This window comes from Cupressus sempervirens, chromosome 3, assembly GCF_028749045.1.
Source record: "Cupressus sempervirens isolate cs-2001-9-10 chromosome 3, ASM2874904v1, whole genome shotgun sequence".
Taxonomy (NCBI): domain Eukaryota; kingdom Viridiplantae; phylum Streptophyta; class Pinopsida; order Cupressales; family Cupressaceae; genus Cupressus; species Cupressus sempervirens.
Window position 1 is genome coordinate 925,343,244 of NC_143120.1, and position 144,179 is coordinate 925,487,422.

The 144,179-nt window shown below is 37.5% G+C and overlaps 1 protein-coding gene across 2 annotated transcripts; it reads right to left on the reverse strand.

The window, feature by feature from the left end:
* Positions 1–30,926: 30,926 nt before the first annotated feature.
* LOC149569776 (P-loop containing nucleoside triphosphate hydrolases superfamily protein) lies at positions 30,927–117,775 on the reverse strand. 2 transcript variants are annotated; one of them, XM_089822501.1, is made up of 14 exons: positions 117,122–117,646; positions 116,712–116,983; positions 116,325–116,603; positions 115,739–115,965; positions 115,198–115,398; positions 110,939–111,115; positions 110,420–110,835; positions 110,088–110,268; positions 96,477–96,599; positions 96,226–96,342; positions 86,602–86,706; positions 31,951–32,091; positions 31,759–31,824; positions 30,927–31,399 (listed from the first exon to the last, which is right to left on the reverse strand). In XM_089822501.1, exons 2-14 carry the CDS (start codon positions 116,899–116,901, stop codon positions 31,232–31,234), a joined length of 2,391 nt encoding a protein of 796 aa, XP_089678627.1. In that variant the 5' UTR covers positions 116,902–116,983; positions 117,122–117,646; the 3' UTR covers positions 30,927–31,231. The 2 variants fall into 2 exon arrangements, with proteins under 2 accessions (XP_089678627.1, XP_089678626.1); XM_089822500.1 differs by having other exon boundaries at positions 116,712–117,775.
* Positions 117,776–144,179: the final 26,404 nt, after the last annotated feature.

A 144,179-nucleotide genomic window follows, 5' to 3' on the forward strand; every position in this document is an offset into this window, starting at 1 on the left:
CTTTGGGATCTCTATGGCCTTATGTATGTCTATAATTGTTCCCCATTTTTGGAGGCCATACCAAGCCATTTAATACCTTACATCTAACTCCAAAGGGTTTTTAGGAGGTCTTCGAGCAACTTAAAACTACAATAAATTTGAAACAGTGAAACATTTTGACCTGATTTTGTTTTTTTGAGTGCTTGAGATTCAATTACAACCTTCCCTCATAATCAAACCCTCTAATTCTTTATAATTATGAATCACCAACAAAATAACTCATTTTCTACATTTGTAGGTATCCCAAGGTGTGCCAAAATACTAACCCAAAAAAGTAACAATGAAAGTTTAAGAGTTGGAATCTATAGCTTTCATAGATGGGTATCCATAAATGAAAATACATCAAATAGAAACTATCTCTAAACATATTTTTGGGAGATACAAGATTGTTCTTGCACCATTGGATGATCTTACATTAGATGTTGGATAACTAAGAGAGGAGCGAGTGGGGGAGGGGGGGCATGAATCAAGTATCACAAGTCCTTAAAAATAATTTATAACCTTTAAAACGTATCAACAGGAAACTCAGTTAAACATCCAACCAACCAACATTAGTTTATAACTTAAAGCATATAAAAACATGAAATAACATTAAACTCGTCCAATAACACATTAACATCAGTACTTAATGTGGAGACCCAAATTGGGTAAAAACCACCATGGTAATTGTCACCCACAAATATATTCACTCTTCTAAAGTGAGCTCAGTTAAGAGCCAACCTTGTTAAAGGTTATAATCACATCTATTAAATGTGACCCTATTAGAGGATTTTCACCAAAGATCAACTAGATCTGTTCAACTTATTCATGAGTGGCCTTACTAAAGGACTTAGTACATCGGTTAGAGTAACACCTTACAAGGATTTACAAATAGGATCGTTAGACCCACTCAGTTAAGATAGTTTCTGCTACAATGGTTAGAAAGTAATAATGAAATGATCTATTGAATTAGCAACTATCTTTTCTTATTTAGACCTCCTTTATGTTCAACGGTCTTCTTCATTCTCTTCTTTACTTGGCTGATCAACACACACACTTCATTCACATATTTCCTTCACACCTTATCGACCTCTATTCTTCCTCAGTGACTCTTTTGTCTTTGTTGGGCTCTTCAACAATAATCAACAACTTTAGCCTTCTTTCTTATCCTTCATATAAGCGTTCTTTTACCACTTGATCTCCTTCATTAGGTTTTCTTGGAATTCCTCTCATCCATTCGATCATATCTCATCTTATATTCATTGAATCTACCACTAAGTAAAACATTTAATGCATTGTGCCATCTATAATTCACCTTGGAACTTGAACATTTCTTGGATCGCGAACCTTCCCTTGAATCTCTTCCACAAAATTTTACCTAACTAATTTCATCCGTAGATTTCACTAACAAACTTCTTATCTTCCTTAGAATCTTCTAGAGTAATATAGGTTCGCACTTGATGGTGTCCCATAATTTATTTAGCCAAAACTATTCTCCGTCCTTGAGTTGTGTTCTTCGTTTACCGAATAACCTCATCTTCTCAGCTAACACTATTCACTCAGTTACACTATCTTGCTCATTTAACACCTAAAAACTTAGCTCTAATAGTTATGCTTAGTACACTTCCACCAAACAATATCTTTGCTTACCAACCACCATTTCCAACTCAGTAACACACACTTATTCCTTGTCTTTTGACTTCATAGCTTCAAACCTTTCTTACCAATCAATGTAACTCACTTGTACATCTTTGTAACTCTTCATAAAATCATCTAAAACAATCAAACCAATATTACCTTGTCAAAGATTGATTCGTCAATTTCCCATTAAAGCTCATACACTTAACAATACTTCATCATTTTATCTTCTAACTTTTACAAACCCTTTCTTCTCTCAACACCACATCCTTCAAATGATTTAGAAACTTACATAAATTAGTAAGTTAGTGGTCTTGAAATCAACAAAAAAAAACAATTGATCCAATTCTACTACACTCCTTTTAGTGCTCGGTTTTCTAACCCTATTCATCATCAACATCAATTTATCAGATGTAGTAACAATCTCCCCCTTTGACATTAATGGAAACACATCTTAAATATACCATCCAATACCATCCTCATCAAATTCATTAGTTGTAGTGTTCCTTGGGTACACATCTCAACACATCTACTTTGCTATGAAGTTTTCCCCTTGATTTCTTCATCTAATGTAAGGAGGGTTAAGAATAGCTAGGTCTCGCAACTCGCGTGACTATCCAACCACCTCGTTGATCAAATATAATGGATGAAAATAACATAAAGAACAACACCATAGAAGAGAGAACAACAAACACTTTATTGATTCGTCAATTATTAACATACATGCCCAGTTGTAAGGCCTCTAGGTTATGACCAAATACAAAAAAAAAACTTCAAAATACACGATCTAGCTTCAAATTTTCCATTCCATGAATATATATTCCTAACTCTATAATTTATCCCTAACCTAAACCTAAACATGCCTATTTATACTTTCCAAAACGACTTATAGAAGATTCTAGATTATTAAACAATAGAAAGGTCAACCTTAAAACAGTCTACACACATCCTAAGATCACAAGATCTTAACATTAAAGTCATGATCCAAATTAAATACATAAGTTGGCTCTAACTAAGAACCAATCACAAACTTGAACTTGGTCAAAGAAGGAACCGAACATTAGCAGACATTAGGTTCACTCGGCACACGAAGGAATGCTTGGCCAACATTGGACAACTTGACACATATAGAAATGCTCAGCCAACACTAGACAACTCGACACATACAGAAATTTGGCAATGACTACAACTCGGAAGCCATTCGAACTTGGCATTAACTGGCAGAATGAACAAAGATGAGAAGGATAGCAAGGCAACCAAGATGCTCCTGCATCATACAACCAGGGTTGAAAGGAATTAATGATTCTCTTGGATCATGCAAGTGTAACAACCTAAGTTGAATCCAACTTAGATTAAGAAATCCATGTAGCATCTTCAACCAGTTCGTTCTTCCACTTCACCAAATATTCATAGTAATTCTTTCCTCTTGTTCTTTTATCAATTCTCTTATCCAATATGTGTTCAATCTCTTCAATCTTCTTCTTAGGATAATCATCTAGTACAACAACTTCATTGTCATGTCCCCAATTTTTTGGTGACAGTTCGATTTAATTAATTTAATTAATTTGGTTGTCCAAGGACGACTAATTAATTATTTTAATTAAATAAATAAATATTAAAAGATAACCTTGTATTTAATAAAGTGACTTGGAAAATATTTAATAAAGTCACTTGAGGGATAAGATCAAAAATGTTCTAGAAGTCTCTGGAGAGGATGGAGGGAAAAGAATAAATAGGCACCCCGGGGCTCCATTCGAACAAGGCAGTTGATTATCTCTCTTGATTTTTCAGATTGTGATTCAATCACGGGTGCATTGTGGAAACCTAGGGTTTCGGCAATTGTCACAGTTGGCCATTGAGAACGATAACTCTCAATTGGTACGCAATTTTGAGGGTGTGAAATATCATCCGAATTATTGCAGATTGGAGGTGACGCTGCAGTCATTTCATCAGGACAATAATCTGTGGCTTAAGGCCAAATTGTGGTTCTTGCATCATTATTTCTCGAAGGATTTGGTTCAGATCATCAGTGCAGGGGCAGAATTGAGGATTTGTTGCAAATATCATTTATGGTGAAGCAACTATGAGCAATAATTGAGCCAGAAACATTCGCTGCATCAGGGAACAAGTGTATTATTCAGATTTGAGGATAGTTTCGATTTCTCAGCTGACATAAATTTATATAAGAGACGACGCAAGGCTTTGGTCGGATTGGAAAGCAAATCATTGCCTGTCACAGCCGCGTCAGGAGTGCCAGATCGGAGGGAGGAAATCAATTTGTTAAAACCCGCAGAACGAGTATAAGGAGTAACGGCCAAAACGGGCAAATCTTTAGACCAGCCCACCCACGAGCTGCAATTTTAAAAACACGGGTCACATTCCAATTCGGAAGTCTCTCCACGGCTTCAGCACATTATTGTGTCTCTTTGGAGTTAACAAAATCATCAAGTCAAACCGAACTCCATTCGCTGAATCTATAATCGACTCTTGTTCATCCATTGGAGAAAGGCACGGGTCGGTTCAGAATTGGTCAAGCACGACAGGAGAATATTGGGACATAACTGAATACTGATACGACCTAGCACACTTGCTGGATCACTCCAGGCAGACTGCAAACTTTATCCCAGATCACACTAGTTCGGAGGAATTAACTGGCAGGCAAACAAACAGTATATGACTACCTTGGCGGCACTAGTTATAGCCCAGATTCGAAGGAAATAAAATCTGAATCCAGTACCATTCGGACAATTTCATTCAGACAGCAAATAATGGCAGCAAGAATCCAGGTTCTCTGTATGAACGTTGTTATTCAATTGAATTAGAGTATTGTTCTATGTCCTTAAATTCCGTTGATATCACTTGCATCTGTTATCAATTGGCCCTTTTGGCGAATCATTTGAGATATTACTTATTGCAGATTCTTAGTGACCTTTGTAATAAGAGTCATTTCAGGAATAACTGGGCTTGTCAACAAAGTATTTGATGAAATGTCTAATTCATAAAAGTTTGAATTCTTGGGTGTTAAGAAATAATCCTGTCGGGGATATTTCAGTGGTATCAGAGCTTGTTGGCTAACTGTTTGACAAAATGTCAAACCTTTGAAGTTTTAGTATTTTTGGTGCTGGAGTAAGCAATAACCTGTCAGGGTTATCTCAGTGGTATCAGAGCCAGGTTCTCTTGCCATCCTGTGGGGTGGGAACCGACTTACATGAGTGATCAGCACTCTACTTCAACCAAGATGTACAGGTACAGCACAAAGTCACCAAGGACACCATCTCGGACAAGTAATAGACAGAATATTCAGAATCAAAATTATGGAAAGGAGGACTATTCAGGCATTCAGGACGAGCTCAAAAAAATCAAACATAACATGTCTGAACTGTTGGTTAAACACCACCGTATGCTTGACAGGTTGTCCGTACCAGCTAAGGTGAATAAATCAACTGGATTTCATTTTGGAAAATCTTCTCACAAAGCACTAGCTGATACAGTGGGCGATGTTACTAGGAACCTTAATGAGGAGTTCGAGAAACAAGTGTGCAACCAGTCAGAGGCTTCAGTTCGGTCACAGGAAGAAGCGGTGAAGGACATTACGCTGATGGATAGTAACTGTCAACTTGACACTCAAGTTGAGACAGTTGAATACGAGTTTCCCGAAGGTGATGTCTCATGTACTCAAGGTAGTTTGGTTCCGACAAGCAATGATTACAGCGAAGTGAGTTCAGATGATGATGAAGATGTCATTGTTCATGATAATGAGATACCTAGTGGAAATGAGCAGACATCGAGCATTTATGATTTTGCTGACAGAGAATACCAGGCTCAGTTAGATGCTTCGTCACATGAGGATGAAATTGGTGGTACTTCACATGATTGGTCCAGCCAGCTGAAGGTGAGCAAAGATAGTATTGTGGCTTCTTTATCTCATCATGACAAGATGCGGGAGATGTTAGAAGAGCACATCCAGATGATTCAGTTACAAGGAAGACATAAGGGAGTTCAAGCAAAATCTTCTTGTTGTGACTTACATGCAATTGGTGAAGGAATGGGAACGACGAAGTTGAGCTATTTGCATCTTCTATCAGACCGTGACTATCTTCTTAGCCTTACCAAAGATTATTCAGATGCCTTGAGGAGGAAGGAGGAGGAAGTTGTCAAGCTTTCTTGCGAGCTTGAGGACACTCGAGCAACTTTGGCATTACAGGACTGGGAGAGACATGGGAATGAGCACGACATGGAGCTAAGCTTAGTTTCATCTTACATGCCTGACATTCAGCTTCCTGTAGCAGAAGGATCATATATGGTAGCTGATAATGTTACGAGTTCATCTTGCATTCACATCCAGGATACAAGGACAATGGCAGACAGGTATGTGAAGTTAGCTGGTATTGGTCACATTACTCAGGTAAGTAGTTTGCTTGAGTTACCAGTTGTTTCTTGCATATAGATTCGAGAATGTTTCAACAGCGTTTGGGATTCAATTGACTGGAGAGCACTTAAAGTAGCAATGTTTGTTTGAGTGCTATCATGGATTTGATTAGCAGAATATACGGTGTTATCTTTCCCTGTGCCAGCAGAACATCCGATGTTGGTATTAGTTTTTATGCACCGTTGTTGGGTTTGGTTCATATTTCCAGTCGACCATTCTTGCTGAAGGGTGTCGGAGGTTTTTCGTATTTGGAAGCATGTACAGATGAGTCCCAGGATCGTTTTGGCCTTGATGACATCCAGGAGGATGAAATGGACAGTTTTGAAGACACAGCTTCTTTGACAATTTCTTTAGGTACAGAAGAGCTTGACAGCAGAACTACAGGTTTTGACACTCTGGATGTTGATATGAGTTTTGAAGTTGATTCGAAAAATATAGATGGTAATAATCCAGAGACTAGTATCTTTGAAGACATTCCTCCAGACAATGTGTCAGAGGGAGTTTATAGAAGACAGTCTAGCCAGAGCCATCATGTGGTTAGCCAGTTGAAAGTTAGTGAGCGAGACATTGCTATCGCTTGTGAGCATTTTGATACTGCTCGTCAGTTGTTGGCTGTTACTGGTTGGGGTACTTCTATGACAGATGAGTCCAGTGGTGATTACTTTTCTTTGGCAAAGATTCATGCCTTGCGTGAAGCTGTTCGGATTTTAAAGCAGGATTATTTACGATTGGTAGCCGACCGTGATCACTTGGTTGAGTGGGGAAGTACAGCCTATGAGGCACTCTTGGATCGTGAAGAGGAGGTGAGTGAGCTTTCCCAAGAGCTCATAGTGACTACTGAGGCATTAGAGGACACACAGCGAGATCTATAGAAGTCGCAGTTTCAGTTGAAGGAGGTGACCGTGGAGTTGGAGCATTTGCGGTCAAAACCAGCCCCAAACCCAATTTATTTGACTACTGAGGTAGATGACAGTAAGTACACTCCTACAGTTGCTTTTGAGGAGCTTATTGTTGAGGCTGACACACATATTCAGGATTTGGTAGTAGCTGGTCCTAATGAGTTTGGGATACCAGTAGAGTCAAGTCTCCAGATTGATTCTACTCAGATAGTTGATAGTGTGGTACAGTTGAGTATGCCATCCTTACAGGAGGACCAGTTGTGGTGTAAAGGGGAGTATGTTAATGCTTCCTCATATAATTTTTACTGCACTGAACCGTTCATGGAGTATTTGCTGGATAGTGCATGTGTTCATTTGGACTTGCATAAGGTGACAGAGGGTGTTCTCATCCAAGATACTAGTGTTATTTACAGATTGGTTGAGAAGATTATAGGGGTCCTTTCTACTATGCTACCTCACAAGGATCTTGAGGAGGGGTTTGTTGAGCAGAATGCACGGGATCCTAGCCAGCCTACAGTCACTTGGAGTCAAAAAATGGAGCCATCTGTTGATTCCCAGTTCAGTGATGATGAGCCAGCAGCAGAGTTTGGAGGTTCTTACCAGCATTATACGATGGGGTACGCTCATCACTTTTCTTTTGACGCAAAGATAGAAGATTTTATTTCACGCAGATGTAGATTGGCTCCAGTTTCTTACCATCCATTAGGGAATAGATTGGCACCATTTTTTGAAAATAAAATTGGCAGTAGCAAGTTACTCAGCCTGCAGCATCGACACACCCGGAGCAGTTTTTCAGAGATTGAATTTGATGGCAGTGATTCAGGTACCTATAGCTGTTGTCATATCTACAGTGCAGTTGGGTGCAAGTGTCATTCTGACGGGGGTTTGAGTTTTGATAAAGTTGATGTTTCAGTTGGCTTGAGTTCCGCAGAATGGTTTCTTCTACTGGCATCTACAATTGGTTTTCAGATGATTTCATCAGAAGTGTCAGTTGTTTGGATGTTGAGTACAGTTTCTCAGCTACTGGTATTGATGATTTCTCCATGGGAGTATGATGCGGATTGGGATGATACACAGATTTACATTTGGGATCCAGGAAGACTGATTGGTTCATGGTTCAGCCATTGCTTGGGGACAAGCAATTTCAGGAAGGGCGGACTGTCATGTCCCCAATTTTTTGGTGACAGTTCGATTTAATTAATTTAATTAATTTGGTTGTCCAAGGACGACTAATTAATTATTTTAATTAAATAAATAAATATTAAAAGATAACCTTGTATTTAATAAAGTGACTTGGAAAATATTTAATAAAGTCACTTGAGGGATAAGATCAAAAATGTTCTAGAAGTCTCTGGAGAGGATGGAGGGAAAAGAATAAATAGGCACCCCGGGGCTCCATTCAAACAAGGCAGTTGATTATCTCTCTTGATTTTTCAGATTGTGATTCAATCACGGGTGCATTGTGGAAACCTAGGGTTTCGGCAATTGTCACAGTTGGCCATTGAGAACGATAACTCTCAATTGGTACGCAATTTTGAGGGTGTGAAATATCATCCGAATTATTGCAGATTGGAGGTGACGCTGCAGTCATTTCATCAGGACAATAATCTGTGGCTTAAGGCCAAATTGTGGTTCTTGCATCATTATTTCTCGAAGGATTTGGTTCAGATCATCAGTGCAAGGGCAGAATTGAGGATTTGTTGCAAATATCATTTATGGTGAAGCAACTATGAGCAATAATTGAGCCAGAAACATTCGCTGCATCAGGGAACAAGTGTATTATTCAGATTTGAGGATAGTTTTGATTTCTCAGCTGACATAAATTTATATAAGAGACGACGCAAGGCTTTGGTCGGATTGGAAAGAAAATCATTGCCTGTCACAGCCGCGTCAGGAGTGCCAGATCGGAGGGAGGAAATCAATTTGTTAAAACCCGCAGAATGAGTATAAGGAGTAATGGCCAAAACGGGCAAATCTTTAGACCAGCCCACCCACGAGCTACAATTTTAAAAACACGGGTCACATTCCGATTCGGAAGTCTCTCCACGGCTTCAGCACATTATCGTGTCTCTTTGGAGTTAACAAAATCATCAAGTCAAACCGAACTCCATTCGCTGAATCTATAATCGACTCTTGTTCATCCATTGGAGAAAGGCACGGGTCGGTTCAGAATTGGTCAAGCACGACAGGAGAATATTGGGACATAACTGAATACTGATACGACCTAGCACACTTGCTGGATCACTCCAGGCAGACTGCAAACTTTATCCCAGATCACACTAGTTCGGAGGAATTAACCGGCAGGCAAACAAACAGTATATGACTACCTTGGCGGCACTAGTTATAGCCCAGATTTGAAGGAAATAAAATCCGAATCCAGTACCATTCGGACAATTTCATTCAGACAGCAAATAATGGCAGCAAGAATCCAGGTTCTCTGTATGAACGTTGTTATTCAATTGAATTAGAGTATTGTTCTATGTCCTTAAATTTCGTTGATATCACTTGCATCTGTTATCAATTGGCCCTTTTGGCGAATCATTTGAGATATTACTTATTGCAGATTCTTAGTGACCTTTGTAATAAGAGTCATTTCAGGAATAACCGGGCTTGTCAACAAAGTATTTGATGAAATGTCTAATTCATAAAAGTTTGAATTCTTGGGTGTTAAGAAATAATCCTGTCGGGGATATTTCAGTGGTATCAGAGCTTGTTGGCTAACTGTTTGACAAAATGTCAAACCTTTGAAGTTTTAGTATTTTTGGTGCTGGAGTAAGCAATAACCTGTCAGGGTTATCTCATTCATCATCTGGCTCATGATACTTATACAAATCAACAACGTTGAATATAGGAGATATATCCATGTCATCAGGTAACTCAACTTCATAAGCATTACCACTGTCAAACTTCCTCAATGTCTTACAAGGTCCAAACTTCTTCATTTTCAGCTCACTATATGTTCCAACAGAAAATCTTCCTCTCTTCAAATGAACCATCACCTCATCACCAACTTCAAAAACATGATGTCTCCTAGACTTATCAAGATTCTTCTTATACTTCTAATTACTTTGTTCCAATCTCAACTTCACTTTCTTATGCAAAGACTTCATAAAACCAACAAATTCTTCCCCTTTAGCACTTCTCTTCTCTTCACTAGCAACATCCCTTAAATCTGACATACCTCTAGATTGTATTCTAGTAACAATCTCAAAAGGTGTTTTTCTAATACTCCTATTCACATAATTATTATATATAAACTCATCTTGTGCCAATATCATATCCCAATTACTTGGCTTATCTCCAACCAAACATCTCAATAGATTACCCAAGCTTCTATTCACAACCTTTATTTGTCCATCTATTTGTGGATGGAATGTAGAACTAAACTTCAACTCAATATCCATCTTCTTCCACAAAGTCCTTCAAAAGTAACCAACAAACTTACTATCTTTGTCAGAAATAATACTTTTTGGTAATTCATGCAAGTGAACAATCTCTTTGAGGAAAATATCAACAACATGCACAACATCTGATGTCTTCTTGCATGGTATTAAATGTCCCATTTTAGAAAATTTATCCACAATAAAAAAATATGGAATCATACCCTCTTTTTTTCTTAGGTAATCCAAGAACAAAATCCATACTTATGTCACTCCAAGGTTTCTTAAGAATAGAAATAGATGTATACAATCCAATATTCTGTCTTACCCCTTTTGCAACTTGACAAATTCCACTACTCCTAAGAAACTTTGGAACATCCCTATGCATCTTTGGTCAATAATGCTTATCCTTAAGCAAACTCAACATCTTATCAATTCCAAAATATTCAGCCAAACCACCACAATGCTTTTCCTTAACCAAATTAAATGTCATCAAACTTCTTGCTATAAACAACTAAATTGTTTTGAATATCATACATTCTTGAATGAAATAATCATCATACTTACTCATTTGACTTGATAGATCTGGTGCTCTGCACTCTCTCTCCACACTTCAAAAAAAATCAAGGTTAGTATCATACAACTCCTTCATCTCATCAAAACTATGAACCTCAACCTTCATCTCGATCAATAAAGAACGTCTTATGCTCAATGCATCAGTAACTTGGTTAGTAACTCCAATTTTATGCTCTATAACAAATGTGAAACTCTACAAATACTCAACCCACTTCACATGTCTCTGATTTAGTTTATGTTGACTTCCCAAATACTATAAAGACTTATGATCAATATGCAACACAAACTCCTTAAGAATTAGATAATGTCTCCACTTCTTCAAGGCTTGAACAATAGTATAAAACTCTTGATCATACACAGAATACTTCCTTTTAGCATCATTCAACTTCTCACTAAAGAAATCAATAGGTTTACCTTCTTGAGTCAACACAACTCCTATTGGACTATCACTTGCATTACATTCAACTTGGAATACCTTACAGAAATCAGGAAAAGCTAATATAGGTTACTTCAAAGTCTCAAAACTCTTATTAGCTCATGTGTCCACCTAAAATCTTTTTTATCTCCTCGCATTGTCTCATTCATAGCATTACAAACATAACTGAAATTCTTTATAAACTTTTTGTAGAAACTAGCCAAACCATGAAATTATCTTACCTCACCCACATTCTCAGGTGTAGGCCATTTCAAAAAAAGTTTAACCTTCTTAGGATCCATTCTCAAACCATCAACTGAAATCACAAATCTCAAATACACAATCTCCTCTTGCATGAAGGAACACTTTTTCAAATTAATCATTAGCTTTTCCTCTTTCAATCTTTGCAATACTTGTCTAACATGCTCTAGATATTCTTCCGTAGTCTTACTATATATCAGAATATCATCCAAATAAACAATCACAAAATTACCCAAATATATCATGAGAACTTCATTCATCAACCTCATGAAAGTACTAGTTGCATTAGTCAAACCAAAGGGCATAACTGACCATTAATACAAACAATCTTTTGTCTTGAAAGAAGTCTTCCATTCAGCACCTTGTTTGATTCTAATATGATGATAACCACTCTTCAAATCAATCTTGGTAATATACTTTGCTCCACTCAAAAAATCCATTATGTCATCCATCCATGGCATAGGAATCCTATATTTCATTGTGATCTTGTTAATAGCTCTAGAATCAGTACACATTCTCCATTCTCCATTCTTCTTAGGTTCTAATACAACAGGTAAAACACATAGACTCAAACTTTCTCTCACAAACCTTTTGCAACAACTCTTGCACTTGTCTGTTAAGTTTTTCATTTTCTATAGGTGTCAATCTATATGGTGCTTTGTTCAAAAAACTAGCTCTAGGAATCAGATCCATACAATGACTTATACTTCTTACTAGTGATAAACCATCAAGAATATCCTCTACAAAAATATCCTTGTACTCATTCAAAAAGTCTTATATTTTTGCTAGCACTCGACCTCTACTATTTTCTGTTGCTCAATCTCTATCTGTCATCCGCTCATTACTATACTCTTTCACTCGGCCATTACTACCACAACTTAGTCCTCTAGGAATTATAGAAAAACAAAGTTGGTTTCTTTTCATCTCTTTTTCAAATTTCTTTCCTTTAATCATGCAAATTCCCACAATAGTACAATTGATCTCATCATGAGACTCGATCAAAGGTAGCAATATTTTCTTTTCTCTATTCACCCAAAGAGTATATTTATTTAATCTACCATTATGCACAATATGTTGATCATACTTCCAAAGTCCACCCATTAGAATATGGTAACAATTCATAGGAATCTACCACACGAAACTTCATCAAAATAGTTTCCAATCTTGAATTTCACAACACACTGCTCACTTACCAACAATTTATGCTCATCCTTGATCCATGACACATGATAGGTTTTAGTGTATCTCAACATCTGCAACTGTAACTTTATAACCAGTTCCTCTAATGTCAAATTCACTAAATTTCCACTGTCAACAATTACTTTGCAACATTTTCCTACCATCTTACATTTGGTCTTGAAAAGACTTATCCTCAAGACACATTCCTCATCAACTCTTTATTACAAAATTCTCTTATCACCATCAGGTTTTCTCCAACCTTAGGTCCACTTGGTGAACCTTATAGGTCTCCTTTAATCATAGCATTTTTGTTACCTTGTTCATTTTCACCAGAGTACCTACACTTAAAGGATCTATGCCCTTCTTTTCCACATCTGAAACAATTACCACAAAATCCTCCTCTAGAACAAGAATTACCTCTTCCCTGATAAGAACTAGTACTTCCTCAGTAATAATTACTACCTTTCCATTTGGTCTTGCTTTTATCATTACTTTTCCACTTAGGTTTTCCCTTATCTTGCATAGAATTGTTAGAACTACCACTTTCTCCATAAGATCTACCCCTTCCTCTCTCTACCTCTTTGTCTTTGTTCATGTTTCTTTGTCAAGATCTCTTTAAATTTCAAAGCATATTGATATGCTTCTTCCACACTTTCCAATTTCACAAAACATATCTCATCTTGAATTCCATATCTCAATCCATTTAGATACCCTACAAATTTTTCAACCTCATCATCTACATGTCCAGGTCTGATATCCAATCTATAGAATCCCTTAGTAAACTCCTTCACAATCATGTATTTTTGTCTCATACTTTTTATTTTCCTCAACAAGCTAACTTAGTAATCAGTACGAAGGAAATTATTCTTTACTTTGTTCACCATTTTCAGCCAGGTCTTGATCTTCTCTTTTCCTCTTCTCGATCTATCAATTTTCAAATGTTCCCACCATAGTGAGGCATGACCTTTCAACCTAGTGACTACAATTTTCACCTTCCAATTATGAGGAGTGCCTTCAAACTCAAAGAACTTCTCCATATTAGAGATCCAATCCAACACAACATTGGTGTCCAATTTTCCATCATAAGGAACAACTTCCACAACAAGCTTCGTATGTGTCCTAGACAATGCTCTCAACAATCTTTTCTCATCCTGATCTTCTTCAGGTTCCAGGTTAGGGTTTTGTGATATTGCTTGATCATCACTCACATCATCAATATCCACTCCTCTCCTCTGGGATGTCTCCATAACATTTAAGTTGAATACAATTTGTCTCAACATATCCACAATATCAATGTTAAAATTTCCTCTACCTCGAACTATTTTTACTAATAGGTTCTTGCAAGATCGTAACCCTCTAAAAGTTGTAGGTCAAATCTGCAAATCTACCACCCTACAACCAAATTCAACTTAGGGTTCTACATGATCCAAACTCCATAAGGATGAATGTCAAAATCTAATACCACCTAACACAAGGTGGGATAAGAATAGATAGGGCCAACAACTCACCTAACTATCCAACCACCTAGCATTGGATAAACCCCCTCTCTGGCCACCTATCTTCCACCTAGAGGGAGTGGATCAGCATGAGCCAAAAGGTAATTATTGGCACCCAACAATTTTTGTTGGATTTTGTGGTTATTACATGGAAAAGAAAGGCTATGATGCCTTATTAGGAAGGGAATGATTGGTGTTGGCCAAAGCCAACCATAATTAGAAGTGAAACACTTTGTCCATCGAAAGTGAAGGAAGGAAATACATAATGAACTTTCAAAACTAGGCCATAAGCCAAAAGTTGGTATCTGATTCAGTATCTAAAGGCAAGGAATGTGAGGGGAAGGGAGAAATAGAACTAGACGAGGAAGGTGTCTTGAGACTTGGAAACTGCTTGAAAGATTAAACAAATTAACTCAGTGGATTGTTCCATTGGTAAATGGAGGAGTATGAGGTGTTTGAGCCAAGTTGTAAGCTAGAAATTGTTGACTTAGAAGAAGATGACACATGCCCTAAGGAATTTAAGGAGTACAAGGAAGGAATGGTACTGGTAGGTGATACACTAGCCCACTAGTTCACAGGCAAAGAAAGATAAGGTACGAAGAACTAGGAGTGTTGGAACTTAACTTAGGAGATCAAAAGGAACCAAAAACTATAATGGTGGGGGATGACTTGGATCCAATCCTTAAAGGAGATGCACTTAAAGTATTTTTAGAATACAAAGATGTCTTTGCATGGACATACAAGGATCTTAAAAGAGTCCCACCAAAACTATGTGTACATAAGATACCACTAATGCCATATGCTTGACCAAAGTGGAAATGGTTATACTGTATGAACAAGAATTACACTACCAAAGTACAGGAGGAAATTGAAAAAATGCTAAATGTTACGATTATTTTTTAGGTACAAACCAGTAAATAGATATCCCCAATAGTCATCTCATTGAAAAAAGAAACAAATCAAATCAGAATATGCATGGATTTTCGATGCTTGAATGCGATGACAATAGAAGACCCCTTCCCTATAACTTTCAAAGACACCATATTGAGGAGCTAGCTGGGCATGAGATGTACTCATTCATGGACAGATTCTTCGGATACAATCATATCAACATAGTAGATGAGGATAAATTGAAGATAGGGTATATACATATAACAGAATGTCATTTTGATTATGTAACGCCCCTACAGCATTTCAAAGAATTATACTTCATATATTTGACAGAATGGCAAAGAGAAACTTCAGAGCATTCCTAGATGATTAGTCAATATTCAGTGGGAAGGAAATCCATCTGCCAATACTATGGGAATGTATGAAACGTTGTAGGAGGGCACAACTAGCTCTCAACCCCAAGAAATGTCGCTTCATGGTACCCCAGGGAAAATTGTTAGGACACATTATATGTAAAGAGGGGCTTAATCCTAATCCTAACAAAATCAAAATCATCTCAAGATGGAGAACCCCCAAGATGTGACCTGCGTAAAATCATTCCTAGGCCATGTAGGCTACTATAGAAGATTCATTAAGGGATTCACTAAAATTTCACTACCACTGGAAAAACTTACACAGAAAGGAGAACCATTCACATGGGGAACAGAGCAAAATGATGCATTGAAGGAACTCAAGGCAACCTTGGTAGGGGTGCCAATACCGGTTTACCCTGATTGGAGCAAAGCATTCCACATACATGTGGATACCTCAAAATTTACCATTAGGGCAACATTGGCCCAGGCAAGAGCGAAAGGACTAGATCACTTGGTCTACTTCACCAGTAGATTGCTCTCAAAAGTGGAAAGGAACTACAATACGATAGAAAGGGAGGCATTGGGTATGGTGTACTCATTGCAAAAGTTCTATCACTACCTCCTGGCCACACCATTCACATTCTTTGTAGATCACCAGGAACTCCTCTACCTGGTCAACAAACCAACAATACAAGGAAGTGTAAGTAGATTTCTTCTCCTACTCCATGAATTTACAATCAAAATTGTAGTACAAGGTAGGAAAAGCCATGTCATAGCAGACCATCTTTCTAGAATAAGGTCTAGAGAATTGATAGAAGGAGTAAATGGGGATTTTTCGGACACACATCTCTTCTACATAGCACTACTTCCAAGTTGGTGCAAACAAATAGGGAGCTATCTATCCATGACATCTTTTCCCTCATATATCATAGCCTATGAAAGGAGCAAGGTAACCTTCAAAAGTAAAACATTTCAACTTATAGAGGGTCTACTTTATAAGATGGGCCTAGATCAAGTACTACGAAGATGCATGATGGAAGAAGATATACCAAATGTGTTGTGAGAATATCATGATGGACTGGCAAGTGGGCACATGGGGCCAGATGCCACAAATAGGAAGGTGCTTTTGGTCGGCCTATGGTGGCCAACATTGTAAACAAATGTTGTCAAGTTATTTGGTAGTTAGATAGTTGGCACATCCAAGGGAGTTACACAGTAGTGACAGTTCGGCTTGTGACCCCTTAGGCACAATATGTATGAATCATTTCCTTATTTGAGACATGTTGGTATGGAGTACATTTGTGTATGGTGATCAATGAATGAATACATTATTATTATCTCTATTTACATTTCACGCTAAGTAAGCTTTACTTTCTATATGTAATTAGTCTATGTTACCTCACGAGGGTAAATATTTGGTTTCATTGTCATTTTGAATCTAGGGAAAGCAATGCAACCAGTGGCATACCACAAATAGAATAAATGGGAATATCTCTGGAGGAGAACGTGAGAATGAACAAAAATAGGATTCTCGAGTTGTTCAAGGGGGAGCACAAACTGATAGAGAACTTCCACATTTTGTTCCACTTGAGTATTGAAACCTTTGTTCGAAGAGAAGCCGTACAGGAAGAAGTTCTAAAGGTCACTATCTGGGACTCACTGAATGTAAGCCTCACCGCCAACCGATTGTGACATTAGTTTTTCAGACTGTTTGCATAAGCCTTCCTGGCACAGAGATGGCAACACAAGGAGATCGAGCGGGAGCAACGAAGGCAGCAAACCCTTTGGAACTTTCGAGAACACAACCTTTGGGAAACTAAAGAGCGTGATGGAAATAGCCGAAGGTCCTGATGGGGCCCAAATTTTAGCCTCCATTTTTTGTTGTGTAGAGGGAACAAAGAGAGAAAATTAGTATGAAATATAGTTGCAATATCATATCACTAAAAACAAGATGGAAAATCAACAATAATGAAAGATTGCAAGCAAGTTGAAAATGATTCTATAGTTGAGCAACAACAAGATGAACATATGCAAAGGATTGTGATAAAAGAAAGAGCTTTCCATTTCATTGCAAATTCAAAGAGGATGGTGAAGAATGAATTAAAACCAAACATGAGTTTTATTAACAAGGAGCTCTTCCAAACCAACACTGATATCTATATTAGAATATAATCTATTGAATCTATATAAGACTTATGATGTAAAATTGACTTATCTGATAATGCAATCCTCAAATACAAGAGTTCAGAAGTTCATTACCAGTCATAAGAGTCTTTTTTGTTGTTTACAAGTTAGGATATTTCATCCAAAGATCTCCAGTTACTTCAAACGTTCATCTACAATTCTCTTTCAAAAGCCTTCACTAAAATCTCCTCAATAATTTCCAATGATCACTCACACCCTTTGAATGAAACACAAGGTTATATGTATAATCCATGTCAACGATGGTTTGCAAGAAGTTAGTCTGTTAGCAAAAATTGATATCATAGTTATCCCCAAACTATTATGTGCTTGTCAGATAGAACTGTCGCTTAACATTTGTTAGAATAAGTAGGAGATAATTTTCATCACCTAGATCCAATGAGTGCTAAGTGTTCCATTTATTCTCATGAGAGATGGATTCATGTTGAATTATTACTCATGAAACATGGGTCAATGAATTTAACTCAAAATCACATTGTTAAATCGTGATAACAATATCACAATATGTTAGAATGATCTCTTACTTTGAGAAAAGAGTTAAAAGCAGCGACATCATCTTTCAATCGTGTCAGTATCAAGATGGAGTTTATCAGTAATAAGCAAACAAACAGCATGAGTAGGTCCCACATCATCATTGCAAATAGCCGCACTTGGGCAGTATGATAGACCTCAAACACTATGATTTTGGGGATTATAGCGTTGGAATAGAAATGGCAACTCGGTGGATAGAAAGTGAGGATTGCCGACTACCACATACTTAGGTTGTGATGTTTGTAGAATTATATTTCAATTTTTTAATGAAGTCTCCAGAGGGAAAAGAGTTCAGCTTCTTCCATAGGGAGTATGGTAAGAAATATGCAGAGACGGCATGCTGGAAGCACCAGAACAAGCACACGAACTGCTTCTTTGGATGATGAAAACTACAGACATAACAGAAGCAGCGATGGATGTACAAAAAAAATGTATACTCAAAGCTCTGTATAACAAAGGACCAGTCAAATGTATATGTATTGCTCTGGATATCTGCGGCAATAATCATATGTGACCCTACAGAAGTTAATATTATATATCTTGAGGAGCTTGAGGAGAATGAAAACTATGTTGAAAGAGACGATGAGTTTGAAGCCAGATCATTGAATGGATAGCATCGATGAAGAGCAGTGATAAACAACAAATTATGGTGACGAGGAGGGAAGTTATCAAAGCCTGTTTTAATTACAAAGAATACATATCCTGATATGTGTGTCGGGCATTAAGGAGTCGGGAGAGACACTAAACAAGACAACGAATTAATATGGCAAGCATTTTCTAAGCATCAACGATATAAATCATAGCCGATAACCTTCAGGATGTACCAGCCAAATCAAATAAATTAAGATCAAAAGCTGGAAAGATGTGATTAAGGAAATTCACGGTAGCTGCCTTCGATATCATTGGTAATTGAAATTATTTCACTTTTGGAAATATTGAGTCGTGACTTGAACAATCTCCATATGAGTTGACAGCAAGAGAGATGCACCCCGATAATCAGAATCGTCAATGGGTGTGTTTATTATAATATTGCAGACATCAAAATATGATTGAAGTCTTGTATATTAAAAGGAGAAATAAAGTGAAGAGGTACGATTAATTAGTAAGAGGTGTAATACTTCTTTTTGAAAAGTCGCAATTTTAGAAAAATAGGATATATATAGGGGCAGAGATAAAACAATAGGACATATTGGAAGAGGAACATTCATATTAAAGAAGAAGTATTTATATCTATTTGTATGGAGTAATAAGGGCATAAAATGATTCTAATATAAATTTATTTATTTTCTTTTCATAATAAAATAAAATGTCTTTCATTTATTTCTAAATGGCATGGAGGTATAAACTCCAGTCGATTCGTATTTTATTATCATTTTTTTTAAATTAATTAATTTTAATGTCAAATATAAGGACATGGTCATTTAGCATTTTAAATTCGTTCATCATAGATACAGTGAAATATGTAATTGTTTCTGTGTTTGTGTCGAGTTTGTCTTTTGTGTCTAGTTTGTCTTTGTCTCCCTATTCTGGACTAATTTGAGATTGCGTATACATTTGATCTGTCGCATCTTGATTATTCAATTGTTGACAGTTTAAGTGCATAGAACATTATAAAGTTGTACGTGAAAATCTTCACTGAAGTTGACTCTATTGCCCAAATCAGCAAAGGCACTAGTCTTTTTATTATTTTAGTCAGAAAATTTTTATCTTCCTCCCTACAAGCATCAAATCCATTATTAACAAACATTATAGAATTCATTCAATTATTTCAAATATTCAGCATTCAACCCTATTTTGGTTAAGTTCAAGGACTTCACCAGCGAGAGAACTCCAAAACTTAAATTTGTTTTAGAAAAACTCTAAACCAAGTGAACAAGTTCAAGGAGAAGATCTACCTACCTAGGTGTAACAAAGCTTGAAGTGTAGGGGAATCAAGGTGATTCTTGTTCGTTGGTCAGAACTGATTGTGAAATCGTATCAAAGAAGTGGCAGACTCTTGGATTACCAACCTATGATTTTGGGAACCAATATCCTTGTAAATTTAAGAAGTTCGAGAGTGACAATGTTGTAAAAATCTCAATCATAGGGATAAAGGAGTTCTAAAGCACTTAGTAAGCAACTTGGTGAAGATTAGAAGTAGGACCTACGCACACAACCCCAACATTGGATGAGGCCATATATAGGATGTGCATTGGATATGAATGGTATGGGAGGATAGAATATGGGATGGAGATAGTTTGTTTAGCCTTCTAGGTGTAATGGAATATCCTTTGGGATAAAATGCTCCAATAAAATAGTTTTCCACCAAATCTAAGCTTCAAACCCTTTCTAGTTATGTGTCATTTGGTGGTCAAATTAAGTTTAAAAAAATGTTATATTTGACCACCTCAACTATTCCAAATGTAATAGGATAAAGAAAAATTCTTTATCAGTAGACATAATAGTTACAAGATCTTGCCAAAAATACATATTCCAAAATAGGATTAACTAATCTTTGCAAAACTATTTTTATTCTCAACTTCACATGGAAATGTAAGAGTGGAATATAAGGACTTATTCTTGGCAAGAGACACTTCTCTTCATTGATGGAAATAAAAGACATTGCACATGTTAGTACTTATTTTAATTATATCGAAGGATAGATTGGATTTTTTGTTAAGTTGGGTAGTTATCAGTGCAGTTGATAGTTTTCGGTAAAAGGGGTGGTGTAGCTACCCATATTGGAATTGCAAGATGCAAATCTAGGGAAGGTTAATGAAGGCATACCGTACCATATCCCAGATTTTTAGTTCTTGATGTTATCATCTGATTGAGTTACAAGGTTTTGTATAGGAATTTTGGTAGAAATTTTGTTTGTGGGCCCCTACCTTTTCCATTGATGTCAACAGGCAAGAGGTATGCATCAAAAATTGCTTATTTATCTCAGCTAAAGCATATCAATTTTTGGATTTTGAACAATAATGTATTTTTGGCATTTTTTACACTTGGTCATTTTTCCCCATGTTGTCATCAATGCCAAAGGGAGGAGTGTTGGCAAGAGACACTACTCTATATGATTTAGGTTGTCATTGATAGCAACAAAAGGCATTACACATGTTTCTAGTACTTATTTCGATCACACCAAAGGACGGATTGGACTTTTGGGAGTCTGGCAGTTATCAATGTAGTTGACACTTCTTGGTAGAAGGTTCAACGCAACTATCTAGATTAGAAGTGTGAGATTTGAACCTAGGGGAAGGTTAATGAAGGCATACTCTACCATATCCCAGATTCATAGTACTTGATGTTCTGATCTCATCAAATTATAAAGTTTTATGTAGCAGAGTCTGGATAAGCAATGAAAAACAGTGATAGGGTTCAATAGATCTTTATATGGATCTATCAGATCATTTTTTTTTCATTTGTTTATCATTTTGAGGATGAGGAGCCAACATGAGAGAACAAAATGGCTAATCAAGGTCCACGTTGTCATTTTGGATGAAGATCTAGCCAACTAACACTACACATATCATTATTTGGCAAATGTTCTTAGGGCCAACAATGCGATGATTATTTCTTGATTGAGGATATATAAGATTGATTTTGGACAACCATTTTGGTATGTATGTATGTGATATATGTGTGAAGGGAATATGCAGATAAAGATCAAAGAAAAGCATAGTTATAGCATGAAGTTTATTGATTCAATATATTGTCTTTAATTGGACTTATTTTGGCATTATCCAATGTTATCTATTAACTCAATCTACTTGTGGATCTATTATTTAATAGTTTGTCCTCCCATTAGATTTTATAACCTGACTCTTTGATACCCAATGTTTGGAGAGACAAAAGGATGTTTACCAACAAATGGGTCAGTGTATGTATTATGTCACTGCCCTCTGAATGATTAGGTACAGCTCCCTATGATTTGCAATGATTTGCAATGAATATGTTTTTATGAGATCAAAAGTTTTGACATTATAAGCTCTTAACCTAAGAGCAGTAAAGGATAACCAAATTGTTTGTAGGCACAAACAATTCAAGCAAGGTGGATTTGAATAGCCTATCACACTCAATGGAATGACTGTAGTAGATTGTCTTGATATTTCTAACCTTATATTCTAAATGTAGATTAACCATCTAAATGCATAAGAGGAATGAAGAAGATATGCACATGAGGGAAAATGGAATTGCTTTCACTATCAGCCTTGAATGAAACAGGATCCAACCAATAACTAATAGATTCATACACATTTATCTTTCAGTTCCCAACGAAACTATCTAATAAGTTATGAAACCAGCAAGAGAGGAAACAGAACCATATATGAAGAAAGTAAATGGAATCACCTTTATTGTAATTACCAAAATGAAATGAAATCCATATGATTATCACAGGATCACATATGATTGTCTTTCAACTCTTAATGCAGAACTAATCTACGCATGGGCAACAAAACATGACAAGCAAATAGGGTAAATGGAATTACATAACCAATTCAATTCACCATCAAGTTTTTCGGCCTCCATATTATCAAAAGAAATTACATTTATAATTTTTTGTCATCCCTCACTTTTGGTAGATCAATAGTCACAAAATAGAAAGAAAATATGAATAATACATGAAAAATATCTAATCTTCAACAAGGTATAGACCCTTGACATCATTCTCCGTGATATCCTGATCTCATGGCACCTTTAAGAATACTTGGAAACTGTTCATCTTCATGTGGCTTCAGAAAACCTTGTTAAACGCTTCATTTCATTCATATTCTATTATTGACACCAAATCTATATAATTTGTATCTCAATGGTTATGATGATTTTAAATTTTGGTCGTCAATCTTAAACCAACAATCACGATTTAAACCCAACCATTTCCCTTTATGACTTTCTCCTCAGGTCCACCTAGGTAAACGTGTTGAATTTTTGTTATGTCACTATAATTACGTTCGAGCAAATTTCCATAGTGACATAACGACAAGCATAGATCTCTTTTTGATCTAACGGTGGCGATAAAAGATGTTAAGTCTTTGTTTTGCTCTGCACTGTGGGTCGACTTTCTAGCTATGCACATCATAGCAGACAGGTGGCACAAATTTCATTGCTTGGAGAATTCAACATTGATGTTTTTCGCTTCGTGGCACTTCGTGACTAGGTTTTGACTATGCCTCGTGGAATGTGATGGGCCCAGCAGGACATGTGTTTCTCTGTCGCTATGTCACCATGATTAATGATTGAGCAACTTTACATGGCAACATAACAACTGTAGATCTTTCCTAAGATCAATGATCTTCATTGTGTTCTTTGATTATTACGCATGACTAAAAGGAGGTCCCACCTATTCCACGTGTCACGATATCGTTATGTCACTTTGGTTATTCTTTGCACAACTCAACTCTTTATAGCGACATAGCAATGAGCGTAGATCCTTTAAGATCTTACGGTTGTGGAAAAGGTGTTATTTCCAAGGTGACTTGACTATTCAACTCGATGACATGGACGTCCAAATGTGTTTTGGACCATCAGTCAATTTTAACTTAGTTCTCGCCACCTTTGACTATGTTCTTTAATGTTTTCCACTACCGTTTGCTCTAAAAATGCTTGTAATTTCTATTAAATGTATCTTTCCTTTAGATATAGACCTTTGACCGAGTTCTTTCACCATTTCTAATGATTTATTTACTTCTCTTGCATTCTATCTTGATCATTTGTAATGTCTTTCATGAAAATTGCAACATAGCATGAATCTTTGTCTCCAACATGATTAAGAATAAAGAAAGATGAATCAATAGAATATCCAGACCTTCTTGTTAGAGGAATGCATTACAAACTCCAAAACCTAATCACCTAGTCTGGACTAATTCATTGCTCATATGTTTTCCTGAATCAAGTTAGCTCAAAGGAATGATGAGAAGAAAGACCATCCTACTGGCAATCTAGACTCAGACTCAAGACATTGGCACTCTGATATGACTCTAACTTAAAGCAAAAAGATATGAACTGAAACTTGGGCAACATGATCATAGTCTATGTATTTGTAAAGCAATGAGCCTTTTTGTATTTGAGCAGTGGGCTCTAGACAGTGAACCTAAATGCATGTGCATTCCACCTTTTGTACCTAAAACTTTGACTGGGTTAAATACTTTTGTAGAGCACTTCTATTCATGGGTTCCATTCCCACTATGATTTTTCCCCCTAATAGGGTTTCCACGATAAAAATCATGGTGTTATGTTGTGGATGTGTGTTCTATGTTTCAGTACTTTACTTTTCATTGCATGTGGTTTATGATTTGAGGATCATCTTTCCGAAGTTCAAAATTGCATAACATTGATTCCCCACCCACTCCCATTTTAGATGATTTTGCCACCCCTGTGTTATTGCAACGAAAAAAACTCTACTCATTTTTGCTAGGAATGGCAATAGTTTCAAGTACATTTGGTAATCCAACACCTGACAGATTTTTAAGAGAATATTCCCTCAAAATTTTAACCCATAAGCAAACTCCCACACCTAAAATTTGTTGTCGGTAAAATGTATAGTATAGCCAACGGGTAGAGTATTATACGAACGGGCACGTGACGCTTTAGTCACCCCTTCGGAAAGGTATATGTACACGTCCGAGATGGACTTTGGAATCATCGATGGATCAATGTAGTCATTGTAATCGGATTGTAATCAGCAAGTACATACATGAATAAAGTACATGTTCTGCATTGAGTCATGTTATACATGTGTTAAACTTCTTACCCTATGCAGTAAACATTTGGCGTCGTTGCTAGATGTACCTAGAATGAAGGAATGAGGATTAATGTTGAATTTGCCAAACAAGGATCGGAACAAGGTAAAAGATAAAAATGAACTAAGTACCACAAAAGAAATTTTAATTTTAACACAGCAAGCAGAGCGCAGACAGAGACTTCAGCAAATTGCCGAGGGGCACCGAAGGGGTGAAGAGGCATAGACGGAGGGAGTGCACTCACCTAATAGGTTGAGGAGTGCCGAGGAATTGCTGGAAGAAACTTGGCAATGCTTGAATTTGGTGGAGGAAACAAGGGAAGAGTTCCTTAACCTATATACACCGAGGGGAGGATGTTCGAACGGAAGGGAAACAACTCACACGGCTTGGAGTGTCGAGGGAGCATGAGTGTGGAGTGATCTCTTCATTCCCGATACATCGTACGAACGAATACAGGCAGAAAATAGAACATAATCACTTGAAGACTTTTCATCAGACAACACAGTTGTTGGAAACAAGATTGTTATCCAGAACAACGCAGAAGTCCAAAACAGTGTGAAAGTCCAGAACAGCACGAAAGCACAAAACAACGTGGGAGCATAGAACAGCACGGGAGTCCAGAACAGTGCGGGAGCTCATAACAGCGCGAGTACACAAGTACCTCAAAATCAAAGGAAAGTAACGATGGTAGGGCCTAAAGAAAAGTTACCCAAGTTTCACAGTGATGGTTCAGCAGACCCTATCAGACATTGTAAAAGGTGTGAAACCATATGGACAGAAAATGGTGTGACGGATGAGGATGATTGGGTAAGACAATTACCAGCGACCCTATGGCGATAGATTGGTTTTCTAACACTAGTCCTTAGAAACTTAATACATGGGAGAATGTTAAAAAAAAATTTATAGCAGAATTCAGATTGCTTCGAAATGATAATGAAATAGTGGCAGAGATATACAACACCAAACAAGGAAAGAATGAGACAGCCTGAACCTATGCCAGGCGACTGAAAGAATTGATCGAAAAGATGGAGAGTCAACTAGCGGATGGGTTGAAAAAACAGTGGTTCGTGAAGGGGCTACGGCCGGCTCTTAAAAAGAAAATGAAGACTGTACCACCAGCATCGTGCACCGATGCATATACTCGTGTCATGGATTTGGAAAGCGAACAGAAGACGAGTAAGAGGAAGAAGCATAAATCCTCTGATTCGGACGATTCATCCTAGGAAAGTAGTAGTAGCGATGAGGAATCAAACAAGAAGGTGAAAGCACTATAGAAAGACATGTTTCGGATGATGAAAGAATTCAAAAATTTGAAAAAGAATCTGGATACAATAAAAGGAGAACTGTGGTGCACAGATTGCAAGGAGGACGGCATACAAAGGGTTCATGCCTGAAGAAGCAGTTTTGTGATATCTGCCAGGTGGTGGGGCATTCCCTGAAAGAGTGCCCGTTTAACTTAAAAGCAAAGGGAAACCAGCAAGTGTTACTAACGCAGGAAGCATCAAACAATAGTAATAACACGGGCAATGATGCAACTTTAGGTGGATATCGAAATAATAATAGACGCAGAAGGGGTGGAAACAATAACAATAACAATGGAGGTCGGAGTAGAATACGATATGATGCGGGTGGATGACCGATGATACAGTGTCGAGCATATAATCTTTGTGGTCACTTCGTGAGGGACTGTACTACGAAAGAGACATCGCAGCTACTGTGCAGATGGTGTGGTCCAGGTGACCATGAAGATTCAAAATGTCCAAAGCAAGACGTAAATTTATTAAGTATTGAAACATGTGATGAGAACGTGTTGGCGATCACGCGGGAGCAGGCGAGGAAAGAAAAATATCCGAATGCAGAAGAAGAAAAGGAGAGGTTACAAAAAGCCCGAACAGAGATAGAGAAGCAGATGAAAGTAGAGAAGTCACAAGTAAAGGACACTATTGAAACTCTAAAAAGAAACTTGCCGAAACAAAACATGGTGAAACAGATAATGCAAACAGAAGTCCCAATTAAATTAAATGATCTTCTCACCATGCCACAGTTGTGTACAGCTATTATAAATATGACACCGTCCCCAAGAGTGACGGAGGAAGCAAAGGATAGTAAGGAAACAACCACGGCAGCAGCAACAGACTCGATGTTATTAGCACTTACAACAGGTAGACACCCAGCAGTGGTGGACATGGGCATTCTGGGTACGATGCTAACGGATACAATAGTAGATGGAGGATTTGGAGTGAATGTGCTACCAAAAGATATCTAGAAAAAACTTGGACAACCAACACTATGGCCACCCACCTTTCAGTTACTTACAGCAAATCAACATGGGAAAACCCTTGGGCACTCTAATGGGGTAACAATTGGGACACAACCATTTTTACTGAATTTCGTGGTCATCCCACTAAAGAGAATAAGGTTAGACGCCATCCTGGAACGGAGGTGGCTAGTGCAAGCTAAGGTAAAGCATGACTGGAAAAGGAACACCTTGTCCATGGAGAAAGGAGGTAGGAGATTTATAATTGATTTGCATACGCAAATGGTAGGAGAAGAAGCAGCATCCTCAGACTCTGAAGGCGAAGGCGAAAGTGACGACGAAGGGAAAAAGAAGATGGAAACCTGTGTTGAAGACAACAGCATTCAGAATATTCATGGAGTACAAGGATGTTTTTTCTTGGACGTATAAAGACTTAAAAGGAGTACCACCAGAGCTATGTGTCCACTGGATACTATTAATCAAAGGTGCAGTACCTGTACAGAAGCGGTCGTACCGAAAGAATAAGAACTATGCAACATGGGCCACGGAAGTTGAACAAAACAGGTGGAAGGTATGGCGTCAGAAGCATTTAAAATTGAACAACTTTCAACCCGGTCAATTGGTACTGAAATATAATGGAGAAAATGAAATAGGCCTAGAAAATTTAAAGTTAAATGGGTTGGACCATACAAGATACGAGAAGTTGGATATAACGGAGCAATTAAATTGTGGACACTAGACGGAAAAGAAATACCAGATGTCGTAAATGGATCAAAGTTGAAAATATACAGGGAAAGGAAGGATCCTCCGCTAGCAGATAATTGAACGAAGAAAAGATGTATGTAAATAATGTATATATGTATAATACTAAAGTTGAATATAGTTTTAAAATGTCAAGTGAGAAAATGTAAAAGTATGAAGTGATAAAATGAAACATAAAGTAAAGACATTAAGAGGCAAATTTTTAAAGTAATCGGGAGCAAAAGTCTGTCGTACGGCCTTGGCAGAGATTATATAGAAGAGAAACAAATTAATAAAGTAAGTCATAAAATAAGAAAAGTCGGGAGGAAAAGACCATACGGCCTAAAAAAAGAAAATTGGAGGCAGTTAAATGACCGTACAGCTTAGTTAGATGACCATACGACCCAAAAAGAACATATGTTAAATTAAACAAAATATTAAATAGGAACAAAAGCATGACCATACAGGCCGAATGACCGTACAGTGTTGAAGCTTTGGTGAGGGGGCAAGCAAGACTGTACAAAAGATAGAAAGATTGTACCATACAGAAGATAGATAGACCGTACGACCTCCAATGGAAAAGACCATATCGTACGATGAAATAAGGATTACAAAAGGATCGTACGGCCTGAATCCGTACAGACTGGAGGACCAGAGGAAGCAAGGCCATACGTAGAAGGAAGAAAGAAGGTCCATACGGCTACAGGAGTAGGAAGCATATAAGAATGTATACATTATATGTAAGAGATATTTGAAGCCATCTTGAAACACAGTCTCAAGCTAGGAAGGAGGAGAAGCCGTATAGCTGAAAAATAATTTCCTTGGGAGATCAAGCGTATCCATACTGAAGGTTCATGAAGAATAAAGTTCGTACGGTGGGATCAAAAAGCATTTCAAATAGATTTGGTGACCAGAAGAAAGGGAGAAGCTGGGACAGCCGTACGAAGGGTATCCGGAAAGGAAGAGGAATTGTTGTAGCCGATTCACAAAGCAAGTCTACAGGAAAGACGAAGTGAAAGAGCATATATAATTTTTTTTTAAACGACAACAGATTGAAACAGTTCGGAATGAGTAATGCATGATGCCAAAAAAAAGGGTAGACATAAGCAGTTGCCAGAAAGAGTGGAATTGGAAGAAAATGACAAAAATAGTGTGTTCCATGCAATTTTGTGTGGGTTTTAGATCACTAATTTGGTCTTGGTAGCAACGTGCGTTGCCCTCAACCCCGCCCTATATCGCGACAAGGAGCGCGCCTCAACCTCGCTGGGGGCATTGCCCCCTAGACCCCCAGTCGTTGCGAATTATCAGTCATGGGAAGTATGACCAGTTGATGAGACCTGGAGCTGCGACTGTAAGCATGAGTGTCTGTGTTAGAGGTGGCACTCGAAGTAGGTGTTTGGGCGTGAGGCCGTCTTGGTGGATGCATAGAGAGCTCGTGAGGAGCTGATCATCCAATTGAAGGCAGTACAACAACACTTGGCTCAGTGTACCCAGGAGTTGGAAACAAAAAAAGCGACATGAGTGGCTATCAAGGACAACTAAGGAGACAGTATTGTGGCTACAGATGCAATGTGGGTTGAAGACCAACTTGGTGCAAGCACAAAACGAATGTAAAAGTGATGTGACAAAAATAGATCTATCGTGTTGTAGTTAGTTAATGTATTTTGTTGTTAATTTGTCTCAAATATCTTGTAATTGTCGTCCGGAGATGACTTTTTCTTTTGGGGAGGATGATGTTGTCGATAAAATGTATAGTGTAGCCGACGGGTAGAGTAGTATCCAAACGGGCGCGTGACGCTTTACTCAACCCTTCGAAAAGGTATACGTACACATCCAAGATGGACTTTGGAATCGTCGATGGATCATTGTAATCATTGTAACCGGATTGCAATCAGCAAGTACATACATGAATAAAGTACCTATTTTGCATTGAGTCGTGTTATACATGTGTTAAACTTCTTACCCTATGCAGTAAACAAAATTCATTCAAATTGTGTCCTTGCAATACTAAACCAATTTTTCAAAAAGGGTACAATTCAATAAGCATGGACTCCAATCTATTGAGTCTCACCTTTTTTTACACCTAAATTATTCTTATGATAGTTTTTTATTTAGTTAATTATCATGTTGTATTACATGCACCTTAGAAAATAATTTTGCTTGGTGAAATATCTTATAGGTAGGCTTCAATTACAATATTTACCTTGTATTTTCCTATTTTGGTGGAGAGGTGCATTATCCCATATTGTTGTACATTTACAATTTTTGCCATTAATCCTATATAAGCCCACTTGTGCCTCTCATTGGAGCAAACTGCAATTATTGAATATTTTCATCATTTTAAAAGTAGTATTATTCTCTTTTTGCATCTCCTTTGTGCTTTTATTGAAGATCCCTCAAAAGTATGTCAAGCCTTTTAGGATATGAACATTCAAAAGTTAAAATATGTATAAGAGTCCTATCAAGTTTCAGCTGTGTATTTTGTGTCAAACTCATTCATCTATAATTCATGAATTGGTTCACAAGAACCCACATGAGAATGATTGGAAGGAAAAAAAAAAAAAACAAACAAAAGAAAACAGCATATCTAGATGCTCACAAGGTCAAGCATCAGGGATTCTCCGAAGGTCACCCGTCCAAGTGTTGCTCCAACTCAAGTGCACTTGACCATGGTTCTTCCTAGATGAAAGCCCACTTAGCTTGCTACCTCATTTGCAAAATCTTCAATAATTGTTGTGCCTTTCGAATCATATTCATATTTTCCATAATTAAGTCAAATTGTGATATTGCTATTAAGATTCAACTATGTAGTTTCTGAATCAAACTCATTGGCCCATATTTCATGAGTAATGGTTCACAAGAACCCATCTCTTACAAGAATGAATGGAACACTTGAGGCTCATTGCTTTAAGCAGTCTGTAGATCCCCCCACAATAATTAGTTGTTAATCTGACATAAAAAGCCACAATAATTTGATTCATATCCATAATACATGAAAGACTGCAGTTTCCTGAGATAACATCCTATTCTTATGAAGGTCATAAAATATGACTTTTAGGAGACTTGCTAAACATCTAAGAGAATACAAATGATGCTATTAGAAAGTAATCGATTAAATGCAATGCTCTGCAAATTTCTGTATTGCTAAATTTCATAGTTATTTTGCTGAAACTACAACAACCAGGCATCTTATACATATGACTGAGTTTTTAAAATTTGTAAAAATGAATCAATCGAAAATTTCATTCATACTAAATTCTTTGAATTTCTAAGTGCCGTAAGAGGTTCGATTGCCTCCTCGCCAATAACAAGAAGCCTATGCTTCTTGCTTCCATTTGACATTTTATGGTTAGATGGTGCTTTATTTGAAGTCAATTCCTGCAACTGTTGCTGAAGAAGTGCAGACATACCAGCCTGCAAAGACAAAAAGCCATTGACATTCATTTATACAATACTTATGAGCATGAACAGAACAAATGCGTTACTAGGGCATGTAATCATCTGATATCAATGATAAACCACATTCATATACAACCAGAACTCTCCTCTAATTTTGAAGGCATATATAATCCATAATTGAGGTCAAATGTTTGAATCCAGAGAGGAAACGGGTTGTACACATTAAAACAATATAAGATAAATGGAAAGGTAATCTTCTCAGACAATGCTGCGATAAGTCTAATAAATGGAAAGATGTCTCACTTGGTGAAAAACAAAAATACTACCTTCCCCATTTTACCCCTTTGCATATAAGAGAGGAGAAGAGTAATTACCCCTGTTACAAATCGACGGGATAATGACTTTGGTTGGAGTGGGCACATTAGAAGTTGATCCAACTCCTGAAGTATAACCACAAATTCATAGATAGACAAAAGTCAAAAATTCTGCCAAATCAAAAAATAGAAAAGTATCAACTCTGGTGAAATGATGGACAGAGTGTCCAAATTGAAAAGCTATCAGCTTACCTTCTGTAATTGCTTTGCTTGAAATAACTCGGCCTTTGTAGACTTGGTAGTTCCAGATTCTTCCTTGTCTCTCTCATTATTCTCTATGTCTATCTCTAATGCTTCGGCATTTCGGATATACCAATTATTTTGTGCTTTGCTCTGGTACAGGAGAGAGAAGAAGTGCATTTTTATTTGTGTTGCTTACTTCAAACAAAAGATTAAGAAGAAAGCCAAATTCAGGTAGCATTTAAAAAACAGCTCATCTACATGAGACAAAAAGGTCGCCACAAATCGAATTTTTTAGATTACTTGGTGAAAAAACACAAGACATTCCTTCAACTACATTTAGGACAACATTCTATCTTCGAAAATGAACCATTATTAAAATGAGTTAATATTAAAAAGGTCATAGATACTCAATGATAACAATCATGGTAATCGTGTCTTCGAACTACTCCTATATGATTTGATAGTACTTTCTAGTAACAAATGTAAATTAGCACCAGAAATTTGAAAAATCTAACAAAAAAGAAGATAAAAGGCACAAAAATGAGTTGAACAAATAATCTACCAGATTTTCTTGGCAATAACAAATTACCTACCAGATTTTGTTAGCAACAACAGATAATCTACCAGATTTTGTTAGCAGTAACACAATAGTTATCAATTTAGGATCTTTTCATCCACTGCTTTTAGCGTGGAGAAATCAAACAATGTGCAGGTTCAGAAACAAATGTCAAACTTGTCCTCACTGTTACATTATAAACCATGCCCGGGGCGGAGTGCAGCTAGGGCTTCCTGTGATGATTGCTCTAGCGATGGCAGCGGGAACTCAGATGGTGATGAGCCAGATGGAACGTGTTTGGGGCTCCTCCAGGAGTCGTCTTCCTTTCCCTAGTTTGTGCTCCCACACCATGTTGATCCTTTCCCTAGTTCGCACTCCCGCACCATGGTGGTGGTCTGCTGGGGTTTTGTGCGGAGAAATCAGGTGCTCTGTTCAGAAGGAAAGGATATCATTTTTCATTGGCATTATTTGACCGTGGGGTGTGTCTGAGGTCATTTTCCAACAGCATCATTTTGGCCGTGGGGTGTATCTTGCCTAGTTTTGGGTTGGATGCCCCCTTGTTGGCATTGTTGATGTGCCCCCGGGGCAGCGGGGGGTCTTTGCTGGCGGACTCCTCTTGGCTTCTTTACTCCTTGGGTGTGGCTCACTGGTCTACTTGTTCCATTTCTGTCCAATCCTATTGAGGTAGTTCTGGATTTATGGAATGTGGTGTTTTAAGTACTTTTGTGGGTTTCTCCATGTTGTGAAGGCCTTGACTGTGGATCATCAAAATCCACTTTGTTATGGGGAATATCTCTAACAGCTTCAGCAGGTTCTTTGACAAGCATCATTTCATGGAAGCAGATCTGGATAATGGTTTTGGGGTTCATGGTAAAACTCAGAAGTGTGGTTTAGGGATCCATCAAATTCCCTTTGAGCTCTGTGTTTTGGAGGCTCTTGTTGAGTCAATGTATTAACCTCTTCATCTGGGGTTTTGGTTGCAGCTGGTCCTTTGAATGCATTATGTTTTAGCTGCAGTTGTTTTCTCTTGGCTTTGGGCTGATGGCTCTTCCTTAGCCAGCGTTTCACCTTAGGGCTTCAGATCCCTGTCAAAATCTGTTTGCACAGGGTTTCAGCGTCCCCTCAAAACCTGTTTTACTTGATCAAAAACATTATAAACCATGCCCCAGTGAAACTTAAGTTTTATTTGAATTTATAATTTCCTTCATATTTGCATCCTTTTTTCAACCTGCCTAACTTTAGGCACAGCCCACTGAGTCGTAGTCTTGAAAGTTTTGGTGTGAATTACATGTCCTACAGATAGGCAACCATGGAATATATATATATATGTTTTAGTGCTAACCCTCAGCTTGTTCCAAAGATGGTTTTTCATATTATTCAAAGTTCTTGCTCCAGTGTACCTCCTGAATCCTAAGAGTTTCAGCATCAAGAACATTAACTATTTTGGATTCCTAGATACACGAAGGTACATCTAAACCTTCGTGGATCTCTAATCTGTGGATGGTTTCTTCTTACCCCTGCCAAGTGCCAACCTACCAGATATTGGAGAAAGTTTTTCCTGTGGTAATTGCAGAAAAATCACATATGACACTGATGAAGGCACTGGACTAAAAATATATTTAAAAAAAGGGTATTGGGATTTCATATCTACCTGCATTTAGTGTTTTCTTATCTTCATAAAGAAGGCCATGAGATGGGGTAACAGTAGATAGTAATTGAAAAAACAATTCTCCATTCTGTGATAAATAAATTATCACATGCTGATGATTTTTTTATAGAATTATCATTATGAGATATTATTACTTACACCAAAAGCTTCACCAATCAGAAATGATGCTAGAGGGTGAAAAATCCAAAGCAGTTGATTATATTCATCATTCTCCCTCTGCTAACATATGCCCAAATTTTCTTGTGTGCTAAAACATATAGCCTTGTATTTAGTATCAGAATAAATGAGGGAGTGGAGCAGGTAGAAGGAAAAAAAATGAACTCATGGAACTCATCTTTGTTGTGGTATTAAAGATCATTTTCTGCAAATGTAATAACACTGTCATTGTTATAGGTGTGTTCCAAATGCAGATTTGAAGACTTAAAAATATGAAAGGAGGAGACATGCCTCTACGGTTAGTCATCATTAGATAATAATAATACATTAACAATAATATAAACATATATATATATATATATATATGAATATTTGTCTAATATATAATAATCTATTACTATCTCCCGTCTTCCCCTGGCAAATCATGCCCTCCTTAGCCTTTCGGTTTGCGTTTCTTCCCACCCATCTCTAGTCATCCTGCCCAGAACCACCCCCTTACCCATTTCTATTTTGAGGATAGTGATCAAGACCTCTTCATTTTCCATTTGAGAAGATTCCTCTGCCCCGCTAGCGTCATGGATCACAGTCAAGTGCCCACCATGTTTCACTAACTAGCTACTGCGATTTGGGAGTCGGCTCTCCTCTCTATCCCTCACCGCTCCATTCCCAACACTCCCAAATCCATTCGACGGAATACTTGTCCCATGAATGAGTGGTTTGATGATGCCTATAAAACCTTCCACTGTTCCTTATGCTTGGCTTTTGATACTCATTCCCCCACTTTCACCAATTTACAACTCTCCTACAAATGCTTTCTTCGCCATAAGAAGCAATTATTTATTGCTTCACAAGGCAGCTCCCTCCGTGACACGCTTATTTAGTATCCCAAGTTGTTTTGGCCCATCATGTTCCACTGGGGTAGCCAACCACAGTCCACCCCCGAACTTTGCCTCCTTGCCTCTCATGTCTCCATGTTGTATGATATCTCGGGTCAGCTCGCTCCCCTTCCCAGCCCACTCCCCCATTGTCACTTATTCTCCACCTCCAACATTTACGAGGCCATCAGACTTATGAAATGCAACAGGGCGGCCGATGAGGAGGGTTTTCACACTGAGCTCTTCAAGCTTGGCACCACGATCCTAGGCCCTTATCTCTCTACACTCTTTTAATAGAGTGGTTTGTTTTGGTTTTTTGGACTCTTGGTTGAGACACATTACTCACCTAATCCATAAGTCTGGGCTAACCTCTAATCCCAGAAACTATAGGACCATCATGATGTTGTATGATATCCCGGGTCAGCTTGCTCCCCTTCCCAGCCCACTCCCCCATTGTCACTTATTCTCCACCTCCAACATTTACGAGGCCATGAAACTTATGAGATGCAACAGGGCGGCCGATGAGGAGGGTTTTCACACTGAGCTCTTCAAGCTTGGCACCACGATCCTAGGCCCTTATCTCTCTACACTCTTTTAATAGAGTGGTTTGTTTTGGTTTTTTGGACTCTTGGTTGAGACACATTACTCACCCAATCCATAAGTTCGGGCTAACCTCTAATCCTAGAAACTATAGGACCATCATGATTGGGCATACATTTGCCAAACTTTATGCTACAGCATTGAATACTATTTTATCCAATGAGCTCGACAGGAGGAATTGCAGGGCAAAGGGTCAAGAAGGATTCAGGGCAGACTACCAGACCATGGATCATATTTTTACACTACGGGCTATTATTGAGGAGGCTCGGCACCACTCGAAGAAAGTCTACTGCTGTTTTGTGGATTTTCATAAGGCTTTTGATTCCATCCCTAAAGCGGCCCTTTTCCAGAGATTAAGAGATAGTGGTAATTCTAAGATCTTATTGACGGCTATCATGAGGTTATATGAGACAGTGCTTGGTAGACTCAGGACCACAGAGGGCCTCTTCGACCCTATCCAGAGCACCATTGCGTGAAGCAGGGTCGCCCTCTCTTGCCCACCTTGTTCAGGATCTACGTTGATGAGCTCGAGGCTTTTCTCAGTGACTCCTCACTTCCAGGTGATGGTTGTCATCTACACCAGGTATTGATCTCCATCCTTCTCTTTGTTGATGATGTGGTTCTTTATGCTTCTTCTCCTGATGGTCTTTAGAGGACTTTGGATAGACTTGCATCTTTTTGCGACGTGAGACAACTGGTCGTGAACCTTGAGAAGACTAGTGTTATGGTCTTCAACGGTTTGAAGACCTCACATCTCCATTTTCACTTCTAGGGTCGAGAAGTTGAGATTACATCATCTTACACATACCTTGGGGTTAAGTTTTCCAGATTTCGTTTCAACTTGAGATCAGCCATTCAGCCTTGGATTAGTAAAGGGTCTCGGATTAGTAAAGGGTAGGGTTCCCTTGCCATGCTCGAGAGACAGTGCTTCAAACACCACTTTCAGGACACATTATCTAAGCTATCCCTCCTAGATTCCTTAGTAAGACCCACAATGCTCTACAGTGTTGTGGTTTGGGGTCCTTCCCTTTTAGACTCGAATTGGGCCATGATTGAGTGTACCCAAACTCTGCTCCTCTGTCAAATTATCAGATGTCACAGATCTACCCCCCACAGTATTATTTTGGCTAAGTTTGGAGCTCACCCATTCAGGCTTACAGCCATTTTCGACCTCATCTGGTTTCTCCACCGTCTTCGTGGTACTCGGTTAAAGACCAATACAAATACCCTTACTTAGCCTATTGCTCCTCAATTGCTATTGCAGACTCTGATCTAGTTACTAGAGCTCATTGTTGGTCTACTCAAGCTACTACTAAGTTTAGTCGGGATCAACATCGATCGTCTCCTTCCATACCCGTTCTCATTAGACGCTCTTGCTCATCTACTCCCCTCTTGGCACGAGTTGAACGGGAATGTCAGACTTGACATTTACAGGCAGTATATCATACGAACCTGGGTGATCCTCCAAGGGGACTATGTCCGAGGATGGCTTTTTACGCAAAGCACTTCTTAGATATTCGAGATGGGATTATTGTTCGCCCTGAGTACTTACACAAATATTGGACACACCCTGCGTATCTCCCTTGGCTCTTGTAAGGTGGGCTTGCATAGACTCTGGATCCAAGTCGATCTCCATATTGCTAGAGAGGATCGAGTGTGCACACTTTGTACCTTAGCTGAGGCAAAATTTGAGACTCATTTTCTTTTTAGAGGCCCCATATACTACGAGATTAGAGGGAGATTTTACTGTTTGTTTAGAGATTGCAAATCCCTCTCAAATTTTTTCAAGTACACCGATTAGCGTTGCATTGCGCTCTATCTCCGTGAGTCCTTACAACTTTGTGATTCATACTTTACAACTTTCATTTCCCAAGAGTTAGGCCCAAACACAGCTTATTACGACTTTCTTCTCGCCCTCAACTTCGGTTTGGGATGTGAAGCGTCCATATAGTTTCCCAAATACGGGCCATTCCAAATCTGTGAGACCCCGCAGGGGTCCTCTTTGCCAGCAACACTCCTCTCATAGCACTCAGCTTCATCATAGGGCCTCTAGTAGCAGCACTACTCAGTCGTTGTTGGACTTTTTCCCTGCAAGGACGAACACCTAATCTTTTATGTGATGTCTCCTACTTTCTCCTTCTTTTGTTGTACTTGTTCTTTTGTGGACACCGTTTGGTGCTCCGTTTGTCTGCTAATTTGTTGGTGTAAGCTTCCAATCCCATAGACCCTCGTTGTGGTCTTTTGTTGGACATTAATAATATTATCTTATCTAAATGATGATTTACTCTCAACAATGTATCTCGTGATCGAATCAATCTGACTGAAGCTACAAACTTAACACCCCCATTTAGCTAAGGAGGATTGTTATAAAACACATTATGCTCTCAAGTACATGAAGAGATCATCTTAGTACAATATTCCCAGAATAGGACATCACCATATATCCATCAATTTAGATGTTATCTTCCAATATAATCCGAAGTATGATTCAACTGTTGTCAGTAAAATGTATAGTGTAGCCGACGGGTAGAGTAGTATCCGAACGGGCGCGTGACGCTTGAGTCACCCCTTCGGAAAGGTATATGTACACGTCCGAGATGGACTTTGGAATCACCATGGTAATCGGAAATCATTGTAGTCATTGTAATCTGCAAATGCATACATGAATAAAGTACCTGTTTGGAATTGAATCGTGTTATACTTGTGTTGAACTTCTTACCCTATGTGGTAAACATTTGGCGCTGTTGCCAGACGAACCTAGAACGAAGGAATGATACGAAGATTGATGTCGAATTTGCCAAACAAAGATCGGAATAAGGTGAAAGATAAGAATGAACTAAGTACAACAAAAGAAATTTTAATTTTAACACAGCAAGCAGAACGCAGACAGAGACTTCAGCAGATTGCCGAGGGGCACCGAAGGGGTGAAGAGGCGCAGACGGAGGGAGTGCACTCACCTAGTAGGCTGAGGAGTGCCGAGGAATTGCTGGAAGAAACTCGACAACGCTTGAATTTGATGGAGGAAACAAGGAAGAATTTCTTAACCTGTATATGCCGAGGGGAGAGTGTCCGAACGGAAGGGAAGCAACTCGCACGGCTCGGAGTGCCGAGGGAGCACAAGCATGGAGGGATCTCTTCGTTCTTGATACACTGAACAAACGGATACAAGCGGAAAATAGAACATCACTTGAAGACTTGTCACTAGACAACGCGGTTGTTGGGAACAAGACTATTGTCCAGAACAGCACGGAAGACCAGAACAGCGCGGGAGTCCAAAGCAACACGGGAGCACAGAACAGCGCAGGAGTCCAAAACAGTGCGAGAGCACAGAACAGCGCGGGAGGCCAAAACAGCGCGGGTACACCAGTACCTCAGAATCAAAGACAAGTAACAATGGCTGGCCCTAAAGAAAAGTTACCCAAGTTTCACGATGACGGTTCAGCAGACCCTATCAGACATTGTAAAACGTGTGAAACCATATGGACGGCAACTAGTGTGACGGATGAGGATGATTGGGTAAGACAATTTCCAGCGACCCTACGGGGTGTGGCGATAGACTAGTTTTCTGACACTAGTCCGCAGAAACTTAATACATGGGATAATGTTAAAAAAGAATTTATAGCAGAATTCAGATTACTTCGAGATGATAATGAAATAGTGGCAGAAATCTACAGTACCAAACAAGGAAAGAATGAGACAGTCTGAACCTATGCCAGGCGACTGAAGGAATTGATCGGAAAGATGGAGAGTCAACCAGCGGATGGGTTGAAAAAACGGTGGTTCGTGGAGGGGCTACGGCCGGCTCTTAAAAAGAAAATGAAGATTGTACCACCGGCATCGTACACCGATGCGTATACTCACGCTATGGATTTGGAAAGTGAACAGAAGACGAGTAAGAAGAAAAAGCATAAGTCCTCTGATTCAGATGATTCATCCTCGGAGAGTAGTAGTAGTGATGAGGAATCAAACAAGAAGGTGAAAGCGCTACAGAAAGACATGCTACAGATGATGAAAGAATTCAAAAATTTGAAAAAGAATCCAGATACAGTAAAAGGAGAACTGTGGTGTGCAGATTGCAAGGACGGACATACGAAGGGTTCATGCCCGAAGAAGCAGTTTTGTGACATCTGCCAGGTGGCGAGGCATTCCCTGAAAGAGTGCCCATTTAACTTGAAAGCAAAAGGACATCAACAGGTGTTACTCACGCAAGAAGCGACGAACAATAGCAATAACGCGGGCAATGATGCAACTTCAGGTGGATATAGAAATAACAATAGATGCGGAAGGGGCGGAAGCAATAACAACAACAATGGAGGCCGAAGTAGAATACAATATGATGCAAGGGGAAGGCCGATGATACAGTGCCAGGCATGTAATCTTTGGGGTCACTTTGCGAGGGACTGTACTACGAAAGAGGCGCCCCAGCTACTGTGCAGATGGTGTGGCCCAAGGGACCATGAAGATTCGAAATGTCCTAAACAAAATGTAAATTTATTAAGTATTGAAACAAGGAACGAGAACGTGTTGGCAATCACACGGGAGCAGGCGAGGAAGGCAAAATATCCAAATGCGGAAGAAGAAAAAGAGAGGTTACAGAAAGCCCGAGCGGAGATAGAAAAGCAGATGATAGCAGAGAAGTCACAAATAAAAGACAGTACTGTAACTCCGAAAAGAAACTTGGCAGAACAAAGTATGGTGAAACAGATAATGCAAATGGAGGTGCCAGTTAAATTAAATGATCTTCTTATTACCATGCCACAGCTGCGTACGGCCATTATAAATATGACACCATTCCCGAGAGCAGTGGAAGAAGCACAGGATGGCCAAGAGGGAACAAAGAATAGCAAGGAAACAACCCCGGCGGCAGCAACAAATCCGATGTTACTAGCACTGACAACAGGCAGACACCCAGCAATAGTGGAGATGGGCATTCTGGGTACGGTGTTAACAGTTACAATAGTAGATGGAGGATCGGGAGTGAATGTGATGCCGAAAGATATCTGGAAAAAACTAGGACAACCAACACTATGGCCACCCACCTTTCAGTTACTTACAGCAGATCAACATGGGATAAAACCCTTGGGCACTCTGATGGCGCAGCCGGTAACAATTGGGACACAACCATTTTTGCTGGATTTTGTAGTCATTCCATTAAAGAGAAGAGGGTATGACACCATCGTAGGACGGGGGTGGTTCGTGCAGGCTAAGGTAAAGCATGATTGGAAAAGAAACACCATGTCAATAGAGAGGGGAGGTAGGAGATTTATAATCGATTTGCATACACAAATGGTAAGAGAAGAAGCCGCGTCGTCGGACTCAGAAGGCGATGGCGAGAGTGACAACGAAGGGAAAAGAAGGATGGAACCAGATGATGAAGGGGTATTGAGACTAGAAGGCGGCTCAACTGATGACGACTTAGACTCCGTGAATGGACTGCTGCATTGGCAAATGGAAGACTATGAGGTCTTTTCAAGCTGCAATATTTTGAGTGTCGAGGAGGGAAAAGAAGGCCAGGAGTTTCCGAAGGAGTACAGTGAACTGAAGGAGGGGGAAGCGCAGGTGGATGAAACACCTGCCCATACGTTCAGTAGAGATAAACTAATAAAACATGAAGAGCCGACAATGAAAGCAATGAACTTGGGTGATGAGGAAAATCCGAAGAACATTCTTGTAGGAGACGATTGGAACCCAATACTGAAGGCAACAGCATTCAGAATATTTATGGAATACAAGGATTTTTTGCTTGGACGTATAAGGACTTGAAAGGAGTACCACCAGAACTATGTGTCCATCGGATACCATTAATCGAAGGCGCAGTACCAGTACGGAAGAGACCGTACCGAATGAACAAAAACTATGCAACACGGGTCACGGAAGAGATTGACAGGATGTTAGAGGCGGGTATCATCTTTAAAGTGCAGACAAGTGAGTGGGTATCACCGATCGTGATATCCTTGACAAAGGATACGACACAGATAAGAATATGTGTGGATTTTCGATGTCTGAATGCTGTGACAATTAAAGACCCGTTTCCGATACCATTTACAGATAGCATTTTGGAGGAAGTAGCAGGCCATGAAATTTATTCATTCATGGACGGATTCTCGAGGTATAATCAGATATCCATCGCTGAGGAGGATAAATTAAAAACGACATTCATTGTTGAGGATGGAGTATATGCATATAACAGGATGCCGTTCAAATTATGTAATGCTCCGGCGACTTTCCAAAGGATTATCCTGTATATATTTGATAAGATGTCTGTTGGAAATTTTAAGGGATTTTTAGATGATTGGTCAATTTTTAGCACAGAAGACAAACACATAACAGCGTTAGGAGAATGTATGGAGAGGTGAAGGCGAGCAAGATTAGCATTGAACCCGAATAAGTGCAGGTTCATGGTGCCGCAGGGGAAGCTGCTTGGGCATATAGTTTGTAAAGAAGGAATGAAGACGGATCCAAACAAGGTCCGTGTGATCTTAGAGATGCCACCCTCGACGGATGTGTCAGAAGTGAAGTTATTTTTGGGGCACATCGGTTATTATTGAAGATTTATCAAAAATTATGCAAAATTTTCTTATCCACTAGACAAACTCACCTGCAAGGGTGAACCGTACAGATGGGAGGCTGAGCAGAACGAAGCCTTTGACGGATTGAAGACAAGGTTGACTACGGCTCCAATTTTGGCCTATCCGAATTGGGATAAATAATTTCATGTCCATGTAGATGCCTCAAATTATGCCATTGGAGCAACATTGGCGCAGACTGGCGACCACGGGTTGGACCATCCAGTGTACTTTGCAAGCAAATTCCTGTCGAACAGTACCACAGAGCGAGAAGCGTTGGGGATGGTATATGCAGTACAAAAGTTTAGACACTACTTGTTGGCCACTCCATTTGTGTTCTATGTAGATCATCAGGCGTTACTCTACTTGGTTAATAAGCCGATTATTCAAGGAAGAATAAGCCGATGGTTGTTATTATTACAGGAGTTCACATTTAAGATCGTGGTACGGCCAGGGAAGAGTCATGTGAGTGCAGATCACCTATCAAGAATAAAATCAGGGGAGCCACCTGAAGAAGTTAATGATGATTTTCCAGATGCGCAACTTTTTCATGTTACAGTACTACTAGCCTGGTACACACGCATTGGAGAATATCTATCGACAGGGCAGTTTCCAAGCGACATGTCACCAAACGAAAGACGAAAATTGGTGCTTAGAAGCCAAACATTTCAATTAATAAACGGGTTGTTGTATAAAATGGGACCGGATAAAATTCTCAGACGATGTGTTCTTAAGGAGGAAATTCCAAAAGTACTGACGGAAGCACGCGAAGGCCTGGCAGGAGGACACATGGGGCCAGATACTACTACACGGAAAATACTTTTGGCAGGACTATGGTGGCCGACTGTATACAATGATGCCAAGGAGTGGGTCATTGCATGTGATACATGCCAACGGGCTGGAAAACCATTGAAGAGAGATTTTATGCCTTTGAATCCCTCGCATGCACAGGAACTGTTTGAGAGGTGGGGACTGGATTTTATCGAACCACTGAAGGTGTGAGCAAAACAAGGTGCCGATACATCGTGGTAGCAACGGAGTACTTAACTAAATGGGTGGAGGCACGCGCATTGCAAAACAATTCTGCAATCAGCACAGCAAAATTTTTATATGAACAAATTATTACAAGGTACGGGATCCCACTCCAGTTGACGAGTGATCGTGGGGGACATTTTGTTAACCATGTAATTAGAGTACTCACTACTGATTTCAAAATTTACCATTCATTGTCGAGCCCGTACTACCCAAGAGCTAACGGACAGGCAGAAGCAACGAACAAGATTCTGGTAGGAGTGATTTATAAATCCTGTGCAGTTGAGGGAGAAGACTGGGAAGAGAAGTTACCATCTACTTTATGGGCATACCGCACTTCGTATAAAGTAACTACAGGACATACCCCGTTTCAGCTAATGTACGGATAGGAGGCAATGGTGCCAAGTTTAAGGATAGCGATCGAGAATAAACTAGGCAATATGGAGAGCTTACGAGAGAGGTTGTATAACCTGAACAAACTCAATAAGCGGCAGTTGCAGGCGCAGTGGGCCATTGAAGTCACACAAACAAGGAGGAAGGCGTGGCATGACAAGCACCTAAAATTGAACAACTTTCAACCAAGTCAGTTAGTACTGAAGTATAATGGATGAAATGAAATAAGGCCTGAGAAATTCAAAGTTAAATGGGTTGGACCGTACAAGATACGAGAAGTTGGATATAATGGAGCAATTAAATTATAGACACTGGACGGAAAAGAAATTCTAGATGCCGTAAATGGATCAAAGTTAAAAATATAAAAGGAAAAGAAGGATCCCCCTCAGACAAATAAGTGAATGAAGAAAATGTCTGTAAATAGTGTATATATGTATAATATTAAAATCGAATATAGTTTTAAATATGAAATAATAAACTGAAGTTGGAAAAGCACGAGTTGCTAAAATGAAGTATAAAATAAATGTATAAAGAGGTAAATTGGTAACAGGAGTCTTTGAGGAGCAGGATTTAAGACCGTACGGCCCACCTTCATGACCGTACGGGCTCAAGCAGGGTGAAAGGAAAGTAAGGAAAATAAATAAATAAATAAATAAGTAAATAAAATAAACAAAATAAATATTAGAAAGGCGATACAAGAATATCCAAGTCAGGAAGACCATACGGCAGCATAGAAGAGACCGTACAACAGTATAGAAGAAGAAGGTCGTACGACAGCATAGAAGAAGAAGATCGTACGGCCTTTGGGAGATAACACAGAAGCCTGTACGGACATTGGGAAACTAAATGAAGGCTCGTACGGCCCCTAGGAGACAGGAAAACTAAATAAGAGATCGTACGGCCTGAGACCATACGGCCATAGGAGAGCAATTGGTTTCTAGAGACCGTACGGCCATAGGAGAGCAATTGGTTTTTAGAGACCGTACGGCCATAGGAGAGCAATTGGTTTTTAGAGACCATACGACCTGAGACCGTACGGCCATAAGAGAGCAATTGGTTTTTGGAGACCGTACAGCTTGGGGAGCAATTGGTAATTGGAGACCGTACGATTGCTAACCCAGTCAGATAAGAAGGAGAAGAGGCCGTACGGCTGAGATAAATTCCCTGGAAAGATCAAACGTACAGACGGCTGGAAAAAGGTTAAAAATATATATATATATATATATATATATATATATTACATGGACCGTACACAAGAAGGGATTTGAAGCAGATGAAAATACAGGAGGGAGGATATCTTAAGGATTGAAAAAAAATTAGAGCATTTCCAAGCAAGATAAAAAGAAATTCTTTTAGAGCCGTACTGAAAAATTTCAAGGAAGTCGTACCATCACTACGGAGGCTGGAATTAAGAAACCGTACAGTACGGAAGCTAGAAAAGCTGTGGAAAGTAACTACCAGAACAGTGTGAAATTTATTCACAAAAGACGGAAGGGTAACGATATGGAGTCAGCTGGAAAGAGAGCTTGGAAGAGAAAACTGGACGAGGACATGAATAAGAACGCGAAGACACTACCGTCGAGAATTCGTGTAGCAGGAGGGATGTATACAGGAACCACTAGTGCAGGCGCAAGTAAGAAAGCAAAGCAAACCAGGCAGCAAGGAGAAATTCCTACAGTACAGAGTATCACATTCGAAGGGTTAAATGGTGCAGAGTGCCGAAAATGGTGGCAGGAGACCCCAGACAACCACCAAGTGAAGGCTAGTATCCGAAGAGCACAAGTTGAATGGGTAGTGCAAATGCCTGTATTTTGCATTAGAGACTACGAGGGGTTTTTGCGCATTATGATTGAAACATATGACAGGTTCTCTAGAAGCAGTACATTTGAATATCTTGGTTGCAATTTAACAGTAGCATTCAGACCGGCAGATTTTACACGAGTATTTGGCATACCTGGTCATGCTCAAGGTGGGAGAAAAATAGAAAGCAAGCCGAAGAAGTTAAGCCAGGAAGTGAAGATGAAATTGATACAGCTTGTGTGCGGAGACCTGTCGCAGGTAGAACAGGAGGCTCTTTCAGTCACATCCAAAGGCAGAGGACTAAAGAAATCTAATATCCAGGAGGGGCATTGGCGTTGTTTGATGGACATAGTTAAAAGCCGTCTCACAAGTTCGAGCCGTGCTTCAGATATCTCGTTTCCACACATAGCTATGATGAACGGAATCTTGCACGGCAGAGTTTATGATTGGGCAGCACTATTGGCCGAGCGGATGTCAGAGTTTGACATTGCAACACAAAACGTTCTATATGCCACATTATGCTATTGGTCTGTTTTTGGATGCGACGGCGTAGATGATTCTGAATGATGCATTGGAGGCAAAATCGAGACCACTCGCGCCTGGCGAACCCCCTATAATGCAGTGGAAGCACTTGGATACTCTCGGCACCAAAACAGTGGGGCAGAAGTGACCAAGGCCGGATGGTGGCGACACTGATAGTGGCCGAGAGGAGACATCTTCAGAGGAGAACGGGTCTGAGGGGGAAGAGGAAGATGACGAAGAGGTAGGAGTAATTACGGCTACACCCTTGAGATTTCCACAGCCTGTGCTTTCGACTACGACACACTTGGTTCCGGTGGGTATACATGGTATCCCAAGGTTTGGACAGATCAGGCAGCTGATAGTGATGACACCAATCTCTGTTACGACGCAGCCCACCGTAGAGACACGAGCTGTGGCAGAATCACATCTAGCACCGACGGAGATAGTAGCCCCGGTGGCACCGATGGAACCGGCTCGTGAGATTCTACCAAATACAGGAGGGACTTTTGTACCTAAAAGGGAGATGGAGATAGACACGGAGACAGGGGTGTTGGAGGTACCCATAGGTGAGAAATTGGGGGCATCAAGTGTCCTATTGGATGTAGCAGGATCTGATGCGGTGGTTACAGAAGACACGACATTGTTGGCATCACCTGAGCAGGACAGCGAGAGAGAGGACCGAACACAAAGGGTGAGTGCTTTTCTAAGTACAAAGTTCCACCAAACTCCAGCACCTCGAGTGACATACTTGTCAACACCCACGCGGGAAGCAGTTTGGGAGAACCCACTACAGGAGGTTGTGCAGGCACAAAATGAGGGAGTAACGCGCAATGCTGTTGAGCATATGGGGGATGAAGTAGAGAAGGCTATAGGTACACAGCAGAAGCACCCACTAGTGCAGGAGGCAACGAGGACAAAGGCAATTTTTCTTGATGATGTCGCAGCTCTAGCATCTCAGGCTCGCCAGGTTATAGATTCGGCAAAGATGCAGGCGTTGGAGTCAATAGGGAAGGAGCTGGAGGGAGTCATATCCTTCATGAGGATGGGATGTCCAGCTGCCTTTACCGTGTGTTTTCAAGAGAGGGGATGGCCCGATGTGGAAACCACAGAGATGCGACAGGATTGGTCCATGACAAGGGAACCTGTGAGGGAGAGCCGGATTGAGATATTGATTCAGGAGATCGCAAGGTTACACAGGGAGATATATTACACCCTTCGGAGGAGTCAGGCGGACCAGCTAGCAGCTGAGAGAGCTCGGGAGGAGTCAGCTGCCAGGTTTGCTTCGGAGAAAGCAGCTTGGGAATCGGAGAGGGCGGCCTGGCAATCCGAGAGGACAGCCCTATTAGCAACAAAAGAACAGTTAGCAGTAGCAAATGAACAGTTGATGACAGAAAAAGAAAAGATGGCAGCAGAAAAGGAGAGGGAATTGAGAGAGGTCGGAGAGATGATGCAATCAGCCTTAGAGCTCCAGTTGGAAGCAGAAGCTAAGCTGAAGATCAGGAAGCAACAGGTCTACATGCTAAGGGCAGAGGTGAATGAGTTGCGAACGCGGACGGCCACTGCGCCAGGGACGCATCCCTCTGTCTAGTACTTATGCATTGATGTATTGCGTTAGAAAATTTTGTTAATGAATTTTGTTGTATTGTCATCCGGAGACGACCTTTCTTTCGGGGGGGATGATGTCGGTAAAATGTATAGTGTAGCCGACGAGTAGAGTAGTATTCCGAACGGGCGCGTGACGTTTGAGTCACCCCTTCGAAAAGGTATATGTACACGTCCGAGATGAACTTTGGAATCATCATGGTAATCAGAAATCATTGTAGTCATTGTAATCTACAAATGCATACATGAATAAAGTACCTGTTCCGAATTGAATCGTGTTATACTTGTGTTGAACTTCTTACCCTATGCGGTAAACATCAACAAGAAATATCAATCATATGATATTCATCATACTTCTTTTGGTATGCGCATTGACATCAAATCCTTGATGCCTACCAAAAGAATATGGTATATCCTAAGAGGACATGAATTATCCAATTTCCAACACTTTGGGACAACAACTTAATGTAGTCTATTAGATAACAAGTAATCAAAGTGTCATGATCACTATCATGACTTCTGGCACAGTCCGAGACAGCAACTTAATGTAGTCTGTCATGATACATTCGTTATCATGATATTTAGCACTCCACAACAGCAACTTAATGTAGTCAATCAATCATGATAACAAGTCAGGCTATTGTTAAGATTGTTACCTTACAATAATGACCTCACAAATACATCAATGAAAGATTGTCACCTTTCATGACATAATCCACATATGCAAAATAGTAAGCACCATGAACCAAGTTAGAGGGTGGAAAAAGGGTTTTCACCTCAACTTCTCTAAGAAGATATCATTCACAAGGGTTGCAACTAAAAATTCTCCCTCTAAACAATGATCCTAGGAAGTCAGGTCTTGTAGTTACTCCCTTAGAGGCTCTCCTCACCCAAGGATGCTTGTTGGAGTCCCTCTCAATCTGATATCGATCTTCCGACTTTCTTGTGATAAGTCGTTGCTTCCTCATGATGTGCACAAGAGTAGGCCCATCAAAATCATGCAATCACACACATGCATTTTTAGACTCCCTCTGAGTATCAATCTTCTAAGCTCCTGCATTGCCTTGAAGAATTGTCAGACTCCCTCTTAATATAGAAAAATACATATCTCACAGTCCTAATCATTGAAGATATTTTTCCTCCAACAATCATGTAGATCGAGTGCTACACTAATGCCTTGGCAACATACCTAATGCACCATTCTTCTCTTTTTACAAGAGCATCCCTAGAGACCAAAGAATGGAACAAGATTATATCAAGGCACGTTACTCTTATTATTCGTACATATAAGCAAGAGACTATAATAATAATAGAAAATAATTAAGTGTGATACTCAAAGTTAATAAATATTTATCTATTCATCAACATCCTTGATATAAATGCTCCAGTGAAAATCCGTAAGCATCAAATCCGAAAATGCCTCCAATGGGGAATGAAACATTGGTTAAGGTAATTATTCACTCCCCACCAATGTAAAATTCCCACTCCTATATTGTTGAACAATTTATTTCTTTTTGTTTAATATATATTAGAACCATAGTCTATTTTCACTCTCAACCATGAAGCTCTCACTCACTCTTATTCAACAGTTCACACACATCCCCTTCAGACACCAACTTTTATAGAACTACAAATACAAAATAGGGACAATGTTGAATACATTTATGAAAAAATAAGCTAAGAAGAGGTGGGAGGAAGCATCCCTGGAGCTATTGGTTGGGACATAGAAGTGTTTTGTTTCCTCCTCAACTGGTACACTTGTTGACTGTGAATATCCCGATCTGCTTGTATATGTGAATTCTCCTCGACTACCTCCTTTAATTCAGCCTCCTTATTGTATGCTAACTCCTTTTCCTTCAGTGCCTCTGCCAGTGGTTGTTCCACCACACTCTTACCCTGCGTGGTTGCCTCTCGCTACACTACCAATACTGCACGCTCTACATCCCAAGCAGTTTACTAAGTGGCTAATCGGGTAGCTATCTCATCCCAAGATTTATCTACTACTACCTAGGTCTCCTCTCTATCCATCTCCTCTCGTTGCACTACAAGCATTTTCTCTGCAAGCAACCTACCTCCATCCACTACCTCAATAATAGCATGGAGGTATGCATGTACTATTGGCAATGGGCCAATGTCCCTCGCAAGATTTGTGACATGGCTTAACCGCCTCCCGTGGTTCTATAAGACTATTGGTTGTATCGAGCATTGAAAGATCAATCTTTGGGTACAACGGCAACCCTGGCCTTTCTAACAATTGGTATCAGAGCTTGGTCACGGGTTTGAATCTCACAAGCCACGAAAAGTGACGCTAGGAGGGAGATTGTTGGCAGTGGGCCAGCGTCCCTCGCAAGATTCACAACATGGCTTAACCGCCACTCGTGGTTCTATAAGGGTCCGTTTGGTTCGTGGAATTTACAAAACCAGGATTTCTACAAACCTTGGTTTAGCCAAATCAAGGTTTTGCAAATCTTCATTCCGATTTTTGGGATTTTACTTAAACCATTTGTTTCACTCGGAAGATGCGTGTGAAGACACATTTTTATGCATAAGCTTGGAGTTGAAGGCAAATTTCAAAAAGTAGTCCAATCTATTGTTTTTACACTCTTTAAAAAACATAACCAGGTTTTGATTTTCAATTCCTACTTGCTAAGAGGAAGTTGGAAAACCTAGTTTTGAGGCAAAATTGGAAGTCCAGTTGGCTACTTCCATTTTGCCAATTTTGAAACAAACACAAAAAATTTCAAATCTGGATTTTGAAAAAGCCAATTCTTGTTATCTTCTAGGAACCAAGCGGACCCTAAGACTATTGGTTGTATCAGGCATTGAAAGGTTGATCTTTTGGTGCAACAACAACCCTGGCCTTTCTAACATGTACATTCTCATCCCTCCTAATCCGCTAGCATTTCCTCCTCTGCTGCACCATAGTCTCCACTTTGCCCCCCAGTGCTACTCTACTCTATTCTCCCATCTATCCTAGTAAAGGTGTCTCTACTTCTCCAGGGACATCATTGTCTACAAACATTGCCTCCGAATGGAGGTCCTCTCTAATAGGGGACTGAATGGAAGGTCCCCGTGCTATAGGTAGTAGTCGTCGTGCCAAGTATACACTTACAAGGCCCGATGAACTACTTTGTCTTACTGGTGTATGATGTTCCTATTCTGCAATACCCACGTCCATGCTCACCCCAAGACTACCTCCTACTAGATCAGCCAATAATGCGGCATCCACAGTCACCACAACATCCAACCCAATTACCTCCAGCCAAATTTGCTCCTGTGATCCATCGCCTGCAATCTTCCCAACTCCTTCTGTCACATTTCCAACCAAATCTTCAACTGTCTGAGGCATATTGATAGCTACTAAAGTGCTCTCTGTGGGTGATACTTTCAAGTAGCGGGACATTCCCTTAAAGAATTTATATTGTGACATATGTCAAGTAGAAGGACATTCCCTTAAAGAATGCTCATACAACTTGAAGGTGTGAAGTGTATAAGTACTCCTCACAAGTGAACAATTTACACCTCCCACTACCCCTCTAAGGAACACAAGTTTTGATGCCTCCTAAAGGGGCTATAGGAACACAAGACGAGGAGGAAATAGCAACACCAACACATCGCACAATCACATCCAATACGATGAAAAAGGTCGCCCAATGATCCAATGCCGAAGGTGTAATGAATGGGGCACTTCTTGCGAGACTGCCAAAACGGTGGAGGGAGTAAGTTGTGCAAGTGGTGGGACCAGAGAAACACGAAGACATGGATTGTCCTAAAAGGAAGGCAGTCTAACTTATTGGAAGTCAAGGAAACAGAAGAACAAATTATGGCAATCACTCGCCTATAGGCCAAAAAAGCATCCTTCCTTGAACCTCAAACAAATAGGGAACGGTTGAAGGAGGTGTGGATGGCACTGGAAGATAAACGACACCATGAGAAGGTAAAGCATGTCATTTGATCAATGTCTAAATCCAACATAATTAGATAGATGTTGCAAGCTACCATGCTAGTAAGGGTGGCCGACTTACTAGAAACCTTTTCGTAGCTTAAGGCAGCAATCTTGAAGACAGTAGAAGATAACATTAAATAAGGAGAGAATATCTCCAAGGAAGGCGACAGCAAAAAGTAACAAGCATCAAATGACAGAACAATCCCATAACCAACACTCTTTGTCGTAGGGATGGGAAGAACTCCTGTCGTAGTAGAGATTGAAATCATGGGCCACCAACTGACTAACACCATAGTGGATGGAGGATCTAGGGTGAATGTGCTTCTTGAGGAGACCTGGAAAGCATTGGGTAAACCCACTCTCTGGCCACCTACCTTCTACCTAGCGGAAGCGGATCAGCATGACATCAAACCTCTCGATACACTAATGAGCCAAAAGGTAATTATTGGCACCCAACCATTTTTGGTGGATTTTGTGGTTATTATATTGGAAAAGAAAGGCTATGATGCCTTATTAGGAAGGGAACGATTGGTGCTGACCAAAGCCAACCATAATTGGAAGCGGAACACTTTGTCCATCGAAAGTGAAGGAAGGAAATACATAATCAACTTTCAAAACCAGGCCGTAAGCCAAAAGTTGGTATCCGATTCAGTATCAAATGGCAGGGAATGCAAGGAGAAGGGAGAAATAGAAGTAGACGAGGAAGTATCTTGAGACTTGGAAACTAGTTGGAAGATAAAACAAATTAACTCAGTGGATTGTTCCATTGGCAAATGGAGGAGTATGAGGTGTCTAAGCCAAGCTGTAAACTGGAAATTGCTGAATTAGAGGAAAAGGACAAGTACCCTAAGGAATATAAGGAGTACAAGGAAGGAATGGTACTGGTAGATGATACACCAGCCCACCAGTTCAAAGGCAAAGAAAAGATAAGGTACGAAGAACCAAGAGTGTTGGAACTTAACTTAAAAGATCAAAAGGAACCAAAAACTATAATGGTGGGGGATGACTGGGACCCAATCATTGAAGGAGATGCACTTATAATATTTCTGGAATACAAAGATGTCTTTGCATGGACGTACAAGGATCTTAAAAGAGTCCCACCGGAAATGTGTGTACATAAGATACCACTAATGCCAGATGCTTGAGACAAAGTGGAAATAGTTGTATCGTATGAACAAGAATTACGCTGCCAAAGTACGGAAGGAAATTGAAAAAATGCTAAATGTCAGGATTATTTTTTAGTTACAACCCAGTGAATGGGTATCCCCAATAGCCATCTCATTGAAAAAAGAGGCTAACCAAATCAGAATATGCGTGGATTTTCGATGCTTGAATGCGGTGACAATAAAGACCCCTTCCCTATAACTTTCACAGACACCATATTGGAGGAGGTAGTTGGGCACGAGATGTACTCATTCATGGACAAATTCTTCGGAGACAATCAAATCAGCATAGTAGACAAGGATAAATTGAAAGACGGGGTATATGCATATAGTAGAATGTTGTTTGGATTATGTAACGCCTCTACAACATTTCAAAGAATTATACTTCATATATTTGACAAAATTGCAACAAGCAACTTCATAGCATTCCTAGATGATTGGTCGGTATTTAGTGGTAAGGAAACCCATCTGCCAATACTACAAGAATGTATGGAACGGTGTAGGAGGGCACGACTAGCTCTGAACGCCAAGAAATGTTGCTTCATGGTACCCCAGGGAAAATTGTTAGGACACATTGTATGTAAAGAGGGACTTAACCCTGCACCTGACAAAATCAAAATCATTGTCAAGATGGAGAACTCCCAAGATGTGACCGACGTAAAATCATTCCTGGGCCATGTAGGCTACTACAAAAGATTCATTAAGGGATTCACTGAAATTTCACTACCACTAGAAAAACTTACATGGAAAGGAGAACCATTCACATGGGGAACACAGCAAAATGATGTGTTTAAGGAACTCAAGGCAAGGTTGGTAGAGGTGCCAATACTGGTCTACCCTGATTGGAGCCAAGCATTCCACATGCATGTTGATGCCTCAAATTTTGCCATCAAGGGGCAACATTGGCCAAGGCAAGAGCGGAAGGACTAGATCACCCGGCCTACTTCACCAGTAGATTGCTCTCAAAAGCAGAAAGGAAGTACAAATTGACAAAACGAGAGGCGTTGGATATGGTGTACACAATGCAAAAGTTCCACCACTACCTCCTAGCCACACCATTCACGTTCTTTGTAGATTACCAAGCCCTCCTCTACCTGGTCAACAAACCAATAATCCAAGGAAGTGTAACTAGATGTCTTCTCCTACTCCACGAATTTACACTCAAAATTGTAGTACGACATAGGAAAAGTCATGTCATAGAAAACCATCTTTCCAGAATAAGGTCAAGAGAGCTAACAGGAGTAAATGAGGATTTTCCAAACAAACATCTCTTTTGCATAGCAGTGCTTCCAAGCTGGTGCGAACGAATAGGGAGGTATCTATCCACGGCATCTTTTCCCTCAAATATGACAGCCTGTAAAAGGAGGAAGGTAGCCTTGAAAAGTAAAACGTAGAGGGTCTACTTTATAAGATGGGCCTAGATCAAGTACTACGAAGATGTGTGATGGAAGAAGAGATACCAAGTGTGTTGTGAGAATATCATGATGGACCGGCAGGTGGGCACATGAGGCCAGATGCCACGACTAGGAAGGTGCTTTTGGTTGGCCTATGGTGGCCAACATTGTATACAGATGTTGTCGAGTTATTGGGTAGTTAGACAGTTGGCCCAGCTGAGGGAACCGTCGCAACCCCTCAGACAAAATATGTATGATACATTTCCTTATTTGAGACATGTTGGTATGGAGTACATTTGTGTACGATGATCAAATAATGAATACATTATTATTATCTCACTTTACACTTCATGGTGAGTACTTTACCTTCTATACATAATTAGTCTCTGTTACCCCATGAGGGTTAATATTTAGCATCGTTGCCATTTCAAATCTAGGGAAAGCGATGCGACCAGTGGCATACCACAAATAGAGTTAATGGGAATACCTCTGGAGGAGAACATGAGAATGAACGAAAACGGGATTCCCGAGCTGTTCGAGGGGGAGCACGAACTGACAAAGAACTTCCACATTTTGTTCCACTTGAGTATTGAAACCTTTGTTCGGAGAGAAGTTGTATGGGAAGAAGTTTCGGAGGTTACTATTTGGGACTCACTGAATGTGAGCCTCACCGCCAACCGATTGTGACATCAGTTTCTCAAACTATTTGCACAAGCCTTTCTAGCACAGAGACGGCAACACGACGAGATTGAGCGAGAACTTCCAAGAACGCAACCGTTGAGCCTCCATATTTTGTTGTGAAGAGAGAACAAAGAGAGAAAATTATTATGAAATATAGCTGCAATATCGTATCAAATAAAATGGAAAATCAACAACACTGAAAGATTGCAAGCAAGTTGAAAATGATTCTATAGTTGAGCAACAACAAGATGAACATATTCAAAGGATCATGATAAAAGAAAGAATTTTCCATTTCATCACAAATTCAAAGACGATCGTGAAGAATGAATTAAAACCAAATATGAATTTTGTTAACAAGGAGCTCTTCCAAACCAACACTGATATCTGTATCAGAATATAATCTGTTGAATCTTATACGACTTACGATGTAAAATTGACTTTTCTGATATTGCAATCCTCGAATACAAGAGTTCAGAAGAACATTACCAGTCATAAGAGTCTTTTTTGCTGTTTACAAGTCAGGATATTTCATCCAAAGATCTCCAGTTACTTCAAATGTTCATCTACAGTTCTCTTTCAAATTCCTTCACTACAATCTCTTCAACAATTTCCAATGATCACTCACACCCTTCGAATAAAACACGAGGTTATATTTATAATCCATGTCAACGATGGTTTGTAAGAAGTTAGTCTGTTAGCAAAAACTGATATCACAGTTAACCCCAAAATGTTATGTGCTTGTCAGAGAGAACTGTCGCTTAACACATGTTAGAATGATCTCTTACTTTGACAAAAGAGTTAAAAGCAGCGACATAAGTTTCAATCATGTCAGTATCAAGATGGAGTTTATCAGTAATAAGCGAACAAACAGCATGAGTAGGTCCCACATCATCATTGGAAATAGCCGCACGTGGAGAGTATGATAGACCTCAAACACTATGATTTTGGAGATTATAGTGTTGGAATAGAAATGGCAACTCAGTGGATAGAAAGTGAGGATTGCCGACTACCACATACTTAGGTTGTGATGTTTGCAGAATTATATTTCAATTTTTTAATGAAGTCTCCAGAGGGAAAAGAGTTCAGCTTCTTCCATAGGGAGTATGGTAAGAAATATGCAGAGACGGCATGCTGGAAGCACCAGAACAAGCACACGAACTGCTTCTTTGGGTGATGAAAGCTACAGTCATAACAGAAGCAGCGATGGATGTGAAAAAAAAAAATTATGTATACTCAAAGTTCTGTATAACAAAGGACCAGTCAAATGTATATGTATTGCTCTGGATATCTACGACAATAATCATACGTGACCCTACAGAAGTTAATATTATATATCTTGAGGAGCTTGAGGAGAATGAAGACTATGTTGAAAGAGACGATGGGCTTGAAGCCAGATCATTGAATGGATAGCATCAATGAAGAGCAGTGATAAACAAACTATGGTGATGAGGAGGTAAGTTATCAAAGGCTGTTTTAATTACAAAGAATACATATCCTGATATGTGCGTCAGGCATTAAGGAGTCGGGAGAGACACTAAACAAGACAACGAATTAATATGGCAAGGATTTTCTAAGCATCAATGATATAAATCATAGCCGATAACCTTCAGGATGTACCAGCCAAATCAAATAAATTAAGATCAAAAGCTGGAAAGATGTGATTAAGGAAATTCATGGTAGCTGCCTTCGATATCATTGGTAATTGAAATAATTTCACTTTTGGATATATTGAGCCATGACTTGAACAATCTCCATATGAGTTGACGGCAAGAGAGATGCACTCCGATAATCAGAATGGTCAATGGGTGTGTTAATTATAATATTCCAGACATCAAAATATGATTAAAGTCTCGTATATTAAAATGTGAAATAAAATGAAGAGGTGCGATTAATTGGTTAGAGGTGTAATATTACTTTTTGAAAAGTCACAATTTTAGAAAAATAGGATATATAAAGGGGCAGGGATAAAACAATAGGACATATTGGGAGAAGAACATTCATATTAAAGAAGAAGTATTTTATATCTATTTGTATGGAGGGATACGGGCTTAAAACGACTATAATATAAATTTATTTATTTTGTTTTCATAATAAAATAAAATGTCTTTCGTTTATTTCTAAATGGCATGGAGGTATAAACTCCAGTCGATTCGTCCTTTATAATCATTTTTAAAAAATTTGTAAGTAATTTTAATGTCAAATATGCGGACATGGCCATTTAGCATTTTAAATTCGATCATCATAGATATAGTGAAATATATAATTGTTCTGTATTTGTGTCAAGTTTGTGTTTTGTGTCTAGTTTGTCTTTGTCTTCCTATTCTGGACTAATTTAAGATTGCGTATACATTTGATCTGTCGCATCTTGATTATTTAATTGTTGACAGTATAAGTGCATAGAACATTATAAAGTTGTACGTGAAAATCTTCACTAAAGTTTACTCTATTGCCCGAATGAGCAAAGGCACTGGCCTTTTTATTATTGAAGTCAAAAAATCTATATCTTCCTCCCTACAAGCATCAAATCCATTATTAACAAACATTATACAATTCATTCAATTATTTCAAATATTCAACATTCAATCCTATTTTGATCGAGTTCAAGGACTTTGCCAGACGGAGAACTCCAAAACTTAAATTCGCTTTACAAAGGCTCTGAACCAAGTGAACAAGTTCGAGAAGAAGGTCTACCCGCCTAGGTGTAGCAGAGGTTGAACTACAAGGGAATCAAGGTGATTCTCGTTCGTTGGCCAAAACTAATTGTGGAATCGTATCAAAAAAGTGGCAGACTCTTGAATTTCCAATCTACGATTTTGGGAACCAACAGGTCCCACCCATGAGCCCTAGGCCATGGGAATGTGAGTAGAGTGTGAGTGTAAAGAGCACTAACCTGTGTAATGGTCGCATAGACGACCATAATGATGTATCAAGACTTTATATAAATAAATGTGTTCTTATTAACTATGATGTTTTTCAAGGATTAATGCCAAATTAGTTGAAAAAAAAATTAAAAATTAAAATGAACAGAATAATGATGATATTCATGCCAGACAACAAGCTTTGATCCTTGCACAAGTTGAGCGACGACAAAGGCTTGAGCAACTCCCTAACAGGTACGATGGTGGGGTCACAAAAGGTGACTTCGGTGCTGCTAGAGGTGCACTGAATGGAGAACAGAGTTCACCTAACATTTGTGACCAAGAAGTACCGAGGACTTGCTTGAAGAGACGGGGCAAAGGTTGAATTTGGTTGAGGAGACAAGGGAGGAGTTTCTGAACTTACATACGCCATTGGTGGATAACCCGAATAGAAGTAAAGAGGGAACTAGTGCAGCTCAAGGTGTCAAAGGAGCATGGGCGCACGATGATTACTTTCTCCTAGGTACACCGTTCGAGCAAGTACAATTATCACACCTCTTCACCTTCAACTTACTCAATGCAAACTAGCAAGGAATCAAACCTCTGGGAAAACTGATGGCTCAACCGACTCAGCCAATCACCATTTGTACTAGATTTCATTGTGATTCCATTAAAGAAGGGATATGACGCCATTCTTAGAAGGGGATGGTTGGTAACAACAAGGGCAAACCAAATTGGAAGAGAAATACACTTTCATTGGAGAGCGGCAAAAGGAAGTCTGTTATTGTCCTCCAAACACAAATGGTAAGTGAGGAGATGGCGTCAGAATCTAAGTCCGGCGAAGAATTTGGGGGAAGGGACGAGGGACAAGAATAGATGGAGCCTAATGACGAAGGCATGCTGGAACTTGAAAGATGTTCGGAAGATGACTTAGATTCCTTGAACAGACTTTTCCATTTGCAAATGGAAGATTACGAGTTATTTCCTAGCTGCAACATGCTAGGAGTAGAAGGAATTGATGCAAAAGAGGAGGTTTTTCCACCGGAGTTCGGAGAGTACAAGGAGAAGCCCAAGTGAATGAAATTCTTGCTCACAACTTCGACACAAGGAAACCAACAAATGCGAAGAACCATTTGTACATGTCACAAACCTCGGGGATGAAGAGAGTCCGCGCAACATCTTGGTTGGCGATGATTGGAATCTTGTGTTAAAGGCAACAACATTTAAAATCTTCATGGAGTACAAAGATGTGTTTGCCTAGAGTTACAAGGACCTAAAGGGTGTATTGCCAGAGTTGTGTGTACACTGAATACCCCTAGTGCCTGGTGCAGTACCTGTGCAGAAGAGACCGTACAGCATGAACAAGAATTATGTTGCTAGGGTTGACGAAGAAATCCAATGCATGTTGGAGGTAGGAATCATATTCCGAGTTGAAACAAGTGAATGGATCTCACCCATTGTGATATCATTAAAGGAGGCAAACCAGATCAAGATCTGTGTCGATTTTCGTTGCTTGAATGTTGTCACTATAAACGACCCCTTCCCTATCCCGTTCATGGATACAATACTTGAAGAAGTTGTTGGGCATGAAATGTACTCATTTATGGGCAGGTTTTGCGGTTATTACCAGATATCGATATCAAATGAGGATAAGTTGAAGACTACTTTCGTGCTAGAAGATGGCATCTATGCATATAACCAGATGCCCTTCGAGTTGTGCAATGCACCAGTGACCTTCCAAAGAATAATCCTCCATATCTTTGATAAAATGTCCGTAAGGAACTTTCGTGCATTCTTGGATGACTGGTCTATCTTTAGTGGACAAGACACACATTTGGCAACACTCAAGAAATGCATGGAAAAGTACCGTCGGGCCAGGCTGGCGCTGAACCCGAACAAATGCAAATTCATGGTACCCCAGGGTAAGCTATTGGGGCACATTATGTAAGACGAGACTCAAAACTGATCCTAACAAGATATGCGTGATCGTGGAGATGGAAGCGTCAACCGATGTCAATGGAGTCAAATCATTCTTAGGGCATATTGGATATTACAGGAGGTTCATGAAAAACTTTGCTCAACTTTCATGCCCCCTCGATAGGCTGACAAGAAAATGGGAACCCCATGTTTGGGGTATGGAGCAAGAAACCTCCTTTAAGGAATCAAAGACGAGATTGCTAGGGGCACCAATTTTGGCAATACCTGAATTCAAATAAAGAATTTCACGTCACGTAGACGTGGATATGTCTAACTTTGCAATTGGTGCAACACTTGCACAAATGGGTGATCATGGCCATGATCATCCTATCTACCTTGCTAGCAGATTGTTGTCAAAGGCGGAGAAGAACTACAGCACGACAGAGCGGGAGGTTCTAGGAATGGTGTATGTTGTACAAAAATTCAAACACTATCTGTTGGCGACACCCTTCACATTCTACGTATACCACCAGGCGTTGATGTACTTGGTAAACAAACCCATCATCCAGGAGAGGGTGAGTAGATGGTTGTTGTTACTCAAAGAATTTAACCATCGTGGTGCGAACGGGGAAGAGCCACGTTATAGCTGATCAACTATCTCAGATCAGGTCAATAGAGCTGCTGAAAAGAGTTAATGATGACTTTCCAAATGCACATTTATTTGGTATAGCCATCCTTCTAGAGTGCTATAAAAGCATCGGTGAATATTTATCCACTTCACAATTCCCAAGGGAGATGCCACTGGGCGAATGACGGAAGTTGGCATTAAGAACCAGAAAGTTTTATGTAATCAATCGTGTGTTGTATAAATAGGGCCAAACCAAGTATTGAGAAGATTTGTTATAGAGGAAGAAGTGCAAAGCGTCCTTCGAGAAGCCCATGAAGGCCCTGCAGGAGGGCATATGGTGGCCCACTCTCTACAATGATGCCAAGATTGGGCGGTCAGTTGTGACACTTGTCAGTGCTCGAGTAAACCCTTAAAATGGGATTTTATGCCGCTCAATCCATCACATGCACAGGAATTGTTCGAACAATGGGGTTTAGATTTTGTGGGACCCTTGAAGCCAAGTCGAGCTCGCAGATACTACTACATCGTGGTAGCAACAATCTCCCAAAGTGGGTGGAGGCATGAGCATTGCCCGTACATTGAAATTCATTTGAGCAGATAAACACGCGTTATGGCATCCCTATCCAATTGACCAGTGAGGAGAGGCCACTTCATTAATCATGTGATATAACTACTCACAACCGAGTTCAAAAAATTCCACTCCCTATCAAGCCCGTACTATCCAAGAGCCAATGGCCAGGCTGAAGCAAAAAACAAAATTTTAGTGTCGGTCATTTATAAGTCATGCGGAGTGGAACAAGCCGATTGAGAAGACAAGCTACCATCAGCACTTTGGGCATATCGCACAACCTATAAAGTAACAACAGGAGAAACACCATTTCAACTCATGTTCAAGCAAGAAGCGGTCGTGCCAGCAGAATTTATGGTTCCAAGCCTCTAGATAGCAATTAACAATAGACTTGGTGATATGGAAAGTCTTAGGGAGAGATTGTATAGGCTAAACAAGCTAGACAAATGACAATTGATGGTGGAATGGGCAACTGAGGTAGCGCAAACTCATCGAAAAGCGTGGCACAATAAACATTTGAAGCAGACAAAGTTTCAGCCTGGACAATTGGTGCTAAGGTACAATGGGCAAAATGAGATGAAACCCGAAAAGTTCAAAGTGAAATGGCTAGGACCCTACAAAATACGGGAGGTGGGTGACAACGGAGCCATTAAGTTATGGACTCTTTGATGGAGCCCAAATTTCCAAACTTTTGTGCCTCCATGTGAGCTAAGTAACGATGTGGACAGAAGAACCTAAAGCATTTGAAATTGAAAGACTTGAAATGCTTTTCCAGTTTGATCCATATTCACTATAATATCCTTGAACAGATATACATGAAGACGTTATTCGCTACTTGTGGTCACTGTCATGGTGATAGCCATTCATAAACAAATTTATGCAAAATAATAGTGATTAAGGACTTTGACAGCACTATGCAAGCATTTCCACCAAGGGTAGCACATAGGAAGTTTATACTCAATAATGCTCAGATGTCAAACATGAATTACTCTATTTGATTCAATGAAACTATTTAGAGTAATTTTGCCTTGAATATGAAAATGGTAGTAGTTAAGTCTCATACAACAACTATGGTACAAAGCTAAAAGCAGAGACAAATTCCTTTGATCGAGTTCTTTAAGGAGATCCTCTTAGAGTTGATATAAATAAATAGGGTGATAAAAGAGAGTTGGGACTTTTCTCGTTGATGCCTCGTCTTCTGCGATTGCCATGAGCATATATCTTGCAACAGTTAGGATCACTATGTTGAGATGTACAACAACGCAAATGCTATCAAATTGATTGTAAGGAGGGTTCAATAATATGGAATACAAGTTGGCCCTAGTCAAAGCATTTGTGTATCTATCCGCTAATAGGACCTGAGTCGGCTTATGAGACAACAGTGCTAAAATACCATCGAGAGTCTTCATATAGAAAGGAAATCAGACATGAAGTTTTAATTCATAAGCAACTATTATTGTACAAGCACAGACTGATTTATAAAGATGATACATACTGAGTCAAAGAAATTACATAAAGGCAAGGATTCTTCCCGCAACTAGGAAGGTTGGATCAAGTCAACACATGGAAACAATTTGTGAATGGCCACGCAAGATAAAGTTTTTTTAGAATCCAATAATCCGAAGGGCAATATGAGGCACTTACATGGTTTTAGTGTTCATTCAATCTCAGACCACCGCCTAAGGAACTTGACAACATTGAAGTCAAAGTTCAGAAGACTGAGTTTATCATAATTGAGCCCAAGTTCATTTTAAGAGTCTCAACGAGTGTTTAATGTGGATGGATTTGCCAGATGTGAAAGATTAAACAAGAAGTGTGTCTGCGAAGCTATGGTTGAAGGAGCAATCAAATATTCATAGGACTCATAACCAACACATAGGAATGATTTAGAGCATGAATTACTCTAATTGATTCAATGAAACTATTTAGAGTAATTTTGACTTGAAAATGAAAATGGTAGTAGTTAAGTCTCATACAACAACTATGGTACAAAGTTAAAAGCAGAGACAAATTCCTATGATCGAGTTCCTTAAGGAGATCCTCTTAGAGTTGATATAAAAAAATAGAGTGATAAAAGAGAGTTGGGACTTTTGTCGTTGATGCCTGGTCTTCTGCGATTGCCATGAGGACATATCTTGCAATAGTTAGGATCACTATGTTGAGATGTACAACAATGCAAATGCTATCAAAATGATTGTAAGGAGGGTGCAATAATATGGAATATGAGTTAGCCCTAGTCAAAGCATTTGTGTATCTATCCGCTAACAGGACCTGAGTCGGCTTATGAGACAACGGTGCTAAAGTCCCATCGAGAGTCTTCATATAGAAAGGAAATCAGACATGAAGTTTTAGATTCATAAGCAACTATTATTGTACAAGCATAGACTGATTTATAAAGATGATACGTACTGAGTCAAAGTACCATCGAGAGTCTTCATACAGAAAGGAAATCAGAGATGAATTTTTTAATTCATAACCAACTATTATTGTACAAGCATAGACTGATTTATAAAGATGATACATACTCAATCAAAGAAATTACATAGAGGCAAAGATTCTTCCCGCAACTAGGAAGATTGGATCAAGTCAACACATGGAAACAATTTGTGAATGGCCACGCAACATAAAGTTTTTTCATAATCCAATAATCTGAAGGGCAGTATAAGGCACTTACATGTTTTTAATGTTCATTCAATCCCAGACCACCGCGTAAGGAACCTGACAACATTGAAGTCAAAGTTCAAAAGACTGAGTTTATCATAATCGAGCCCAAGTTCATTTTAAGAGTCTCAGAGAATGTTTAATGTGGATGGATTTGCCGGATGTGAAAGATTAAACAGGAAGTGTGTCTGCGACGCTATGGTCAAAGGAGCAATCAAATATTCATAAGACTCATAACCAACACATAGGAATGATTTAGAGCATTTATGCCATCACTAGTTACATGGATGTAGATGCGTGAAGGTCAATAAATTGACAACTGAGAGTGTGAACTGGAAATCACACAAACTCACGCACCTTTCAATCTAGAATCACGAGAAATTTGTTTCATTCGATTCAATTGTAGTTTTAATTTTTTAATCTGTATCTAATATTGCTTTGGTTCTATTGCAGGGATACACGCAAAAGAATGGAGTTGAGCATTTGAATGGCTGATTCTCCATCATGTCTCCCGAAAATTGAATTGTGCTTATTAGAAGAGAAGCTACAATAGCAATCCTATAACAAGAGGAGATTGCCGGTTATGTTTTCTTCAAGTTTCCATATAACTAGAAAATCAAAACATTAAAGCATACAGGCATTAAACATCTATGTTAGCGGTTGAGCATAACCATGGAAGCAGACAAGGCACAGGCAAGACAAGGAGTAGCCTTTGCGAACTTGGAATGAAGGGACTCGAGGATATTCATATATTTATACATTTGAACAGACTATTTAAGGTTTAATCTGAATCACTGTTTAAGGATAAAGAGGCACTAAATCATTTAGGTGTCGCTTATTTTAACAAAATCATAAATAGTTTATATCAGTTATTTGTTATGAAGAGGTGCGGTGCTTGAAAAAGCAACCGATATCCTTCAACTTTTATAAATATAGATGAGAAAATCAATCAAAATATACAATTCATATTCATATCAAAAAATTTCATACCCAAGTAATATATATGCTCTATGATATATTTTATTGTTTCATTGGTAAAGAAATGATTTTTTGAACAAAGCTCGTGAATTCGAATTATTGAATAAATATGTTTATGCAATTCTGGAGTCACACTGCATTTTAGATGGATCATCTGTAAGGAGCGTCTCCAGTGCAATTTTATTTCCGGCATGATCAGTAAGAAATATTTATTTTATTTGCTTGAAGCTTTAGAGTTAAGATATTATATAGTTTCGTCCTTTATAATTATTATTTTAATTTATATGATAGATAAGTGGACAAGATCAGTTATAGCATTTTAAAATCAAACATCATAGATATTGGGAAATATTTAATTGTTTCCGAATCTATGTATGGTTTGTCCCCGAACCACAGGAGTTAAAATACATTCCAGACTATTTTAAAATTGCATCTATTTATTTGATCTGTTGCATCTTGACTACTAAATTGTTTATAATTAATGTGCATAGAGCTCTATAAAGTTGTATGTTCTAAACTTATAATACTGACTCTATCACCCTTCAACACTGGGCTTTATATTTTCCATAATTCGTAATCCATATGCTGGCAATTGTTTCATTTCTTTCCTTTGAGGAATTAATATGTTCATTTGTTGCATTAATCTATACTCATTTTATTTTTAAACACTCATTTATTCATTTATTATTCTCATTTCATAATTTGCAAGTTACAAGTTTTCTATAATTCTTGCCACTTGGAAAACTTTCATTGTATTCGTGTTCTAACCAATCTCCTTTAAGCATCTTGGATTTAAGGTTGTTGTCCAAGATCAGATACCCCCGCTTTGGTTTTGCAGAGCTAGAAGTGCAAGGGATTTGGATCGCATTGATCAATCCCGTCAAGTTCGCCACTATCGGTTGGATATCCCAGCATCGAGCGAGCAAGGCTCATAGGATTCCAATCTACGGTTTTGGAAACCAACCCTCGATGGACAGGAGATAGCAGACTCAATGAATGGCTCGAAACTCAAAATCTATCACCAGCGGGTGTGTCTCGCAAACACAATATGTCTCACGTACGCATTGAGTTTTGTGGATATAACAGCGAAAAACAACCACTATAAAAAGTGAAAAGTGAGGTTTGTGGGCTAATAGTCGTGCCAAACCAAAGACCTCCTTTACTTTCTCTCTCTATAGCAGGTGGTGTAGCCAGCAATGCAACATCATCTAAGCTTGAGGAGTAGGTTCAAAACAAGGAAAATTTGTGCATGCTAAAATGGATAAATATCACTGTCTAATTCCAACTCTGGGTCCAGCTGTAGAATCACTCGGCTCTCGTTCAGACAGAAAACCCCGCGGAGACGCCTAAAACCGCAGTCACACCATGACCCCTGCAATCATGCCATCAATACACCACGCCGCGGCGAAGTTGGACAACATAAAGGCCGCAGACAAGGTTAAGGAGTGGAAGCAACAGCGATAGAGCCCTGCAGATGGAAAGAAGTCTATAGCCAGAGCCACCGAGGATAGAGAGTAGGCGAAACCAAAGGAAGCCAGAGCCACGGCAACCAACATGAATTGCCGCAAAGTACTTGTCGCAGACGTGGAAAAATACTTGTCGCAAACATACTCGGAGGAGTGGAATCGAATAACCATTTGCACGCAACAGTAACCACGGAGAGGTATCTAAGGTCGGAAAAGGTCATTCGCGCATGTGGTGGGCACCGTATCTGACCCTAATGGTTTTTGTTATAACATGAAAAAATAAGAAATGGTTAAAGTATGCAGTCAGCAGGAAAGAGGCAACAGTGGAAGGACCAATTGAAAGCAAACAGTTCCAACATGGATAAGAATGCACGAGTTTTGGCTTCAAGCGTTCATGTTGTAGGCCACGGAGCCAACTCCAACAGTAAAAAACAGAGTCCATCCCAAGGTACAACAAGCATCCTAGAAGGAAGACATTTCCCACCGTATAGTTCAATTTGAAGGCTTGAACGGCAATGAATGTAGATGATGGTGGCAAGAGACACCAAATACCGACCTCGTCAAGCAGATACTAGTTTGAGCGCATGTGCATTGGGCCATCCAAATGCCAGTATTTTCCATCCAGTTGTTTGAACAGGTATTGAGAATCATGATTGAATCGTATAACAGGCATAGCAGCACGAGCTCATTCGAATACAAATAACTAGTGTTACACCAGCGTGGGGGTGCGGGGGGACGTCGGGACAAGTTTCGGGTGCGGGAAAAAAAGGGCCTCAATTTGGGGACGACGAGGAGACGACGGCGAGGGTGCGAGAGGGGGGGGGGGAAGGGGGTTGCATAGTATACATATATGACTTGAAATGATACTAAAATATAACATACCAAATATAGTTGAACAATGAATATAGAAAACTGAAATGCGATTCACGAACCACAAGTTCAAACTTCAAACTTCAAATTTCATAACCAATGACAATAACTTAGTAACATACTCATAGTAAGTAGTAACATTTATAACATCAAAGTTTCAAACATAATGATAATGATAAATAAAAAATATGTCATACATAGTACAATGAAATAATACATCATGACCATATCAAATGAGTAAAATCTACAAAATGTCAATGATGAGAATGTAAGGGTGGGAACTCTAATCATCCCCTAAACCGAAGTCCTTGTTACTAGAACTACTAGGCTCCTTTATGGGTAAGATAATCTAAAAAAACTTTAAAAATTTGACTTGTCAACATGGGTGCTTGGCGCACCCTGCACGTCCCCTGGAAGCACCCAGCGCGCACCTGTGCACCCATCGGATGCGCCGAATGGTGTGGCCACAGTGCAGCGTTGCTCCAGCGATGTTGGCAGTGCATGGGTGCGTGACATACCTGCACCCGAGACATACACGCACCCGATGCGCCAAGGTTTTACCCCGGCACGCACCCGAGTAACACTGCAAAAAACATCCTATTACTATTTCATTCAAAGCCCGTAATTTTACCAAAGTTCTTGGTATTCCAGGATAGGAAGGCCAAAAGGTGGTAACCAAAAATCACAAGACCAAAAGGAATATCGGGTCAAGCTGGTAGGTTGGGAACTTATGACTGACGAATTTGATTATATAATAAAGGGCACCAGGAGTAGAGGACTGAGACGTGACTTTGTCAAGAAAGGACCTTGGTGATGTATCATGGATGACATGAAGAGCCGACTAATAGGGGCAAGTAGGGCTTTCGATATTGTCTTACCATAGAATGTTTTCATGAACAAAATCATGAATCGAGTGGTGTATAATTGGGCATCTGTACTAGCCAATCGAATAGAGGAATTTATGACTTTGCAGCACCTCACGTTTTACATGCCCCACCACGCCATTAGGTTATTTTTAGAGGCCACACTTCATCAAATTCTTGTTGATGTATTTAAGGTACCGCTGAAAGGCAAGTTGGCGCAAGGAGAACCCCCCGTATTTTATTGGCGACACTTAGACACAAGTGGCACGATGACTGGTTAGAAGAGGGCGATGCAGGAATTGAGCATCAGTAACACTGATAGTGTCTAAGAGGATACGTTGAAGAGTGATGAGACTGCTTCGAAAAGCAACAGTTCTCAGGCGAAGGACGAGGCGAACGTGACCGAGGCAATGTCTCCACTTAGGTCACTCTTGTCACCACCTCTATTACGCACCTTGGCACACTTGGTACCCACCACTTCCACTCCTTCAATCTCACCATTCGGCCAAAGGAACCACTGATTGTTATGACACCACCCCGAGCGATGGATGAGACCATAGCAATGGTAAATGACCAGGTAACACAGGAAAGGGAAGTAGTCTTTCCAGAGATGACTGCCAAGAGTTAGGTGGCAGAAATTGGCCCGGATCAAACAAGCCCAGATGTAGCGGTTGTAGTTCTAGCAAAAGGTGCGATGGAGATGCACTAGGAGCCAGAGGAAGATGAGAGCAGAGCACTAGAGCCTCAAATCAGATTAGAGGTTGTTGGCAAAAAGGTTGTCCTCACCATTGCTTCTACCTTATTGGCCAAACCAGTGAGCATGGCATAGTCGGCACAACCAAAGATTGAGGAGGTCCAAGTGATGGACAGGGTGAGTATGTTCTTGTGACAACGATTCCGACTTAGTACTGCAGATGTAGGTCCCTCCATTCAGTTCCCAAGACAGGAGGACGTTTTGGCTAGAATAAAACCAGCAGCACCACAAGAAACGGGGATTCCACTGTCCACGAATTCGCCAGGAGATGAGGAGGCCACATCGAAGGTGGAAGTGGCTGCCACAAGAGGTATGGAGATAGATATGGACCAGCAAGATGAGCAGGAGGATGATGAGAGGTTCTCCTATGGGTCAGATGAAGAGAGATCCATGACATACATTAGGGCTTTAGAGAATGTGTTGGAAAGAGGTCAGGAACTTAGGCATAATGCCTTGACCAGAACGAGGGAATTGCAATTGGTCCGAGCCTACATACAACAAACATGCCACAAACGATTCCACTCTTGCTTTGAGGCAAGGAGTTCGCAAGCAAAGAGACGCCAGAGATGCTGGCAAACTAGAACCTGAATTGGGACCAACCACCAGCGCCATGGAGAGGCTCGCACATGAGATAGTTGCGGCATTTAAAGACACCTACTATGTTTAGCAGCATGCGGAGGCAGACAGGGTTGTAGTTGAGAGGTCCAAAGAGCTGGAGGCAAAGGCTCGGGAGGAGCTAGCCAACAGGCAACTTTGGCAGTAGAGCGAGCAGCACTCTTACAGGACAAAGAAAAGGTTGAAAGGGGGCTAGAAGATACTAAAGCAACCTGTGCAAGGAGGGAAGCACAAGCCATGGAGGCAGAACTCTTACTGAAGGAGGTTGTAAAGGTCAACACAAGGACTCAGAAGGATTTGCACATCCACATGGATTAGGTCTAGGAGTTGCGCCAGTTGTTGAACACTCCAAGGACGCAACCTCTCCCTTAGTCTTTGTTTTCTTGATGTATTTAGATAGTTGCCTCCTATTTTGTAAGTTTTGAGTCACCAGGAGATGACTTTTCTTTGGGGGGGTGGAATGATGTTGAAGGGTTATTGGGTAGTTAGACGGTTAGCCCATCCGAGGGAGTTAGACGGTCGCAACAGTTCACCTCGCGACCCCTTGAATACTATATGTATGCATCATTTCCTTATTTGAGACATGTTTGTATGGATTATATTTGTGTAGGTTGATCAATGAATGAATACATTATTATTATCTCTCTTTATATTTCATGCTGAGTACTTTACTTTCTATACGTAATAAGTCTTTGTTACACCATGAGGGTAAACAATGAAAGGGGACAAGATGTGACACGTGCCACCGAACAAGAAAACCACTAAAAAGGGACTTCATGCCACTATTCACTCCCCAACCTCAGGAGTTGTTCAAGAGATGGGGAATTGACCTTGTAGGACCATTAAAAACAAGTGCAGCTAGACATTGCCAATATATTATAGTTGTCACAGAATACCTTACAAAATGGGCAGAGGCAAGGGCCCTTTTGAACAACACGGCCATCAGTATAGCCAAATTCTTGTAAGAGCAAATTGTGACAAGATTTGCGATACCCATCTCCATCATAAGCGACAAGGGTGTGCATTTTGTAAATCAAGTGATACAGAATATGACTCAGGAATTTCGTATCTTCCACAACTTCTCCATCTCGTACTATTCAAGTGTGAATGGGCAGGCGGAATCCACAAATTAGATTTTGGTATCAATATTGTACAAGAATTGTGGAGTAGAGGATGGTGATTGGGAAGAAAGGCTACCAGTTGTGTTATGGGCTTATTGAACTTCATACAAGGTAACAACTGGAAGCACGTCGTTCCAAATGATGTATGGCCAAGAAGCAGTGGTACTAACAAAATACATTACACCAAGCTTTAAGGAGACAGTGGAAACTAGATGGGGAGACGAAGACAGCTTAAAGGAAAGATTTGACAACCTCATCAAACTAGAGGAAAGGCAAATGACAGCACAATGGGCCAAACAAGTAGCACAACACCGGAGAAAATATTGGCATGATAAACATCTCCAGAAAATGAATTCTTGGCCAAGTCAGTTGGTTTTGAAATATAACGGTCATAATGAAATCAAACTAGTAAAGTTTAAAGAAAAGTGGTTGGGACCATTCATAGTAAGAGAAATTGGTAGCAATGATGATAGACCAATCAAAGAACCAGTAAATGGGTCTAAGTTGAAAAAATATCAAGAGCGACATACAAAAGGAATCAATATGTTGGGCTACGCTACCAAAGGAGGTTGGACATTGGCGCAAAGCAAAGAGCTAGAGGAAGACCCAATTATCACGGAAGAGCCCTTCAAACCAAATATGGACTAGAATAAACCTCTCGTGGACCCATATTCAAATAATGCATACTAAACAACTTGCGACAAAACGGGATGTCCAATTACTTAAGCAGCAACTTGCCCACCTCACACAGACTCAACCACTCCAATGGCAACATCAAATTCAGCTTTACCTCCAAGGACATCTTCTCACCCTTCCTCTTGAGCTGCTAGTCATATGGAAATGACTCTTTTCTTTTTCTTTTCATCTTCTTTTTTTTGGGTGGGGGGATAATGTAGCGAGTAAATTCGCAATAAATTAATTAGGTACTTGGTAGGAAAAGTTGTACCAAGGGTCATGTTGGTTGGTATTAGTAACCAACTTTGGCATTGTATATAGTACACACATCGAACAGTATAGTATGGTAATTTTGGACAATCATTGGTACAGGTATGCAACTTTGCTTGGTATAATCAATAAACGACATATTTTACCATTTTGTGCATTGTTCCAAAAACTTAGATGGATGTGATAGTAATATTGTGAATTATATACATTCCATATGTTATTGGTAATATTCTACTATATCAGCATAAACACTTGTGTGTGCCTTTTGGGAGTTGCATGTATTGGTTTACCATACGAAGTCTTGTGTTTTGCCGCATGAAGATTTCTTTGTTAGATTTATTACAAAATTCCTCAAAAATTATCTAGAGAGTTCATAATTTTTTTCTCACAAGTTATCTTATGGGTTTTGATTATTTTTTCCTTTGAAAACTGTTTAATGGGTTTTAACAATTTTTTACTAAAAAATTATCTGTTGCATTTTACCAATTTTCCTCAAATACAAAGTTTTATATTTTGTTATTTGTGTCTCAAATTCAGTTGCCTAGTTTTGATCGATTTTTCACCTCAAAAATCATGGCTAGTTTTTTTGGATTTTCCTCCTAAAATTGTGGCTTTTTGCAATTTGTTTTAGGGCATCATGCTCATCTGCAAAGTTTGGAGGGTTTGTCCACTTTTCCTCAAAATTGTGTCAGTTGTTCTCAATATTTGTCTCTGTCTCCCTTTTCCAACATCAAATTGGATGTTTTCTAGTCAGATATTTTGCTGATTCTAGGAGGGTTAGTGGATGACTCATACTAGTGGCAGAGTCAGCGGTAGACTCTTCTCTCTTATTGCGAAGCTTTCTGAAGAAGGGGGCACCCTTCTCTGTTTTTTTTTTTGGATGGATATTGGCTTCTTTGTTGTTAACATTTTGCAAATTCAGGGAGGGCTTCAGCAGCAGCAAAATGTTTTGCAGAATTTGTGACCAAAAGATAGCAGTTCGACAATGACCATCATGTGGAGGTATTAGAATACTATAGTGTTTCCTTAATGGTCAACTTAGTTAATATTTAGTTTATTAGGTAGTTCCTATTTTTGTCTTTAGTTCACGATTGTTTCTTTTAGAAATATTGTCTTTGTAAATAAATACAAGGAGCTTTCATCTCCTATGTTTAACAACAACATTGATTTAACATAACATCCCAAACAACCTATCCTCATTGTGGAGTTCCTTGGGAAATTATATAAAGGCACTTCAGGCTTATTCCTTGCCATCAAGCCCAACAACACGAACTGATACCCATCATTAAGCCTCCTGGATCCAATCCCAATTGTTGCATTTTACCTTTTAGCAAGTCTACCAGAAAATTAGGCATATTTACAGCTGGGCACGCGAGCAATTCTACAATAGTGGATGGTGTGAGTGGCTAGAGTCTAGGCTTTAAATTATAGAGGTAAGAGGTTAAGGGTTCAAATCTCTTTGCACAACTACTTTGGTTGGTACAATTAATGATAACTTAATAATGTATGTGTTTTATTAATTAGTTATGGTACTTTTATTTATATTTAGTTAGTTAAGCAATTAATGTATGTATTTGAGAAAGCTAGTATAATTAGTATTGCTAAGGGTAATTATTTTCTAATATGGTTTTTTATACTTATTAAGACATAAAAATATGTCTATATTTAGATTTTTATGCATTTACATGTACATATCTTATGTAGCCTAATGGACATATTGTTTTAAAATTGAATATAATAAATGCATTATTTGTTAGTTAATGACGACATCATTGTTAATTTTCTTTCTGAAAGCCAAGAATCGTGATTGGGATATCATTAGTGTGTACAAATTATTTATGGAATTTTAATCATGAGGCATACAAAGGAGAACTGGTCATTTGGATCAAAAAAATGGTAATGTTCTAGATTGATAAAATCAAATATGACTCCTTTTTAATAGCAGCTGACACCTAGGAAGAGGTGTATTATTCATCATAATCATCTATGATTGATTTTATTAACGGATGCCAAATATGGGGCAACAAGGATAGGTAAATTTGATTTTTTTTTCCTATCTCCATGGAAACTAGCATTAAAAATGCTTTGGCCAAAGCGATTGTTGCACTAGTGGATGTTTATGCTTTTAAGACTCCCTGCCATATTACTGTATGGATACATCATTACTATTGTTATGGTTATGGTTTATATGACAGTTAATCACATTGTTGCACCAAATGCTATATGACCTCTTGGTTCTGATTTTTTAGGTCCTTCGATGCAAGGTCAGACGCCCAACCTTCCATGTTGAGCCTGGAGCAGCTAACAACTCCGCTCAAGTAGTTAACCTTGGGCAATAAAAGTGCATGGACATCAGTCTCATTCTCAAGTATAGCTGGTGAAGCGCAGTCTAAGGCTAAGGTGGCAGAAATGACATAGTATCATTATTTGATTTATATGATGTACTAACTCTTTGGTGTTCAATTTGTATTTGTCATTTTGACAAGGTGGTCAATTGATGTAATTATTGTGTTGTATTATCATGTAGGAGAAAAATATTGTACATCTATATGAAATATAATTCTTTTCTTTTACTATGTTGGGTTGTGTAATTTTGGAATTATGTATTTCTGGATTTGAGCACCTTACATTATAATATTTCATTACTCATAAACGAGTAATCACAAATGGAGACATTGTCTTTATAGAGAATAACTGAGAACAAAATAGAAACTTTCTAAACGGCTAACAGGAAAGTTTATGTTGTCTGAAAACTAACTAATAAACTAAATACACCTGAATAACCATTAATATAACATTAAATACTTTGTTACCCTCTCTTAATGGTTATTTTACTCACTAACCTACACAAGGCAATGTCTTTTGGTCAAAATTGCAAGGAAGGCTAACTTGTTCTCATTGGAACATTCTGTCAATGGTGAGACCCTCCCAAGATATGTGAAATTTTAATGACTAAGAACCCTTCCAATCTAATGTTGGATAACAAAGTTGTTTTTTTGAGATCACCTATTGAAACCTACAACCACGATTTTTTGAAAAATTTGGCGAACCCTTGCGTGTACACCATTGCCCTAGCAACTTTAGGTGTTATCCAACATAGCTGCAAAAAACCATATTTTTGTGGGAAAATTTACCAAACTGTAAAACTAAAGTTTACAAAGAATCATTTTTCTGAAAGAAATCAATGAAAACTCTCCAATAATGATTATTTTAAGAAAACAAGAAAAAACACGTGTTTTGCTAGGGTCTTGGGTTGTGTACCGATATTTTGAGTAATCCTTGCATATCTAATTTTGTCATAGCGTATTTCCTGCGAGATTAGTAGGGTTTATTACGGCTCTAGCCAGCTCAAGCCCAACAATTGATGTCGATGTTGGAGTTGCTGCTATGGATGCTCATGGCGCCACCGCCGAACAAACGCCCTTGCAAATTGGTTTTGAAAGTATTTCACAAGGTATGTCCTCATTTGATGTTTTGCTTCTTGTTCAAGATATGGATGACACCTGTGAATGGCTAGAAAAACATAGTTTGATAGGCTATTTTGTGGGTAGAATCCCTCCTCAAAACATGTTATGAGAGTGGGTGACCAAACCCTAGGCTCATCATGGAGTTCATCTTGATGGTGTTCAAAGTCCGAAGGTATTTTTCCATTTTTTCAATCCTTCCCATCATGAGGCTATTCTCTCTCATAGGCCACAGTTTGTCTAGCCGTCCTTGTTGGTTTCTCAACACTGATCTTGAGACTTTTCTGTCTCTAATGACAAGAAATTGACGGTTCCTGTGTGGGTTGAGTTCCCTAGTCTCCCTTGCCACATTGGTCCTTCATGCAAAGCATTGCTTAGTCTCTTGCCAAGATGGTTTGTCTTGAAACCAACCTTTTTTTTGCACTCAACCTTAAAAAAGGGTTTGCATCGAGGTCGACTTTGCAAGGGACTTCAAAGTAACTATGGAGATTCAAAAGGGTGGTTACACCTTCACCCAAAAGGTGCTCTATTTAAATCTTTTATACCCCTATCGTAGGTGTCAACCAATGCAACATAAGATCAAAGATTGTCCTTTGGTTGTGCTACGGTCAAAACCTCCTTCTAAGGAGTCTAGTTCTTGTCCGGTGGAAACACGAAAAAAAAGTGAAGAATGGAATATGATAGTTCAGAAAGGCAAGAACTCTTCTGCTCCAACCTATAAGCAATTTGTCAGTTCCTCTTGCCAATCAAGGTTGGAAGCTCCCAACCTAGCTTCTAAAAAAGTGATGTTTTCTCTAGTTTCAAACCCTAGCCAGTAGGGGAACGAGGTTTCTACAAGTGCTTCTATATTGTCTTGGGTTCGTAATTTACAAGAGAATGTCTTCTATTGGTGCTTCACAGTCCTTGCACCGTATTGGCAGTCCTTCTAGGTATGTTGAGACTGTTGATGGCAATTTGGATAAGCACAAATTCATCTCAAGGGGTAATTCTCTTCCTAGCTACAAAACCAATTAGAATTCTTGCACATTAGCTTCTCCTAGTGTTTCTTGGTCTTGTATCTTGGTTTGTTGTTTCTTTTCTATCACCGTTTGGTGATCCTGCTGCTGTCGGCTCTTCTGTTTGTATGCTCAGTCCCATAAACCTTTGTGGTTTTTTGTTGGACATTAATATTATTATCTTATCTTATCTTATCTCCTCTCTTGGGGAGTAGGATGGAATGCAAGATTTTATTACAAGAATTACACCTTCTCGAATGTTCAAGGTCTTACAAACCTCCATAGAAAGTACAATGTTTATGATGTTCATCAAAGGATTTCTAGCCTAGATGTTCTCTATCTCCAAGAAGCTAAAATTGATGGTCTCATGTTTATTGTTGCTTGTTGTGTTAATTGGCAAGATAGCCTTGTTATTTCTTCACAACACGAGATTGGTCAAGTTAGAGTCGCTACTCTCATTTCCCCTTATTGGCATTTTGTTGGTAATGCTCAAGGTTTTGATCCCATGCAGAAAATTTTATGGGGTTTTGATCCCATGTTTATGCTCCAAACGATGTTGTTGAGAGATCACATCTGTGGCAATGGATTGCAAACCATTTCCCACCTACAACTTGGGTCATGTGTGGTTCAATATAGTTGAGTTGGCTTCAAATAAGTACAGGATTTTGCCTTTTCAATGGACAATTGGAGAGAGGGAAGCTTGGTACTACATGCATAATAAATTGGGACTTTTTATCCCAATACAAATTGTACTACCCTAGTGGTATTTGGCTTACTTGGTCTAATTTTAGAGTTGGTTCTGACAAAAAGTTTAAAAGGCTCAATAGTGCCATGATTACTACGCAATCTTTTTTCACCTTTTCTAGAGAGCGGGAATTACCTATCATTCTCTTGGTTGATATGTTGTTGTCAGACCACTTTCCCATCTTTTTAGCATTAAATAGGAGACAGCTAATATGCATGCTTCAAGAATGCAATTCTTCTTGAACATGTCACTACTTAATCATCAACCCGCTATGGTCCATTTTCAACGGGTTTGGAACTTGGAGCCTAGGCCCCATCAAACTCTTGGTTGGATTAAGTGGGGGAATGACATCATAGCTCGCATTGATATATTCTTGCAAATTTAAGGTCGCCAACTTGCCATGTACTGCAGGCGATCCTATGATGCCAACACCAAAGATCTTTGTGCTACCACTGAAGCTTTGGCTTCAAATCTTTTCATTTTAACTATGTTTCAAGCTCTTGGCTTTGGACCCAGATTCGTTCAAGTTGTGCAAGATGCTCTTTGTGGATGCTTCTACTTGCATAAATTTAATGGCCAACAATCCAAGGTTGTTGGCCTTTTTAGATCTATCTGCTAGGGTCGTCCTTTGGCCCTTGCTTTCCATGTTCTTGTTACAGAAGGCTTCAATTACTTGTTGGCTAATACAATCTCTTCTAGTCTTATCAGGGCATTTCCCTCCCTGAGTCACCTGCTCAACTTGTCAATGGGCACTTCCTAGATGACTCCTTTCTCACTCTAATTGAGGATGAGGCTAATGTCAGAGCTTCTCTTCAATGTTTGGAGACTTCTTGTCTTGCTTCTTGGTCTACCATTCAATAGCACAAAACTTTATGTTAAAGGCAGTCCTTTCTTTCTGCTCCACATTGGATTTCCCAATATGGCTGGGAATGGATTCAACATGGGAAAATCTTTCGCTGCTTAGGCATTCCTTTTGCCTTCCATGTTTCTCCTGTAGACCCCTGGAATGCTATCCTTGCTAAGATAGAGAAAAAATTAGACTACCGCATCACTAGGCACCTCTCTCTAGCTAGAAAGTTCAAGATTTGCTCTAAAGTTTTGGTTGCTACCTATGTGTGCTATTCTTCATTTTGGGCTCCTTCCAAGTCATCTTTTACTTGACGCTTGAAAAACTCCTCGAAGATTTTCTCTACGCCTCTGGAACTGATCATCGTGGGTTTCACAAAGTTGCTTGGGAGTATTTTTGACCTCCCAAAGACTCTAGAGGGTTGGCCTCGTTTCAACTCATTAACAAGGGCTTACCTTGTGTGTTAAATGTGGGCTATTTGTGCATTAACCAAGGATGAGGCTTGGAAAGTCATTCTCTAGCACTGCATTTCTTCAGGGTTTCCTATTAATAGATCAACATGCAAGGGGATTGGCTTTCAAACCTTTCTTATAATGAACTCAATTCAGATCTAAGGCACCTTCATTGCCAAAAGTATTTGGAGAGCTTGGGAAGCTATCAAACCTTGTGTTCGGTGAGTTGGAGATGGCTTTCGAGATGGGCTTTCTATAAATCAACACAAGCTTTGGTGGTCTCTACTTTTCTATCTGCAAGGTGTTCTACTTGGCAAGATTCACGGGTTAGTGCTCTACATTTTCAAAAACAAGGCATTGGGACTCCCAAAGATCTTTTTTCTAGATCCACTATGAGTCTTCATACGTGGGATGCTGTCCAGGTACAGTTTCACCTTGCTCACCCAAGTTGATAAACTCTTGATTAGCTCGTTTCACTTTGCTTGTGCATTTCTTCAAAAGCTTGGTATCCAATCCGTCAAACCTTGGCGAAAGGATTAGAAGTAGTATCCTTTGACTCCTCTTTCAAATTACAAACCCAAAATGGGCTATCACTTGTTGGTGTCATATTTGCCTATGGTAACAACCCTCAACCAACTTTGGCACTTGCAATCTTCTCAAATAGCCTGGAGACTCAAGTTTCTTGCTATTTAATCCACCTCCACACAACCCAAGATTGCGCTTGGGTTCCAGATCCCAAATGCCCTTTTATGGGCAACCAAAAACTTTTATTCATATTTTTTGGTTTTCTCAATGAACTTGCCAATATTGGAGTTGTATTCATGAGTTTTTAAGGCCAATAAGGTCTGAACCATTTTCTTGGCATATGGCCTTATTGGGTGATTCGCCCAAAATACCCTTAAAGTTTTCTTAGATTTGGCATGCTTTCAAGATGGAGATTCTACTCACTCTATGGAAAGATAGATATATTATTCTTTTTACTTGCAATTTTTTTGACATAAATGTCTCTATGTATGCTAAAGCTGGTATATGTAATAATGTGCTGATGCAAATTCAAGTTCAGGCCAATAAAGTGGCCTTGGAAGTTGCTCGAGTTACTATAGCATTGGGGTGACTCCCCTTGTACAGTTGCCAAAGTATCGTCAAACCCTGTATCTACCAATCGCACTCCGCTTCATGTGCATTGACATGGTTGCGACTCTCCTGCACCTCTATCATAGATCGCACGGTCCCAATCTCGTCGCCACTCTCCTGGCGATGGTGGTGATGGGTAGGAGGCATCACTTGGCTTCTCTGTTGCATTATAACTCTACCACGAGGTGGTCCCCTCTTGTTGTTGCCCACTTTGTTCCTGCAACTTCTCACTGGCCTGATGTTGGCAGAGATTCTACTTGGCCTACTACCACCCTTCAAAGGGGTTTCCTCACTTGTCTCTAGCAATTTCACCTCCCAAGAGGGGGGTGAAGATAAAGAAAAAGATGTTGAAGACGGTGACCTCACCCCTAGCCCCACTAATGTATGGGGTAAAGATGATCACCAAGATCTGTAATGTCCCCACTATTAGGGTAAGTAGGGTTAGTTAATGTCTCCCCGCCCCTCGGTCGACACTGCTTTGGTTGCCTGATGTGGCTTTCTTTGGGCTGTACCCTTTTTTTTTATGAACATCAGATGTTTTATGCTTATAGCCTAAGGCCATATGACTCTCGCGGAGTGAATCTATTTCACCCGGCTTTTTTTGTGCATATGTACTTTAATGTTATAAATTAATAGAGAAGACTTATTAGAAAAACACAAATTTTAAGGAGAAAATTTGATCAAAATCAGTCAAAACCCAATACAAAATCCATGTCAAGCAAAAAGAAACTTTGATTTTTTTAAATAGTAAAACCTTTTTACAAAACAATTTGTGAGGCAAAAAATCACACAAAACCCACAATAATTTAGTATGGTTGAAAATTATAAAACCAACCCAAAACATTTTAAAGAAAAGTCATGGAAACCCCACCCAAAACTTTTGTAGGAGAGAAAATTATTAAAAATCCGAACATTGTTTTTTTTTAAGGGCAAAAGTTAGAAAACTCATCACAAAAGAAAAAGAAAAAGAAAAAAAAGTTTTAAGATTTGTTCACTTGACTTCAAAATTCCCATCATTTAATCTACCAATTAAACTTTACTTCTTGTACAAGAGTAAAACAATATGGCTAAAGGGAAAAAAAGAGGGAAATTCTAAATCAGGAGGATTACTATGATGGGAATCCTTTAGAGAGAGGATTTCCACCAAACATGCTTTTGTCTTTTCCACAACTATTTCAAATTTTTCTCTTGTTAAGATTAAATCTCGCCCTAAGTGGCATGTCCCGTCCTCCACACTTGTTTTGAATCAAAAAAATATGAAGTGGTGGAATCCTTGACGTTGGAGGATTCCCTTGGTGGAAATCCCAAGCGCAGAGGACTTCCACAGAGGGAATCCTCTGGTCAAGGGATTTCCATGAGATTTACTTAGCACTTCATTTCCTTCCAAAACTTTATTGTTTCTCATCATTTCTGCTTTAACTTACCTTCCTTTACCCCTAACAATTATTTGAAATTCATTATGGTGCAAAGCGAAAAGGCAAATTTTGGTTTGAGAGGATTAAGAAAAGTGGGAATCCTCTGGAGAGCGGATTTCCACTAGTGGGAATCCTCTGGTCAGAGGATTTCCACCAAATATGATTTTCTCAAAACTTACCCCATTTCTACATTCTTTGGCAATTTCTTGTTCTATTTTTACTCGTGATGTTGCTTCCATGCCATAAATCGGATTTTGAATGCCTTACGGGGTGGTGGAATTTTTGTCTTGGGAGGATTAATGTCGTGGAAATCCTCTAGAGAGAGGATTTCCACCAAACATGGTTTTGCCACTTAGACTCCCGAAAACTTGTTACCTCGCACCCTTCTGCTAATTCCTTCACCTATTTAAAGTTGCTTTCAAGTTGCTATGGCTTACCATGATTTTGCATCAATTTTGAGTTGATGAGGATAAGGGTGGAAACCTTAAGGAGAGAGGATTTCCACTAGTGGGAATACTCTAGTCAAAGGATTTCCACCAAATATGACTGCAACAATTATCCTTATGAAATTTTCCTTCTCTTTACCGTTTCAACATTGCATTGATCAGTATGCTACCGTAATAAGGAACCCTCACCACACTTGCACCTCACCTTGTCTTAAGGGGAAATCTTGAGGTTTTGGGGAGAAATGATAGCCAATGAGAATACTCTGGACAAAGGATTTCCATCAAACATTCAAAATTGCTCACAATCCTTCGCCTATCTCCCAGACATGTAAACCTTCCTCATTGTAATATCCTCACTACTAGGGTTAGTTTGGAACAAGTAAAACTTGCAAAATAATGGTTAGAATCACAACAATAACAAAACAATCTATATTATTCTACCCTCTACTTTAACCCCAATCTTAAGGACGTCTCCAGATCGGGCTTCCTAGCTCATAGCTACTTTGTCGTCTTCCCGAGAGCGCACCCCTTAAGATTCTTCTTGGTTTTATATTTTACTATTAGTTTAACTATAACCTTATTATCATTATTTATTTAATAGAATTGTATTATCTAATTATTATTAAAATTCTATCTTATAATGGGGATGACACTCACTTAGACTAAAATTCTACCCTTCCACTGATACCTAGGCTATGAAAAAAAAAACCTCAAAAGGGCATCAAAGCTCTCACACAAACCCGAAACAAAATATTGCTTCCCAGCAAGCCAAAATTGCTCGAACTCACCCTAAGACTTGGAGACCTGAAAATGTTGCCAACTAAAACTACCTAACACAACGACTCCTACTTGTTAAAACAAAAAGAGGGGGTCACCATTTGCAATGGGACGATGTTGTGAAAAACACAAAACAGGTACTTTGAGTATGGGTACGGTACGGTATAGGTACAAGTACGAGCATGGGTAAACTATTTTTCAAAATAAGGGATGGGGTTACATGGTTAGGCCTGCATTTTTTTATATATAATTTTGATATTTTATAGAAAAACTGAAAATACGAGTCATGAGTCATGTCACCAAGCTTTCAAAACAAGAAATCAAAAAATATGAGTGATGAGTCATAATATATATGTTTAATGTTTAAAACTTAAGATGCATAGCAAAGAAGGCAAACTTTAAATATGAACACGAAGGTCATAAATCATATAACAACATATTGCAAATGATAAACTTCTAGCTCTAACTTGAACAATGAAAATCAAAGAAGATTTATTAGTTTATTGTTAATCAATATCGTATCAAAGCTCCAATCTAATTACATATTGAATCAAGCTTGATAAACAGCAAGCTGATATGCAAATGAAAAACTGTAGCAAAAATCAGACATCTTAATCTACATGGCAGTTTTTTGAATGTTTTGTAGGGAGTGAAATTTTGTGAACTGATGTGGCATTTCCAGCTACAGGGTACATACCCAGGCATGTTCCCAGTGAGGGATAAGCATATCAAGGGTCCAGGTACGTGTACTCATGCAACCTTGGAAATAACAATTATATAGCATGCATTGAAGCTTTATCTGGTCCTTTCATTTGGAAAATGCTATTGCCCAACTCCAACAAGCAATACAAACAATCAACAGCATAAATGTAGATTAAATTTCTTTCAGATTATAGTAATGAATGTCTTTTCAATTTTCAGAATTTGATGGTTACTAATCTCAGATTTCTTATTTGCAGATTTCAATCAGAATGTTGATGATCTTGATCTATGTATTTTATGCAAATTCAACATTAACAAATACTGAATATTATTTCTAAGTCTGAATTGATATTGGTAGTATCCGATCTCCAATAGATAGAGCATTTATTGATTTTGATGCTCTTCTGCCTGATCGGGTATTAGCATATATATGGTATGAAAGGTTGTCTTGGGTGGACGTGTCTCCACAAAGTGAAGACATTTCCACTCAAGACATGCCTTTCCATTTGGAGAAATTTATTATTGAAAATGGAATTCAATTACCAAACGGTATTAGCATTAGTTTGTGTTATACAAACCTCATAACAACACCAATCTGCAAGGCAATATATTCAGACTTCAATCTGATTTAGATATTTGCAATTTAGTCAATCATATGATCATTGTTCAATCAATATATAAGAGGAACATGAAATGTCAAAGATAGAATCTGCAAGAGCAGATCGATAATATACTTTTATTAAAAAGGTGTAATGATCTGATATAAATGATAATTGGTTTTAATAAGATCAATATTATTCTAGATCAAATAACTATGTATGTGTGTGCGTATAGATATACATGCATATGTAGATCATGTTAATGGTTATCACTAATCTCACCAAATTATCTTCCACAAACAGCAAAAACTATATCAGTTTTGACCATATACAATGAGCATGTCTTCCCTTGATTTTCGGATCAACAAGCTTAAAAGCAGAAATCTGCAACAAAATCCCAATTATACTAGATTAAATCCTAAATCCTAGAGCCAGTCTATTTTTCCCTGAATATTTTTTATTCCTGAAAACTAATTGACCAGATTTCAATGACCTTTTTACATTTAAAGTGCATCTAAATCATATTAAAATCCCTAAAAATATCATAAAACATAAAAAGTCATTGCAAAGACCTATGAAACCTTGCAAAAAAACTCACAAAATTGACGAATTACTCAATAACCGGGTTGATTCAAAGACAGAAGCGAAGTCAATGCAGAATCAGCATGAAAATTATTTGTAATTTTGTCCTTCTAGTCTTCTTATCGACCTCTAAAAAACCCTAAACAGAAGTATGGGAGGAGCAGTGGCAGCCATCAAAGAAATTTGTAAGGGCCTCAATCATCCTAAATTGTGGGGGCTATGTGAGATAGTGCCATAGCAGCTAGTGAATTTATTCTAAAGAGTGGTTTCAATATGACCTGAGCTCCCTTCATCATTCACCTCATGGAAGCTGATGAGATCAATAAATATAATTAATACTATATTAATTTTAAAATTAAAACTATAGTCATAATGCACTATTATAGATGGTACTTTAACAGAGAAGCAGTGAACCCTTATAGTTTATAGTTAATATTATAAAGTAGTTTCAAAATTAAATTTATTATTGATGATTAAAATATATTAATAGCATAGAAGCAGAAAATGACAACATTGCAACTATACATGATTGATTGAGAATCAAGCATGTCCAGCAATTTATTATTTATTCTCCAAAAAATAAAGATTTTTTGGTCAACGACTTTCAACATTTCTTGTGATTTACAAGGCATTTAATTGGCAACAAGTGATGCTTAATCGACAAAAAAAACATGGCAAACTAGAAAAAAAAACTCTAAAGCGACACTAACAAAAAAAACCCACAAAAAAAGTTAGTAAAATTATACTAATTTTAAAATTATAACTATAATCATAATGCACAATTATACATGCTACATTAACAGAAAAGCAGTGAACAATCATAATTTATAGTTAAATATTATAAAGAAGTGTCAAATTTACATTACTATTGACGATTAATATATATTAATGGCATAGAAGCAGAAAACAGAAAATAATTGTGATCATACAGGATTAGTTGGGAATCAGCACGTACAGCAATTTATTCCCCAAAAAGGAATTTTTGGTCAACGATTTTCAACATTTTATGAAATTTATCATGCAATTAATTGGTAAAAAAATGTGGGGAACTAGAAAAAGCACTAAAAGTGACACTAACAAAAGAAACCCACAAAAAACGTGAAGTAATTCTCAATGAAATCGACACATGACACAGTCGAGAAAGTCGGGTTGAAAGTGTTGCAAAGTCCCAAAGTGTTGTAGAGTCGAGAAGTAGCAGCAATTACATACAAAAAGATCTCTCTTTCTACATTGAATATATTGTATAGCTTGAGTGATACTATTTCTTTTTTAACATTGATATTGTTTGTATAAATTTCAACTATTTAAATTGTTGTAACATGAAACAAAAGAAGACAGTTACAAATGAAAACAAATAGCCCTACAATAATCATTATAATCATTTTAGGCTTGTCAATTATGACATTAAAGTTCTTGCAATTAATCAAATTGCTAGATATTTAATACTCTACTCAAAATTAAATTAAATAATTCATACAATTCAATCTCTAATGTCAACATAAATAAAGTTGTTTTAGCATATACATGTGTATGTGTCACTTCACATGTACATATCATGCCAGCTTTGTATATAATTGTTTGTTTGAGTATATATAGTAAAAGGAAGATGAAAGAATTATAACTGAATTCTACTTATATGAATACGAAGATTTTCTTTTATTGACAATATATTGTGAAGAAAGCTTCATTCTGATTTTGAAAAATAAGAAGGCCCAAATCATATTTTGGTGCTACTTCAAATCACAGCTTGAATGAAATTTACACAAATAAAATCAATGTCAAACCTTTTGGTCTTTCAAGTTAAAAATATATCAATAGGAGGTTGTGCATGTGCTTTGAATCATTTATGTAAGTCCTTTATCATCTATGCTATGGAAATGTCCTCTAATTTTAAAAAGTAAATCTCTATTCCTTCAATTTTTCACCTTTTTTTGTAAATCCAATTTTCCCAATTTTTTCAAAATTCGTACTCTGGTTTGCTCATTTATTCTCCAAACAGTTTATGCTTCTATATCAAGGAGTACTGTCCCATGATCAGCATTAACCTCTGTATCCTCATTGCACTCGCATCTTGAATTCCAAGCTCCAAGCAAAGCACCATTGTGTCTTCAGAGGCAGCTAGCTCATGCCTCTTGCATGCCACATATTCAAGCCTCATCGCACAAGGAAATAAGTTCTGAAGTAGATGATCAGATATGTACGTTACCCAAAAATCAAGAAGCCCTATAGATTATAATATTGATCGATATCAAATACAGTATTCCTCCAGATTTACGGTCATATAGCTGCACATACACATGTGGAATTTCCCTTCTCTTATTGGCGCCCAAATTGTCCTAGAACTGTGGTTGAACAAAATTGGAATTAGGATTTACCATAAGGAGGATTTCTTCTATTAAGTAATTCTGTAAATTAAAGAACTCAAAGAGCAACCCTTTCTGGAATACTCGCTTGCCCTAGTAGAGCCTAAATCTAGAAGAATGCCTATCTCTGTTACTTGGTCAAGTTTTGTCCTTGCCCAATCATAAGTTGGCATCCCTGGCACTTAGGTACTGTCTGTCTTTAGGAAATTGGGGCTTCACAACTTCAAAGCCAACAAAGCATATCACTTGTGCTTGGTAATTAGAATTAGTTAGAGCTTTTGCACATGCTCCGGATATTTTTGGGATTTGCATTTATTGTGTGTTCAATGTGCTTCCGCAAGCGATGTCTCTCAAGCATAAAGCCCCATTTCGAAGTCCAACATCTTAAAGCCTAGAAGTATACTGATGATTTATTGTATGCTGCTTGCTTTAAACTTTAGACTTTAACAGATTCGAGTAGTATAGAACTACTAGTTCAAAAAGTCTGTTAGCACTTCCACAAACTTGTACTTCTAAGGTTAACATGCTTCCACCTCTTAATGACATTGGATTGAGTGTTGAATGAAACTAACATAGCTACGGACACAATTAAGCACATGTAAGCACATTGAATCTCCATATATTTGGTGCACAAAAAGGAATACTCAACCCACAGAAGGCTTTTAAAATTATGAGAATGCTCAATCTGATCAATGCCAGGCTATGAACTTTTGACCACATTTGCTGTACTTGAAGAGACGAGAACTCAACTATTATCTGAGATTAAACTAGCTCATATAAGAACAGTCACATAAAATCTCCATATATTTGGTGCATAAAAAGGAATATTCAAAGCGCAGACTGCTTTTAAGAGTTTAAGAATGCTCGATCTGATCAATACTAGGCTATGAACTCTCAAACACAGTGGTTTTAATAGAAGAGATAAGAACTCAACAATTACCTGAGAATGCTTACGCAAAATACGATCTATTTGCCGAGCAATAGATAAGCGCTTTTCAACTTCTGGCATGTATAATCTATTTACAGGAAAATCTTGAAGCCCGTCCTAGAAAGGAGCAAAATACATAAGATAATGTAAAATCCTACATGTAATTCATAAACAAAGCACTACTTTTGAAGCAAAACAGTTAATACAAGCACTGCTGTGCATAAATCACGAGGTTGTATCTCAAAACATCAGTACAGTTAACTGTATGTTGCACTATTGTACCCATTAAAAATGTATCAAACACAAGACAATCATAAAACAATTCAAGCAATTTGAAAGTTTTACTGCTGTGTGGAAGAGTTCTTAATGATTTCAAATTAAAGGAAAAAAAAGGCTATGCCTGCAAGAATGACGCTGTCTGATAATACCAAAAGGAATGAAATTTAGTTACTGGATGATGAACATGTTTGTCTGTGTTCAATGAGTATAACGAATCAACCAATCCTAATATTCATGTATGGGCATAAAATGCTCATGCATTACACTTGCAGCATAAGTAAAAAATATCACAATGGATAACTCTACATGCAAAGGCAGATCCGTATTACTTGACAGGCACTTGTGATGACTTTACCTTAAACTAATTGCATTTTAAACAATATGACTCCTATTTTTGTAACCTAATGCTATTTTTGGCACTCCCTTATTCTAACTTGATATTTTGAAAATGCTTTTGGATTTTATCTTCATTTTTTTCATATGGCTTCTACAAATGTTTCCTATATTGCATTATTGTGCCAATGTATTCTCAACTTTGAGACGAAGGAAGTACATGTGTCTAACTCTAATCACAAGAAAATGTATAAGGCTCTTTAATCATAAAGTGCAATGTCATGGGAATAAATCATAAAGTGCAATGTCATGGGCATAAGAAATAGGAGTAAACTATTATAAATGCTATATAGATTAGAGCCGTGTATAATATTATTATTTGTTAGTAATAGGCTTATTCATAGCAGAGAAAACCAGTACATCTATGACAAATGACTAAAGATTAATCTGTGATAAATCCTTTAATGGATGAATCTATCTGAGATTTAGTATGAGCTTGCATGAGTGTCGAAACTAGTGCTAGTTGGTTAGAAGGCTAGGGATTACTGCTTAGGTTTCGGTCTTTCTTGTATTTTTGTGGTCTATCTTGGTTGATTTTTTATTTGTTTTATTTCTCGATGCTTTTAAATATTTCTTTCTTTTGTTGTAGAGCTTTATTTTTAGTCTTTTTTGTAATTAATTAAGATCTGACATACACTTAGACCTATATTCTTTTAGATGCTGGTTGCGTTTTTATTTTATTTTAGTTTTAGTTTTTATATTTCCCTTGCCTTTCATTTGTAGATTTATGTGTGCTTTATATATATATATATATCCCTAGTTATCTCCTTTTATGCTTTTAATTTCTATTTTTTACGTTATTTGTTTTTTACTTTGTAGGTCTTGTCGTTCTTTTAATTTATTTGTTTTATATTCATTTATTTACACATACATATATTCTTACATATATATGTATTTTTGTGTTATATGTGTGTGCAAGTGTGTGTGGATATATGTGTGTGTGTGTATATACGTATATGTATATCTATTTGTATATATATACATATACATACATATGTGTACATAAATATGTGTGTGGGTATGAATGTATGTTAAGTTTTTGGTGAGTTTCTCGATTTGGTTTTCTTTAAATTTATTTTCTTGGCTTTGATTTTGATATGCTATTGGAATTGTTTAATAGTTTTTATTTGTGACTTCCCTTTTTAATCATTTATGTGCTTTGTTAGTTTACATTTTTGTTTCTCCGACCTCTTGGTTGTTCACTAATTCCTCTTTATGACCTGTGTACCCCATTTCATTATTATTATATTTTATTTTTATTTTTATTATGTTATTCATGATTCATTTATTCTTTTCTTATTCTTTTCATAGTTTTGCATAATGTCCCCCTGTTAATTTTGTAACTCTAGTAATCATGACTGGTTTGAACTACAGATTGTACAGATCCTATAATGCATGAATATCCTTAATCGGATTTGCCTCTTTAAAAACCTTAGATGATTAACCATATTGGCGGCCTTCTTAGGAGCATTTAATAATGTTCTTTTGCATGATTGTTGTTAGTTTAATTACTAACTAATTATGTTTTCTAGGAGACGCCGACCATGGAATATAATCAATATTTTATACATAAGGGCCAACCCAGAAAGAGTCATGGGTGCAATACTATGTTCCCCGGGGACGCGTACCCGACCTAAAAACAAGAGTTTCAAAAACAAGGACGTCCTGAGGACGAGGGGATGGGTATGGGACGTCCCCCTGTCGTCCCCAAAAAAGGTAAATTACAAGAGAACGTCCCCGAAACTCAAGGACGGCTGGGAAAAAAAGGGGGAGGGCTAGCCATCCCCAATACGGAAAGGGTACGCCTAGACGTCCCCCAGCCGTCCCCAAATTATTATTTTTATTTAATTTTTTTTTATGCAAAAAAATTTTAAAATGAATATTAAAAAATAATTTTAAGGCTCCTTACTAGGTCACCGAGGTGGGCCCCACCCCTCCAAATGCAGTAGAGGCAGAATAGGAGTAGCAATCTGCTTCATTTTTCTATGTTATGTTTTTTATGTTGAACGTGAACATGATTATGATACATTGATACTTATTACTTTATGGCAGCCCTCTAGCATTTGGGCGTATAGCTTTAGGCATATTTAGATTTAGATTTTCAGATTTATCATGTTTATCATTATGATATTGTTCACAAATATTGATATGCATTTTGACAATTAAGTACTGAAATTGGATATTATTTCCTAGATGGCATTCAAATGTTGTATGTTTTGGTTTTATAATGTTTAAATGACATACTTTGTGCTTAGTTTCATATGAATGGCATATATATTTGCAAATTTCAATGCATATTTTAAAATTTCTCTATATATATAGCCTTCCCCGTTTGTCGTCCCTCCCCATCCCCAAAATCACCAAAAAAAATTGTCATCCCCGTACCGAAAACTAGGGGGAACATTGGTGCAATATAAGTATTAGGTAAGAATGAGGTTAGAGAACACACAATACACAATTAAGTCTGCTCCTCTACATTACTGCCTTAAGCGATTTATTGCAGGAATAAGAACTAGTTATTATACTCCTAGTAACACTTCTTACAAGTCTAATATTTACAAGATCATCTTCAACAAGTAGATAACGGCATTGTAAAGTTTGGTTGTTCAAAATTTGCAGAAACTTTACATGGTATAAGAGCTCTAGTAATCAAACCTAGGCTCTGCAAATTGACAATCAGATTTAAAGTATCCAGCAACTCCTACCTTCAATGGCTATCACAATCAGACCCGAAGATAGGTTTGATGGAAAAGAACACTTCATTGCTTGGAAATTTAAAATTATGATGATTCTTGAAGACAATGATGTAATACAGTTTGTTGATAAAAAATCCAAGCAACCTGATGTTGGTCCTCATAAAACTATCTGGAGTAAAGGAAACAGGAAAGCCATGCAAATCATATTAGATGGAGTTAAAAATGAAATAGTACCTATGCTAATGAAACATCAGACAACGTTTAATATGATGAATGCATTATCAAATGCACATGAGGTTAACAATGCAACTAGAACACTTACACTAAAAAGGAAACTAAATCATATACAAATAAAGAAGGTAGAATCTATGAATTCATACTTCATAAGAGTGGCTAGTCTAAGAGATGAACTTGCAAGTATAGGGACCATAATTGAAGACAGAGCTGACATTCATGGCTATAGATGGGTTACCGGATTTATTGGAAACATTCTCACAAGGAGTAAGTGCTAGAGACAATCTTCCAAACTTTAATAGACTTAAACAAGATTGCCTTCAAGAAGACTCTAGGAAACTTAAGAAAGGAGGAAAATTGAAAACTGAAGATTAAGAACTTCATGTTCTCAACATAAATTCCTATAAAGGTAAGAAGAAGCACTTCAAGGAGAAGAAGGGTAATCAAAGGAATGACAAACCTAAGAAAGATTTATCCAAAATAAAATGCTTCAAATGTGAAAAATTTGGACACTATAGATCTAATTGCCTTGAGAATACAAAGCAGCAAGTAAACTATACAAACATTACTAGGAAAGAAGAAAACTATGATCCTAAGAAACATGTACTGTATTCTGCACTATCAAATGAAGTATCAAGCACAGCATGGGTAATTAATAGTGATCATCTCGACACATTACAGGATACAAAGAAGTACTAGACTCAATATCAGAAGAAGTTAATGGCGAAGTTACCATAGGTGATGATTCCAATCATTTAGTCAAAGGAATTAGGAACTACACCTTGAAACTAAAGTCGGGTATTTCTCTCCATCTCAAAAGAGTACTCTATGCACTAGGAATAAAAGGGAATCTAATCTCTGTTACAACACTTGAAGATAATGGACATAATGTTGCATTCATGGACGGTAAAGTAATGACTTGGTCTAAGAACTCTTCATTTAAGAAATCAAAGTTGTTTGGTCAAAGAAAGAGATACTTGTATGAGTTAAACATAGAACCTATTCAAGACTTAATTCATAAAGTTACTGATATAAATGAAATGTGGCATAGAAGGTTAGGACATATAATCTTCAAAGCCTTATCAACTATGGAGAAGATGGTTACTAGTTTACCTAAGTTGAATAAAGATCATTCAAGCATATGCAAAGGATGTAAGAACACCAAAAGTCCATTTCATAATAGCACTAGAAAAAATAACAACGTTTTGGAATTAGTCCACTCAGATTTATGTGGACCTATGTCTATTTCTTCTCTTGGAGGATTTTGGTACTATATACTTTTTATGGATGATTTCTGTAGGAAAACATGGATTTACTTCTTAAAATGTAAAGAATCAGAAGAAATCCTTAAGAGAATTCAAAACCTTAAATGAAAACTTATCAAGACACAAAATTAAAACTCTTAGGACTAATAATGGAGAAGAATATAATTCAAACTTGTTAAAAGATTTTTGTAAAGAAGCAGGAACTAAGAGGGAGTATATTGTTCCATATAACCCACAGCAAAATGGGGTAACAAAAAAGAAGAATAGTACAATTATAGAAGCAGCAAGAGCTATGATATTTGATCAAAATTTAAAATATTATCTTTGGGCAGAAGCCTCTTGTACAGTTGTCTATATCCAAAATGGAAGTCCTCACTCCCACCTTAGAGATAAAACTCCTAAAGATAAGATAAGATAAGATAATAATATTAATGTCTAACAAAAAACCATAAAGGTTTATGGGACTAAGCATACAAACAGAAGAGCCGGCAACAGCTGGATCACCAAACGGTGACTGAAAAGAAAAACAAAACAAGACAGAAGATCAAGACAAGGCAAGAACTAAGAATCCTTCATTGGTACAAAGTAGTCAGATACAAAAGGATATAACCGTGGACAATTCAAAGTCATAGACCATCGCTGAGATCCACTGGAGGAGTGTCGCTACCTGGAAAGACTGGTACAATGTCTGACTGATCTGGAAGGAGTGATGCTAGAAGGCCTTTTCACACCCCGTGATGGAGACAAGGGGGAGAAGGCGGTGATGAGCTGGTCAGAGGTGTAGTCCTGAGATGTGGCTGACACAAGGGTATGCTTACGAAGTTGGGTGGCCTCCCGAAGATAAAGTACAAGACGTCGCTAATCAACATAACTAAACAACTCTAAAAGAGAGAAACAATCCCTGAAAAGACAATAAAATCTCCCTTTGATCTCATAGTAAATAGGGCAACGAAATAAGAAATGGGTCTCAGTCTCAACCTCCTCCAAAGTACACAATCTACAAACCCGATCCTCTCTGTCCATATGGTGATCAATCTAGACCCGAAGCCAATGAGAACCAACTCTGAAGGAGCCCAACGAGAATCAAAGGCCGTGACACCAATGCCGATAGAGATATGTAGGATGCACAATAATACCATTATGAATCTCAAGGAAATGCTTAGCATAAAATGCCATCTTAGGTTGTAATCCGCCAGGAGCATTACTTCAAGTAGTGATAATGTATTGTCTATAGATATCCTGTCTAACATACTCATTCAACTCCAAGAAGTCTTTTCTAAGGTTAAACCAAATATAAGCCATCTTAGAATATTTGGGTGCCCAATATACATACATGTTCCAAAAGAAATGAGTATTAAGTTAGAACCCTCCGGAAGGAAAGGTATTTTTGTCGGGTATAGTGAAACATCTAAGGCATATAGAGTTTTCATACCTGGTCAAAAAAACATTGAACTTAATAGGAATGTAATATTTGATGAAGATCTAGCATTCAAAAGAGCCCTTAGTTATGAAGATCCTACATCTATACCTAGTTCTGAAGAAAATCATGAATCCGAGTTTCAGCAGGAGAACATTGAAGAAATTGAAGATGAAATTCAAAATCTTAATCTTGAAGAAACTCAAAATCCTAAGAAAAGACCAATTTGGGCTATTAAGACTGTAGATGAAGCACAAGACTTTGCTGCAACATATGGAACCTTCAGAGAAAGCAAAAGACCCAAAAGATTTTCTAGTTATGCAGCAAACATGAGTGATTTATCTAAATCAGAACCAACCAATGTTTCAGATGCTATTAAACATATAGCTTGGAAGGATGCTATGACAGAAGAATACCAATCCATTATTAAGAATGATGTTTGGGAAATTGTTCCAAAGCTTGAAAGAAAATATGTTGTTTCTTCTAAGTGGATATTTAAAATCATGCATGTTGCTAACAGTAGCATTGAAAAATATAAAGCCAGATTCGTAGCCAAGGGATTCTCTCAGGAGGGAATTGATTATGAAGAAACCTTTGTTCCAGTTGCCAGATACACCTCTGTAAGGGCAATCATAGCTATTGCAGCATCAAAGGGATGGAAAGTACATCAGATGGATGTGAAAATAGCATTTTTGAATGGAAAGATTACAAAAGAGGTATATTTGGAAAAACATGAAAGATTTGAAACTCATAACCCTAAAATCTTTGTTTGCGAGCTCAAAAAAGTTCTCTATGGGCTCAAACAGGCTCCAAGGGCATAGTATGAAAGAATTGATAAGTACCTCTCCAATTGTGGATTCTCCAAGAATGAAGCTGATCCAAATCTCTATTATAAAAACGATAAAGATGATATGATAATTTTGATACTGTATGTTGATGATTTACTAATAACAAGTGATGATCATCTTATAGATCAATGCAAGAAAGATCTAATCAGAGAATTTGAAATGAAATTTTTAGGACTCCTTCATTACTTCCTAGGACTGGAAGTATGGCAGAACTCTAACAGCATCATACTTAATCAAGGAAAGTATACATTAGACATCTTGAAGAGACTTGGAATGTGGAACTGCAAACCTATGTCTTCTCCTATGAAGACTAATCTACACAAACTTAAGGAAGCAACAGCAGAATCACCCTCCATAGATTCTACTCTTTACGAACAGATGATTGGGTCTCTTATGTACTTGGTAAATACAAGACCTGATATTTGCTATGTTGTCAATGCTTTAAGTCAGCTTATGTGTGAGCCAAAGGAGATTCACCTAGTTGCAGTCAAACACATCATGAGATACTTACAAAGCACTCTTAACCTTGGGCTCAAGTATGAAAAAGTTGACGTGGACTTACATGGGTACACAGACTCATATTCGGCTAGAAGTGTTATTGATAGGAAAAGCATTTCAAGATGTTGTTTCAGTTTAGGCTCGGCAATGATATCATAGATGTGCAGAAAGCAGGCATCAGTAGCACAAAATTCCATAGAAGCTAAATACATTGCAACAGCAATAGCCTCTCGGGAAGCAGTGTAGCTTAGAAAGTTACTTGTGGGATTATTTGGTCAACCCATGAATCCTACTATTATTCATTGTGATAATCAGAGTTCCATCAAGCTTTCTGTGTATCCAGTTTTCCATGACAAGTCCAAGCATATTGAAATTCCTTACCATTATGTAAGTGCTATTGTAGACAGGAATACTGTAAAGTTAGAATACATTTGCATTGCAAATCAGACAGTAGATATTCTTACCAAACCTCTCTCTCGAATGAAGATAGATCACTTCAAAAAAAGACTTGGTATAGTTGAATTATAATACATTTGTGTTCTTTTATTAATAAAATAAATTTGAGTTAAAATTATTATTGTCAGGCTATTGACTGTTATGGGATTCACCATTTGTATTCATTATCTAAGAGGTGACGATCTCTGAGATAATGAACACTTGTATAAAAGACATTATGAGAGATGATGATCTCTCAGATAATGTACTGAATAGTAGAGAACTACTAAGTTCAAAATCACATTGTGATGTAGACATTTCTATGCCTATGAGTCACAACTTGGATAAAGGAAGAATTTAATCATTCTTCGGATTTTATCCTATGTACTAGTAGATCTTAATTCAGGATCATATTGTGATATAGGTCTGCCAACACCTATGAGTCACAACTTGGATAAAGGAAGAATTTAATCATTCTCCGGGTTATATCTTGTATATTGCATTTCGTGCAATACTGTTATCACAAGTATAAGTCATATCACAGGTATAGTAATATGACACAGTATCATGTGTTCAATAATACCACATGCTTAGAAGATTTAGATAGATATAGAGTATCAATCTATGCTTATTCATCTTAATTGATGATGTTAGATATGTTATCTCTCAGTATGATTATCAAGTTAAGAGGGAGTGTTAATTCTGTAACTCTGGGAATCATGACTGATCTGAACTACAGATCGTACTGATCCTGTAATGTATGAATATCCTTAATCGGATTTGCCTCTTTAATAACCTTAGTGATTAACTAGATCAGCGGCCTTCTTAGGAGCATTTAATAGTGTTCTTTTGCATGATTGTTGTTAGTTTAATTACTAACTAATTATGTTTTCTAGGAGACATTGATCATGGAATATAATCAATAGTTTATACATAAGGGCCGACCTAGAAAGAGTCATGTCCTTTGTAAGGCTATGCCCCTTGGGTGCAATATAAGTACGAGGTAAGAATGAGGTTAGAGAACACACAATACAAAGTTAAGTCTGCTCCTCTACATTACTGCCTTATGCAATTTATTGCAGGAATAAGAACATTTCCAGAATAGTTATTATATTCCTAGTAACACTTCATACAAGTCTGATATTTACAAGATCATCTTCAGCAAGTAGATAAAGGCATTGTAAAGTTTGGTTGTTCAGAATTTGCAGAAACTTTACACCCCCCTTCTTCTCTTATAGCTCTTGAGCAGGGCTTAGTCTGCAACTTTCTATTTCTAATCCTGCACTCTCTCATCCTGATGATGGATCATGTAGTGTGATCTGAAAAGTTGATGCTAAAAAATACACAATCGAATCCAAAAAAGAATTTGCTTTAAAAATGGATTGTGAAAATCTGATAATGTTAAATGAGATTTAGTAATTTGCACAATTTGTTTACTAGTCTTAAAGTACCTTTCAAGTTACTTCACAAAATCATTTCTGTTCAGTTTAACTTATATGGTATAGTTTTATTCTTTGTTTTGAAAAAAAAAATATGATAAATTATGTGTATATGTCTTACTAATTGAATACCTTTGAAAATGAATGGCAAAGGGCAATATATTTTGATCTTTCCGTAGGAGCAATAAGTGCAATACTGCATCCATCAGTGGCAGCCCTGGCTGTTCTCCCACTCCTATGAACATAGACCTGAAATACACAAATTAAGCTCAGTTGCATGGGAAAATACCAATCTTACATTTTTATACTAAGCAGTAAAAGATGTATCCATAAAACTGAATGAGCGCAGAACAAAAAGGATGACACCCTCAAGTTAAAATAACCTCTGCAGAATGTGGTAGTTGATAGTGAATGACTGTTCTAACACCAGGAATGTCAAGACCCCTTGCTGCAACATCCGTCGCCACAAGAACACAGTTCTCATTTTCCTTGAAACGATCCATAGCCTATACATACACAAAACAAATAGAAAATAAGAAGACAAAAAAAAAATTATGGAGAAAAAAAAATATCAAGAATGCCAATGCACCAAGACCATTTATTTTAAATAAATTTGTGCACATACGAAATCAAAATTATCTCTATTAAGAAACAAAATAACATATAATTAACGGACTGCCCTATGCAACACTAATCTACATACTTCTTGGCTTCAAATCACATGGTATTTAATCTTCGGAAACTAAAATAATCATTTCCCTTTTACAATGCCAGAATTATTTATTTAATTTTACTGTGCAGTCCTAGATTTTAACGATACAGTTTATTGAACACAAGGACCCTCCCCCCTCTGCCACCCTGCCCAAACCAACTCTTCCCAATAATTCTCAATTCGGTATTCATTACTACATTTGACATGTTGCATTATCAATCTCTAACCATTACCAAAAAACAATTATAGTGTAATGATCCTTTGCTAATTGTTCTTTTCCCATTTCAATTTCCAATGGCTTGGCCTATCACATATTAACTCCTTGTACATCCTGAATTGACCTACTGGTGAAGAACTTGTGCTCTTGAAAGTATGGTATGTAATGTTAAATATTTTGTCATTAATATCAAGGATCGATGATCAAGGTCGTATAAATTTTGGTGGATTACTCAAATTAACAGGGAACTACAACACAAAAGAGGAATGAAATGCTTATCAAGCTGCTGATTATTCATCAGTTACTTGATTAATTGCTTAAGCTGATTACTTAATTGCTTGAGCTGCTTAATTACTTGAATTGTTTGGCTGTCTAGTGGAGCTACTTGATTGCATGCATGAGTTGTGTGTTGTCTGTGTCTGCTAGTTGCTTGTCTACATCATCAGAAATTTAAAATAATAATTAAATAATTGAAATTATTTCATGCAAGTATTATCGGCAAGAGACGAAGATTGAGTTTGATATTAGCATTCCACTGCACTTCTAAGGCCCTGGGTCTTCCTGCTGATAATAAACAATTGGTGGTAACCGAACTTCATTTGAGCAATTCAAATAAAAGTACTTATAAAGGTTGCCAGTATTCTTTAGACATCTATATTGGCACTTCTTAGTTTGAGACATTGTGTAGGAAGTAAAGTTTATTCCTTTCGTGTACTATAATATCCTAGCTACAGTAGTGTTTACTGTAGAGGGTAAAAGGATACTTATCACATGTAGTACAGTAAGATATAACACAAAACAAATACTTTATTCATATACGCAATATGCACTCCAATGCTTACAATATGATTATGATGGTTACAGTGATTCTGATGATGTCCCAAAGTCCCTTCCGGACGGTGTACATATACTTTCCCAAAAGGGTGACTCAACCGTCACGCGCCCCTTCAGATACAATTCTACTCGTCGGCTAGAATATCGAATTTACCGACAACATCATCCCCCCCAAAAAGTAAAGTCATCTCCGGACGACAATTACAACATATCTAAGACATATTAACAAAACAGAATACATTAATTGTGACTAACTATAACAGGATAGATCTTTTTCCGTTACATCACATTCACATTCCTCAGGTGCCTACACCAACTATTCTCCAAAAACATGTTGCATCTATAGCCTCTGCTAACACAATATTGTCTCCCTAGACAAGCTGACCTTGATAGCCACTCGTGTCGCCTTCTCTACTTCCAACTCCTGGGTACACTGAGCCAAGTGTTGCTCTACTACCTCCAACTAGATGGTCAGCTCCTCCCGAGCTCTCTATGCACCCACCAAAACAGCGTCAAGTCCAACCAACACCTACTCCAAGTGCCTCAAAGCATAGCATCCCTCTCGAAAGGCTTGCTCCAGTGCTCTCTCCATCTCTGGCACACAGACACTCTATGCCTGCAGCAGCTTCAGGTCTCATCAACTGGTCACACTTCCCACAACTGATAACTAAACTAACTGGGGGTCTAGGGGGCAACACCCCCAATGGGGTTGAGAGGCAACACCCTCGCAGGGTCCTAGGGCAGAGCCCCAAGTGCGCTCTCTGTCACGATATAGGGCAGGGTCGAGGGGCAGCGGCCCCGCCACCGGACGGTGTACATATACTTCCCCGAAGGGGTGACTCAACTGTCATGCGCCCTGTCGGATACAATTTTACCCATCGGCTACAATATAGAATTTACCAACAACAAATAGTCTGTGGGTTAGGGGTTGACTGATTTCTGATATTGCACCCACCAATATTTTTCTTTTAATGAACCAAGGATGAGACCAACTAATTCTGTTTATTACAGCTGTAGTTCGCTGCGATCAAAAAGTTATTCCAGGAGATGCAATATGCAATTAAGCAGGAAAATATATACTTGCAAGAATTATTTGAATCAAACTGGAAATACAGGCAGAATTCCATAATCTTTCAGCAAAACTAGAACAAATAGAATTTTCAGAGATATGAATAACATATTTAGACAGCTAGGAAAAAACCTGGAAACATCATTGTGCCTGCGATTTACAATAATCACTGTACCTGCGATTTACAATAATCACCGAACTGCCTAACTATGATCTCCTACTTGTGTCTGATAACTGGAGGTGCTTCCTAATTCAGAGATTACGTTGCAGGTCTGCCACACCCAAAAACTGATAATCCAATGACTCGGGACAATGGAATTTGACCAATGATCTGCTACAGCCGTCACCTCTTCAATCCATTATCGTCCTCATTCAAGCTGCACTCCGCTTGGGAATCTGCTGTGGCCCAACAAGTTTTAATCTGCAAATTCTCCTATGAATGCCCCTACCATAAATCTTCTACTCTAAAGAACTGTGTCCTTCCACGAGCAAATACAACCCTGCACAACTCCTGACGATATCTCTGGCACGTGAATAGATAACCGAGAACCATTATCTCAGGCAGGATGTATAATAGAACCTCTGAGAATATAATCTTCAGCCTCAATATAACCCAACTGGTACTCCTTCAACGAAATCTGCAACAACAACTGGGGTCTTGTCCAGTGCATTGAGTTAGAGAGGATTGTCGCCCTCACTTTGTCTCGGGAACATAAACGAGTCTCTGATTTTTCTTTGCAAAGTTTTTCTTCTACTCCCCATGCTCCTCCACCTCCAATATCACTTCCCAGTCCCTCTCACACCAACACCCAAGATGGAAGAGTAACTGTCGCAAAAGGGAGATCCAATGCAAAAGCATTAGCAGCATGATGGGGGGGGAGGAGTTACGACTGCCCACAAACCAAAAATAGGATGTGCCACGTAGAAACAAGTCTGACCCAGCTCAGTCAAGCAAGAATGAGGTGGAAAAAAATAATAATAAACTATTACAGCCTTCCACACCCACGACACCCTTACTAATTAACTTAAGCCTATTGGGTGTTAAAAATAGGCTAGGTTCTAAATTTTGGACTTAGGGGTCGGAAGGGGACATGACAGTCCTCCCTCCCCAAGATTGCCTGTCCCCAAGCAATCGAAGAGCTGGGTGGTGAAGAATCTGATCATTCTCGCAAGTTGCGTCTTCAATTGGTAGACTGGCCCAACTAACCAAATACTCACGGATGGTTATGTTCCTTAGTTGCCTTTCCCTTATGTCTAGTAAATCTGTCGGAACCAATTCTAGCTTCCCTTCCTTGTCAAGAGGGGGTAATTCCAAGGTGCTGGCCAATGGCATTTTTAAGACAAGAGACATGGAAAACATTGTGAATTTTGCTATCACTGGGTAACTCCAGCTCGTAGGCAACCTCCCCAAATCTTTTTTGTACCTGATAAGGCCCATAAAACCTTAGTTTAAGCTTCTCACATCCTTTTGTCTTAAGCGAACTTTGCCTTTAGAGCTTAAGGCACAAAAACACCATTATGCCAACTTCAGAAGACCTCTCTGTCTGGTGCCCATCTGCATACATCTAAGGCTGGTTCTGTGCACGATGCGTGTTCGAAACATTGAGCCGTGTTTCAACTGTTAACAATATATTCCATTCATTTGACCTGAGGGTATCAGACGTTAACAATCTTGACTAAAAGGATGGGTGCATATTTATTTTTATTTTTACTTTTATTTTGACTTAGAGTTTTCAGTTTTTTAATTTTCTTTCACAATTGGGTTCCCCCTACGCCCATGTATTATGGCTGGCATTACAAATCTAACAAGTTTACTGCGGTGTTATCTGATCTGCATTATATTCTGCTCTGTCCGCATTTGCAGTCTTGCAGTTTATATTAGAATGTGTGTGCATTTCATATAACATACTACTGGATGTTGCCTCCTCATTCGGCCTGATCTTTCATATGCAGAGCACCTGGGCAATGATAGTTTGAAATATTTTCTGAGTGTTTTCAAATACCATCATATTTTTATAGTGATATTGCAGATTAGAAGCTGTAATTTTTGATAAGTTGGTAGCTATTGCAGACTATAGTGTGGAAAATGCTTCATAAAGTATAGTCTCAACCTTGGCCCAAATAACATTTTGCTTACAGGTAGAAATATTTTTAGAATCAAGCTTATTTCATACAGTTATTATTAGTTTAATATTTTCTGTGAATGCCATCTAAGTTTTTCTGCAGAGGTGGAAAGATTATTATTTGAATAATAAAGTGAAACATTGCCAATGTTTTGGTATGAGGAAATATTTTATGAGCAATGTTGAGCCAAACATTTCAAGAGCACTGGTAACTGCGCATAGTTTGAAATATACTCCCAGAACATGAGCTTGCTGCTGAGAGTGCATATAGTTTATTTAAATCTTCATGAAGGCATTTGCTGAGTGTATGAACTTGCCATGAAAGTATTATGTCATGCTTGTACAAGCAGTCGCTGGAGTTGATGATTCTTTACTGATGTGGCAAGTATGGTCACTGTTGTCACAAAAGCTTGCACCCTTGCCTGAAGTTTGACCTAAAGGCAACCTTGTGAAACATTGAAATAATCTCCAAGTTGTGGAACTTGAACAACGAGATTGAGTCTCCGGAGAAGGCCGGCTTCCTCGCTATCAGGATGCACCTAACTACTTCTTGAGGGGAAAAGGGAGAAGGAGATACATCAAATAGTATGTTCAGTCTTATCCCTGCCTAGAAATGCACAGTTCATCAATATAATCCCAAAATACATAGATTCAATCCTTGCTTTAACTCAACAACCACATGAAGATCAGAAACCAATAGAATGCTATAAGGAAGGAGCTTCACTCTATATCATTCAAAGGCAAAATAGATACAAACAAGTTGAAGAATGGAAGCAATACATTAATAGAAGGCAAGAAGATATTGCACAAGTATTAATGGAAGAAAGAGGTACAACAAAGAAATACATTCACTCAAAGGCCAAGGGAATTACAATAGCGGAGCATAGAATACAATTGCTATAGAATCAGAGAGAGACTGACTGACCCCTTGAAAGAGTTACAAAATTTGCCTTTATAGCTCAAGCATAACTAAGAAGACTTCAATGAAAATCTAAAATTCAACCACTGTCTTCAAGTTGTAGAGGACAATAATTACTGATCCTAGGAAGATTTGATCGAATGCACATCCATATGTAGGAAATCCGATCTTTTATGTGCATCTTGGGCCCTGAAGAGACAGAAATGGCAGCCATAACTGCTTCGACTGGTAGATGGATTACCATGATGGCGAAGGAATGTCTTTTGCATTTATCAAGCTTTGAGAACATCCCTTTGATCACTTGCAACCACCCTTCTCCTTAATCTCTCCAACTGCTTCCAAGACATTTATTTCTCTCTTGGTGGGTTGTTCAATACATCTGATTTCATATAAGTTTCCTATTGCTTCAGTCCATCCCAAAATCAGATCCCCGTCATTGCTGTGTAGACGCTCATCCATCTGGCTCTGTTTCCTCATGCTCCAATTCTGCAATTTGAGCCTTAAACTCAATGTTTTTGTGCCACCTCAATGGAACATCAACACAACCTATTCAGCTTTGCATTCTCATATTTAACTTTTCTCAAGTTTCATTGGTGGAGCACTTCTGTCATTTTACAGCTCAGAAAAGGAAAAGCGCTTCTCATATTTGACTTAGGTCTTTACAACCTTAAGACAAGCTATGGCACGTGGCTTCGGAAACCTTCACTGTTTGCTCTTGCGATCTCACAATCAACTGCCTTTTCATATAATCACAAGTCCCCTTTTGAGCTTTTACGCTTATGCAATTTTCCATTCATCGTAAGATCGTAACCCTCCACAACCTTTTGCACTTTATGTCTTGCAATCTTACAATCAAACAATGTTTTGTATCATGGAAAAGCCCTTTTAAGTTTCTTACAATCTTACGAGCCACAGCTTATCGTAGGATCAGAACATTGGAAACAATATCCTCTTTTGGAGTCATGAACTTACGTTTAACATTTTATAAACCCTTCATAGCATCGCCAACAGGGATCTATCTCCTTACGATCCTATGATCATAGCTTTGCATAAAATCGGGCTTCACCTTTTCCTGCCTTACAATCTTACGATCGCAATCAACTAACGCTTGTCGTGCCCTTGGAAGTTATCTCTTAACCGCTATCTCTAACTCCCAATCATGCACTGGTTGTAGCCTTTCTTCATCCTAGCCTCGGAAGCCTTGACTTTTACCTTTACAATCATATGACTAGTAGTTATCTCCCCTTTGTCGCAACTTCGAAGACCCTCATGATTTTCCCTCACGATCTCACGATCCACTGCCTCTTGTAACATCAGAAGACCCTTTGACATGTGCTCAATTCTTTATGTTTGTGTGTTTGGCCCCACCATTTCCACGTGTCGCTACGTCGCTTTCTCGCTTTGGCTAAACCTCATGTATCTCTATAAAGCGAGCAAGCAACAACCATTGATCTAACAAGATCTGACGGTCACGATAAAAGTGAAAATCCTTTGTCATAGTCAGCACCTCTGACCAACCAGAACATGCCACTCTGTCAACTTGCTCTAACACATTTCCTTCTTTTGATCCTACGATCCTTATCTCCATAGCTTCGAGAGTCCTTTTGGGAACACTTACGCTTGCAAGATCTTCTCCTTATTGTAAGATTGTAACCCTTCACTTCGTAACATCGGAAGAGGGAAAATTCAAGGCTTACGACTAGATGCTATTGATCTCGATCGTAAGATTGTAACAATTGATGGGAAATATGAAAATGACATACAATCTCCCGCTTAAACACAAGACCTAAGGTAAAGGCCACATCTGATCACGGATTTAGTGATGGTGACAAGGGAATAAAGGGGCGGCTAAAATGACTAATAGTCACTATGCAGGGATCAATAGGGAGTATGACAGGCAGGAAAATCACCACTAGATGTTGGTTTAATTGGGCTCTACCAAGATTTCCTGATATAGCAGGAAGCAAACTTTTGTGGCACCAGACGCGACCCTAACTCAGCAAGGGTAACTCGACTCGTGAACTGGCTCGGACTCGATCGTGACTCGGCAAAGCGACAAAACCCTTGAAATTTTTATGAAGATTAAACCTTGCCTTTGCCTTTTGCAATCATATATTGAAACCGGCAGGGCCTACCCGGCTCGCCTACCTGGACCCAACAGGGCTAACCCAACTTGCCGCCCTGGGATACTCACCCAACTCGTGGAGAGTCCCGAAACTATGTGTAGCACAAAGCACTACAAAAGTCAAATACATTGTAGTATGTGTAGCATCTTGAGAGGTAGTGTGACTTAGAAAGCTCCTCACAGGATTGCTTGCTTAAACATTGGAGCCAAACGTAAGTTATTGTGATAATCAAAGTTGTGTGAAGCTCTTTATCATTGGAGTGGGAGAATGTTGCCCTTGTTGAGAGGGATTTCTAGCATTAGTGATCCTTAATATGTGCTATAATGCATATTTCTCTTACATGGAGGATATGAGGTGAAAGCCCTTTAAGAAATGTTCCTCTTTAATGCATATCTCTCTAAGATGGAGAAATATGAGGTGAAAGCCCTCGAGTGATGTTAATCTTTATTGCATATTCTGAGATTGAGAAATATGAGGCAAAAGACCTTGAGAGATGTGCTTCTTTCCACACATGGGAGCAGCCATGGTGGACATCAAGTTGACAGATATCATGACAACATCACGTTGAGTGATTCCTGATGGGCACTTGTGTATATGCTTGTTTCCACAAATGGGAGTAGCCATGGTGGACGTCATGCTGAGAGATACTCTAACCATATCATGTTGAATGACTATGTGATATGAACTTGTGTATATGTTTGTTTCCACACATGGGAGCAGCCATGGTGGATGTCATGTAGAGTGATTCCATGATGTTATCATGTTAAGAGATTCTGTAATAAAAATATTTTCCACCAATAGTTGTAACTATTGCGGGTATCGTGTTGAGAGATTCCTTGCCATGTATATTAGGAAAGATACCTCCCTAGCTAGGACAAAGTGTTGGAGATATAGCGTTGGGAGTTATCTTCTTTCCTAAATTTAAGGTTTATAATAATCTACTTTAATTAAAGACAATGAAGGGTCAAGACAACGAAGAGTCTTCATTTTGTAACAGCAAGAGAATTAAGGGTCAAGGCTAAGTTGCCGATTCAGGGTCGGGTTCGGGTTCGTGTGTTTGGGGAAAATAAATCCCATTTGGGTTCGTGGGTGGGGTTTCTAAGTATATATATATATATATATATATATATATATATATATATATATATATACAAAAAAAAAAAGAAACCCGCAGGTCATCCTGCTTTCATCATGGATTCTCTCGGTTCGTTGTGGGTCCTCATGGATTCGCCATGGGTCCTCCCAAGTTCGTCGTGGGTTCGTCCGGGTTTGTTGCAAGTCCAGGCAAGGTCCTTCATTTGGACTGTGGATCGAACCCGGACGGACCCACAATCCAAATGAAGGACCTTGCCCAAACCCGGATCCAAGCAGCAGGGTCCGAACCTGGTAACTAAGGGTCAAGGCAATCTTTATATATTCTTCAAAGAGGAATTCATATATACATATGAACGGATTGATTTTCTTTGATGGACTGTATATTTATATCCTAAGTTGTTGATGTTGATGCGAGAATCAGATGTGCGATTTTTTGGGGGGATTTGGATGCGTGCATGTGTGTGTGTGTGTGTGTGTGTATATATATATATATATATATATATATAGAGAGAGAGAGAGAGAGAGAGAGATATGCAAAGAAATGCAAGAAATATACAAAAAAAAAATCCCATACTATGATACTTCACCATTGATAGTTCAACTCTAAACTATTACTATTCTAATGTCTCTTTAAAGGTCATCTTAGTTAGTCTTTACTTTGTTAGGCAGTTTCTATTTTCGTCTTTAGTTCATGAAAACATCATCCTTGTAAATCCCTATAAGGAGCTTTCATCTCCTTTGTTTAATACGTCTACAACAACATCAATTTACCATAATATGATATCAAAGCAGGTTGATGGGATTTCATAAAATTTGGCAAATTTTATGAGAAAAACTCAAGCCTCTTCTAGTCTGGAACATTTTCCAAAAATTTGTTTTTCAGTTTTTTAAATAAAAATCATAAGAGGTATGTTATGAAAGTTGTGGTTTGTCTTCAAAAAAATTTCCTAGAAATAGCAAGCCTGGTTCAGGGTTTTGATCTAGTGATTTCTTGGATGTAGCAAAAATCTCTGATTTTGGAGGGTTGCATGTACTTGCATGTGTTGTTTTATCATGCAAAGCCTCACATTTTGCTGCATGGAGAATTTTCTGAAAGGTTTTCATAATTTTTTCCTCTAAAAATTCTGATTTTTTACTTTGCAAAGTTGTGTGGGATTTAATTTTTTCCTCTAAAATAATTTTTACCCTTTTTACACACATGCACGCAAAGTTGTATTCTCTAATCCGCGTCTCAAATTCTAATGTCTAGTTTTGATCAATTTTTCACCTCAAAAATCATACTTGGTTTTTTCGATTTTTCTCCTTAAAAAGAGCATGGCTTTTTGCAATCTGTTTTGGGGCATCATCCTCATCTGCAAAGCTTGGAGGGTTGCCGATTTTTTCTCAAAATCATGCTAGTTGTTATCAGCATTTGTCTCTAGTCTCCACAGAAGAGCAGCTTCATTATCCAACATCAAGTTAGATGTTTTGTGATGATTTCTGGTCAAATGTTTTGCTGATTCTAGGAGGGTTAGTGGCAGACTCAACTCATTGGCAGAGTCGGTAGCAAACTCTTAGCTTTTTTGGAAAGCATTCTGAAAAGGGAGTATCCTTTGTTTTTTTTTTTTTAGCAGATTTTGGCTTCTTGGTCATTTACATTTTGCAGATCCAAGGAGGGTCTCTGCAGTAGCAAAATGTTTTGAAGAATTTGTGTCCAAAAGACAACAATTAGACAATGACCATTTAGGGAGGGTATTAGAATATTCTAATGTTTTTTCAATGGTCATCTTAGTTACTCTTTAGTTTATTCGGTAGTTCCTATTTTCGTCTTTAGTTCACGAAAGAAACATTGTCTTTGTAAATCTATATAAGGAGCATTCATCTCATTTGTTTCATATAACTACAACATCAATTTACCATAACACAAACTTCACAAACACAAATATACAAATTGAAATAACTAATTAGTAAATTGCCCAAGTTCAAGATTCCAATGCAATTTGAATTACAAGATCAAATCTTAGTTCATGATTAAATGTTGACCAATCAAGAGTCAAGACACAAGATTCACTTATCAAATTCAATCATTCAGAATCGTAAGGATTCTCAAAAAAATTCACATTCTCATCATCTCAAATAATAAACTTTTAAGTCATTTTGGGCGTCGGAAAAACATTTGGGCCCACAGATGCTCTTTGGTGCTTCCGGATGCTTCTCAGATGCACCCAGAAAGCTCATTCCGAGAGCACCTCCAAAAGCATCCAAAGGCCCGAAATGAGATTCCTGGGTGCATCCAGGCAGCATCTAAAAGCACCTGCACACCAGAATCCATCAGCATCAGCATCTAGTGGTTTGGCGAGAGAATCAATATCTGAGTTTATATATAGAGATACTATTATGAGTGTTGTTAGTTTGGCCTAGCGTTTGGCCAGATTATAGAGCAGCCTTCTGCTCTTTCATCATATATATATATATGAGATATATTTGTGACTGGGTTATTCTACCTCAAGTTGGAGGGTTTCCCAGGATAATTTGTTGTGTCTTTTGTTCATTTATTTAGTTTTGCTGTTTATCTTTAGAAAGCGGACTTTACAGTTCTGATTTTTTTATTGAGTTTTGCATTTGAGTTGGTCTTCAAACTGAAGTTGGTGCTTCAACAGAACAAAAGTTCACAAGTTTTTATAAGCTTAAAATACTGATTCATGTACACGTGCTCTTAGCACTGTTAGGTGCCTCCTACAAGAAGTACAAAGTGGTCTCATATTATTATAAGCCATTTGTAGACCTAGATAATGATCATGTGGCATCATCAATGAAAAAAAAAATCTTTCTTTCTCACTAAATGGAAATTATAAATTATTTACAAATGAGAGTGATAGTAATCAGTCAAATAATTGTAACACACCCTTGCACCCACCATAACTCAAATCTGCCCTTGTGCATAAGTAATTTACAGGTTTCAAAGACACTCTTCAGTAGAGAGATTCTTTACCCAGAAACTTACCTTTGTTACTATAATTAATAATTCTCACTTATTACTGGTTTCAAATTTGCAACATTGTATGCAATGTTTCTGGCATGGCTCCCATTATTTCAACAATAGTTAGTTCTAAATTATAATCAATGTTCCACAAAGTTTTTCAATATGGGAATGGAGGGATGCACGGATTAATTTTGTGAACAATGAAACTCTAGACTCTATTTTAGCTATGTGAGGAGACAGCTGTGCGTATTTGAAAATAATATTTTAAAAATGTATCCAAATTTGCAATTTATGATCTTATCTCAGTCTTTTTTATGTAATAGTAAATTTAACCATAAACAACTTAACACAATGAATCTATTAAAACAAAATTGAACAATTGAATGATAACTCTGAAAATCACTATATTATATTCAGATGATGCATATATTCAAGTACAATGGCCAATGCCTTGGTAGTCTAATCATCCTCCTAAAATGCTATGGAAAATTCCCCATCATTGGAATTGTTGGACCCATCTAGCTGAAGCTACTCCAATTGGACGCCAATGCTGTTTGTGCAACCTAACCCTCCTCAATCTTTGTCAACTCGTTTCATCTATGTTTGACTAAGTTTAAGGATTCTCTTTGCACATACAGATGCTGCAGTCTATCAGATGCAAGGCATTATGTAAGCAAATGGCTAATAAGCTCTTCACAATCCTGAAAGTAAAAATGTTTCACTTGATAGGGAGGATAAAGTTGTATGTAAACAAGTAGCCTTAAGCAGCAAAGGAACTAAAAACTTGAGAAAAGTAGCAAATGGGTAATGATGTTGTCAAAGAATGGGCCATATCATAGTCCACCATTTCATGGATCATCCTATGCCATAGTCTCCCTAACCACCTTCATCTTATTCACATGGCCCTTTGGTGTATTGCAACACTTATGATGGATGCTGAAAGTTTCCTCTACACTATAGACTTTTGAATTGCCTACGTGATGCCCCTCTTCATCTCAATATCTGCCGTAGGAACAATTCTGCCAACCCTTTGCACAAACCAATTTGAATTCAATGCATTGGAAGCCACGTGGAAGAAAGTTTTGAACTTCTCCAACCTCCATCGAATGATGAGTTTAACGTGTTCACCATAAAACTAAAAGGTGAGGTCTTTCTTTGCTATTAGAGTGCTGTCAAAGTAAATGTATCTCTCCTTTTGAAGAATAATGCACACTTGTCCTCTTTAGCATGTGAAGTTTAGTTTGTTATCTTAGCTTTGCTAATTTATATCCTATTGCTGATTTTACCATCACACAAATTTGATCTTATGGCAATCCTTGTTTAACAAAAAAAATTAGGTATACATACACTTTCAGAAGATTTTATTCCAGTATTTTGCCCTGATTCTCTACTCTAAAGTTGTCTCTTAAAAGTCTTATACTTCCATCACTTTAGAGAAAAATAATGTGAGATGTTTTGATAAGAACGAGGAACCTGCTGGATTGAAGTCGGACACTGTTCTGATATAACAAGAATGAATTCCTAAGGACATTATAAATCCTGACTACATAGAAATTCAATACAGCAATTGACGGGAGTCATGCTAAACCTCTGTCTCTTAAAATACATACTGAGCTATAATACATTAAACACAGTACAGCTATTGCAGTGTACATTCTGCATCTCATTTTGATGAAGGTTCCAGACCTTGACAAAGATCTGTGAATATCTCTTTGTGGATACATAAAGAAGTGCAGCAAAATCAACTTGTAGCATGAATGACAACAGCAGTGGCATTATCAGTAAAGTCAATATTGTTTTCATAATAGAACTTGAGGGAACATTTTACAATTGAGATCACCTAGAATCTAAGAGGCATCAGTATCACAGTGTTACTCTTGAACTTAGCAATTTAGTTAGGAAGTAGATAGGAAAATGACAACATTCACAATACTCACCTTCAAACGAGCTCTCTGCTGCATTTGGGCATGAAGAGGCCAAGCAGTAACCTTTAGGACTCGCAAAAGTGCAGATATACGTCGCAATGCTGCAATTGAAGTGCAGAAGACAATGGTACGTCCACACCCATGGACCTTCAGAATATAATACAAATACATGTCTTTCTCTTCTTCTCTACACCTGCATAATTCAATGTTACAAAATCCATCCTGATAACCAAAATAACTTCTCTATATAGCACCAACAAATAATAAATCCTCGGAGTGACCATCAAAGATATGTTTGCACAAAGCAGTTAAATCCTAGCAATGTTGGAAGTTTAGAACCATACTCTATTACTGACTCTTCCAGATTGTGAGCCATTATGCTTGATGATGTTAAATCAACAACAGCTGCATTTTTCCTCACACCTGCCCTCTCAGAAAGTGCCGCAAGGGAATCATTTTCATCCATTGTACCTAGCTTTATTTTATGCAATCCTCCCTTTGAAAGCTTCTTTCGGAAGCCAGAAGTAAGAGCTATAGTGGCTGAAAATACAAATGTCTGCCTTCTTTTTTTTTTGAAATTCTGTTTCACCTCATCTCCTGAAGAATTTTCCAGAGGTTGTACCCTATCTAAGCTCCAAGGTTCTACAGAATGATCTGAGACTTCTGGAAGCATGTCAATTATGGATTGAAGCTCATGAAAGTGGCCTTTCTCTATCATCCGGTCAGCCTCATCAAGGACAAAGAAAGAAAGAGACTGTAGCTGCATCATACCACATGGTATCAACAAGATGTGAGTTTTGGCTGAAAATGATAGCATCTTTCTGCCATAAGTGACTACAATGCATTGTTACAAGGGGACCAACCTCAACTAGGTGTCTTTCTCCACCAGCCATAAGTTCCCACAATCGTCCTGGAGTCCCCACTATAATGTGTGGTCTTTTCTTTAAAAGGCGCTCTTGCTTTTGAGGAGCTAATCCACCAACAATAGGCACCACCCTTATGTTGGTGAAGTTGGCAGCTGCTCTAAGATGATCACAGACCTGCAAAATTTTATTAAATGAGTTTTTGACAGATAAGGACTGAATGACACTAAAGTTTAAACTTATGTTAGAGAACTTGCAGCTGCTCTAAGATGATAACAGAGCTGTGAAATTTTATTAAATGAGTTTTCAAGGACAAATAATGACCAAATAACATTAAACATACTTGCAGTTGCAGATAAATACTTACCAATCCAACAGATTTCATACTAGAAAGTATTTGAATTTTCTGAGGAAGGTGTCAATTTGCTAGGTTCCTTGGTCTCCATATCCTCGAACAATAATTAATTTGGGAAAAGGTCAATTTTACAGAAAGAAGTACAGAGTGAAACAAAGAAAAAGGGTTCATGTGCATTTCCAATGGAGAACTAGAAGAATAAAAGAGAAATAGAGAAATCCAAACAATATGGATGAAATGAAGAAAACCTAAACAAGGCATCTAAAACAATGACAAAAATATACCAATAGCAATGAAATGCACAGCTGCTGTACCATTCAGCCACTCTTCTAACACATACAAAATGAATATGGTCCTAAGACTGTCATTGGATTTTGCAGGAATGTCTGCCGTTTTGGCCTAGATTCTCTTGTAATATGGACCGTCAATCTGGAAGAACCAGTACAGGTTATATTCTGTACGTTACATACTTAACTGTCTAAAAAGTGATGAGATTGCAGATAATAGTGTAGGATTTAAACACTAAAATTTATTTCAGCTCAGTCCAAGCCACTTTAAAATAAGTCTTATCAGGCCACCACATAAATGCCATGACTATTTTGTCTTTTAATGCATTAATGGAGAACTCTCTGTGGGCAAAGAACTAGAGGGAAAGATCTCGGTACCTCTCCCCCATCCAAGTTCACAATTGCCCATGCATTGACCAATAAAGCATAATACCAATGTGGAAGACCGTTGAATAAGGCAGTGGATGAGTCTCAAAAAAGCATTGTGATTAGTAATAGTACCCTTCAACCAATCTATAACAAACTTTGCCCCAAATATGTGCTCCGAATCTCCCATCCATAAATAAGTGTTCAGTAACAAGCATGTAAACAAGACAATTATCAGTTTAGGATATCCTGAAATTAAAGATAAAAATGTTATGCACTCAAAATGGTAAATGTAATATATCCTTTATCAAGCTTCACTTTAAATGCGAAAATCAAACTGACTTGTATTCCAGAGAATACCCCACCTAAATAAATGCAAATGAAACCACCTCAACATGCCACCTTCATAAGCAAAATTTTAATATATTGGACAGTCCTTTCTTGGGCATAAATAATGCATTCTTTTGGTTTTTAGTAAGATGCACAAGCAGGCCATGTTCGTACCAAAATGGACAAACCAGATCTTTGTATGAGACTTGGAGATAACAGAGCAATGTCATACAGGCAAGAATTGGTGATTTCCAAATAGAGTGCAGCTACATTTATCCCCAATATCCTCAGACATACAATTCATCTATAGAAAAGTCAAAAAGTGTGAGAAATGGGCATCATATTACCACGAATTTCATCTATATTGTCCAATTTGAAGCAAATATGTAACACTAGAGACCTTCTACGGAATCATCAACGAGGAGAACACTAAATCTTAAAGGTAAAATTATATTGTTCTATCAATAAGTAACTTGAACTACATCCAAATTTTGCTCGAGTCCACTAGATAGCAATAAACATTACATCGAATGGCTTGAGCCTTCTGAATGGATGGAGGCAAGTGTCTATTAGAATGTTGTTTAATTACTTTAATGGTCATCTATGTAATATTGGTAAATCATTGTAGATAAGATCATTTCTTCAGTTTCTTATTAGAAACTTTCTATTTCTTATTCTTGTAAATTATTTATAATGATCTACTCAATAATTTGTTATTACAACAAAGTTTTTTACCAATTACTTCTTAGTAATATGGTATCAGAGCGGGTCAATGAGATTTCATAAAAATTTAAAAAATTCAAGCCTCTTCTGATCTGGAATTTTTTCCAGAAATTTGTTTTTTGATTTTTGAAATATAAAACATTGGAGATTTTTAATAAAAAACTTGTTCTTCTTCAAACAGTTTTGCTAAAAATTGTGAGCCTAGTCGAGGGTTTTGATTGCATGATTCCCTAGTTTGAGCAAAAGTCTCTAGTTTTCAAAGGTTTCATGTACTTGCATGTTCTTGCATGTGCTGTTTACCATGCAAAGTCTCATGTTCTGTGCATAAAGGTTTCTGTAGTGGGTTTTCATAATTTTTCCCTTGAAAAAAATTTGAAGGGTTTATAATTTTTCCCTCAAAAATTATCTAGTAGGTTTATAATTTTTTCCTCAAAAATATACATGGATTTTAACCTTTTTTTTTCTTTTTCTCAAAATTGAAGCTTTGTATTCTTTGATCCGTGTCTCAAACTCTATTGTTTGGTTTTGATCATTTTTTCACCTCGAAAATCATGTTTGCTTTTTCTGGTTTTTCTCCAAAAAAATGTGGCTTTTTGCAATCTACTTTGAGGCATCATACTCATCTGCAAAGTTTGGAGGATTCGTCGATTTTTCTTCAAAATCATGCTAGTTGTTCTCAATGTTTGTTTCTGTCTCAAGTCAAGAGCAACTCTATCATCCAACATCAAGTTGGATATTTTGTAATAATTTTTCAGTCATATGTTTTGTAGATTCTGGGAGGGTTAGTGGCAGACTCATTTTAGTGGCAAAACCAGTGGCAGGCTCTTGTCTCTTTTTGCAAAGCTTTTTGAAGAAGGGGCACCCCTTCTTGTTCTTTTCTAGACAGATTTTGGCTTCTTGGTCATTAAAATTTTGCAAATCCAGGGAGGTTCTCAGCAGCAGCAGAATGTTTTGAAGAATTTGTGACCAAAAGGCAACAATTAGACAATGACCATTAAAAGAGGGTATTAGAATATTATAATGTTTCTTTAATGGTCTTCTTAGTTAGTCTTTAGTTTATTAGGTTTCTATTATCATCTTTAGTTCATGATTGTTTCTTATGAAAACATCGTCTTTCTAAATCTATATAGGAGCTTTCATCTCCTCTATTGACAACAACGACATTGATTTACCATAACAGTGTTTATATTTGATCAATTGGTGTATTGTCTTCTAAACTCAGCTTGGAATTGGACCTAGAGCTCTCTAGCCATGCTTCATCTAAAAATTCAATCTTCCAGTACAGTGAAAAAGAGTTAAGGCATACACAATCAATGCTATTGTGACTTTCCAAATTATTGAGATCTCAAGATTTGTATACTAAGTGAATGGTATAGGATATTCAAGAGGATGGAAAGCCAAAAGAATACAAAAACAAAGAAATTCCATTGTTGTCTACAAATGACCAAAAGTAAGTCAATGGAACTTGGAAGGTACATCCCTATGTAACAGATAAGTACTATGGTAAAGGTACCCTAGATTTCCACTAAACAGCAATAAAACTTGAACCTGTTGGCTTTAGCCTCCTCAATCATGGAGGCAGACTTGTTGTGGTTTCTTCTAAATTCAGCTTTGAATTGAACTTGTAGCTCTCAAGACTTGCACCATCTAAATATTTAAAGATCCAGTATGATGAAAAAGAGTTTAGCTATGGAATGCCCAGTCACAGTCGCATGATAATTTCCCAGATTATAGAGATCCTAAGATTTGTTAACCAAGCAAATGACATGGGATATCCAACTAGGGAAGAATCCAAAAGACTATAAAAAGAAAGAAATTATGTTGACGTTAATGGATGACAAAAAGTAGGTCAATGGAACTTGGAGAGTATATTTGGATATATTCAGATAAAATTAGTAAGTACTACAGTGAAGGCAGCCTGGATAACTCGCTTGGAATAAACCACAATTTGGAAGTTCTCCTAACTTTTAAAATATGTGTCCTCAAATATAAGCACCTACCAGTTGAAGATAATTGTTAGTGGATTGAGTCATCAGTAATGAACAAACTCAAATGCTTAGTCTCGTCTCTTAATAAAATTGCATATTCAGTGGCCAAAAAACCTTCAAATAAGTTCTCTAGTGAAACATTTGAATTACAAGAAGCAAGCAATAAATTCAATCAAAGTGTGTGTAAGCAATGAAGAGAGTCATCTATACCTGCAATGCAAGTTCTCTGGTCGGGATCACAATAAGAGCTCTAAGAGGAGCTTCCCTCTCTTCTCCTATGAATGTTTGTCCATTAAGTGCAAAACCTTCCTTGCGTGCTGCTTTCTCTTGCTCTTCCAAAAGCCGCTGCAAAATTGGCAATCCAAAGGCAAGGGTTTTTCCTGACCCGGTTTCAGCTGCACCTATCACATCCTGTGTCATGGTGGTTAAGCTACACTATGATTAAACATGCAAAGTAATAAGGAGTCTCTCTAATGAATTTTCTTTTATAAAAAATCATTTAAAACGTCATGCCCAGAATAAGGAATCTAACACTAATCAAACACATATTTTGGAGACTGAATTTTCAAAATAGTTCAAGACAAGGCACACAAAAATTTATAGCATATAGCAAAACCAACTAGAACATGGAGGATAGAAGTACGCTTGGTACAGGGGAAACAAAGTCTTGTGCTTGCCATGCAGAATTTGTTTTGTCGTGCTAGCAATTGAACTTTAACTATATAGCTAATAAAAAATCCAGGACATTAACCTTTCCCTGATGGGCAGCTGCGGGAATGCAAAGTTTCTGTATGGGCGTAGGCTCCTTGAATTGCAATGCACAGATTGCTCTTTTGAGCGAAGGATGGAGTCTCAATTCATTCCACGCTGAAAATTCCTCCTCATCAAATGCCAAATCACCTTCATAATCTTTTGCAATGATATCCTCTGGCACTCCTGCTATGCCTGCATTAGCATTATCTGCATCACGATCTTCCTCTGCAAGTGGCATAAAAATTCAATTATTTGAAAGAACATTATTTCGAAGAATAAAGTTGTAACATATTAAATAAAGAATGCAAAGAGATTTGCTGAAAAAGATGTTACAAAAAATTTATAATTCGGATCAGGAAGAAATTATGAAGTCCATACAAAGAAAAGTTTGCAAAACTTTCATGTAAAATACAAAGTTAAAAAATAACCTTAGCCTTCAGAATCATGGCATCAATGTTGCAATGATCTTCTATAAAGGATTACAACGATTTAGAAACTCAAAACTCTAATCCTGGTGAAAAATCTTCTTCTAACCTTCCTGAACGATCATACCTTGCTTGATAAATAAAAATGTGTAAAATTACCTGAAAGATGTACCATCTCACTTTTACTATCTATCGTATCTTTCGTTTTATTCTTATTCTTCTTTTTCTTATTCTTCTTCTTCTTCTTCTTTGTAGGCTTTGACGCCAACTCTTGCGTCGACTCATCTTTCTGAGAAAGTAATGACTCGCTCCTGTCATCATTTTTTTCTGTTTCACGTTTCCGCTTCTTTAAAGAAGAACCTGTTTTCTCAGACTGAGCACTGTCTATTTGCCCCAAATTGTATGAATCTTCATCTATTTCTTCCAAGGATAGAAAACCTACACACATGACATGCAAATACCAGCAATGCACGTTGTCATTCCTACAGTAAACCTCGTCATAATAAGTAAGTGCAAATTATAATGTTTAAATTCAACGATTCCTACCTCCTTCTGTACTTCCAACTAAAACGCTTAAAGGGTCGTCTACACTTGACCTCCATTGCGAACTTGGGCCTGTCAAAGCCCCTGGTTTTTTCCTAATATTTTTCTTCTTTCTGATTTGAGTGTCGGTTGAATCCTTCGCTTCTTTTCCCATTTTAATCTTCCTAATTATTTTCTTCTTGAGTAAACCCATTTAGTCTTTTCTTCAGTTTTTAAAATATCTCTATGTTATCTCAAACAAAAAATCATAAATCTCCCTCCAGCTTCTGCAAAACCTATACCCTCGTACGAATAATGAAAAACCCTTTAATCACATTTCACAAATCTTTTATCCGCCATGGCTGCAAAATCTCAAAGTGAATGGCTACTTCTATGGAGGTAGGAGAAAAGAGTAACCAGCACAAACATGTTACCTTATAACAGCTAAGAATTTTGCAGCGTTATAGCCTCCTCGCATTGAACATTTTATAACTTACTCCAATCAAGCGTTGTTTAAATTTATCATCCCGTGTTTTACACGGAACCAACGTTCACTTATCACCACTTGATCGGAGGTGGGACAGCTGAAGCCGGAGCTTTCCTTAACGAGGATTCTGCTGTTCGGAAGGTATCGATTGCTCGGTAGCTGGGATACCCTGTGAACGGTAGCGAGAACACTCGAGAATAGAAAAGCTGGATGTTCTTAAGACTGAGAGGTGGGCATGAAGGATCGATGGACTCAAATCCTAAACTGCTTCTACTTTAAATGCTCGGAGTTAGCTACCGGTTTCCCATTTTTACGCCGAAGGCGTTTCATATGTGAAAAGGGCGACCTGCTCATATGTAACGAGACGCATGCAAGACGATTGGATCGCCTTTGCCCGTTGGACTGGTATATTGGGTCGGTTCAATTTTCTCTCTATGCTTGTCGGTCCAGCCAGGCCGAAATATTCTAATTTCTGGTGTTGGAATTGAGAGAGCTTTTTGAATACACGGTGAGTTTTCGAATACTGGTTGTAGAGGAAACAAATATAATTAAAACAAATTTAGATCTTTTTTTAAATCATTTCTCATGACAGAGAAAAGTTCTGCCTAAGTATATTTATTTTTCATATGACAAGTAGTAATTTTGGTAGTGTTTTCTACATTGGATATGCAATAGGATAAGCATGTGATGCAATTTGACATTGTATTTTCATAATAGTTTACATTAGCAAAGCATCTACGCAATCATGTTATACAACTTGATAGAGCAAGAGTATATCTCATAGCATATCAATACATATGCATTATTTAATTATACATATCTGATATAGAGAGTGTACTTGGATATCAGACTCATGCATATACATTGTTTAATTATACATCTTATTTTATACTGACTGATATCTTTTGTAACTAGCATTAATTGTAACTTCATATACCATTATAGCTATCCATACTACCTGCAAATTCCATCTTGTGCACATTAGTATATTGTAAGTATATCTCATAATAACTTGCTTTGCAATTTTTGATAACTGTTAATTTCTGACTAGTCATATTTACCTTTTGTTGTGAGTAATTTTTCAATCTACATTTGTCACAGCATGATTGATGGCATTGTTGTGGTTCACTGTGAATCGACCTTTGACAACAAAATCTCGAAGGATAAAGATGAACTTTGATTTGTCTTGTGTATAGTCCTCAACTTTTGTGTCTTTCATGCTTGGTAGTAGTTGTTCAATAATGGACTTCTCTATTGAACACTAGATGATTTGTTTGTTTTCAGTTGTGGTGATAGTCTTTAGGTATAGTGAATATACATATGCAACCTCTTGATTGCATCTATTGCAATGAGTTATTTTGTCTTCTAGCATTGCATAATATTCAAATTTTAAGTTGCATTGGGAACAAAATGCATGAAATGGATTTGAGAATGAGTTGGCTACTTTGAGAACCCCATCAACCTACAAGATATCTTTTGATATTAATGTGGCTTGTGTATGAATTCATTAATAGTTGAAGTGCTCAATTATTAGAGTTTGATTACCTGAAGTGTTGTTTGTAACAATGCATTCAAAACATCCAATGTTCTCTTATCTTTAGTGTATAGATGTATGTAACAACCCCTGTGCGAAATGTTGTGTCCATGTCATTTTGTCATACAATGTTTATAAACAACATTGTAGGACTCTCACCTCTTTGCAATTGGATTGCTATTTGCATGGATTCTTCTTGGAATGCAGAGTTGATTTGGAGCTAGTCATTGACAAGAAATTTGTTTTTTTAATTTTAAGAACCCTGTACTCAATAGAAACATGACTATTGCACATGTTGCATAGAAAGAAGGGGTGTTTGGTGTTCTTTTTACCTGTACTTTTTCCTCATCATTATTTCTATCTTTTATGTCAACAACATATTGGTAGCATGTTTGTCATCCTGCAACTACTAGTGCACCTATTGTGCCAATGGCATAGGTACTTGTACTCGTGAGTAGTTGTTTGATTGTGGTGTTTGGTATGAATTTGTATTCTTCGCAAAGTTGTGGTATAGTTTCAATTGTGCTTGACTCTTGGAGCATCAAGATGCAATCAGAATCTTTGTGGTTGTCTGTTGTTTTCTTTCCTACTTGAAATCCTGATACTATAATGGATGTTCCTAGAACTATCTTGGTTTTGTACTCTTGTATGAGATTACCTGTCACGTTTAGAGTTATTGTCATTTCTCCTCTAAAGTATGTCAAGTCTGCACATAACACCTCTCCTGTTTTGTTGTCTTTGTCCAATGTTGCTATATATATATGACAAGTATGTCTCTTTCAAAAGTGTTTCATGCTTTTCCTGCTTTCAAGTCCTCAATTGATTTTGCATTGGGGTTTCCTAGTTTAGACCTGCACAAAGTATTATGGTGTTAGTTTAGTATTATAGTGAGTTGATAGTTAACATTGCTTCAACTAATAAAGATGTTCATGTATTGGTTGATCATTTTTCGTGTGAGAATTCATGTTATTGGAGATGAAAAAATCTTGGTACCTTTTTGTTGTTTTCTCTTGCCTGACATGTGTTCCCTTTCCTATTCTTTTACGTGTTTCCATTATTATGTTGCACAAAAATGTAGAACATTGAAATATGTACTATTAAATTAGAGATGTTTTTTATGCATAAAAAATATTAGGTGTAAGATGTATTTCCATTATTGTATGTGTTGTTGCTATTTAATTTTGTGTTTGGTTGTCTATGTATTAGCAATCTAGAGTGGAGTATGGAACCTTATGAATGCAACAAGCTGGTCAGTCCAATATGCTTCTGCTTTGTAAACACAACATATATTACTTGAGTTTGTCCAGAAATGATCAATTGATGGGTTGTATATATTGTATGTTTTGTCTATGATGTAATTCATGTTGTGGTCTTGCATATGCTTTTCAAGATTTTATTTCCTTGCATTTGTTGTTGACATATCAATGTTGAAATCACCTACAAAGTATAGATTACTCATTGGGTTGACACATGCGATGACTTGTCAAAAAATAGTTGCATGTTCTTGAATGGGTGTGTTAAGTCTTGCATAAACATTACATATGTCTAGTTCATTGCTTTTGATCGAAGTTGTTAGTGTAATAGATTCTATATTTGTTTTGTTGTATTCCTTTAAACTTTGAAATGACTAGGTTTGTGTTGGCTAGTGTCATTATACCATGTATGTGGTAAGCATTGAAGTTGTTGAAATGTTGGAATTGGTTATTTATTTTAGGGATTTTCATGTGTACTTCTTGAATGCAGATGATGTTAGATGACACTATATCATAGTCATCAGTGATGTCATTTATGCGAGGCCTTAAACTACGTGTGTTTAGTGTGCATAATAGCACAGATGGTGTGTTATGAGAGCATGTATTGTCATTCTTGAATTGTCATTTTGCACTTGATTGTAGGCGGGACATTTCAAGATGTATTCTCTCTTTGATTTTAATTTTTTTGATGTTACAAGTTTTAACAGGAATAATGATTCAATTGCTTTAGTTCATGATAGTGTTGTGTATGTTAATCCATGTTGTCTCACACCTATGGGGTCCAAAGCCATTGCCTCCATTGTAAGCCCTTATGATTTGTGCATGGTTCTTGCAAATGCTATTTGTATAGGGAATTATTTTCGTACAATAATTTTATTTTTGATCGATGCCTTTTGGATAGATCGAATAATGCATAGTATCAGTACCCAATAATTTTTAATTTTTTATGTATAACATTGTGCTAGTTTCTTGCATTGTTGTTGTCTAGTTGTATTATCGTTAAATCTGATCTAGACAATGTCAAAATCATTATATTTTGTGTATGCTTTGAATATTTCATTTGATCCGTTGACTAGACTATCTTTTGTGTTGTTGTTTCTTGCATATAGTTCTACCAGAATATTTGGTTTGAGAGGTATTTGATGTGGGAGATCATGTTTGTCAATGTCATTCAAGATAGTCATTTCGCTAGGAACTATTGAAAGCATTTTTGTATTATGAGCATCAACATCATTTCTTCTATAGAAAACAAATGGCAATGTTGGGTCCAATGCTGGTTTCCTCACACATTGTTGGTTGATATAGTACAAATCTTCATTTGTTTGCATGCCTATTCATATTTTGTTGAGAATATTAATGAATTTTTCATCCTTTTGCCTCACTGTTGAGAATATTAATGAATATTATCCACAATTTGTGGATGGTGATTGATTTCAAATGTATCATAACCTATGTCACTTTGTATCTTGTGTACCTTGTATTGGATGTCTTTTTTAATGTCATATTGTTCAATTTTCTTGTGTTTGTTGACTATGAGGGTTTGGCCATCCATGTCATCATATTCAATATTTAGATCTTTGGTTTTTTTTTTCCATGTCACCCCATGCAGGAGTTGTGTTATATTAAAATTTGCTTGATTCATTATGATTTTTTGTTCATAGTATAAATGTGATTGTTCCCATGATGCAAAACATTGTTTCAATGTGCTCTCATTTACTGTAAATGGCACATAGAGTATGAGTTGTTCTATACAATAATTTTCTAGGTCCATGTGTTTGTTGAAGTTGATAAATTGTATTATACTCGATTTTTCTTTTCGAATGTATTTTGTGCCCTTTTTGTTGTACTCAGAGACAAATTATGTGAGGCATATGTTGTGAAGGCTTAGAGGTTGAGTTAAGTAGCAATCCAGTGAGGATTTAGAGAGGACATTTTCTGACTCATCAGGTTCTTTAAGTAATTCTTTATTGTGTTTGAGTATAAATGTGTGATTGTGATCATCTCTTGTGTCTATGAATATGAACTTTCTTGATCTATGATTTAGTGGCAATGATAGAACTATGTGTGTTTTTTGTTGCGATGACATTTGTTGTAAATTTAGTAGTGCATTTCCTAGCTTTGTTATCATTCCTATTGCATCAATAATATCTTGTTGGTAGTCATTGTGTATTCTTTTAAATGCAATTGTCATTGTTTTGTCCACTTTTGTCATGTATGAGCTACAATACATTGCTACAACATATGCATTTATTACAAATTGTGCATCGGTATTGGCTTTCCATAGTTGTGAAATTTTCTTCACAAAGCTATTGTTCCAAATTTCTGATGGCTTTTGTCGTAGGAAGAGGGTTGATCATTGTAGAGTTGATCTTAGAGCCAAGATATATTTGTCTTCATTAGTTCTAACTTCATCTAAGAACATTTGAAATGTGTATGACAAGTCATAGTTTGCCTTTTCTAGCTTTCCAAAGATACTTCTTGCTTTTGAAATTATTACTTCATCCTTCTCTGACAATGGTTCAAGTATTATTATCCTTTGGAGGGGTGGAAAAGGGAAATTGCATCTACATGAAATCTTTCTTAGTCTTCTACATCGCTTTGTGTGGTGGTGCTTGTGAATTGTATGAAGACTAGGCTCTATGTGTTTGGTTGTACAAGTAATGTACTTGTCAATAAAGTCTGTGATGGATGTATTGCTATCTGTTCCATATATTGGTGCATTTTTTACCCATAGTAGAAAATGATCATGTTCATTTCCTTTGTTCTAGAATTCAATTACTGATAAGTAATCTACAACATTTCCAAAGAATGAATCATTAGTTAAAATCAATTTCTTCATTCCATCTATTATGTGTCTACGGTATCGTGCACAAGTCACTGGGTCTTTTTTTATCATATTGAAATTGTCATATTTTATTTCATACTCTTGTTCTTGTTGAATTTTTTTACTGATGCACATTATGCAATTATTCAAGTGCACTTGTTAGTGGATCCCAATTTTGTTTTGCACTAGTAAAAGTGACAAAAAAAGTTGGAGGCCCCAGTTGTCGTATCATTGCGAAAAAATTCTTCTGAAGTGTATGTAGTTTGGAGATATTCTTATTTTTTGAAGTCAACATATTCAATGTCTGATTTTAGAATTCTTTCCAAGTTGGGTTTTTGCTTAACATCTTTTGCTTGCAATTTGCATCCTTTCAATTGTCCCTTTCATATTCTCATCCACATCATGGAAACTACCTATTGTACCAATATCTTTATAGTCTTGAAGAAGATATTTGTTGTGTGGTATGCAAAGTACCTTTTTTATTGTAGAGTTTCCATTGTGCAATCTTTTGGTACAAAAAATCTTTGAATGATGTCTTCATCGTGTGGTTTTCCAAAGAATAATGTGGGAAAATTCATTTCCTCAACATATTTGCCTTTGAAGATTCCAATTGAGTGGTGCTCTTGTGTAGGTGCCACGTCAATTATCTTGTCCTACATTTTATGTATGGATCTAGATTCAGTGAATCCATGTACCAAAGTTTCTGAAGGCTCATTATCTTCTTTGTCATTGTCTAAATGTGTTGCATTTTCACTGATTGGAGAGGATGTTTCCTCTTCAAAAATTGCATATGTCATTTCATTGTTAGCATTAATCTCAAGAGCTTCTTTCCAATCATCTTTTATTTTAACATTTTCCATTATGTATAGTGGTGTACTTGTGAGTTTTGAGACCTCTTGCATCACTACATTTGGCCACACCGTTCCTATTTGAAATGCATTTTTTTATTCCAAGTGCCTTTTGAGAGCAACGAAAATTGTTGTTGTGTTATTGGTTGCTTGTGGCAATGCATTTTGTATGATGTTCATGTTCATAAGAATGTTGATAATACATCCCATTAGTCCCACTTGTGATCTTTTGTATCCAAATCCCATATTTGAGAAAATGCAATTCTGATTGAAACTAGACGCTCTTCTAGTTGTGACAGGATTTGCACATGTTGTATTGGTCCATTCATTCTAATATTTGTTGGTGTACTAGATATTGAGAGCTTGAGTTGTTTCAATACAGACAAGCATGTTCGATAGATGAAATTATTCAGTGCTTCATAGTTTAGTTGCGTCGGAGTATAGTAGTTGTTCTTTTCCTTTTCTTTCATTGGTCTAATGTCTTTCTTAAAACACAATACTTGACAAATAGAGCATGCGTGTTTTGGTGTATCCTGAATTGTTATTTCAAATATCTCTATTGGTGACAGTCCAGTTTTTGTTTTTTTAGTAAACAATATTGTCCTACCTCATTTTTTCGCTCCTTGGATTCCACATGTGCATGTTGACTTGTTTCGAGTGTTTTTGCTTTGATTTGCATCAATCACTATATTATTTTGTGTATCTATAATAAATTTCTTAAGATGACGTGGTCGAAGTGTATGTATTGAATTTGTAATAGTATTACTTGGAGCATCTTTGATAAATCTCTCAAGGTGACACAGTCAAAGTGTGTGCTTTCTATTAGGGTTTTCTTTATTGATATTTTTAATGTGCACCTTGTCATGTCCTATATTTTTTTTTTTGCAACATCTACAATGTGTTGTGCCTTGTGCTCTCTTATAAATCTCTCCAGTTTGTTGTATCACATACGTGCTCGATGAATGACTTTTTTTCTACTGTAATCTTAGTAGTGGTTCAAAGTGACCAGCAATAGGATTTGTATCATGAAAGAGGATTGAGTATGTGTTGGATGGGCAGAGGACAAAAAATAACAAAGACAAAACAATACAAAACACAGAACAATACAAAATACCAAACACAGAACACAATGTGCTGCCGTACAATAAAATATATTATATTTCATTCATCGTTTGCCCATTGCCGATTGCATTACATGATGCCTCTATTTATAGAGGTCTTAATTTATTTCTGGAAACATCTACATTAGCTGACAAGGGACAAATATCTACATGTTTCTAGAAAATGCTACGGCTGACGCAACTTCTAGAAAATACTTTAGCCGGCACACCCTAAACCTAAACCTAATAATCTATAAGCATCGAACAGTTAGTAGAAATTAATATTTCCAACACTCCCCCCTAATTTATACTATCAAATTACATTGCATACAAATCCAAATCCCAAAAAGCTATTTTTCAAAAAATCTTCATATTAATTAATGCCTTCGTGAATAGTGTCTTCCAAGGCTACGGCCTTTAATTTCTACAAATGATTCACTACCAACAATTTCCTCTTTTCATAAGATCCACTGATAATGCTGCCTCATTTGTCACAAATGCCAATAACTTTTTGCCTTTTTGATGCCTTGCTTGTATCTGTTTCCAACTGGTACTGAAGTCTTCCTTACGCTTGAACATTTATACTTGAATAACCCTCTGATCATTCCTGCAATTTTCTGCCAATTTGATTCATAGTTCCATCCACAATCCATTTTGATACAACCAGCCATAAAATCTTTATTGCACTCTTTATTCCAACATCTCTTATCACAATGATTTTTCAAGCTACAAATATTACATGGATTTAAATCCCAACATCTATCCTTTGTATGCCCTTTCCTGTTACAGTGTGAACATTGTACAATCTTTATGCTTTTAATTGATTCTCTTGAACTTTTATTCATCTTTTCACTACTTGCATCATATCCAAGACCTACATATTTTGACCTGACTGTAGTCTCAATCGGATTCCTTAATCCCTGTTCATCCTTTCCTAAACCTTTACCTTTGAAACCCATTCTTTTCATAATCTTCAAGCCAATACTATTATTATCATAACATACACAATCTGCAAACTTCTTGTCATTTACTTTCTTACACTTTTCATCACAAACACTTTCAATTTCAAAAAAATCACATTCACTCAAATCATTTGTGTCACAAGATACATCACATACAAATGGTTTTACACTCAAACATTCTTTCTCTTGTTTCAAAGTAGATAGATCCTTCTTTAGCATACTATTTTTCTCTTCCAATTTCTTCACATTTTCTTCTAAATCTTTGTTCATTTTCTCAACATCATCAAACAAATTTAACTTTTCTTCTAATTCTTTATTTTTCTCTCTAATCTTATGTGTTTCCTTCACCTGCCAATTATGTACTTCTTCAACAAATTTTAGCCTATCCTCTAGCTCTTCAATTGCCTCTATATGGACACTAATTTCATTTAACAATTTAGATTTTTCTTCTCCCATTTCATTTCTTACTTTTTCCAATTCCTTCTACAAAATATCTTTTTCACACAATAATTTGGCATTTTCTTTCTTCACCATCACGAGTTCTTCTTCTAACTTGTTTGTCTTCTCTTTTTGAACTCTACCAGCTTTTCCTATTGAACTCAACAATTAAACCCACTTTGTTTTTTTTAGAAAATTCTAAATACCTTTTTACTTTCAGAATTAAATCTTCAAACAGCTTGAACAAATCTTTAGATAGCTAAAATCCTCACAATATTCTTCTGCTCTTATAATTTCTCAAATATAATAATAAAAATTCAAACCATACCTTTTTTGTTGACTTGCCCTCTTTCCTGCTCAACACTTCCTGTGTGGTCTTCTTCAAAACGATTATCCTTCTCATAACACAAACAATGCTCCACCATTTAGCAGCACCAACACACCACTTGCTCTTTTATCACAATCTGAAATTTGTCCAACCTTCTATCCAACCTAGCTCTGATACCAATCTATTGGATGGGCAGAAGACAAAAAATAACAAACACAAAACAATACAAAACACAGAACAATACAAAATACCAAACATAGAACACAATGTGCTGCCGCACAATAAAATATATTATATTTCATTCATCGTTTGCCCATTGCCGATTGCATTACATGATGCCTCTATTTATAGAGGTCTTAATTTATTTCTGGAAACATCTACATTAGCCGACAAGGGACAAATATCTACATGTTTCTAGAAAATGCTACGGCTGACCCAACTTCTAGAAAATACTTTAGCCAACACACCCTAAACCTAAACCTAATAATCTAGAAGCATCGAACAATTAGTAGAAATTAATATTTCCAACAGTATGCCTCTTTATGTATTGATTCATTGAAGTGTAGGTACTCTTTTCCTATTGTCGTTGACCAAAGGCATATTTGTATATTTAACCACTTGGATAACCAATGAATACAATATGTATCTCCCCATAGCCTAACTTCTCCATTGTGTATTTTTCGCTTTGCAAACAGTTGCATTCTATGCAAATATGTTTATGCATCATGTACTTGGTGTAGTTTGTATAGAGTTTGTGGATGAAGTTTTATACTATGCGAGTGCAATGCTTTTGATTCACCTTATTGTTTGCATTGTAAGAAGTAATCAATGGTCCTGTTTCTTAGCTCAAGTGATGTATATCTATAATTCAGTAGGAATTCTAGTCAAATAAGCAGTCTCCTATGTTGTACTTGAATATTGGTACTTTGCATAGTCCTTCATTCTCTAGTGCAATGTCAATATTGCAAGGTCTATCTTGACCTGTTGACTTGTAATGCTCTAGGTCTATGATTTCTATTTCATTTTGTGTTTTAGGAAGGACTAGTACCACCTTGGTTTTCTTGTCACTTGTATACCTGTGCAATGTTTCTTTCTTACATGCAGATATTTTTTTCCTGCATGACAAGATGCATATTTTTAATATACTATTTTTAGTTATCTTGGTTTATTTTCTTTGATTTTTCTATTCTTTAAAAATTGCACATGCAATAAGAAACTATATTATACATTGCAATATTTAGTCTCATTTATTCACAAGTATCTAGTATAAAGTAGATTTGGACTAAGATCATCATGACAAGAAAAATGTACTTCCATGATATATTTTATAGAGGAATCGGTGCATACAATGATAAATGTTAATTTGACGACAAGTAGGCAGTACAAAAATTGATAATGCTCATCTCTTCTACTATCGTAGATTAGAAAAAGATAGATTATGATACTAGACTAAAAACACATAACATGTTGCATCATTAGAATTGCATAGGGTACATGACATTCAACACAATATTAAATAGTCGTCGATGAAATATTCAAAAAATAAAAATACTAATAGAAAACACAATTGGCAAATACAAAACTTGCAACTCCTCTTGTTCTTTGGTCATGTCTCTATGTTATCTTTCTACTTTTTTCATCTTTCCTCTTCACATAGCCACATCAAATAGGATATGTTGAATATGTCATCAAGCAATAGAAATAATGTTGAGAATGCACTATGTACGTACCATTTGAATCATAAATTCAATTGTGAAGCTCAATGACATTATTATCACTTAGACCATGATGTTCAGGGCCTATATATTATGATGTCACATGGAAACTAGAGAATTCAAATGTGTCATGGTTAACACTATACATGTCTATATCGTCAGGATTGGTAGCAAGATTGTGTAGTAATGAAGCAACATTCTCATTGAAAACATTACGACCATGGTTTTGTCTATTTGAATCCATGTTGAGAACTCTAGCATTCCAATTTTTTGTGAGACAGATACATGGGGAAAACATCTTGTTGCAATAGTTGTAGTGGGCATGAGTTTATCAAATTTGAGGGATCTATATTTTGATAACTCATTACAAAATTGGGCAGTCCAGATGCACTAGGATAAGTTGATTCAGATAATGGATAGTGAGATTTTGTGTCAATTTTTGAAGAACACATGTTATCTATGCTAGCAACATATATAGAATTGATACGTTCTTTCAATGAAAAATCTTGTACTAGATCTCTATGAAAACTTTCAATGATGTTAGGTTTCACGTGCATCATAGTTGGAAAGTGTTGGTTCTTACTAATAGGTATTGTATGACCAAAATGATCATTACTATAGATCATTGATAATGGAGCATTTGTTTTTATTTCTAATGGACATCATTCAACTTGAAGGGTCAATCCAAGTTGATCTCTCTCTAAGTGAGAGATAATTTTTGTTTCACGTGTCTCTGAATCTAGACACACAATATTTGTAATGGCTTTATGTTAGAGTTTTAGGTGACTTTACAACACCTCCAAGATCGAATGAAAGACCAAGATAACTTCCACAAGAGATTGGCAAGACAATTGCATGAAGATGAAAGAATGCTATTATTGATAATGGACTTGATTGACATCTAATGAATTGATTTACAATATACATAATAGGCCTCCTTATATAGGAGAGGCGATAAGTGACAATGATAAGGAGAAGATAAGCTATCATCCACACAAGGTGGAATCACATGTGCATGAAAGGTGAATCATCCTCCATTATGCAATGAAGCATGTGTGATGATGAGGATGACAATGCGGTTTGTGCACTAAAGATGGAATGAGATAACAAATATGACCACCTAGAGTGGAATTCTGCTACACCATGTGTTAATTGAGGTACAAACTCCTAAGTGTCTCAATCACAAATTGTTATGAAATGCATAATCCTAAGTAAGCTTAAGTAAGTGTAATTAGTGAATATTTAATTACACCAACACACCCCCCCCCCCCCGCTTAAATGCATCTTAGGGTAATGCACTTAAACTCACAATGCAAGATTGGTCCCCGCTAAAAGGCCATTTCAGGTACCCATGTACAATATGCAAAGCAGCACATGAAAATATCTTGTAAAGTGGAGAAAGAGAGAAATCCTCATGGGAAAAACCCATCCCCAAAAAGAGATATGAAAACAAGATTCATGGATGGATGGAGTACTCAAGACCCCCCAAAAATTGCATACATCATGTATATACAGAGAATGATCCCCCCATAGGAAGGAGATAAGGAGACATGATATCCCCCTATAGTGAAGAAGCTCCAATGTAGATGAAGAGTACCTGCAAATAAGAGATAATCTAATGCTTGCAAGAAACATGGCTCTCCTTAGGAAGAGATAAATACATAAAAAATGAGGAAGTCACTCCATGTAAAAAGTAAGGAAGGAGAAAGAAGTTCTCCATGTATGCATCTTTGAAGACTGAATAGGTTTCTCCAAGCTCAAAGATTCTGTCACACCATCAAGCTGACCTATGAGATGTGAAAATTTAAGAGAACATGACGAGTTGGGAAATTCAATCTCCAAAGAAGGTGAAGAAGTATCTCAAAGAGAAACCTCCTCAAATGTATCAACCAAATTTGCATTATGAGACTCATCTGAAAGAGCATCTCGGAATTCATCCCACACTACAAGATATGAAGCATAAAGATCATCCTACTAAATAGTAGAGCTCATGTCTAAAGAAGCAAGAGGTGCAGGAGTAGGAAGTTCAACACTTGTCTCAAGAACAAAGTGATTCAAGTGTCCAATGTTCTCCTCACATGAACTATTCACCCTTGATAAAGGGTTAGGTACATCATGAATATCATCATCATTATCAACAAAACGTGCAAAAGAATACAAGTGTGATGTATGATCAACAACTCCCATAGCTTTGACATCTCTAGTCTCCATGTCCTTAATATAAACATAATTAGGGGTGAACTCAAAATTTTTACCTTGTGCCCCATGAGTAATTTGGTAAATGGAAAGGAGATTAGTGGTCAAAGATGGTACACAAAGAACATCATCAAATGTACCCTCTTCCATAGTATTAGAACCTTTCCCACAAACCTTCATATATGTATTATTACCCATCAATATAGTTGGAGAAGTACAAGGCTCAATAGAAGAAAACATATCCATAGAAGATGTCATGTGATAATGATGCACCTAAATCAAGAAGTCATTTACCTTGCTCAGGATGTGTGGAGGCAATGAGTGCTTGTCCTTTGCCTCTAGATGATGATGTAGATGTAACAGCTACCTGATATTGAGAAGAAGGAGAAGACACTGATGAGGCAACTGGATATTGTTCTTTTGAAAAATGCGAGTAAGCTTATCAATCTTCTTATTGGAAACATTTATGCTTATCATGTCTTAACTCTTTGCAATAAGCACATTTATCTCTCTTTCTTCTAGATGATTCCTCTCTTGAAGAGGACTTGGATTCAATATTGTGTTGTGAAGGAGAGTCATCACCTTTTTCATGTTGCTTAGGATCCTTGCATTGTTTGTTTCCCTTTCCTTTGGGAGCCTTTGGAGAGGAATCATTTGCAATCAACGCTTGATACTTGGAAGGCTTCAATTGACCCATGTGTGCTAACTTTGCTTGTTCCCTTGTGAGCTGAGCTGCAAATTCATCAAGAGGAGGAATTTTGTATGCACTACCAAGAGCATCCATAGTAGCATAGAATGTGGAAACAAAGATCGAATATTTAGGATCTAGCTTGGAAAGAATAGATAATATCAATTGCTCATCATCTTTAGTAATACCACAATTAGAAAGCTCCAATCTAATGGAATTGAACTTAGAGAAAAAGTCTTGAATATTGTCAAAATCACATGGACTTAGACCTATAAGCTCATTCTCCAATTTGAATTTTCTTATTCTATAAAAGTTTACCAAAGATTCCTTCCAATGTAGTCCAGGCATCATGAGGATGTGTGCAGATGCAATATGATATAACAAATCATTGGAGATGATAGATCTAAGAGAGCCAAGTGCTTTATCCCTTCTATCAAACCATTTCCTTCTTTCTGCAACACCTGTAGCTAGTTCTATATCCTATCCAAGAATCATTCTAAGCAATCCAATACTCATCAACTGATTAAAAACTACTTCTTTCCATTCATAATAGTTATATGGAGTGAGTAATGGAACTTTTGAAAAATCCATAATGAATCAAAGAATGACTGAAATAAATTGATAACTCCTTCAAATTACTAATTCAATTAAGAAAATTGAAATCCAAGTATTCACCAAAGTGCAAATATAGCCAAAAAAAACCTATTTTTGAAAGTGATATGTCCACTCCAAATCACTAAAATCTAACTATAGATCTAGAAAGTAGAGGAAAAATCATACACTTTCAAAAAAAATTGCACCTGAAAATATTACCAAATGTGTCCATATGGAGCCCTAAAAGTTGCAAAAAATGGGATTTGAGATTTTCAGAAACATTCAGAGACAAAGATCCAAAATCACCTACACCCTTTGTAGATTGTGAAATTCTACCTCAAAAAAAAAAAAAAATTGCTTGAAAAAAGGAGTTCGTATGAGGGAGATATTGTTGTTTGAAAATAGCCTCTGAAATTATTTTTTCTAAATCGCCACTATCGCACCTTCAAAAATCAAATGGCTCTAGATTTGGCCTTAGATGTCTGATTTGGATGAAACAAAATTTGATTTAGGAGTTTTTGGACCTCCTCTATATGATGTCAACCTCTGATTTGCACCAACAAGCTCCAATTTTCACCTACAATAGAAGGTCACAAAATAGGACTCCTGAAATCTCCTCCATATTGTGATGTCTCAATTGTCAATGTTGCACCAACAATAAGTCAAGCCAAGATTGCACTTCTTGAGAAGAAGTAGACCTTCACACTATGAGAGCTCTAATACCATGTTAGAGTTTTAGGTGACCCTACAACACCCCTAGGATCAAATGAAAGACCACGATAACTTCCACAAGAGATTGACAAGACAATTGCATGAAGATGCAAGAATGTTATTATTGATAATGGACTTGACTGACATCCAATGTATTGATTTAAAATGTACATAATAGTCCTCCTTATATAGGAGAGGCAATAAGAGAGAATGATAAGGAGAAGATAAGCTATCACCTACACAAGGTGGAATCACAGGTCCATGAAACGTGGATCATCCTCCATTATGCAATGAAGTGTGTGCAATGATGAGGATGGTAATGTGGTATGTGCACTAAAGATAGAATGAGATAACAACTATGACCACCTAGAGTGGAATTCTCCTATACCATGTGTTTAATTGAGGTGCAAACTCCTAAGTGTCTCAATCACAAACTACTATGAAATGCATTATCCTAAGTAAGCTTAAGTAAGTGTAACGAGTGAATATTTAATTACACCAACACTTTGTATCCTTTGAAGGAAATTGCAGCCATATCATATGCAATAGCAACTTCCTCTTTAGTATTAATTGTTCCTAGCCATTTTTTGCTTTTTTTGTATAGGAGTCCACACTTGTGCAACATAAAGACCACTTGAATGTTTCCAAACACCTTGATATGACTTTTCTTTTGGACTAATTTTAGATTCATTGCAAAATGACATATATTCTTTGCTTTCTTCAACTTTTTTAGTACGTTCTTGCAATTCAAACAACTTTATGAATTTAGTTTTCTTCGTGTTTGATCTCATTACAGTTGAGATATGAGTGCTTTGCACACTACAAGGTCAATTATGAGGTGTGTAGTTGACATGGCAAATGTTGGTGTATGCATTACTGCCTCTCATTGACATATTGGTCATGTCATATGCAAAGGCTGCTTGTTCTACAGTGTCAAATGTTCCTAGCCATTTTTGTCTTCATAGCTTGGGGAATTTTATCTCTATTGAAAATTGACCAGATGTTGGCTTGCAAACACCCCTATATGTCTTCTCCTTTTCTTATGTTGTGTTTCTATATCACAATTAAAATTTTGTTAAGACATGTTACAATACACACATATTTACACTACATTACAAATGACCAATCCTCACAAACAACCATTTCAACTCTAAAGAAATGAAAACCACATGCAATTCTAGAAAACAACAACAAAAACTTGACCATTGTCATATTCTTCATAATGATATTTTGTCAATAGTTACTTGTAGCTTATCTCCATTATAAACATTATTTGCATACTATGATCAGTGGCAACACTACTAGCCAATCAAATACTAAATGACTTTACTATTGTCAAGACTAGTGACATTACTATCACTATACATTGCTTGGTTACATAATAGATTCAAACACCAAATGCATGCATTATGACTACCGTACTCACTAGAATTGATATTACAAACCACAGAGTATTCTCCACAGTGAAGAATAGTATAAAGTGTACCAACATTATTAGTATTAGTGCCATCCATGCCTTTGTTACAAGTTCATCATAGGTAGGCACATGCTTAGCTTTGCTCTTAGCCAACTTAGTCATCATGTTCTATGGATATGCTCCATTTACTGCAAGGGGGTCACCAATCTAGACACACAATTCAAACATTAGAAAAACAATTCTCAAATCATGGGTGGTCTAGACCTACAGATGTATATATGTGTTCTAATCTATTCTACAAGGTTTTAATTTGTAGATTTCTTAAGCTTGTCAAAAAGACAATACAATTAGTAAGTTCGCATCTCTGAGATCTATTCAATGACACTGTTTCTTTAATATTTTTTATTACCAATCACTACTTCAAACACAAAAACTTATGCCGAGAGAGATCTTACGAAATGCTAACATAGATCTTAAGGAAAAAAAGAGAAGGAAATGAGTAGGTTTTAGAAACTTGTAACTTTTTATGAATTCTAATAAAATGGTAGAATCAATTTGAAAATAACATCTTGTCCTTATTGAAAACTTTACTTACTATTTTGTTCTTCACTAAATTATTGAGCTTGTGTATTTGATCCTTGTTGATGTTCCTGGTTTGCAATCACAATACAATATTAAGAAAAGCATAATCAAACCTTCTGAGCATTAGATGAAATTGATTAGGAGGTCAGTAGTTCTTATTGTACAGATGCTAGAACAATCTATTTGTATACAATAATTGTTGTGCACACATTAATTGTAGTTGATCTACTAGTTCTTAGCAAGCTCAACAAAAACATGATTAGCTAAACATAGCTATCTCCACATCTGCAACAATCCAACTTAAAAAAAAAATGCTTGTATATTATATAAAGTGAAATGGAGATGACTAGATGCATATTGTAGTACATTTGTTGAAGCTTAGAAAAAGGGCTAGTTCACTACGAAACAAATGACATGGAAATGACCAGATACATATTATTCTATGTCATATTAGAAAATATTATAGCTTCTACATGAAAGATGTGAACTCTTATCTACAATAAGCATAATCCTATGCATCATCACTATATACTTGTAGTAGTCATCATGTTGTAACAATTAGTTCATCACTAAAGAAGTCATGCACATAAATTGTAGTTGATCAAACTATTACTAGTTCTTAGCAAGCTCAAAAAAAACATGATTAGCTAAACAAAGCTATCTCCACATTTGGAACAGTCCAACTTTTTAAAAAAAAAATGCTACTATATTATAAAGTGAAATGGAGATGACCAAATACATATTGTAGTACATTTGTTGAAGCTTAGAAAAAGGGCTAGTTCACTACGAAACAAATGACATGGAACTGAGTAGATACATATTATACTATGCCATATTGAAAAATATTATAGCTTCTATAGGAAAGATGTGAATTCTCATCTATAGGAAGCATAATCCCATACATCATCACCATATAATTGTGGTAGTCATCATGTTGTAACAATTAGTTAATCAGTAAAGAAGGCGCCATCTCCCAATATGTGCTACAAGATGAATGCCAAGTGACATGTAACTATTCTCAAATACAAACAAATAATGGAATGAGTAATGGTGCTTTATGGTCTTAGCTATTAGGGCTCTTGTATCATTATCATACGATTGCCCAAGAATCTTTGTGCTATCATGTCTTATAATCCATTTGAGTGAAGAGGTTGGATATGATACAACAAGGTTTATTATGGATAGAAGTGTGTCATCTTCAATAGTAGCCCTAAATGGTGAAAGTTGACAAAATAATGTCTTGCATGTTGGATTGAAAATGGTTATCAATTCTTTTGTAGTGTGGTTTCCATGAGGGAAATGACTTATTATCTTGATAATAAAATATGACATGAGCTTCCATGTATTCCCACACTAGATGTTTTAGATAAATCAATTGTGCATTTGTCATGAATGAGGATAGAACACAAATTTGATTGGTGTTTGGTAGTGGTTGAATGTCTCCCCATCCATCATATCTGAACATCGCAACATGGTTTTGATTAAGTAAAAACAGGTTTTAAGGGACCCGAAACCTTACATCATCAGAGTATTAAAAAAGTATCATGAAAAGAGAACAAACAAACAACATGAAACATACCTCAGAAAACAAAAAGAGGTCATAGACAACATTGCTGGACAAGACAGCAAAAGACCAACAAAGGAACAGCAACCGACTAGCTAAGGAGTATTAATCAGATGCACAGCCTGGTCCACCAGAGAATGCATAGTCTCAGCAACATCATTCACCTCGTCCTTCTTAATGGTTTCCTCCATCTTCTTTGGATTGTCCCGAGTACGCTTGCTAGGACCTTGAGAGTCTACCCTTGGGGGAGAAACCTGACTTTTATCTACCTCATTCCTTTTCAAGAAGCTAGTCATGTTATCCCCCAATTGTCTGAGTTTTTTATCCATGTTACCTAGCCTAGTTTCAAATTTAGACACCTTCCCCCAGATACTGCTAATGTCCTTGTCCATGACCTTCTACTTGGCTTCTAACACAGGGATCTTATGCATCAGATTTTTCACTTCTTCCACATTACCTATGACCTCTGAGAGCTTGTCAATATGCTGACCTAATATTCTTTCCCCTTTGGCCATCTTGCTAGGATGCTCCATTTCTTTGTTCAACAACACCATTTTATGTTTAAGAATGTCAATGTCCTTCATTATAGAACTAGGGTTACCAAATAAACCTTTAGCGGGCCCGATTCCACCACCAACACAATCACCTCCTTCAGATTTGGACCCCTGTTCACCATCATCAAAAAAGTTGGAAGCCTCAATCCTTGTTTTCACATTCTTGTTTGCCTGACGTCGTAATGACTTTCTTTTTCTTTCCAACATGGTTATCATGAAAATATCTTTCCAATATTTTTCTTTGGCATTCATCTAGAAGTTCTAGAAGTTTTTCAAGAATACTAGATTCTAGACTTTCAAAGAGGCGACCTCTATCACGATCTAACAAGACAAATGCATTAAGAGAATCCATACTTGTGTAATGTGGAGATACAAAGCTTGTTTGCAATAGGGAACATTTCTTAGAATTTCTTGAGCATTAGTTAGTTCTAAGATATATCTTCAATTCAATGTCATTCTTTTGTCAATATACTTTTGATGGAAATAGTAATACAAATTTAATTAATATAAATGATTCCATACATACTATTTAACAAATGCACAATCAATGACTGAGAGGTCACAAAAGAAGTATGTGCATCATTTACATATGTGTTTAATTTTGCATGAATATATTTCTCAAATGATAATGCATTCCATTATTCATTGCATGTTAATGGTATTATCAGTATTCAAATTCTAAAGTTCTTTATAATAATTATTGTATCCCAAGTTTATAACCAATTAGATTCATAGCAAAGGTAGAAAGGACATTACTTTCACAATCTTTTTATTCAAATATGGATACAATAGTCATATATTAGTCACGTATCAACTTTCCAATTGTCAAATCCTACAGTCTTCTATTTTCAAATTTCTAAGAATCAAACTTTTTTTGAAGTTACAATGCATTAATAAAGCTAGTTATATTAGTTATTAGTATAATTCTCATAGTAGAAGAAGTAATTAATGATTTTGAAAAAAATATCACAAGTATTGTCTATAGCATTTTTTTTAGGTAGGTAACATTTTTTTATTTTTATTAATAATAAAAAGAGGATTACATTAGAATTCCAAATGTAAAAGTTGGCCAAAAGCATTACAAACATATATCACCCTATCCCACAAACATTTATAGTCGTTAAACATAAAAAGGGCATTAACACCCCACCAAAACACCATAGCAACCTAACCCACAAAAGATTACAAAAAAGAATGTTTAACTACCCAAGGCAATGCCACTGTCCACCTCTGCCATCCATCTGTGCTTAGTCCTTAAACCACTGTGCCGCCTCCTCCCTCATGAAGTTGGGAATGGTCTGGTCATCTTGAATTGACCTTGGCATGCCAAGAGGATAGGTTCAATGGCTCTACTTACTACTCATATCACTTGTGCCTGCCTCTTCAACCATGGAGATGTCCAACCACATTCCATGCATCACAGACTCGCTAGCATTCTTCTGCACTCTCCTCTCAATCTGGTATCGCAACGGCTATCTTGGAGCTATCACACTCTTGCGTGGCATCACCTTGATAAATCCCCACCTCTCCTCACATGACACCCATATCTTCTCCTACAAGAAATCCACAACCTCCTTCCACCCTTTCTTTGCTTGTGAAATATGTACACCTTGTGGATTCATTGATGACCAAACAACCAGGGGTTGAACCGAAGCATTCCCTCCCCCAATTAGTCTCCATGGCTCTTGACCCATCTCCAACCCCACACCCAAAATGACTTTGTTCACAATTTTGTCCAACCCCTACAACTACTATGGGTCAACACATGTCGCTATGACCCTTTGAACTTCCTCCTTGATCTCACCCACAATTAGCACCAGTACAACAAAGAGCGAAACCACATCCAAGTTGGAGCATCTTCTCTAGTAGGAGTCCAAATACTCCATTCCATACATTTATTGGATGCATTCTAGGAACTTCATCTCATCAAACATGAAAATATTCTTCAGACGCCTAACTATGATCTTCCCTTCATATGCTTGTGTCTGATTATCTGACTCAAGCACAAAATTGACCTCCATTTCCTCCTCACTATAGAAAAACCTATGAAGTGCCCTACCTTTCCTCCTTGAAAACGCACACTTCAAAAAATATAGAAGCCTTTTCTATGTTGGGTGTTAATAAATAATTGCAAATTCTATCATGCGTGAGGGATTGATATTCCCCGAGTGTCATCGGGAGTATTGATTCATAATTGTGTTGCACTCCCTTCATTAATCAACAAAAATGCTTTTTTGGCATCTTCATTATGTTTTCCAATCTTTATTCCAAGTCAAGAAGTCTAAGGTCTTCAAATATTTCATTCTGAAGTCCTAAAGCTACATTTGCACCCATATTCATCAGCTTGTCTGACACCTTATTGGCTTCTCTATAGACATTGGAAACCTTAAAACCGTCAAACTCCATTAACATGCTTCTAATCTTCTTTATGTGTTTGTTAAGATGCTACACTTCCAACTTCCCTTTCTTTATTCCATTAGTGAACATCTTTGAGTCAACTTCAAGGTGAACTCTATGGATACCCAATCTAGCCCCTAAGACTAAAGCCTCTTTGGCCATTACACATTCTACCACATTATTCATTCCATCCTTTAGTCGTTTGGCCACAAAAGTAAAACTGTTTCCCTGATGATCTCTTTCTATACATCCATAGCCAAAGACCCCTAGATTCCCCTGTGCAACCCCATCAAAGCTAATTTTCACCCAACCTTCCTCTAGTGGTATCCAAAACACCTTCTCCCTTTTCTGTTTAGGATTAACCCTTAAGAGCCCATTAACAGGTCATAATTTGATAGTTGGGAAGCTTGACTAAATTTGGGAGTCTTGAATTGCGAATGTTGTATTCTAAAAGCTTGTTGAGGGTGATGCAGATAATATTACTTCTGTAATGGCCCACTCTAGGTGCTGCCCAAAGCACAACCATTCCTCCTCCTTATCCTGGAAGATTCTCCTATTCCTTTCTTTCCAAAGCTCCCAAAGTGTGATTGTCGGTGTTACCCTCCATGCTAACACAAAAAAATGTTTGTTTTTCTTAGCTAGCCATGCTTCCAACCAACCCTTCAATGTTTCTATTAGTGGGCTATCCCACCCATGTTTTGTTCTGATCATCCCACATGCCTCTTGAGAGAAACTACAATGTAGTAGCAGATGGTTTATATTTTCTTTTGCATTTCGACGTAGAGGGCATCTGTAATGTCCTCATTTCTATAATAAAAATTAATAATGAATATAAAAATAAAATAATAATATCCTATTAAATAAATAATAATTTTCTAATGAATAGTATAAATACATATCCAAAATAATTTATCATTGATCTATTATACAAAATAAAACATTATCATAATAATTATTATAATTATAATAATAATAAAAAATAAAATAGAATCCTAATTGATATTATAATAAAATATAGATAATTACAATTTTTTTAATAATAATATTTTGAATCATGATAAATTCCAAATATTTGTGTGAAATATATATCTGAAATGTATAAAAAAATATCATTTTAAATACAAATTTATGAAATTGTATTATTCTGAAAATTATATTATAGATCATATGAACAGACACAACCTTTCTAAAGGGTGTCTCTAATATCAAATAATATATAAAAAGATACCAGCAAGGATATTATGGGCAGACTGATAACAAATAATATAAGCAAAAAGTATTAATGAATATTTTGGAGAACTTCCAAATTATAGGACAGTCACTTGACAACAAAGAAAATTGTGATATGACTGGAGAAGGAGTGAGTTGATCTTAGAGATATTAGACACATATTAAAGGGAAAAAAGAAGAAGTGATAAGACAATCAATGCACAGGAACAAACATTCTATTTCTTCCACTATTAAAGTATATTTTACAATAATAGATTGAAGCATTTATTGGATAACAGATCAGTAAAACATTTATAGTGAACAGAGGAGATCCAAGAAAGTACAAGCCACAAAATACTAATCATTGTCAAAAGTGAATTATTCATGGAAGCATTAGCGAAAGATATAGATAATGGCATAACCAAACAAATACATGATGGCCAGAGGAGATAGTACAACCCAACGAGCTTGAAGAATTCTATTACATATTTCTTGGGTAGGAATCCTTTGCGATATCAAACATGCAAGAGGAATATTGCAGTGTATGATACAATCAATTCCAGCTTTCTATCTACACCTAGTGGAGTCTCAAATACATAGCCGGTTGACAGTTATATTATAAACACTTGCCCAAGCAAGATGTACTATCATTACTTAGAGACATTCTAACCATTTACAAATGTCCTAGTTATAAAACTCTAGAGCAGAATATACAAGATAATCATTACACATATAGAATCATTAGTTGATTTAATAATCATTATATGAGCCTCCATTAAGAGACTCCACACCTATTAGTAATATTAAAGGGGCAAAGAGATCATTGAGGTTGTAACTACAAGTATCAAGGATATACTGGATAAAAGGCTAATTCATTAGTATAAACCATTCACAGTCATAAAGAGGGAAATGTCAAGTTCATCATCTAATGAAATCATAGTTATACAAAATATTATGATCACGAGCTATCAATTGTAAAGGGTATTAAATCACAATTAAGGGGTATAAGATAGCCATATATACTCCTATAGGGAATATCTTTATTGCATTTCAAGTATTGATACATATTAGAGATACATTTTTACGTTCAAATCAATTCCAATTAATTCTAACCAAATATGATGTTATCAAATCAGTCACAAATCCAACAAAATTAGACAAGGGATATTACAACATCTAAAAGGCCCTTGAAATCCCATCTTTTTTCAACCTTTCCCCGATAATTTTTTTACCATTGCCAGCTAGCCAAGTGAATGCTCTAGCCTTAGATAAACACACACTATCTCAACATAGGTTCTTCTCCCATGATACTTTATTATGGATACCCTCCGAAAGTTGATAGCCAATCTTAACTGTATGGTTACCACTTTTGGATCTGCTCCAAATCAACTGATCCCTAATAGCAGGAGATACTAGCATTCGTTTCTTCAGTATATGATCCATCCTTTCCTAAAGTACCCCTAACAAAATACTCCTCTTCAATAAAATCTCTCACTTTGGAGCCTCATTGTTGTTGTGTTGCTACAATAAGTGTTCAAAGGCTCCTAATTTATCCAACTGTTGAGCCTTATCCCACAAGTCTCTCCAAAAGTCTACCTTTGCTCCATCCCCAATCTTCCAGGTCAAGTGAGTAGAAATTAAGTGCCTACAGATTGTAGATCCCCACAAAGGGTCAACCATAATCAAAATATGTTCTTCCTCCACGCTGTCTAAATATTTGGCTCTAAGAATCTTAACCCATCTCTGATTCCTTGTATTAAATGCCTACCAAACTAATTTGGCACCAAGGGCCACATGTAAAGGCATCCAATCCCAAATCCCAACACCACCCCCTCTTAGTCTACACACTTTTGACCAAGCCACAAGGGATATCTTATCCCCCTCCTGCAAGCCATTCCACAAGAACTTGTGCATGCTTCACTAGATTATTTGAATTTCTTTTTTTGGAATTTTGAAGCATGCCATGGAGGAGATTAACCATGTCAATATAATTGCTTGGACCATTGTTATCCTGCCTACCAACATAAGTCATTGAACTTTCTAGTTGTCCATCCTTTTCTTGCAGTCCTCTACCAAATTCTTTCATATGGGGCCTTTCCCTACACCACCAAATAGTGGTGTACCAAGTAATCTATTTGGGAGTTTTTCAATTCTTACCCCAAAAGATCCTGCAATAATCCTTTGCGATCCCACCTATGTGTTGAAAAAATATATTTCAGACTTGTCCTAGTTGACTGATTGCCTTGAAGACAAATTGTAATCATCCAAAACCTACTTCATAACTTTCACCTCGGCCATCAAAACCCCCCCAAAGAGGCATGTGTCATTCAAAAATTGAGAGTCAATGGAAGCTTCAATCCCATTTGTAATCAAGATGCCTTTCCAATATCCCAAAGCTCTCTTTATTGAAATTGATCCACCCAAGACCTTGGCCAAAACGATTAATAGGAATGGTGAAATGGGGCCCCCCTGCTTGATGTCTCTGCTAGTACTAAAAAACCCCTAGGGACTACCATTCACTAGCATTGATGCTCTGACATCTAACATCATACTCTTGATCCACTTCAACCACCCTTCCCCAAAACCAAATTTCCTTATTACTTCTAACAAGAAGCCCCTGTCAACCCTATCATAGGCTTTATGAATGTCCAATTTGAGCATCATTTTTCTATCTTTTCTCTTGCTGGCTAAATGAATTGCCTCATACGCAATAATGATGCCATCCACAATACTCTTATTTGGTGTAAAATCACTTTATTCCAGAGAGGTAATAGACTCCAATAGAACTTTCAACCTATTTGCCGCAATCTTTAAAATGATTTTATAAACTGTATTACAAAGAAAAATAGATCTAAACTCCTCATATTTAGATGAATGATCTTTCTTTGGGATGGGTGATATCAAGGTGTTATTGAAGTCTTTTAGGATAAAGCCCTCCCTCCTTGATTCTTCCACCACCTTCAACAAATCTTCCTTCAAGAGCTCCCATAATTTCTGATAGAAGAAAGCTTGGAAATTGCTTAGTCCTGGAGCCTTGTCACCACCCAAGCCAACCATTATTGCCTTGAGTCCACTCATCTTAATTGTATCCAAAAGAATTTTATTGTCCTCTTCTATAATGATGCATGGAATAACTCCCAAGATCCTTTTCCTGAGCCTTTCTCCTGTCCATCTGTTCCTCCTACCAAAGTTTTGGAAAAAACTCCGCTACTTCCTTATTGATGTTGTCCATGTCCTCTACAAGAACTCCATCTTTGTTCTTAATTGTTTGGATATGATTAACACTGTGCCTAACTTCAATTGAGCTATGGAAAAAAATTGTATTCCTATCACCTACCTTCAACCATCTTTGTCTTGACTTCTGTTTGAAATAAATTTCCTCCCTCTTAAAAACTTCTGTATACTTCCCCATTAAGTCTTGATTAGCCTGAAAGTCAACCTCATCCATCCCTTGCTCCAAAAATTTATTGTTTAACATTTCCAAGTCCACTTCTATCTTGAGTCTCTCATAGAAGATATTTCAAAAGTGAAATTTATTCCACTTCTTAAGCTTTTACTTCAGGTGCCTAAGTTTTGAGAAAAATGAAAAGCTTCATTACCATCTACTAGTGGCACATTATTCCACCAGTCCATCACCTTATCCTAGAATCCTTCCTCCCTGAACCACATCATTTTGAATTTAAAGGGACACCTGATTAATCTTCCATCTTGCTGAACCACCAAGGAGACTGAAAAATATCCCAAAAATTCTTCCTTTGAAGATGATAGGTAAGGACTATCACTCCCTTGTCAATTTTTTTTGTCTAATTTCTCCACAATATAAGAGAATCCCTTCCTTCTACTAGTCCATGTAAAGTGACCCCCCTTAGTGGGTACTTCCCAAAGAATGTTACTTTGTACAAAGTGTTGGAAATTCTCCTATATAGTGCCTAGTGAATGGATTCCTCCCTTCTTGTCCACCGTACTTAGAGTGGCATTGAAATCTCCTACAATCAACCTTAATTCATTCCCTAAAGAGGCAAGAAAGGATGAAATCTCACCCCATAGAACCTTTTTCTCGTTTGGTTTAGTGGGTTCATACACATTAATCA

Bases quoted from the DNA above. Each gene is read 5' to 3' on its own strand.
- LOC149569776 (XM_089822500.1), bottom strand. From the start codon at position 116,901: ATGGGTTTACTCAAGAAGAAAATAATTAGGAAGATTAAAATGGGAAAA. The intron at 115,966-116,324 runs GTAATTTTACAC...TGCCACTTGCAG, and splicing joins TGAGATGGTACATCTTTCAG to AGGAAGATCGTGATGCAGAT. The intron at 96,600-110,087 runs GTGAGTATTGTG...GTGTATGTATAG, and splicing joins AGCAGAGAGCTCGTTTGAAG to GCTATGGATCGTTTCAAGGA.